General features: G+C 34.3%; 1 pseudogene; it reads left to right on the top strand.

Moving 5' to 3' along the window:
• The first annotated feature begins 61,905 nt into the window (after positions 1-61,905).
• Positions 61,906-62,469, top strand: LOC107649233 (clathrin light chain A-like; annotated as a pseudogene).
• The last annotated feature ends 81,710 nt before the right edge of the window (positions 62,470-144,179 follow it).

Raw genomic sequence — 144,179 nt, 5'->3', positions numbered from 1 at the left:
TTGTATTGAAGTTTTCAAGGGCATTTGATCCTTCTCCATCTATTATCATTGGTTCTTAATTTTGTGTTTGTGTACCCATACATGGACTTTGGACCCATGTGTCCAAAGGCAATGGATTCCTTTTGAAAGTCTCATAAGATTAATGGGAACCTCAGGAAAAAATGTATAAAATAAAATAAAAGCATACTACTACAAATGAAATTTATTATATAAAAATAAAAATTTATTTTTTATCCATGTAAATGGACCCCCTTTATATTATCAAATTTTTCTGGAGTGTGAATATCTGCCTTTATTATTGTACTTAGTCATTTAATCAACTGAAATGCATTCAACTGGAATATGAATATATTTCCCAGATTTATGTATCCAACCTGAGGCTTTTATCTGAGCTCCAATTTAATAGCAATATCTTGAATTGAATATTATAAAAGAATCTTAAATATAATATATCAAAATAGACCTCATTAACTTTCTCTAAGTTTTCCCTTTTACCCTAATTTTGTCTTACCATTTAGGATACCTTTATCCTTCCAGTCACCAAGGCCATAGCCATACTATTATCCTTGAATCCTCAGTCTCATTCCCCTGAACATCCAACATGTTGTTTAATATTTCATTTTTCTCTTTTTTTCTCCTGTTTAAATGTTGATTCACACTTCCTGACATTTTATGATTCATGTTCTTTCCCTCCCTTCCTCTTTTCCTCCTCCCCTGATACAGTAGGTAATGTGGTATAGGTTTGTACATGTGTTATCATACAACACATATTTCCTTGTTTGATATAATATAAAAGAAGATATATCACTAACACTAGAGAAAAATTTTAGGGAAGAAATAAAGTGAACTTGTCATTTTTACCTAAAAAAATATCTCTAATAAGCATCTAATCCTTCTCTCCACTCACACAAGCACATCATCATCATTTACCCAAATTATTGAAATAGTATTTTTACTCTTTTCTCCTGCTTTAAGTTTCTCCCTAATGTAATCCCTCCTATACCTGACACAGTGATTTTTATAAAGTTTGGGTATATATTAGAGGTTTTGGTTTGGGAATTATAGATGAAGGGAGAAAGAATGGAGTCTTCCCTCTCCCTCAAGTTTAGGACAAGGGATAGAAGGAGTTGATGATATATACCCAGAAGGTAGAAGTAGGGTGAGATGGATTATTCACCCTTCAGTCCTCCTTAAATATGTCTCCTTACTAAACCTACCTTTTACTCCCCTCTATTAATTGGACTCATAGATGAACATATTCCCTTGGGGAAAGAGAGGAATCAGCTCTCTGCCTCTTCCACTGTGACTGTTTCCTTCACTCACAAGGAAATCAATTTAGGATAAATGACAATATTTATTCTAACAATTATGGTCAGGAGTAAAACATGAAGATGTCTAAAGGGTTAGAGTCTAGAAGAAAGAGGGGAAAGTAACTCCCTGTTTGCTGTAGTCTTCCTTCCCTTCCTCCAAAGTTGAGAGAGGCAGGCTTGGCAGCCTGGCCTCTGAGAGGTTCAGGTTTGGTGACCCCTGGTCTCTGTCAGAGCAGAGCAAATGTCCAGACCCAGGGTATCAAGGAGCTGTGAGAGATCTTGTCAGGCTAGTTCTTATTCTTCTCAGGTTTCTGCCACACTTCTTGGGATCTTTGAGGGGGAATGGTGATCAGGTTCAAGAAGGGATTTAGTCTAGGGCTCAGGATCCAGTCTCAGACCAGGCTTCCCTCTTTGCAGTTGAGAGAATCTTACAATCTCCTCCTCCCTCCAGATTCTAATCCTCTTGAAACCCTACCCCATTGTGGATGAGAAGCCTCTGCAGCTTTCCAGACTGTCATTTAAGTCCTTAAATTAGACCTCTATCATAGGTATGACTACGCATACTTCTAGCTCACTGAACTGCAGTGGCTCCTAACTAACTTTAAGAAGAAAAAATATTTTTGTTTGTTTAAGTTCTTGGTAACTAGATATTTTTCTTATAATTCTAGCATTCTTATACTTTAATTTCTTCTATGTACTTTATTATTCATCAATACTGACATGCTTTAGGATCTTTTGGTTATTTAGAATAAAATAATTTGAGAGTACTTACCTCATGATGCACTCTTGGATATACTAATCCAGGAAATTCCTACCCACAGGTTCTCTTCAATCTATTATTCAGAGAAGAGTGGGTACTGATTTAGAACTTTTTTGGTCATCGTTTTTTGTTCTGTGTCTCTCTCCAGATTTTCACCTTCACTTCTCCCTCTCTCCAATAATTTTACCTCAATTATATCTATGATTATGGCAAACCATTTAAATATTTATCTGTCCTGTTTTTATTTTCACATTTCTCTTCAGAGTAGTCATAACATTTTTTCCTTCTAGGAATGAAAAAAATTAAAATGAAATATATAAAGCTGTAACTTATATTTCACGAAATAATTCTTTTCTTTACTCTTTCCATTATCTCATCTTTCTTTGGTAGCCTACACTCCAAATCTCTAGATGTTGATCTCCTAACATACATCATTTGTTCTCTTATGTATTCAAAAATCAATAGCTAGAATTGGTTTTGATTGCACCAACAATCTCCTTCTGGAGTTCAAATTCCAACCCAGTTACATGTCCTCCTCCATCTCCCAACCATGTCTCTTGTTCAGTTTATTTCACTTTGAATATTAATTATATACACATGCAAAATCTTTCCTTTTCTCACTTACATAAAGGAAAGATGTGGTTCATTTTAATTTTTTCTCTACTACTATCTTTGTCTTTGAATGAAGATTATCCCTAGAACACCAATTAAAAAAATAGATATTTATTCCTTCACAATATTTGGATTTTTTCTTTATAAACACACAATAGTCTAAATCTTATCTCTTTCTTTCTTTGGTCATTATATGATAGGAAAGTACCCCCAATACTTTGTAGCCTTTTCTCAAGGTTTTAACTATGCAAAAATCACATCATAATCTAGACCTTTCAGAATGTCCATAGTTCTTTTGCACACTAAATTTGCATTTCACAACTTCTGTCTACTAAACTGTAAGAAGAAATGCTCATAAATAATAACCTCTGTTAAAACTCTATTTCCTACTTCCACTATTGGTGTGATATTTCTCCATTTTTTAAAGATAAGTTAGGCTTTGGGGTAAACCTTTTTTTTTGGCTTTTTACTTTATCCTCTTTTTTCCCCCTTTCTATTCCCATTATTTTTTAGGCTTGAGTGATTCTGAGTAGAATTTTTTGCTTGTTATATGTCTTTTATGTCCATTAAAAACGTTATCTTTTTGTACTGGTGACTTTGTACTTTGACAGTGATAGTTTTGATGAATTAATCTGAGAATTTCCATTTAATTATATCCTGTGGATTCTTTCTTTCTGTACTTTAATCTTTTCTACTATTCCTGAGAAATTAACATTTATAATCCTGAAATATAACATTCAGGTTTTTTTGGTTGTTCTATAAGTTTTCTGAAGAATCTAACACTTCTTAGATTATACCTCTGTGCCATATCTTTAAGATAAATTGTTTCAAATTATGAAAACCTCCCATGTCTTCTAATATTTATGCTTTTGGAGTATATTAATCATCCTTGGTATATAGATTTCTACATGTTTAATTGTGGACTGAATGTTAATATAAAGCAAACATGGAGAAGAGACTTAAAAACTTTGTTAAATTCATAAAAAATTTGTAAAATCTGAAATGAATGAATATTTGATTATATATCTCTGAATAATAATTTTCTAGGTCCTATAAGCTACCAAATTCAGGCTTAGGAATATTTCAAGAGAATAAAGGGAGATAAAAAAGAAAATAATATTTTCACAGGCTCACTCCTTGAATGTTAAAAACTTCTTTCCATCAGTTCCAGTCGAAGTAGGCAACAAGTGTGAGCTGTTGGATCAGAAGACACGTAGACCAAAATTACAGTATAATGATAATAATGTTACCAGATTCTAATGTTTTCAGATACTTGAAAATAAGAACTAGGGGTTTTAAATTAGATTCAGAATTTAATTTTATTAGTTGATGTAGAAATTGAAACTATAAATTCATTTGTTTTCTCTTCTTTTTTGTTCTCACCTTTACCTCCTGGGGGGACTGTTAACAGAAATATAAAAATATAATTATATTTTTATGATTTCCTGATTTTTGAGCCACTATCTCAAGAAAATATCAATAGAAGCCAAGCCTCCTTGTAACTATGATTTGCATTTTCACAATACATTTTCTCTTCTAGTCAGTTTTCCTCATCTACCTATTTATTTAAATTTTCATTCATGCATTCATTTATTTTTAAGAGAAATTTGAAGAAAAGTCATATGTAAGTAAGGTTTTTCTAGGTCTAGGAAATACTAAGGTCCCCATATCATTTAAACACTTATTTAAACACTCACCATAAGATGATAAAATTCTAGGTTTGAAAACTCCCAAACATCTAGACATGAATTTATTCTTTTAGACACACATACAGAAACAAAGAGTAGTAAGCTAAGTGGCACAATGTGCATTGTTAAACTTGGAGTCAACAAGATCTGAGTTCAAATCATATCCCTGATCATCATATACTGCTTGACCCTGGACAACTCATTTATGTTCTCTAAGCTTCTTTTAAAAATAAAATCTGGGAGCAACAATGAAGGGCCAGAGCCAGGGCCAGCACATGACGAGACGAACGAGCAAGGGGCACCTCTGAAGCGAGGAGAGGGTACTTCTGTGCCGTTGGTAGCTGACTTCGACAATAGGGAACCCCCACCTAAAAGCAGCTAGGCAGAAAACCTTAAAATGTGAGAGAGCACAGACTTCAGGTGCCCAGGGCCAGCTCACCTGCCAGAGCCAGAGAGTGAGACAGAAATGCCTCTGGAATGAACAGGGAGCATTTTTGGGTCCTTGGGAATTGACTAGGACTGCAGGGGACCCACCCACAAAAGCAGCTAAACCTGAAAACCAGGTGGGCAAGAGAGCACAGACACTGAGCACCCCCTGGAGGGAGGCACCAAGAAAAGTCACAAAGGACTGCAGAGAATCGAGAGCCTGCTCATTAACTCATACACAAAACCCTGCTCAGCAGACTCTGATTTCTGACTAAAGAGGGAACTGAAAACATCCAGAAAAAATGACTACTTGTGCACAGGAACCTTAAAATCCCACCAGGAAATCAAAAAAGAAAGCTGTCACCATTGAATATTTTTATGGAGGAAAAACTCAGGCTACAGAGGAAATATTGGTTGAAACTCAAAAAAAGGCAAAACTGAAAAAAAAAAAAAGAAAATTGTCCACAAGCCCTGGAAGAGTCTTAAATGGAGCTTATCATCAGAAAGATGGAAGGCCTATGGAAAGAGAAGTGGTAAATAGTTCAAAAAGAAAATCTACAAAATATATTAGAGAACCAAAAACTTACAGCTAAATGCCAAAAGATTAAAGCAGAATTGAGCAACTGGAAAGCAATGATCTTACAAAACAACAAGAATTAATAAAGCAAAGTCAAAGGACTGATACAATAGAATAAAGCATAAAATATCTCACTGACAAGGTGACAGATCAAGAAAACAGAGGAAAGAGAAAAAATTTGAGAATCATTGGTCTACCTGAAAAGCCAGAGATAAAAAGGAACCTTGATACCATACTACAAGAGATCATCCAAGAAAACTGCCCTGAAATTCTTGAATAAGGAGGCAAAATTAATATTAAAGAGTTCATAGAACACCCTCTACACTAAACCCAAAAAAAACAACCCCCAGAAATGTAATTGCCAAATTCCAGAGCTTTCAAGCCAAGGAGAGAATCCTGCAAGAAGCCAAAAAGAAACAATTCAGATACAAAGGAGCTCCAATCAGGATCATACAAGACTTTGCAACTTCCACACTAAAAGGACCACAAGGTCTGGGACACGATATTCAGAAAGGCAAGAGAACTGGGTCTTCAACCAAGAATCACCTATCCACCAAACCTGACTATATAATTCCAGGGCAAAGTATGAACATTCAACAAAATAGAAGATTTCCAAGTATTCATGAGGAAAACACCAGAACTAAGTGAAAAGTTTGACATCCAAACACAAAGATTAAGAGAATCATGCAAAGGTAATCATGAAAGAAAGGGAAAAGGAGAAAAATGCTTCTTTTTTGTATTTTGTTATATCCAAACTCTCTTCCTTAAAGGCTACAATTAGATCAAACTATATATATATATATATATATATATATATATATATATATATATATATATATATATATATATATATATATATGTGTGTGTGTGTGTGTGTGTGTGTGTGTGTGTGTGTGTGTGTGTGTGTGTATGTGTGTGTGTGTGTGTGTGTGTATGTGTGTGTGTGTGTAAAATGTTATTGGTAACTCTCAAAAATTTTTTCATTATTATTATACTAAATAGAAGAATCATTCATAAGAAAAATTGGGGCATTAAAGGCTATAAAATGAAAGGGGGGAAGGGTGAGGGGGGAGTCGACAGTACTAAGAGATACTTTAAGATATAAAATAAATAGAATAATCTTTCTCACACAAAGACACACATGGGAAGGGGAGGGGAAGAATATTCTTATAAGAGGGAAAGGAGGACTTCCGGTCAAGATGGCAGCTTAGAGAAAGCTAAAGTTCAGATCTCCTGAAACCCTTCCTTACCGATCTCAAACCAAATGCTCCTAGGGCACCGAAATTCAAAACGATCAACAGCATAGACCCCGGGAGTCCTCCTCCTGGACCTGGACCTGGATCAAAAGTTTGAGTTTGAGTAAAAGAAGAAGATAACAATTTTCTCCTTTTCCCTTTCCTTCATATTTACCTTTTCAGGTATTCCATGCTCTTTGATTTTCGATATCAAACTTTCCACAGAGCTCTGGTCTTTTCTTTGAAAAAAGTTGGAATACTTCTATTTTGTTGAATGCCCATACTTTCCCATGGAAGTATATAGTCAGTTTTGCTGGATAGCTGATTCTTGGTTGAAGACCCATTTCTCTTGCCTTTCTGAAGATCATGTTCTATACCTTACGATCATTTAGAGTAGACCTTGCAAGGTCTTGTGTGACCCTGATTGGCATTCCTTTATATCTAAATTGTCTTTTTCTAGCTTCTTGTAGGATTTTTTCTTTTGTTTGAGAGTTTTGGAATTTGGCAATTACATTCCTGGGAGCTGTCTTTTGGGGGTTTAGTGTAGAGGGTGTTCTGTGAGCTCTGTCAGTGGCTGTATTGCCCCCTTGTTCTAGAATCTCTGGGCAATTTTCTTTGATTATCTCTTGTATTACAATGTCGAGTTTGCTGTTTATTTCTGGCTTTCCTGGAAGTCCAATTATTCTTAAATTATCTCTTCTCCCTCTATTTTCCAAATCTGTCACTTTGTCAGTGAGATATTTAATGTTCTCTTCTAATTTCTTGGACTTTTGGCTTTGCTTTATTAGTTCTTGCTTTAAAGCCTGGTTTTCTTTTACAGTTTGGTCAAACTGTTTTTGTAGATGCGTGAATTTCTTTTGCATTATTTCCCACTTTTCCTCCCAGAAGGCTTCCATCTTTTTGATCATTTCAGATTCAAATTCTTCATGGGTTTGTGGAGAGTTTCCATTTCCTTTGGAAGGTTTCGTAGCATTTGCTTGTGTTTCCTCTTCTATCTCCTCTGTGTTTTGTATTTTTGCTCCATAAAATGTGTCCAAAGTTGCCCCCTTATTCTTGTTTTTTTTTTTTTAGTTTTGGGACTTTTATGCTTCTGTGGAGTTTGCCATCTCTATCTGAGTGGGGGGAACTAGCTTTTCTTATCTCTGTATAAAATACTTAGGAATCTATTTGCAGACACAAACACAGGAACTATATGAACAGAACTACAAAACGGTTTCCACACAATTAAAACTAGAGTTGAATAATTGGAAAAACGTTAACTGCTCGTGGGTAGGACAAGCCAAAATAATAAAAATGACCATCGCACCCAAACTCATCATTTATTTAGTGCCATACACATTGAACTTACAAAAAACTTTTTTACTGAACTAGAAAAAGCCATAACAAAGTTCATTTGGAAGAACACAAGATCAAGGATATCCAGGGAAATAATGAAAAAAAAAAAGGAATGGAAGGTGGCTTTGCAGTCCCAGATCTCAAACTATAGTATAAAGCAGAGGTCATAAAAACAATTTGGTACTGGCTAAGAGACAGAAAGGAGGATCAGTGGAATAGACTTGGGTAAGTGACCTCAGCAAGACAATCTATGACAAACCAAAAGACACCAGTTCATGGGACAAAAATCCACTAATTAATAAAAACTGCTGGGAAAACTGGAAGATAGTGTGGGAGAGATTAGGTTTGGATCAAAACCTCACACCCTACACCAAGATAAACTCAGAATGGGTGAATGACTTGAACATAAAGAAAGAAACTATAAGTACATTAGGTGAACACAGAATAGTATACATGTCAGATCCTTGGTGAGGGAAAGATTTTAAAACCAAGCAAGACTTTGAAAGAGTCACAAAATATACAATAAATAATTCTTGATTACATCAAATTAAAAAATTTTTGTACAAACAAAACCAATGTAACTAAAATGAAACAATTTTCATAACAAAAACTTCTGACAAAGGTTTAATTACTCAAATTTATAAAGAGCTAAACCAGTTGTACAAAAAATCAAGCCATTCTCCAATTGATAAATGGGCAAAGGACATGAATAGTCAGATTCCAGTTAAAGAAATCAAAACTATTAATAAGCACATGAAAAAGTGTTCTATATCTCTTAAAATCAGAGAGATGCAAATCAAAACAACTCTGAGGTATCACCTCACACCCAGCAGACTGGCTAGCATGACAGCAAAGGAAAGTAATGAATGCTGGAGGGGATGTGGCAAAGCAGGGACATTAATTCATTGCTGGTTGAGTTGTGAATTGATCCAACCATTCTGGAGGGCAATTTGGAACTATGCCCAAAGGGAGATAAAAGATCGTCTGCCCTTTGATCCAACCATAGCACTGCTGGGTTTGTACCCCAAAGAGATAATGAGTAAAACGAGTTGTATAAGAATATTCATTGCTGCACTATTTGGGGTTGGCCAAAAATTGGAAAATAAGGGGATGCCCTTCAATTGGGGAATGGCTGAACAAATTGTGGTATATGTTGGTAATGGAATACTATTGTGCTAAAAGGAATAATAAAGTGGAGGAATTCCATGGAGACTGGAACAACCTCCAGGAAGTGATGCAGAGCGAGAGGAGCAGAACCAGGAGAACATTGTACACAGAGACTAATACACTGTGGTACAATGGAATGTAATGGACTTCTCCATTAGGGACAATGCAATGTCCCTGAACAATCTGCAGGGATGTAGGAGAAAGAACACTAGCCACAATCAGAGGACAAATTGAGGGAGTAAAAACACTGAGGAAAGGCAACTGCTTGACTGCAGGTGTTGAGGGGATACGATTGAGGAGAGACTCTAAATGAACACCTTAATTCAAATACCAACAACATGGAAATGGGTTCAGATCAAGGACACATGTGATACCCAGTGGAATTGTGGGTCAGACATGAGAGGGGTGGTGGGAGGAAAAGAAAATGATCTTTGTTTCCAATGAATAATGTTTGAAAATGACCAAATAAAGTAATGTTTTAATAAAAAAAAATAAATAAATGTAAAATCAGAATATATATAGTATCTTTTTCACAGGGTTTTTTGATTAAAAAGGATTATATAAATGCTATTCTTATTAACCATATTAATGTTTTGCAATTCTTTAAATGTATTACCAGAAAAGAGTAGTGGAAATGTGACTTCCCCCATAGTCAGTCAGTCAGTCAGATCTCTGGCTTGGTCTTTCAGAGACTTTGCTGTCCTAACAACTTCCCAAAGAGACAATATATTCTTCATGAAATTGAAGATGTGATATAAGTTTGAATCCTGTCTCTGATTCTTTCTAGGCCTTTAATTATCAGTAAGCCATTTAACCTCTCAGAGATTAAATTAATACATTTAAAAATGGAGATAATACCTACAACAACTCTCTCACCAGCTTATTGTATTTAGTAACAAAAGATGTCAAGCTTTTCTAACTTTCAAGTAATATTTAAATATAATTTATTATTAAATTAATATAAATTAAGGTTCATCTTATAATCTCTCTATGTATATATTTGTATGTGTGCACATATATTTATATATACATATATATATATATAATACTGAGCCTTACATAGATTTTAAAAAGATATTATTGTCAAAATCCTATTTCCCCAAGATGATGTTAGCTATTAAACTTATCACCACAAAATTACTGTGTAGCTTTTTTAACTGAGTTTTGAATGTTTCTCCTTTTATCTGGCTCCTTTTATTCTATTTAGATAATAAAGGTTTCATTTACTATGAGAATTATATACTTTTTACATTTGAAAAATAATATCTTATTAATATATTTTATATATGGTTTGAAGTAACAGGTACATATTAATAAACATTCAATCCATCTCTGTCTTTACAAAGCAGATTTTCCCAAAGAAGTTGGGCAAAATAATGAAAGAGAATATTTGACTGTTAATAAATGTCATTTCATTTTCAACCATTGTAATTTTGGTTTAACAAAATAGGTATACTTTATCATTGATGATTTTATATGAGTGACAATTATATTTGACTTGGGTATGTTATTTTTTTAAATTTATTATCATTGTACTTTTATAACTGCATATAGTTACAGTAGATAGTAGGTTAGATTTAAAACTAGAAGGATTTTGCTTCTGTTCATATCTCTGATATATACTAGTTTTATCCTTGTGAATAACTCATTTAATTATACAGATTTAAGAAAGTATATGACTCTAAGATATAGCCAAGTTGAGGATCTAAATAAGTGTTGCCACACTGAGTAAATTATAGGTCCCAATGGAAACAAAAACAAAAACAAAAAAGCTATACCATTGTGTATACTGTTATTTTGGCTACATTTGTTATAACCTGATTTACTTCATACAGGTTCACAATATGACATATGTAAGTGGAAAAAGGAGTTAATTATAAAAAAAAATTGGGCTGGATTATTTTAAAATAGGGTGTCACAAGGAATTTAGTTTATTCCAAAGAGATTTATTCACAATTTATTTACAAAATATAGAAAGAGTGAAGTTTGAAAATCAGAGAGAGGATAGGGTAAGATATCTAGCCTAAGCACTAAGTACTTTGTTCTGACCCCTGGCTCAAAAACAGGCAGGGGAGTTTAATCCTTAACAAGAGAGGTCTCAGCCATTGTAGCCAAGAATCTGGGAATACAGGGGAATACCATCTTAAGAGGGTAGGTCTTTCCTGAGGCTAATCTCTTCAGAAAATCTAGGAAAGGAGTCAGCCTTTTTCATTCACTACATGTCAATCCAGAGGGAGAGATTTAAGAACAGACCAAAGTACAGGTCTCAGGTCCAGTCAGCACATTCTTCGCCAGCCTCCAACTCAAACTCAGAACTCCAGAAGAAGATTAAGTCTCCAAGGATCCCTCACAGGGAGTTGTAACTTCCTTTTAAATACACTTTCTTTTGTGTCACTTCCCATGCCTTCCTCCACTTTTCACATCTACCAATTACAGTTAAAGCTTTTCTTAGGACTGCCCAAGGGGCAGTCAGTTTAATTCTGATTTGTCACCCACTATTGCACACACGTGGGTCACAGACCTTGCCCACCCAAGTGTGAATGTGGCATTTACATCTTTGGTAATTAAATCTAAAAATGAGCAAGGGAGTTAATTTAATTTTCATAATTAGGGGAGAGATTTAATTTAATCTTCACACATATTCACAGACATACATACATATATATTCACACTATAACACATAATAATATTTATGCAATTACTGTTTGCATGAGGACTGATCTTCATTGGGAGTCATGTGAGACTAAAAGAAGGGGATGAGTCTGTGTATAACTGAAGAATGGGTATATTTTATTTTGTTAATTTCCCCCTTTACAAAATAGACACTATTATGTTCAGTTCAAACTGTGAATAAAAATAGAGATTGAAGGTTTCCAATAATTTATAGTGACCATCAGGGGAGGAGAAGGGCAGGAAAGAAGTAAAGAGAAATATAAATAATGAGAGAGTGATTTAATTTTTATGACTGGGGGACTCTAGAATGGTAAAAATGGTAATTTTAGAAAAATAAATTATATATTTACTATTATTTTAATCAAATTACAAATGAAATACTTCATAGATACATATAAAAATTACAACAAAAATCATATGGGAGAACAATTAAAAAGTAAGTACATTCAGGAAAATAAAAATGATAAAGAATGCAAAGGAATGAGACTTGGCATTACTAGATCTCATAATATACGGTAATAAAACTCAAAATATATGTATGAAAAGAGCACCAGGCCTGGAGGCAGAAAATCTGACCATGGATACAAGCTGTAAGACCAGGGGCAAATCCCTTAATCTTTGTTTATCTCATTTTCCTTATCTGTAATATTAGGATAATAATAGAAACAATCTCTCAGGACTATTGGGAGCATCAAATCAGAAAATAATTGCAAAGCACATAGCAAAGTGCCTGGCAAATAGTAAGTACTATATAAATATGATATATATTTATATACAATATGATATATATGTATAATTAGTTATAATTCTTAGCTATTATATATGCATATATAATGTTCACATATCTATATTTAATATATGTGTATATGAACATATGTACAGAAAATACATACACAGAAAATATATGTATTGAATTGTATAAATACACACATATACATATATCTATATACACATCTATACAAAAGGAAATATTGAGGAAACTTACCAGCAGTCCACTGGAACATGAATCAGACCAATATCTTATAACATAAATGACAATAAATACCATTTCAGAATTTTAATTTAAAAAATTATACCGTTAAAATCTTACAGGAGAAGAAAAATATGTGGAAAGAGGCAGCATGACTCAGGATGGTGAGCAATCTGATCAAAGGATGCTGAACTTGTAGTTATGGGTATTTAACAGACAATTGCCTCTAAAATGTTTTTAAAAACTTCTATTATCTATGAGGTTAAGTGAATGAGGAAATTAATTTTGTTCATCTACATTATGTATTAATAATCTCCAACTGATTAACTCAAATATAAAAATGTACTGCCAAATGTTAAACATAAAACTTTACTTGTACCCTGAATTTCTGTATTCTATGATTATAGCCTACTTTCCCCTTAGTTTTTTATTAAGCTATCTTCCTTAATGCAATGTTATATTGTGCCTATTGGTGATGTCATTCCTTCTCTGCATTGTGAATTTTATGCATGTATTTTACACATAGACTTCAGGAGTATTCATATACATTAAAAAAAGAGAGAAGGTCTCAACTTCCAGGGAACTGTTTTTTTTTTCTTGGCTTATAATTATTCATGACACAGTTTGGAGTGATGGCTCAGACAACTCAGTCCTGAATAGAACACAACTACTGATCTTTTTCAGTCAAGGATGAGATGTGGATTAGGGCAATATTCTTTGATCTCTTGCAAATATACAAGTCAGAACAGAATAGCACCCTGCCTATTCTCCTTCAGTTACTTGAATGGGGAAGGGGGTATGAAATTCTTCAAAGCTGTAACCTTAACATTAAGACCTAAAATCAATTAATCCAAAACAGAATAATGAACTAGGAACAAACAGCCAAACATATTGGAAGAAAAAAGACATTAAATGATGTACATTTGAGCAATTTTAGAACCAATAGCTAGCAATATAAAGTTACAATTCTATTTTAGTAAATTCATCTCAGTATTTATAAAAATAACCATAAAAGTTAGTAGCATTAGGCATTACATTGCTTTTGAGTTCAGATCTAAATCCTCTGATTCCTCAGTCTTATTTTTTGTATCTTCTTTCTGACAACAGATATCTTACTTTCTCAATTAAGCAAAACAAACAACAAACAAAATAAAACAAAAAAAGTATTACTAATGCAAATTCATGATCCTAATTTTATAAACTGTTAACAAGCAACCCAAATAGTAATGTTATATTTCAATTGAATTTGATTTAAAGATGGAACCTATCCTTCAAATTGAGTAGTCAAAATGATAATGTTTTTGCAAGATATATGACAGGAAATGATGTAGCAATTAAGAAATACCAAGCCAACTTTCAGTAATAGTCTTTTTTTAAAAATGTTATTTTAAAACTTTTTTTAACTATATTGGAACATATTTCCTCTGAGGTCATTCTCTGTTGTCTCTGTACTGAGGAGATGATGATGAGCTCTAGAAGACCTGCGTGCTTAGAGAGTCCTTCCTCTCAATAGTGTGTCCAAGCTACAAATGGTTTAAATGTAGTTGAAATGAAGAACCATGCTTTTTATTTTGGCACAATTTAGCAAAGTCTATCAAAGCTCAGCATCAGAAGTTTCATTAATTTGTTTTTTAAATTAATGAAAATTTACTTTTTTCTCCTCCCTTGTGTTGAAAAGTAAAGAAGAGGGGGTAGAAAAAGCTAACTTGTAAACAAATATAGTCAAGCAAAGCGTATTCTGTCATTAGCATTTTTCCAAATACACATATCCAGAGAAACATATATACACATACACAGATAATATGTAATACACACATTTATAAATAAATCCATTATTCAGCACCCTGCGTCCATTATCCATTACCTTCTTTTAGGCAATGAGTATCCCAATGGATTTGCCATCTATTAATGATGCTTTTTTTAGGCCTTGAAAGGAATCAAAAGGCTTGAATCAAGTCATAGCTTTCTTATGTATCATCTATGCAACTCTGGGCGGGCCATTGGATCCCCATGCCATATTTTATTCAAATTTGAATTGAAGGAGCAACTACTGAATATCTAAAGCCTTTTCTGCTTCTAAATCTATTCCCCTATTATTGTTTGGCCATAGAAATAGAACAAAATCACATGCACAATAACTGGTATCTCAGTGTATCTCCACATGGTATATGATGAAATTGTTAGATCCAGGGAGTCAGGAAAATCTGACTTTGAATTCAACTTCCTGTACTAATTGTCCAGTACTGAAACAAATCACTTCAATTCATCTCTGAGCCCCTTTTATCTATAAATTATAGATAACAATAGCACCTAACTCACAGGGTTATTGTGGCAATTTGTCTCCCTATCAATCTACCTATATATAAATATTTCTCTCCCTATCATCTTTCTGTCTAAATTATATATAATATGATAAATTTCACATGTATGCAGAATCTCACATGTATGAGTACTTTCATGTATATTTGCTACCATTGTAATCATGATAAGATTATTATTATTATTAATTATAGAATTGTCATTATGTGATAGTGGGTGGTGGCTTTCCCCATAACTAGAGTTGTGTCAGATGGGTTTTAGGAGATTTTTATTCAGGGACAATACAAATAAATGACTTATGATGTCTCTTCCAACTCTGAGATTGTGGGATTCTAGGAAAAGTTAACTTGACAAAAAGTAAATTAGAGAAAAAAGTGCTGGTCTTAAAAATAATATGTAAACATTCAAATAAAACCATAACACATGAGTTAATAACTCCATATTTTTCTTCATAATTAATATTCAAGTTATTCAAAGGAATGTTTGAACATGCAATGAACTTTGATTCAGCACTCTACATGCATATATACATGCACACATATGTATAAGGAGATATATATGTATATATATGAATATATTTTGTTATAAAAATGTATATCAACTGGGTTTAGAAAAATATTAACTTCCATCGTAGAATCAATATTATGTATTGGTTCTATGACAGAAAATCAGTAAGGGCTACACAATAGGGTTTAAGAGACTTGTCCAGCATCACATAGCTAGGAAGTGTCTGAGGCCATATTTGACTCTGGGACCTCCTGTCTCCAGTCCTGATTTTCTGGCCACTGAGCCACTGAGCTACCGAAGGATTTATGTATTCTATTAATCTTCACACATAGATTTTTATTTGAAAATAGCTTTGGTAGTGGAAGATTCATCTGTATTTCCCAGCAAGTCAACAACCATTTCTTAACTGCTTACTACATACAAAGCACTGTTCCAAGTACTAGGAATGAAAATACAAAATGAATATACCCCTTGACCTCCTGAAATTTACATTCTAATGGATGAAACCAACACTCAATAGGGAGCTATAAAATATGAGAGAGAAGTGTGGAGGAGAGAGTGAATGTACCCAACATTGGGGTATACTAATGAAATGTTTGTGGAAATGAGACTGTGTTGTAGCTTGATGAGTTAGGAAGACATGGATGGCCAAGTAAAATGATTATATATTAATGTAATATATTAATATTATAATTATATTATAAATAAATTATATATAACATGAAATAATAACATTGTATATATACAATGATCATATCTCATTAAAATGGAGGCTCTGAAAGGAACTAGCCAATCAGAGAGAGAAGCTGAAGGGGCAGAAGAGTACTTCCAATATGAGAAATAGTCTATGAGTGGAATGAGGTTCCAGAGTACAGAGATTACTATGGCATGGTAGAAAAAAAATCCTGTGGAGGGGAATCAGCAGAACATTACAATAAATACATACTGCTAACATAGTTATTTATAATTGGGCAAGGAATTACTTATTTGTATAATGTAAAAATAATAAATGGTGAGCTAAACAAAATATAGGTGGAAAACTCACCAATACCAGTTTGAACTGATACTTTTGATATTTGTAATCAGAAGTATCTTCAGTGATGAAGAGAAGCTCAAATGTGAACTTCCCTTCAGGGCCAGATACAAGGACACTAAAGAGTCTCACTATAAAAATAAAATATTTATTGAAATATATAAGGATAAAAAAGGATTTCTAATTCTAAGCAATTCTAAATCCACCCAAATAAACTTCCTGGTTCCACAAGGAACTGCTTCTCCTGTGATTCACAGGCTACACTAATCTTCCCTGATCTGACTAACGCAAATTTATAGTATCTAAATAAAAACTACAACTATTATCCTTATAATTCTTAACTTTGTCTTCAAATTATAAAATAGCAAAGGCTAGCCAATTGAGTTTCAACAAGAATCAAGTTAGGACATGAAGCCTTAACAGACTCAGATTTTTTCTTTGGTGTTCTCAGAGTTAAATCAATCTATAAAAACCACAATATATAGTCAATAGTGTTTCCCAAGTTGGGAAAGGAAAACACTGAGCTCCTTCAGATCTTTCTCTCATACAGAGAGGCAAAAATATTACCTCCTTCTGCTCTGAGAGAGAGTCTCTGAGAGTGTGTCTCTGCCAATTGCCAGAGACCAACTGCCAACTGCTGGAGAGAGTAATTGACACAGAAGAATGGTTATAACTGTCATCATCTGAAATCAACATGCTCTCTCAGCTCTGCTTCAAACTCCAGTCCTTTCTCAAGTTAGCACTCTACTTTTTATCCCTAAACTAATAAGACAATACTTATTTTCTAATATCATCTTTACAATAACCAGAAGAGGCTTATTGAAATCCACATAAAATCAACACATAGTCTTGCATATATTTTTGAGACTGGTTTATATAGCAGGGACTTTTATTGCAGCTAAATATACACATCAGGTAGATATTTAACATTTATTAGACTTGAGACATATTTGAAGCACCTACTATGTGCAAACCACCGTGCTATTTATAAGAGATTTCAAAACAAAAAAAAGAAATAATTCATAGCTAAAAAAATAAAATGATAATTTTTTCTGGGTTGTCAGTGAGCTTTTAAATTAAACAAAGTCGGATGAAGTAAAACCAGGAGAGCAGAGAAGTAATACTTGGAAAGATTAGAAAAGGCATCAAATAAGAAGGGCTTTGAAGGCTTAGTTGAGGATATGGAACATTAAACACACTGGGAATTTTCTATAAAAGGACAGAGGGTAGAGAAACTATGCCTGGGGAAAGGTTAGCAGACCAGTTTTACTCGAAGAGGAAGAACAATATGAAATAAAACTGTAAAGGTATACAGGAGCCACATAAGGAAGACTTTAAACACTAGTCTGAGGATTTGGAATTTTATCCTATAGGCAATAAAATAAAATGAAACTAGCATTCACACAAATCTCTCTATTAAGTCACTTGCCAATCCAATGTTAATCAGATAAAAAAATTTCAAAGACATAAAATAACTGCCTTTTTCTTCCAAATCCTTTTTGTGGTTTGAATCTGTTTGTAGATAGAATCTTTTCTTTGCTGAAGAGAGATGTGTTCTTTTTGTCTAGTGACATCAAGCTTAGACCAAATCTGTAAAGAAGTTGGTAAGAAGGTGGCAGGATGAGCAAATAAAAAAATAAAATTAATGGAATAGTCTTACAGGCTAATTTTGTTTTGTATTCTAAGGACATTTACAATTGATTTCTAAGCTGTCCTGTTTTCTCCCATAAATATACCACAGTTTCAAGGTATTGAAATTTTAAATTCCTTCAGCCCACCCTTTCACCTCTAATAAGCTACATTTCACTTGACTTATATTATACAACTTACCTTCTATTATGATAGGGTACTGCTTCTAGTCACCTTAGCTTCTAGTCATTAACTTAAAATAAATGGCAGCCTGAGACTCATTCCAGCTGTGAAATGTGACTCTTAAGAGGTGTTTCAATTAATCATTCTGTCTTTACACAAGGTAAAATTGGTGCATATTCAAATTTACTTTGTGATGAGTTAGCTATTGATCAGGAAAAGCTTACGAGGTAGCATGTTCTAGAAATGCTTGCCCTTCCAAAATATATACTGTCGTTCTCTACACAATTACCTTGGAGCCCTGGAAGATGTTTCCTCCTATACCAGTATGGGAAGCCCAAGAGCTTAATTGGCTGCAACCTGTGTTATTCTGAACTTTAGGATCAGAAGGTCACATAATTAAAGATGAAAAAGACATTAGAATTAGTTAGCCCAACTGCATCGTTTTAGAGATAAAGTATATGAGGTCTAGAAAAGTGAATCCAAGATCATTTGCTTAGGAAGTGGGAAATTCATGTTTGAGCCCAGGTCCTCTGAATGAAAGCCAGTGATCTTATTTATGTTCCAGAATCATTTTCTTTAACAAAATGCTACTTCTTTAATTTCAAAGTTGGTTAGTGATGATCACAATTAACAGGCAGATAAGTGAATGTGCTTAGCAAAAAGGACTTAATTATATACATATATTTATGTATAAAAACATATAAAATCTAATAAGATATTTGCAAAATATACATGCATTCAATATTTATATGTATATATAAATGCAATTATAGATTGATATAACAAGTTTATCGACTTTATCTCCCACATCTATGTCTATACATGTATGTGCTTTGAATTAATCATAAAATTTGTATCACAATTAATGTTTAAATGAATTGTAAATTTTAAATATTATATAATCATTATTCCATGTTCTATTGTTTCAGCTGTAGATATGATGTGTTGTAGCAAGTTTTAGAATACTTTGATATGCCCCCAAATCTTAGAAATTTATTAAATTCCTGCATTTTATAGAAAAAGGAAGAAACTGTGGGCCAGAAAAATTATGACTTACCAAAAGTCACACAGAAGGTGATAGAATACTAGGAATTCAGTCAGAAAATCATAATGAAGAGCTAAAATGGAAGCTTAAGAGCACTTCTTGTTCAACTCATTCAATTTAAAGAGAACACTGAGGTGTGGTGAGAATTGATTTTCCCATATTGATACAGATCATAAATATTTGAGTTTAAATTCAAATCCTGTTCCTCTGATTTCTAATCTATTCTTCCTTAGGCTTTTTTTCACTGCATAAATGTTTTTGATACTCACTATTCAGAACATTACTTAGATAATAGTAAATTAGTACTACAACATCCCAGTGATAGGAGCAATATCCCAATTTCTGCTCCCACACAAGTTATACTGGTTACCATCCCAACCTTCCTCTCCCAACATTTTCCAATGACAAAACTATCACTCCATGCAACTTCTATGTTGACTTACTAATAGAAAATGATGGAAAACTTAACCAAGGGAATCAACTCAGTTTAATGTAATCAAGATATTCTCATTGCCTATCTTTGTTAATTAAATTCACAATGCCTAGGTAATATTTCGGGGGGTAAATGCTGAATGACCTATGAATATGTCATTTCTTTTCCAATATGGAACCTAAATTAAGAAAGGAAGGAGTCAAGGTCAGCCAAAAACTTTGATGTAGTTCTGTAGGACTTCATGGAATGATCTCATTAAAGCAGAGAATGGTCTGTGTAAAAGAAGGTGAGTCCGATTTGGCCTTCATACTTTTGTGGTTGCCTTTACAGTAATTATGTTTTGTGGTGCTCTTACCATCCCTGGGAGATTAGGGAGTAAACTTCCTGTGGCCATTCAGCAAGGAAAGGCAAATGCCAATATCTTCTGTAACCGTAAGAAATGTAGTCCTCGAAGATAACTGTAGGAAACTATCTTTTAAAATCACAAGTAGTGTTTTCCCTTCATCAAAAATGACAAAGAGGGAAGAATAAATTCATTCTCTTTGCTAAGACTTTTCATTCTTCTACATGTTCCCTTTTTAATAAGGGAGAAGTTGCTTCCAATTGGCCAAAATTCAATCTCTACAGGAAATGTCATAGTACAATTAGGAGAAGGTTTAACTTAACAGGCTGGAAGACCCAGAACCCAAAGAAGCATTGTTAGAGTCCAAGATAAAGTGGTATCTACTGGCAATCTCCTTTGCTTAAATCATATTTTATATATTGATCCCTGAGGTGCCTGATAAGAACAAAAAATACTCATAGTGAGTCTAAAGGATGGTTTACCACAAATATCTTCTAGTTCTTAAGATGACAGAACATATTGACTTTTATCTCTTTCTGCTGACTGGCCACAGATGGCTACGCAAATCACAAAATTAAAAATTATTGGATTGACTAATAATTGTGCTGAAAGAATCGTTTGATTTTTTTTTAATCTCACTGAGGAGTCTAATTAGAATTGTTCCATATGGATTTCATTGTGATTTTGGTGGTAAGTCATTGGTGGAGAAACTTGAAAGGATAATGGCTTATTTTCTCTCAAAGTCCAGAAATATATCTAAAAATGGAGACATGGAAAATATTCTAGGAGGATCTCAGTTAATTTTTTTTATTCTTCCTCCTCTCTCTCTCTCTCTCTCTCTCTCTCTCTCTCTCTCTCTCTCTCTCTCTCTCTCTCTCTCTCTTTCTGTCTCTCTCTCTCTCTCTTTCTGTCTCTCTCTCTCTCCCCCCTCTCTGAATTTGTCTCTGTCTCTTTTTGTCTGTCTCAATATTCTAGAGACAGGATCTTCAGAGCCATGCTCTAGGTACTTTACCCCAAATAACAAATAAATAAAATAAATAAACAAATAAAGCATATGAAACTCCTCGAATTTCTGTGTTTCTGTGTTTTGTTTTTGTTTGTTTATTTGTTTTGTTTCTTTCCCTGAGAATAGGCAATTAATCCTGAAGAGACCATTCCTAGTCTTGATGGCTCTCATGAGTCTGAGATGGTCAGGAGCTCCTATATCCCTCAGTGGGAGAAGACAGGCACTAAGAAGAATTTCCTGAATTAGAACTGATGGTTATTGTGGTGAAGGTGAACTCATGCCATTGAATAATAAGCCAGAATCCTTTGGAATTGCAGAGCCATACTATGTGGCAGTTACTGACCTTATTAACCATGGTGGATCAAATTGAGGCACCATAACTCTGTCATGAAGCACCTTATCTGAGCAATAACAGCACCCTTATTGCTCCTGCCCAGCACAGAAAGGCAGTGGTAGCCCAGCAATTCTCTAGAAAGGGAAGGGGAAAAATTAAAATTACCATGTGGGAGTGGATAGAGTCAAGTGTCAACAGCAGCACCATAGTCATTTGGCCTAAGCAATGTTCTGTCTCAACATTTTATATCAGCAGAGAAAGAGCTTTAATAGTGAATATTGTCTAGTTCTGGAATAGGGCGTATATTCCTTGACCTTTCCAGAGTTGATAAAAATATGTTCATGGACTCTATTTATTGCTTAGTCATTTCAGTTATGTCTAGTTCTTTGTGACACTACTTGAAGGTTATTTTTTTTTACTTTTTAAACATTACTTTATTTGGTTATTTACAAACATTATTCATTGGAAACAATGATCATTATCTTTTCCTCCCCCTTCCCCCCTCCCACCACTTCTCCCATAGCTGGCGCACAATTCCACTGGGTTTCACATGTGTTCTTGGTTCAAACCCATTTCCAAGTTGTTGGTATTTGCAATAGAGTTTTCATTTAGAGTCTCTCCTCAGTCATTTCTTCTCAGCCCCTGTAGTCAAGCAGTTGCTTTTCATCAGTGCTTTTACTCCCACAGTTTATCCTCTACTTGTGGATAGTGTTTTTTAGATCCCTGCAGATTGTTCAGAGACATTGCATTGACACTAATGGAGAAGTCCATTACATTCTATTGTACCACAGTGTATCAGTCTCTGTGTACAATGTTCTCCTGGTTCTGCCCCTTTTGCTCTGCATCACTTCCTGGAGGTTGTTCTAGTCTCCGTGTAATCCCTCCACTTTATTATTCCTTTGAGTACAATAGTATTCCATCACCAACATATACCACAATTTGTTCAGCCATTCCCCAATTGAAGGGCATCCCCTCATTTTCCAATTTTTTGCCACCAAAAGAGCACAGCTATGAATATTCTTGTACAAGGCTTTTTCATTATTATCTCTTTGGGGTACAAACCCAGCAGTGCTATGGCTGGATCAAAGGGTAGACATTCTTTTGTCGCCTTTTGGGCATAGTTCCAAATTGCCCTCCAGAATGGTTGGATGAGTTCACAACTCCAGCAGCAATGAATTAATGTCCCTACTTTGCCACATCCCCTCCAGCATTCATTACTTTCCATAGCTGTCATGTTAGCCAATCTACTAGGTGTGAGGTGATACCTCAGAGTTGTTTTGATTTGCATCTCTCTGATTATAAGAGATGTAGAGCACTTTTTCATTTGCTTATTAATAGTTTTGATTTCTTTATCTGAAAACTGCCTGTTCATGTCCCTTGCCCATTTATCAATTGGAGAATGGCTTGATTATTTTGTACAATTGATTTAGGTCTTTGTAAATTTGAATAATTAAACCTTTGTCAGAGGTTTTTATGAATATTGCTTCCCAATTTGTTGCTTTCCTTCTGATTTTAGTTATATTGGTTTTGTTTGTACAAAAGCTTTTTAATTTGATGTAGTCGAAATTATTTATTTTACATTTTGTGACTCTTTCTATGTCTTGCTTGGTTTTAAAGTCTTTCCCTTCTCAAAGGTCTGACATGTATACTATTCTGTGTTTACCCAATTTACTTATGGTTTCCTTCTTTATGTCCATGTCAGTTGCCCATTTTGAATTTATCTTGGTGTAGGATGTGAGATGTTGATCTAATCCTAATCTCTCCCACACTGTCTTCCAGTTTTACCAGCAGTTTTTATTGAGTAGTGGAATTTTGACCCAAAACCTGGGATCTTTGGGTTTATCATATATTGTCTTGATGAGGTCACTTGCCCCAAGTCTATTCCACTGCTGCTCCTTTCTGTCTCTTAGCCAGTACCAAATTGTTTTGATGACTGCTGCTTTGTAATATAGTTTGAGATCTGGGACTGCAAGGCCCCCTTCCTTTGTATTTTTTCATTATTTCCCTGGATATCCTTGATCCTTTGTTATTCCAAATAAACTTTATTATGTTTTTTTTCTAAATCAGTAAAGAAATTTTTTGGAAGTTCTATGGGTATGGCACTAAATAGATAGATAAGTTTGGGTAGGATGGTCATTTTTACTATATTGGCTCGTCCTACCCATGAGCAGTTAATGTTTTCCAATTGCTCAAGTCAAGTTTTAGTTGTGTGGAGAGTGTTTTGTAGTTGTGTTCATATAGTTCCTGTGTTTGTCTCGGGAGATAGATTCCTAAGGAATTTATTTTGTCTAAGGTGATTTTGAATGGGATTTCTCTTTCTAGTTTTTGCTGCTGAACTATGTTGGAGATATATAGAAATGCTGATGACTTAAGCGGGTTTATTTTGTATCCTGCAACTTTGCTAAAGTTGTTGATTATTTCGATTAGCTTTTTGGTTGAATCTCTAGGATTCTTTAAGTAGACCATCATGTCATCTGCAAAGAGCAATAGCTTAGTCTCCTCCTTGCCTATTTTGATGCCTTCAATTTCTTTTTCTTCTCTAATTGCTACTGCTAGTGTTTCTAGTACAATGTCAAATAGTAGAGGTGATAATGGGCATCCTTATTTCACTCCTGATCTAATTGGGAATGCATTTAGTTAATTCCCATTTCAGATGATATTAATTGATGGTTTTATATATATACATATATATACTGTTTATTATTTTTAGGAACGACCCTTCTATTCCTATGCTTTCTAGTGTTTTTAATAGGAATGGGTGTTATATTTTACCAAAGGCTTTTTCTGCATCTATTGAAATAATCATGTGATTTTTGTTGGTTTGCTTGTTGATGTGGTCAATTATGTGGATGGTTTTCCTAATATTGAACCAGCCCTGCATCCCTGGTATAAATCCTACTTGATCATGGTGGATGACCCTTCTGATCACTTGCTGGAGTCTTTTTGCTAGTATCCTACTTACGATTTTTGCATCTATACTCATTAGGGAAATTGGTCTATAATTTCCTTTCCCTGTTTTTGATCTGCCTGGTTTTGGAATCAGTACCATGTTTGTGTCATAAAAGGAATTTGGTAGAATTCCCTCTTTGCTTATTATGTCAAATAGTTTGTATAGTATTGGGATTAACTATTCTCTAAATGTTTGATAGAATTCATTTGTGAATCCTTTGGGCCCTGGGGATTATATTTTTAGGGAGTTTTTTGATGGCCTGTTGGATTTCATTTTCTGATATGTGATTATTTAAGAATTCTATTTCCTCTTCTCTTAGTCTAGGGCTTTTGTATTTTTGTATATATTCATTCATATTGCCTAGATTGCTGTATTTATTGCCATATAATTGGGCAAAGTAATTTTTAATGATTGCCTTGATTTCCTCTTCATTGGAGGTGATGTCCCCCTTTTCATCTTTGATGCTGTTAATTTGCTTTTCTTCTTTCCTTTTTTTAATTAGATTGACCAGTACTTTGTCTATTTTTTTTCAAAGTACCAGCTTCTAGCCTTATTTATTAAATCAATAGTTCTATCACTTTCTATTTTATTAATTTATCCCTTAATTTTTAGGTTTTTTAGTTTGGTTTTCTGCTGGGGTTTTTAATTTGATCACTTTCGAGTTTTTTTATTTGCATTTCCATTTGATTGATTTCTGCTCTCCCTAGTTTGTAAATATATGCACTCAGGGATATGAATTTACCTCTGATTACTGCTTTGGCTGCATCCCAAAAGGTTTGAAAGGATGCCTCGCCTTTTTCATTTTCCTTGATAAAATTATTAATTGTTTCTGTGATTTCTTCTCTAACTAAACGACTTTGGAGTATCATATTGTTTAATTTCCAATTAATTTTTGATTTGGTTTTCCACGTACCATTACTGATAATTATTTTATTGCCTTGTGATCAGAAAAGGCTGAATTTATTATTTATGCTTTTCTGCATTTGTATGCCATGTTTCTGTGACCTAGTGTATGGTCACTCTTCGTGAATGTGCCATGTGGTGCTGAGAAGAATGTGTATTCCTTTTTGTCCTTATTTATTTTTCTCCATATGTCTTTTAACTCTAATTTTTCTAAGATTTCATTCTCTTCTTTTACCTCTTTCTTATTCAATTTTTGATTTGATTTATCTAAATTTGATAATGGTTGATTCAAATCTCCCACTAATATGATTTTATAGTCTATTTCTTCCTTCAATTCTCCTAGTTTATCCATTAGAAATTTGGGTGCTATATTATTTGGTGCATACATGTTGATTAGTGATATTTCCTCATTATCTCAAGTCCCTTTTAACAAAATATAATTACCTTCCCTATCCCTTTTAATCAGGTCTATTTTTGCTTTGGCTTTATCAGATATCATGATTATAACTCCTGCCTTCTTTCAATCAGTTGAGGCCCAGAATGTCTTACTCCATCCTTTAATTCAGACCTTGAGGGTGTCTACCCACCTCATGTGTGTTCCTTGAAGACAACATATGGTAGGGTTTTGGATTCTAATCCATTCTACTATTCGTCTACGTTTTATGGGTGAGTTCATACAATTCATGTTCAAACTTATGATTTTGACTTGGGAATTCTCTGGCATTTTGATATCCTTCCCTAATTCTAACCTTTTTCTTTAGGTCTAACCTTTTAATCCAGTGATTTACTTTAAATCAGTCCCCCTTGTCACCTCCCTTGATATATTTCCCTTTCTAGCCCCTCCCTTTTTTCCCCTCCCCCTCTCCCCTCTCCTTTCCTCCCATTTTGTTTTCCCTTCCCCCTTCCCCCCTTGGTTTTCCCTTCTTCCTACCTTTGTTGGGTAAGATAGACTTCAAGATCCCAATGGATCTGGATGTTTTTCCCTCTCAGAGTTGATTTCCCTGAGAGTAAGGTTTAAGTAAAAACTCTCTTCCTCTCCTTCTTATAGGAGTTTTCTTCCCCTCCCCTTCCCGTGTGAATCTTTGTGTGAGAAAGATTATTCTTTTTGATTTTTCTTTTCCCCCTATTTACACATTTTATTTTCCGTATATATATATATATATATATATATATATATATACATATATATATATATTGATATAAATGTAGTCCTTATAGAAGAGAGTTTGAATAAATGAAAAGGTAACAATTTTCTCCTTTTCCCTTTCCATCATATTTACCTTTTCAGGTATTCCATGCTCTTTGTTTTTCGATATCGAACTTTCCACAGAGCTATGATCTTTTCTTTGAAAAAAGTTGGAAATCTTCTATTTTGTTGAATGCCCATAATTTCCCTTGGAAGTATATAGTCAGTTTTGCTGGATAGCTGATTCTTGGTTGAAGACCCATTTCTCTTGACTTTCTGAAAATCATGTTCCATGCCTTACAATCATTCACAGTGGAACTTGCAAGGTCTTGTGTGACCCTGATTGACATACCTTTTTATCTAAATTGTCTTTTTCTGGCTTCTTGTAGGATTTTTTCTTTTTCTTGAAAGCTTTGGAATTTGGCAATTACATTCCTGGGAGTTGTCTTTTGGGGATTTAGTGTAGAGGGTGTTCTGTGAGCTCTTTCAGTGGCTGTATTGCCCCCTTGTTCTAGAATCTCTGGGCAATTTTCTTTGATTATATCTTGTATTACGATGTCCATTTTGCTGTTTATTTCTGGATTTTCTGGTAGTCCAATTATTCTTAAATTATCTCTTCTTCCTCTATTTTCCAAGTCTTTCATCTTGTCAGTGAGATATTTTATGTTCTCTTCTAGTTCCTTGATCTTTTGGCTTTGCTTTATTGATTCTTGCTCTTTTACCTGCTTGTTGTCTTCCAGTTGCCTAATTCTGACCTTTAAAGCCTGGTTTTCCTTTTCAGTTTGGTCAAACCGGTTTTGTAGTTGCTTGAAATTCTTTTGCATTAATTCCCACTTTTCCTGCCAGAAGGCTTCCATCTTGTTGATCATTTTCATTCAAATTCTTCAAAAGTTTGTGGAGAGTTTCCATTTCCTTTGGAAGGTTTTGGGGTATTTGCTTGTGTTTCCTCTTCTATCTTCTCTTTATTTTGTATTTTTGCTCCATAAAATGTGTCCAAAGTTGCCCCCTTCTTGTTTTTCCTCTTGTTTTGAGGCTTTTTTGCTTCTGCGCTGTTTTCCATCTCTATCTGAGTGAGGGTGGCTGGCTCTTCTGTTATCTGTCTGGTATTCAGTGGCTTTAGCCCCAGGCAAATTGTCTGTCTTCCCCAGGAAGTCCAGAATTGCTGGTGTTTCAGTGTTTCGGTGTTACTACCCTCCTCAGTTCCGTCCCAATGCTTCTCTGTTGCCTTACTTCTATGCTCTGCACCTGGCTTGACACTCTCAGATGTTTTTCAATGCCTTTGCTGGCCAGAGGAGCCTGCACTCTGAGGGGGAGGGGCCGTGGCTTCCAGGAGATCTGAGGGCTGGTGATAGGATTAACCTCAGACTGAGTATGCCCTGAGGCAGGGACCTTCAGTGAGACTCAAATGGAAGGATCTGGTTAGGGGGCTACAGGCTCCCCCCGTCTCTCTCTGTTTCCCTGCTGTCTGGGTGCCCCTGCGACTGGCTCAGGTTGTTTTCAGAGTGCAGCCTTCAGAATAACTGGTTCCCAAGGCCCTTTTGCCTGCCCTGAGTTTCCTGCTGCTGCCTGGGATTCAGCGCTCTGGGTTGGGGGGGGATGGGTCCTGGGACCTTTTGCCTACCCCTTAGATCCAAGTGATCTCGGGTTCTGACTTTTGGGGGGCCATACCTTTTGATCCAGGTCCAGGAGGAGTGTTCCCAGGGCCTATTCTGTTGTTTGTTTTGAATTTCGGTGCCCTAGGAGCATTCAATTTGAGATCGGTAAGAAAGGGTTTCTGGAGCTCTGAACTTTAGCTTTCTCTAAGCTGCCATCTTGACCGGAAGTCTCTACTTGAAGTTTTATTAGCAAAAATTCTTGAGTAGTATGCTTTTCTTTCTCCAGATAATTTTACAGATGAGGAAACTGAGTTAAATAGGGTTAAATGACTTGCCCAGGAACACACAGCTAGTGAATGTCTGAGGTCAAATTTTAACTCAGGTGTTCCTGATTTCAGGCTTAGCACTCTCTCCACTGCACCACATTTCTGGCTTTGGGCCCTATTGGTGTTGGCCAATGGCCAATGTACAGACATGTGGACCATCATGTATGCATCAGACAGATACTTTGCCTTCATTGGTGATGGTCAGTAAGAAGTGATCATCCACCATGTCAGAGACAGCAATGAATAACATTAGCACCTTCTATAAGTAGTGGAACCCCAGGGACAAAAAAGGGAATACTGTCTTGGGCCATGTGGAACTGTAACTCATCATGTATTTTCATGCTGAACTGATATTCAGAAAGGAAACAGAGCTGGGTCTTCAACCAAAAATCAGCTATCCATCAAAACTGACTATATACTTCCAGGGGAAAGTATGGACATTAAACAAAATACAAGATTTCCAAGTATTCGTAAAGAAAAGACCAGAGGTCTGTGGAAAGTTTGGCATCCAAACACAAAGAGCAAGAGAAACATGAAAAGGTAAATATGAAGGAAAGGGAAAAGGAAAAAATGTTATCTTTTTCTATTATTCAAACACTCTTCTATCAGGACTACATTTATTTCAAATTATATATATTAATATGTGGGGGAAATGTAAAGTGTAACTCTCAAAAACTGTATGCATCATTAGAGTAGTAAGATGAATCATGCATAGGGACAGTTTGGGGCATCAAGACATTATGGAGAAAGGGGGGGAGAAAGAAAAAGGGAGGGGGGGAATTGTTGATGGTACTAAGATATACTCCAAGAAATAGAAAAAAAAACTAAATAGAATAATCTTTATCACACAAAGATACACATGGGAAGGAGAGGGGAAGAATTCTCCTATAAGAAGGAGAAGAAGAGAGTTTTTACTAAAACCTTACTCTCAGTAAAATCAACTCTGAGAGGGAAGAGCATCTAGATCCATTGGGATATTAAATTCTATCTTATCCAACAGTGTAAGGGAGAAGGGAAAATCAAGGGGGTTAGGGGGGAGGGAACACAAAAAGGAAGGGAAGGAGGGGGAAGGAGAAGGGAGCATAAAAAGGGAGGGGCTAGAAAGGGAAGCATATCAAGGGAGGGGACTAGGGGAACAGATTTAAAGTAAATCACTGGTTTAAAAGGTTATAGCTAAAGAAGAAAGGTCAGAATTAGGGAAGGATATCAAAATGCCAGGAAATCCACAAGTGACAATCATAACTTTGATCATGAATTGGATGAACTCACCCATAAAACATAGACAAATAGTAGAATGGATTAGAATCCAAAACCTTAACATATGTTATCTTCAAGAAACACACATGAGGCAGGTAGATACTCACAAGGTCAGAATTAAAGGATAGAGTAAGACCTTTTGGGCCTCAACTGATAGAAAGAAGGTAGGAGTTCCAACCATGATATCTGACAAAGCCAAAGCACAAAAAAAACCTGATTAAAAGGGATAGGGAAGGTAAATATATGTTGTTAAAAGGGACTATAGACAATGAGGAAATATCACTAATCAACATGTATGCACCAAATAATATAGCACCCAAATTTCTAATGGAGAAACTAGGAGAATTGAAAGAGGAAATAGACAGTAAAACCATATTAGTGGGAGATCTAAACCAACCACTATCAAATTTTGATAAATCAAATAAAAAATTAAATAAGAAAGAGGTAAAAGAGGTGATTGAAAACTTAGAAATATTAGAGTTAAAAGATATATGGAGAAAAATAAATAGGGACAAAAAGAATATACCTTCTTCTCAGCACCACATGGCACATTCATGAAGAGTGACCATAAACTAGGTCACAGAAACATGGCATACAAATGCAGAAAAGCAGAAATAATAAATGCAGCCTTTTCTGATCACAAGGCAATAAAAATAATGATCAGTAAGGGTACATGGAGAGCCAAATCAAAAATTAATTGAAAATTAAATAATATGATACTCCAAAATATGTTAGTTAGAGAACAAATCATAGAAACAATAATTTCATTGAGGAACATGACAATGATGAGACATCCTTTCAAACCTTATGGGATGCAGCCAAAGCAGTTCTCAGAGGAAAATTCATATCCATGAGTGCATATATTAACAAATTAGGGAGGACAGAGGTCAATTAATTGGAAATGCAAACAAAAACAAAAACCTTGAAAGCAACCAAATTAAAAACCCCCAGAAGAAAACCAAACTAGAGATCCTAAATACTAAGGGAGAAATTAATAAAATCAAAAGTGATAGAACTATTGAACTAATAAATAAGACTAGAAGCTGGTACTTTGAGAAAACAAACAAAATAGACAAAGTACTGGTCAATCTAATTTTAAAAAAGGAAAGAAGAAAAGCAAATTAACAGTATTAAAGCTGAAAAGGGGGAACTTACCTCCAATGAAGAGGAAATTAAGGCAATCATTGAAAATGACTTTGCCCAATTATATGGCAGTATATATATATTAATCTAGGTGATATGAATGAATATTTACAAAAACATAAATTACTTAGACCACCAGAAGAAGAAATAGAATTCTTAAATAATCCCTCTATCAGAAAAAGAAATTGAACAGGCCATCAAAGAACTCCCTAAGAAAAAGTCCCCAGGGCCTGATGGATTCACAAGTGAATTCTAATCTCAAAACTATACAAACTATTTGACATAATAAGTAAAAAGGGAGTTCCACCAAATTCTTTTATGAAGCAAACGTGGTACTGATTCCAAAGCCAGGAAGATAAAAAAAAGGAGAAAGAAAACTATAGACCAATATCCCTAATTAAAATAGATGCAAAAATCTTAAATAGGATACTAGCAAAAAGGCTCCAGTAAGTGATCAGGAGGGTCATTCACTATGATCAAGTAGCATTTATACCAGGAATGCTGGGCTGGTTCAATATTAAGAAAACCATCCACATAATTGACCATATCAACAAACAAACCAAAGAAAAGCACATGATTATCTCAATAGATGCAGGAAAATCCCCAATAAAATACAACACACATTCCTATTAAAAACAATAGAATGCATAGGAATAGAAGGGTCATTCCCAAAAATAATAAACAGTATATATCAAAAAACCATCAGCAAACATCATCTGCAATGGGGATAAACTAAATGCATTCCCAATAAGATCAGGAGTGAAACAAGGATGCCCATTTTCACCTTTATTATTTAACATTGTACTAGAAACTCTAGCAGTAGCAATTAGAGAAGAAACAGAAATAGAAGGCATTAAAACAGACAAGGAGGAGAACAAGTTACTCTTTGTGGATGATATAATGGTCTACTTAAAGAATCCTAGAGAATCAACCAAAAAGGTAGTCGAAATAATCAACAACTTTATCAGAGTAGTAGGATACAAAATAAACCCGCATAAGTCATCAGAATTTCTATATATTTCCAACACAGCTCAACAGCAAGAATTAGAAAGAGAAATCCCATTCAAAATCACCTTAGACAAAATAAAATACCTAGGAATCTATCTCCCCAGACAAACACAGGAACTATATGAACACAACTACAACACACTCTCCACACAACTAAAACTAGACCTGAGCAACTGGAAAAACATTAACTGCTCATGGGTAAGATGAGTCAATGTAATAAAAATGACCATCCTCCCCAAACTTATTTATCTAATTAGTGACATACCCATTGAACTTCCAGAAATATTTTTTAGTGATTTAGAAAAAAAAAAAACAAAACAAAGTTCATTTGGAAGAATAAAGGATCAAGGATATCCAGGGAAATAATGAAAAAAAAAATACAAAGAAGGGGTCCTTGTAGTCCCAGATCTCAAACTATACTATAAAGCAGTGGTCATCAAAACAATTTAGTACTGGCTAATACCAGTATTATTGGTATTGGTATTGGCACCAGCTAATACCAGAAAGGAAGATCAATGGAATAAATGTGGCTTAAGTGACCTCAGCAAGACAGTTTATGACAAACCCAAAGACCCCAGCTTCTGGTACAAAAACCCAGTATTTGACAAAAACTACTGGTAAAACTGGAAGACAGTGTGGGAGAGATTAGGTTTCGATCAACACCTCACACCCTACACCAAGATAAACTCAGAATGTGTGAATGACTTGAAAATAATGAAGGAAAATATAAGCAAATCAGGTGAACACAGAATAATATACATGTCCGACCTGTGGGAAGGGAAAGACTTTAAAACCAAGCAAGACATAGAAAGAGTCACAAAATATGAAATAAACAATTTTTATTACATCAAATTAAAAAGTTTCTGTACAAACAAATCAAATGTAACCAAATGAGAAAGGAAGCAACAAATTGGTAAACAATCTTCATAGCAGAAACCTCAGGCAAAGGTCTAATTACTCATATTAATAAAGAGCTAAATCAAAAGTGATAGAACTATTGAATTAATAAATAAGACTAGAACCTGGTACATTGAGAAAACCAACAAAATAGACAAAGTACTGGTACAAAAAATCAAACGATTCTCTAACTGATAAATGGACAAGGGACATGAACAGGCAGTTCTCAGCCAAAGAAATCAAAACTATTAATAAGCACATGAACAAAGTGCTCTAAATCTCTTATAATCAGAGAGATGCAAATCAAAACAACTCTGAAGTATCACCTCACACCTAGCAGATTTGCTAACATGACAGCAAAGGAAAGTAATGAATGCTGGAGGGGATGTGGCAAAGTTGGGACATTAATTCATTAATGATGGAGTTGTGAATTGATCCAACCATTCTGGAGGGCAATTTGGAACTAGGCCCAAAAGGTGATAAAAGACTGTTTTCCCTTTGATCCAGCCATAGCACTGCTGGGCTTGTACCCCAAAGAGATAATAATGAAAAAGACTTGTACAAGAATATTCATAGCTGTACTCTTTGTGGTGGCCAAAAATTGGAAAATGAATGGCTGATCAAATTGTGGTATATGTTGGTGATGGAATACTATTGTGCTCAAAGGAATAAGAAAATGGAGGGATTCCATGTGAACTGGAACAACCCCCAGGAAGTGATGCAGAGCGAAAGGAGCAGAACCAGGAAAACATTGTACACAGAGACTGAAACACTGTGGTACAATCAAACATAATGAACTTCTCCATTTGTATCAATACAACGTTCCTGAACATTCTGCAGGGACCTAGAAGAAAAAACACTAGCCACATGCAGATGACAAATTGAGGGAGTAAAAACACCAAAGAAAAGCAACTGCTTTGACTACAGGGGTTGAGGGAACATGACTGAGGAGAGAGTCTAAATGCAAATACCAATAACTTGAAAATGGGTTTGAATCAAGGACACATGTGATACCCAGTGGAATAGCACGTCAGCTATGGGAGGGATTGTGGGAGGGGGGGGAGGAAAAGAAAATTATCTTTGTTTCCAATGAATAATGTGTGAAAATGGCCAAATAAAATAATGTTTAAAAAAAAAAGTTAAGTTCCCTTTGTTGTAGCTCTGATATTTCTAATGCTGCTCCCATTTATTATCATCCTTTCCTAGCAATATTACAAACTATGAACTCTAAAGATGTTTTATCACCAACCACCTAAATGCATGTCTTCTTTAAAAGTCCTTCTCCTTTGTTCCCTGTTGGTTGACTTTTGAGTGTCTTCATTTCTTCTAATTATTGAACATGAACTACCAAGGCACTGTCCTGAATCAAGACCAGCTAAGAAAATCATCTAAATGAATGCTGGAGTACACACACACACTCACACACACACACACACACACACACACACACACACACACACACACACTCAATCTTTTTTGTTTGTTTCTTTAAGCCCTTATCTTCTGTCTTAGAATCATTACTATGTATTGTTTCTAAGACATAAGAGTGGTAAGGGCTAGGCAATGGTCAAGTTATTTAACCAGCATCCAACAGATAGGAAGTGTCTGAGGCCATATTTGAACCCAGGACCTTCCCTTGCTAGGTCTGGCTCTTTATCCAGAGTGAACTAGCTGTCCCACATACGCATGTCTTTAAGGTCCATATAAATGGAAGATTTTTAAATCTTATCCTTTCATTTTTCTGATAAAGAAACCAAGTCCTGCATAAGTTCATTAAATTGTCCAGGGTTACACAGTTAAAAACATCAAACCACTGCAATATGAGGGTATCAATATACAACAACCAGTAAAGAAGTAAATAAAACTCCTGGAAATCTCTAAAACCAGTTTTAATTATGACTCATGTCTGGGGTCATCCCAAAATGTAACTAACAGGGTCCCTTCTTGAGAAAAAAAAAAGTTCTGAATGTGAATCTGAAGTATAAAAGGATTGTTTATTTCTTCTACTAGAGAAAATGTTTAAAAGCCTCATGGAAGTGCTTTAACAAATATAGATCATACAGAACATTTCAAATAGCCCATCGTATTCATTATATTTCCTGTGGAAAGAAAAGGTAACTTTTTGGGACCATAAATAGATATTTCATTTCCACTCCAGACCTGGCTGTTTGAGCAATTCATGAGGTCCAGATCTTTGGATAGTCAGCACATGTCTCTAACTCTTCAGCCATTCTGATAATTCCCATCTCCTAGGAGAAATACCAGAAATCTCCTCTTACTGTATAGCTGGTACATGACTCAGATAATCTTGAATTCACAAAATTGGTGCTGTGCCCAAGAAAGGAAACAGAAAGGACACAACAGAATCAGACTCACCTAGGAATACCTTATGTTCCTACAGCTCTGTGCTCCTAGCTGTAATTGTTGGGGTGAGGTACTGGAGATGGAAGGGGATAATCCTACCCCAATCCTACCCCCACCTATCTCACTGCTCCATCCTTGCTAGAATTCTAAGAGGGAAAATGCTAAGTGAAAGTCCTAAAAGGGAAGAATCTCCCAAAACATCTGGTATAGACATTTTTCATAGCAATTTCTAGCTTGAATAAACCCATCCTCTTCATTCATTAATCAACTCCTCAGTTTCTGAATTGTCAATCATCTATGACACAATAATCCAGTGACTGTGACCAATTAGAAGTTTCTTTGTCAACCTATTGAAGCATGTGTCCTGCAGCATGAAACCCATATTCACGTTTAGCACCTGTGCACCCTTCTGACAAAAGTTTATACCTCATACTTTTATTAAGTAGTTATAACCCAGAAGGAGGAGATCCTGGTAAAGTGTTTGACAGCCATTTAAACGTGGTTTGATATATTTTAAAGTTTAATTGCATTATAAACATTTTCTTCATCACTTTCATAAATCTAGGTGATCATAAAAACATAAATCTAGCTCTGCTTAGTAACATTTCCTGATTTCTGAAGTACAAATTCATACACTGAAAAGTTAATATTTAGTTCTGTCTAGTTTGAGATGACTCCAACATATCCCTGTACATGTATATTCTAGAGAAATATTATGCTCATGTTTTTATATCCTTATCTATGTGTGAGTTGAATATAGATTGGATATACAGGGAGTTCCAGGAAGGCTAATTTAGATTAGTTCATTGAAAAAAATCTTTTATTTATCCAAATATATCCCTTGATTCCAATCCTCTATTTTATTGTAAGCTTATTGAAAGAAGGAGGCACTTATTTATTCTACCTCTAAACTAGTTTATACTAATATGCATAGAATACCTTTGATTTTGTTACTGGGGTTGAAGTATTTGGAAAAGAGTCTAAAACTTTGAGCAAATTATTGAAGAGAACTCCCAGTTTGGAAACTTCCTCTTCCAATTCACATTTGTAGCTGATGAGTAACTTCTTCTCAGAGATTTTCTTAAGACATTGAGAGGTTGTGATATGCCAGTGGCCACAAAGCAATGTACAATAGAGGTAGAACTGAACATGGGATTTTTCTGACTAATTATGTGTTCTCATCTATTATATCACAATTCTCTATTATTGCACATTGCAAGTGCTTCCAAAGGATTTGTTGAATAAATATGTGTGCAGATATACATATGCCTATAGGTTCCCTGTCATCCTGTGTATTCTGAGGACCACAATGACATCAGTAAGAGCGATGTCTTCTGACTTGTGCATAAATTGGATTTGAGACAGAGTTGCACAAAATAGCCTCATTCTCTCTTCCAGTGTCATGAAGTCTAGAGACAAGACAAAGGTCAAGATGACAGGTGGTGGCCCAGGATGCAGTGGATAGTCTTGGATTTTTTGATGTCTAACCAAGCTCTACGCATTTCACACTGATGGCTCCCGTTTCTTTCATGGCCACTGGAGCAAACTTCTCCTCTGCTGCTTCAGCTAGGGGAAATCTTCATATACCTGGGGTAGACATCCTCCTCTCATACAAACAGGTTTCAGACCCAGCAGTTATCCTCCACCTGGTTTAGCCTGCCTGCCCAGAAGCTTTACTATGGCTGCTCTGCACACTGGGACTTCTTAGAGCCACAAGAAACTTAAGATCTGGGTGGCGGTAAAGCTGTCCAGAAAAGGGCTCAGCAAGTCTTCAACCCAGAGGTACTAGCCTTCCTGGAGATCCGTGTATACCCAGTCTTTATGCAACTCACACATAGATATGGATATAAAGACACACACACACACACACACACACACACACACACACACACACACACACACACATATATATCTGTATAATATATAGCTGTGTAATATACATGTACACATTACCTTTATCCCTAATTTTATATTAAAGGCTTACTAAATTATTATAATGCAGAACACTGATCATCAAGATTGAACAATTACAAAATTTGTATCCTGTCAATGCTAAATACAAATGTAGTAGGACCCAAATAGGTAGTCAGCTTTGTTCTTATAAACTTTAGAAATTCTTTGTGACAGTGGAAAACATTCATATATTTTAAAATCTTGTAGATTTTAGGGCTTTCAGCAAGCCAAAATTTTAACATCCTGCCTCTACTTTCTTAAAGATTCATTTATTTACCCTGCTGTCAACAGTAATGTACTAAATGATACACCAGTGGACACATAAAGATAATGGTAGAGCATTAGTTCTTCATCACCAAAAAATTCACTGACTTGTCCTGACAGCTGTAGAAAAACGTTGATAGAGCTGGGAGATATGTTCATTTGAGACTCTCAACTAGCGCTGACTGAAACCTCTAACCATCTAATCTGAAATTCTCTGACTAAATCTTCCTTAGAGGATGCACTTAATGGGCTGCAAGCTTTTTCTCCTTTCCTCTAGCCTTTAACTCACAATCCTATGACATTATCCACCAATATTTGCTCCTTTGCTCCAGTTTTTGATGTTGAGGTCGTCTTCACCAAGACCAGTCTTGATATTGTTCCCTCATATCTTCTGCAGATTGTACTCACTAGTAGATGATCTTTCTATCTATTCTTCAACCACTCCCTATCTTCCTTAACACCTAGATGTGTTCCTCATCATAAAAATAAAGCCTCACCAGATCTTAGTATCTGTACTAGCTATAATCCTTCCTTGTCTCCCTTTCTGAGCCAAACTAAAGCAAATATCTGCACACACACAAACACATCCTTACTCAATGCCTACACTTTCTTTTCTGTCTTCTAAAACACCCAATAACCTGGATCCATATCTAATCCCTCCACAATATCTCTAAAGTGACCAACAATCACTTTGTCATCTAAGTTAAGAGATTTAAAAAAAAATTATCCTTCCTGAGTTTTCTGCATTATTGATACTGCTTATCAATTTACCTTCCAGGATAGTCTATACTTTCTGAACCTTTTCTTTTTTAACAATAACAACTAAGAAAAATATAGCAAAACCCTGTGTCGGGGGAAAGTTACTCAATCTCTAGGCCTCACTGTTGTTTGCCTTGGAACTGAAACAGTAAAGATTCTAAGATGGAAAGTAAAGTTTTTAAAATACAGCAGAGTTGTCAATGTATTTCTTGTCTTAAAGCACTTAAATGTATATGACATATGACTTAGAAACAAGTAGCAGGAACACTAAGTGGGTCTTCTTCAGATGTTTTTATAGGAGCTGGTTTCCTTTTACATTGCTTGATTAGTGTCGTCCCTCTCAAATTGTCATTTTTTAAAAATTCTAGATTTTGATATTTTAAAATCCCCATGTATCTCCCTTCCTCCTTCCTCTCCACACATTAGAGAAGGCATTATTTAACAAAAACATCCTTATTTCTATTTATCTGCTTATTTCTCTGGGGTAGAAATTCATTACTTATTCTTCAAACAATTTCTGTTGCTATATGTGATGTTCTTGTGGTTCTGCTTGTTCCACTATCCATGATATTACATGCCTTTCTATGTGTTTTATTTTTTTAATTATCCAGCTCATCATTTATTTTGGTACAATATTATTCTATCACAATCATAATCTCTCCTGGTCTCTTCTATCAGAACCTACTATATTTCAATCTCTCCCTAGTATTTAATTTTGTCAAATCTATGCTTTTTTTTCTTTTAAAATGTATTCTTTTTATTTCATTATTTATTTCCCAGTTATATATAAAACATTTTTAATATTTATTTAAAAATATTTTTGACTCCCAAATTCTTTCTCTTCCAAAATATCCTACTTAATGGGAAAGCAAGTAATATGACATTGATTATACATGTGAAGTCATGTAAAACATATTTTCATATTAACCATGTTGCAAAAGAAATCACATGGATTATGTACCACCACAAAAGGAACTAATGGAGTCTGAATGCAGGTTGAAGTATTCCCTTCTTCATTTTATCTTCTCCATGAATTTGTCTCTAGTGTAAGTGCTTTATGATGCTGATATATATTATATGATAGACACATGTACAACCAATATCACATTCCCTGACAACCTGGGGAGGGGACAGGAATGGGAAGGACAGAGAGAACCTGTATTTTAAAATGTCAGAAAACACTATAAATTTGTATCAGCATGTAAAAATTTTAAAAAGCATGCACACATGCTAAACTCAAGAAAAATAAAGGTAAAAAATGTTTTAATCTCTACTCAGAGTTCTCTCTGGATGTGGATAGAGTTTTTCATCTGCATCCTTTAGAATTGCCTTGGATCATTGTCTTGATCAGCATAGCAAAATAATGCATAGCCATTCATTGTACAATTTTGTTGTTACTGTGTACAATGCTCTCTTGTTTCCTCTCACTTTGCTTTGCCTCAGTTCAAGCTCAAATCTTGTCAGATTTGTCAGTTTGACCTTTCTTGTTATTTCTTATACCAAAACAGACATCCATCACAGTCATATATCCCAATTTGTTAGTCTATTTCCCAATTAATGAGTATCCCCTCCATTTCCAATTCTTTGCCACCACAAAAAAATGGTATAAATATTTGTCAGTCTCCTCTTTTCTTTGATCTTTTTAAGATACAGTTTTATAATCCTTTGAGCTTACAAACTGATTCTGAATACATATTTACCCTCTGCAATCTCTCTGCCTCACTCAATTGAGTGACTAAAGGGCATAGTTTGGGAAGAGTGCAAAGTATGAAGCTAGAGCAAGGATGATGGTCTTGCAAAATACAGTGAGGTGGAGAGATTGCAGGTGATGGCAAGTATTCAGAATAAGCTTGTATGGCTAAAAAACTACAAAACTCCATATATCATTTGATATATGTACCTCTATTAGGCTTCTATCCTAAGAGATAAAAGGAAAAGGAAAAGAGCCTCTCTGTACAAAACAAAGAAAAATGCTCAGTGTATTCTATGGTCCTGAATTCTAATACAAACTCCTTAAAATAGCAACCTATTTTTGGTGTCTCCACTTCTCACATTTTCTAGGCAAACCTCTCAGATTTTGCTTCCAGCCCATCATTCAAATGAAATATTTCTCTTCATACAATTTTAATCTACAAGTCTTTTAAGCTCGTGTTATCCTCCTTTACCTCTCTGCTTCATTTGAAACTTTTTTTTTTCTCTCTCCTCTTGAATTGTTCTCCCACTGGTAATTAATTTCAATTCTATTCTACTCAATAAACATTTTTTAAGCACCTACTATATGCCAGGCACTCTACTATGCATTGGGGATGTAAATAAGAAAAAGATATAGTCCTTGCCCACAAGGACCTTATAATCTAATGGAGAAAGATAATATACAAAGGGAATCTGGTTGAGGAATAGAAGCCAAGAAGTGCTACTGATAAAGAATGGAGTTTCCAAGAATGTTAAGAGCCCTCTATCAGGAGAAGTTTAGTAAGGAATTTAATGTTTTACTGCCTAATTTTCTAACCAGAGGAGAGAGGTAACTGAGGATGAATGTAGAAAGTCTAGTTTCCAACCCTGAGTCACTCTTCATAGTGATGAGATTTAGAACTATCAGTTATACTGAGGAGCAGTGTTGTTCTCGTTGAACTAGTCCTGGTGGTTGCATTGTTTGAGGCCTAGGACTGGCTTTGACATTTCCTTCACTGCGTCTCTGAACTGGTTCCATTTCTCGGTTGAGCTTCCAGTGAGTGGTTCCTTGGCAGACAGCTTGTCATCCAGGCAGGACTGGAATGTTTGCAAATAAGATGGATCTCTAAGATGACTCACGTTGTAAAATGCATGAACTGTCTGGGCGCGTTTTGGATGGCAAGGTGCAATGCACATTTGAAGAGTCGCTCTAACCAATCAGTGGTCTGTCCAGCATTCAGTTCCTCTCATGGCTCTGATGATCTGTACATCCTGGATGTCTTGTCGATGTACAATGATGTAGTCAATGAGATGCCACTGTTTTGATCATGGATGTATCCACGTTGTTTTATATTTGTTTGCCATTCTGAACACAGTGTTTGTGATGGTGAGTTTGAACTCTGAGCATTTGCTAAGTAGCAGTAGGCTGTTGTTCATTTTGCCCATGCCATGTTTGCCGAGCACTCCTTTCCATCTTTCATGGTCCTGGCCAACGCGGGCATTGAAGTCTCCCAGTAGTATCAGCTTGTCATTGGTGAGCCCTGAGTGCAGGACGGCACTCAGGTCAGAGTAGAACTGCTCGATGGTCTCCTCTATGCTGGTCAGTGTTGGGGCATATGCCCTGGTGATTGTGGCATACTGGTCTTTGCTGAGAGGTAGGCGGATCTTCATGAGCCTCTCGTTGATGTCCACAGGCAAGTCTGGCTGCTGTTTGAGCAAACTGGTTTTGATAGCCAGGCCAACACCATGGATTCTGTCTTCATTTGAGGCTCTACCTTTCCAGAAGAAGGTGTATCCAGTGGTGGGTTCACTGAGTGATCCCTCTTCTGGTAAGCGTGTTTCACTTAAGGCTGCGATGTCGATGTTATATCGCGCCAGTTCTTTACTGATTAGAGCTGTTCTTCTTTCAGGTCTTGGGGTATTCTCTATCAAGTAATATTCTGATTTTCCATGCTCTTAGTAGGAGTTTCTTTGTGTTTTGCTTTCTTTGGTTTCGGCCACTTAAAGGGATGACCCACCAGCCGCGGTGTGCTGACCGGGTGTTTGTAGGGCAGGCAATGTTTGGGACACCTTTTCTAGTCCCCTCCCTTGATTAGGGTGAGCAGTGCTGTCCTAGAGAGGGCTGATTAGTCGCCCAGGATACTGCCAAATGTCCCTGCTGCCCTACAGGGCCGAGTGACCATTGGTCTGTGAGCCGCCTACATGCAGGATCGTGACTACAACTGCCAGTGGTCACCTCCACCTGTTGAGTCGCCACTCCTCCATTGCCGCAAGTCTTGAAGAGGGTGGACAGGGTTAATATAGATGAGTGTGTACAAAGTACAAAGATACTTGTGTGTGAAGGAGATTTAAGTGGAAAAGTCGATGCACAGAGACAGTCCCACTCTCTCGGCGTTGGAAGCCTGGGTCCAGTGGTACATATAGTTGTTACACCTGGAGTCTTCCTCACCTGCATTGGGTGGTCGACGAGAACAACACTGCTATTGAAGACCTATTGAGCAAAAAGAACAAAGCCTTTATGGAGTGGCAAAATAACCCAAACTTTGCTCCTAAATGGACAGATTCAAGTCTCTCCAAGCCACGGCACAGTGTGAGATCAGGAAGACGCAAGACCGATGGTGGGAAAAAAGGCAGAAGAAATCCAGCGTTTTGCCGACATGGAAAACTATAAACAATTTTTCAGTGCCCTCAAGACTATCTATGGGCCATTAAAACCCACCACCACTACCTTGCTATCCTCTGATGGTGATATGAGAGGTGATCCTCTCATAAAAAACAAAAAGGCATCAGCAACAGATGGAAAGAACACTTCAGTCAGTTTCTCAACCAACCCTCCTCAGTTGACCTAAGGGCCCTTGACCAGATCCCCCAAAACCGCACCATTGAACAACTTGATGTCCCTACTTCAATAGAGGAAATCCAAAAAGCTATTAAACAAATGAGTGCAGGCAAGGCACCCGGTAAAGACGGGATCCCAACCGAGGTATATGAGGCCTTAATGGAAAGGCGCTCCAGGAATTCCACATAGTGCTGACCAGCATATGGGAAGAGGAAGACATGCCCCCAGAACTCAGAGATGCCTCCATCATAGCCCTATACAAGAACAAAGCTCACGAGCAGCCTGTGACAACTACAGAGACATCTCACTACTCTCCACTGCAGGAAAGATCCTCGCCCGTGTTATACTCAACAGACTCCTGTCATCTGTTTCAGAGCAGAACCTGCCTGAATCACAGTGTGGCTTCCGACCAGATCGCAGCACCATCAACACGGTCTTCATGGTAAGGCAAATGCAGGAAAAATGCCTTGAGCAGAACCTGAGTCTCTACATTGTCTTCATAGACCTGACAAAAGCATTTGACACAGTGAACAGGGACACATTGTGGGTGATCCTTAGCAAGCTCAGTTGCCCAGCAAAATTCGTCAAACTGATCCATCTATTTCATGTCAACATGACAGGGGAAGTCCTATCTGGTGGAGAGACTTCTGATCGCTTCAACATCTCCAATGGCATGAAACAAGGCTGTGTCCTCGCTCCGGTACTATTCAACCTATGCTTCACCCAAGTATTACAACCTGCTATGATGGATCTAGACCTGGGCATCTACATCAAATACCGACTGGATGGCTCACTATTCGACCTTCGCCGCCTGACTGCAAAAACAAAGACAGCAGAGAGACTCATCCTGGAAGCTCTCTTCTCAGATGACTGCTCTCATGGCCCACCAAGAAAATCACTTCCAAACCATTGTGGACAGGTTCTCTACCGCAACAAACTGTTTGGCCTGACTATCAGCCTCAGCAAAACAGAGGTGCTGTTCCAACCTGCACCAGGGAGGCCAATTAACCAGCCGTGCATTACAATCACCAGCACTCAGCTTTCTAATGTCAACACTTTCAAGTACCTGGACAGCACCTTCTCCAAAGACGGGTCCCTAGACCATGAGATCAATGCCAGGATCCAAAAGGCCAGCCAGGCACTCAGGCAGCTGCACTCCAAAGTCCTCCTACATAGAGGTGTAAGCACTGCGATGAAGCTCAAAGTGTATAACACAGTGGTCCTCAGCTCGTTCCTATACGGTTGCGAGACATGGACACTGTACTGGAAGCACATGAAGCAGCTGGAGCAATTCCACCAACGCTCCCTCCGGTCAATCATGAGGATCTGATGGCAGGACCGAATCACTAATCAGGAAGTCCTCGACAGAGCCAACTCCACCAGCATCAAAGTCATGGTCCTCAAAACCCAGCTACGATGGTCTGGACACGTCATCAGCATGGACCCACAACGAATACCAAGACAGGTATTCTATGGTAAACTGTCAGCTGGACTCAGGAAACAAGACCGACCAAAGAAAAGATTCAAGGATCAGCTAAAGTCAAACTTGAAGTGGGCTGGCATGACACCAAAGCAACTAGAACTCGCTGCCTCTGTCAGAAGCAGCTGGCAAACCCACATTAACTATGCCGCCACCACCTTTGAAGATGAGCGACATCGACGTCTTGCTGCTGCGTGTGAATGCCGACACCAGGCCACAACTGCACCTCCCGTAACAACTGGCGTCCCATGTCCCATGTGCCACAAACTTTGCGCCTCAGCCTTTGGACTCCAAAGCCACATGAGGGTATATCAATAGATGATAACGCACAAAGACAATCATCATTCTTGCCTTCCGAGAGACTACTAATATCCTGAGGAGGGGTAAGACATGCTGTTCCATGAAGTGAAAGTCAAGCAAAGCTACTGATGGAGAATACAGAATGGACTCAGATATCTCCTGTCAGACAAACATTTTTTTTTAACACACTTTTTGAATCAGATATTGTACTAAGTATTGGAAATAGTCTATTGGGGGAGACAAGATACAAACTACAATAAAGAGGCACAATATATTCAGGATAAGTTAGAGATAGTTAACAGAGAGGACATTGGTATTAAAAGAGATCAAGAAAGGCTGCCTGGAGAAGGAAGGGTTTTACCTGAGACTTGAAAAAAAGCCAGAGAGAGCAGAAGATGTAGATGAAATGAAGAATTCCAGTAATGGAAGACAGCCAATGAAAGTGTCCATAATAGGGATGGATTTAGAGTATCTTATTTTAGGAACAACTTGGAAGCTGGCGTTAAAAGATAACAGGATCTGTGGAGAGAAGTAAGGTAGGAGGCACCAGTTCATTAACTGATCTAAATTCCAAATAAAATATATTATATTTTATCCTGGAACAATTGGGAATTTCATTGAATGGGTTGGTGATCAGACTTATTCTTTGTAAAGGAAAAGTAGAATGGACTAGACTGGGATGACTTGAGATAAGGATACCAAACAGTCTGTGATTGCATAGTCTAGTGATGGTGAACCTATGGCATGGATGCCAAAGAGGGCACTCAGAGAGTTCTCTGTGGACACATGGCTGTACCCGATTCCTCTTCCCCTCAGATTTAATTACTAGAAAGGCAGAGGTACTTTGGCAGAACTGTTCTCTTTCCTTCTCTTCATCATGCCTGATGACATTTTTTCCTATCACCCACCCCTTTGCCCAGTAGCCCAAAGGTAGTATATTGGGGATAAGTGGAAGATCATAGGCAGCAGAGTTGGAAAGGAGCAGAGAGCTCAGACAACTCCCCTACCCCTCTCTAACCTCACAGAGGACATTCCTCACTTCATTCAGCCCTCTGCATAGCAACCCAATGGGAATGCTTTCTTCCTTCCCTGTGTGGGGTAAGAATGGGCGCAAAGTGCACCCAACACTATGAGTGGGGAGGGGCATGACATACCATGTCTGGGGTGGGGTGGGCACAACATCTGGATTCAGAAGTGGGATGAGAGCAGGTTTGCTATCACTGGCATAGTCCAATCATGAAGTAATGAGAGTAGTGGCCATGTGATACAAAAGAAAGGAGCTTATAAAACATAATAAAGGTTTTGAAGATAAAAACAAAATGGGATGTGTATGTGAGTGTGTGTGTATGTGTGTGTGTGTGAGAGAGATTGAGAAAGAGAGAGAGAGAGAAACTACTAAAATGAGTTTCCTACATTGTGATTTTGAACATGACACATCTTCAATCAACAAATTTCAATGTTTCTTACATTTCCTTGATAATCATATTCTAAAGAGTGAATCAAACTATCTTTGTCTATCAATCAACAAATTTTTTCCATTTGAATAAGTTTAGTTAGTCATTTTAGAACATTATTCCTTGGTTACAATAATCACATTATTTCCCTCCCTCCCCTCCACCCACTCTTCCCTCAGCCAATGTGTAATTTCATTGGGTATTATGTCCTTGATCAGGACCTATTTCCATGTTGTTGTTTACACTAGGATGTTCATTTAGTGTACATCCCCAACCATATCCCTTTGACCCATGTATTCAAGCAATTGTTTTCTTTCGGGGTTTTAACTCCCACAGTGTTTCCTCTGGATGTGGATAGTGGTTTTTCTCATAGGTTCCTCCAAGTTATTCAGGGTTATTGTACTGCTACTAATGGAGAAGTCCATTACGTTCGATTGTACCACAGTGTATCAGTCTCTGTGTACAATGTTCTCCTGGTTCTGCTCCTCTCGCTCTGCATCACTTCCTGGAGGTTGTTTCAGTCCCCATGGAATTCCTCCAATTTATTATTCCTTTGAGCACAATAGTATTCCATCACCAACAGATACCACGATTTTTTCAGCAGACAGGCTTTTATTGGCTTTTGGGCATAGTTCCAAATTGCCCTCCAGAATGGTTGTATCAATTTACAACTCCACCAGCAATGAATTAATGTCCCTACTTTGCCACATTCCCTCCAGCATTCATTACTTTCCTTTGCTTTCATGTTAGCCAATTTGTTAGGTGTGAGGTAGTACCTCAGAGTTGTTTTTATTTGCATCTCTCTGATTATAAGAGATTTAGAACACTTTTTCATGTGCTTATTAATAGTTTTGATTTCTTTAGCTGAAAATTGCCTATTCATGTCCCTTGCCCATTTTTCAATTGGAGAAAGGCTTGACTTTTTGTACAACTGGTTTAGCTCTTTATAAATTTGAGTAATTAGACTTTTGTCAGATGTTTTTGTAATGAAGATTCTTTCCCAAATTGTAGCTTCTCTTCTAAATTTGGATACATTAGTTTTGTTTGTACAAAAACTTTTTAATTTGATGTTATCAAAATTATTAATTTTACATTTTGTGGTTATTTCTAGCTCTTGCTTGGTTTTAAAGTCTTGACTTTCCCAAAGGTCTGACAAGTATACTAATCTGTGTTTGCCTAATTTGCTTATAGTTTCCTTCTTTATATTCAGGTCATTTACCCATTCTGAGTTTATCTTGGTGTAGGGTGTGAGCTGTTGATCCAAACCTAATTTCTCCCATACTGTCTTCCAATTTTCCCAGCAGTTTTTATCAAAAAGTGGGTTTTGGTCCCCAAAACTGGGATCTTTGGGTTTATCATAGACTGTCCTGCTGAGGCCATTTAGCCCAAATCTATTCTACTGATCCTCTTTTCTGTCTCTTAGTCAATATCAAATTGTTTTGATGACTGCTGCTTTATAGTATAGTTTGAGATCTGGGACTTCAAGTCCTCCTTCCTTTGCATTTTATTTTTCATGATTTTCCTGGACATCCTTGATCTTTTGTTCTTCCAAATGAACTTTGCTATGTTTTTTTTTCTAATTCAGTAAAAAAGATTTTAGGTATTTCAATGGGTATGGCACTAAATAAGTAAATTGATTTGCTTAGGATTGTCATTTTTATTATGTTAGCTCATCCCATCCATAAGCAGTCAATGTTTTTCCAATTGTTTAGATCTAGTTTTAATTGTGTGGAGAGTGTTTTTAGTTGTGTTCGTATAGTTCCTGTGTTTGTCTCAGCAGTTAGATTCCTATATATTTAATTTTGTCTAGGGTGATTTTAAATGGAATTTCTCTTTCTAATTCTTGCTGCTGAAATGGGTTGGAGATTTATAGAAATGCTGATGACTTATGTGGGTTTATTTTGTATCCTGCAACTTTGCTAAAATTGTTGATTTTGGGGGCAGCTGGGTGGCTCAGTGGATTAAGAGCCAGGCCTAGAGACAGGAGGTCCTGGGTTCAAATCTGGGCTCAGACACTTCCCAACTATGTGACCCTGGGCAAGTCACTTGACCCCCATTGCCTAGCCCTTACTGCTGTTCTTCCTTGGAACCAATACACAGTATTGATTCCAAAACAGAAGGTAAGGGTTTATAAAACAAAATGAATAAATAATAAATAAATAAAATTGTTGATTGTTTTGACTAGCTTTTTGGTTGATTCACTAGGATTCTTTAAGTAAACCACCATATCATCTCCAAAGAGTGAAAGCTTGGTCTCCTAATTTCCATTTTTAATACCTTCAATTTCTTTTTCTTCTCTAATTGCTACTGCTAGTGTTTCTAGTACAATGTTAAATAATAGAGGTGATAATGTGCATCCTTGTTTCACTCCTGATCTTATTGGGAATGCATCTAGTTTATCCCCATTGCAGATGATGTTTGCTGATGGTTTTAGATATATACTGTTTATTATTTTTATGAAAGGTCCTTCTATTCCTATCCTTTCTAGTGTTTTCAATAGGAAACAGTATTGTATTTTGGCAAAGGCTTTTTCTGCATCTATTGAGATAATCATGTGATTTCTGTCAGTTTGCTTGTTAATATGGTCAATTATGTGGATGGTTTTCCTAATATTGAACCATCTTTGCATTCCTGGTATGAATCCTACTTGATCATAGTGAATAACCCTCGTGATCACTTGCTTGAGTCTTTGCTAGTATCCTATTTAAGATTTTTGCATCTATATTCATTAAGGAGATTGGTCTATAGTTTTCTTTCTCTGTTTTTGACCTACCTGGCTTTAGGATCAGTACCATGTTTATGTCGTAAAATGAATTTGGTAGAACTTCTTTGATTATTCTGTCAAATATTTTGTATAATATTGGGATTAGTTGTTCTTAGAATGTTTGAAAGAATTCATTTGTGAATCCATCTGAACCTAGGGATTTTTTCTTAGGGAATTTTTGATAGCTTGTTCAAATTCTTTTTCTGATATAGGGTGGTTTAGGCAATTTATTTCTTCCTCAGTTAATCTAGGCAATTTATAGTTTTGTAAGTATTCATTCATATCATCTAAATTGCCATATTTGTTGCCATATAATTGGGCATAGTAGCTTTTATTGATTGCCTTAATTTCCTCTTTATTTGAGATGAGGTCTCCCTTTTCATCTTGGATACTGCCAATTTTTTTTTCCATTCCTTTTTTTCAGACTGACTAGTACTTTGGCTATTTTATTTGTTTTTTCAAAGTACCAGCTTCTAGTCTTATTTATTAAATCAATAGTTTTTTGACTTTTATAAAGTTTATTAATTTCTCCTTTGATTTTTTGGATTTCTAATTTTGTCTTCATCTGAGGATATTTAATTTGTTTGCTTTCTAGTTTTTTAATTTGCATGCCTAATTCAATAACCTCTGCCCTTCTTTATTTGTTAATATATGAACTCAAGGATATAAATTTCCCACTGAGTACTGCTTTGGCTGCGCATTTATTATTTTTGCTCTTTTGCACTTGTTTGCAACGTTTTCATGATCAATTTTTGTGAATATACCATGTGCTGCTGAAAAGAAGGTATATTTCTTTTTGTCCCTATTTATTTTTCTCCACATGTCTACTAACTCTAATTTTTCTAAGCTTTTATTCCCTTCTCTTACCTCTTTCTTATTTATTTTATTGTTTGATTTATCTAGTTTGGATAGAGGAAGGTTCAGGTCTCCGACTAGTATTGTTTTTCTAGCTATTTTATCCTAGAGATCCACTAGTTTCTCCTTTAAAAATTTGGATGCTATGCTATTTGGTGCATACATGTTGAGTATGGATATTTTCTCATTGTCTATAATGCCTTTTATCAGGATGTAATTACCTTCCCTATCTCTTTTAACTAGATTTATTTTTACTTTGGCTTTGTCAGATATCATGTTAACGACTCCTGCCTTCTTTTTATCAGTTGATGCCCAATAGATTTGGCTCCATCCTCCTACTTTCACCCTATGCCTATCTATCTTCCTCATGTGTGTTTCTTGTAGACAGCATATGGTAGGGTTTTGGATTCTAATCCACTCTGCTATTTGCTTCCTTTTTCTAGATGAGTTCATTCCATTCACATGCAGAGTTATGATTACCAGCTGTGTATTTCCCAGCATTTTGATTTCTACTCCTAGTCCTGCCTTTTCTTCTTTCACTATTTCCTTCTATACCAATGTTTGTTTTAAATCAGTCCTCCTAGTTACCACCCTTATTTTGCTTCCCTTTCTACCCCCCGCCCTTCTTATTCCCCCCATATTTTCTTTGCAGTCTTTTAAAATCTACCCCCCTACCCTCTCCCACCCTTGTACTGCTTCCCTCCCCACCAGTCCCTTTATTACCCTTCTACTCCCCTATAGAGAGCAAATCTATTCTGTGCCCCAATGCATTGGGTTGTTCTTCCCTCTTTGGGTCAATTTCAAAGCATGTAAGAGTTGAGTATTTCCTATCTCCAATCTCTTTACCATTCTAGTGTAATGATGTTCTCCCCTCTCCCGCCATGAGCTTCTTTGTGACATATAAATTTACACCCATTTGTTTCTTTTCCCATTTATTTTAGTATTAACTTTAAATAATCTTTTTTTAGCTCTAGTTATATATATATATATGTATATACACACATGTATATGTATTTATACATGCATATAGCTATATACCTATTTATGTCTTCTTCTTTCATCCTATACAGTTTGTCACTGTTCCCTCTAAGTGTAATTCTTCCAGCTGCCCAGGTGATAACAACAGTTTTTAAGAGTTACCCCCCCCCCCAATAAAAAAGAGTTCCCAATGACCTCTTTTCTTATAGAGATACATATCATTTTAACTTATTGAGTCTCTTAAAATTTTTTTGTTGTTGTTTTTCTTTTTTCCTTCTTTTTAAATTACCTTTTGTTGATTTTCTTGTGTTCTGTGCTTAGGCATCAAATTTTCTGTTGAGTTCTGGTCTTTTCTTTGCAAATTCTTGGAATTCTTCTATTTTGTTGAATGACCATACTTTCCCCTGTAAGAATTTGGTCAGTTTTTCTGGGTAGTTGATTTTTGGTTGTAGACTAGTTCCCTTGTTTTCCAGAATATCATATTCCATGCCTTTCAGTCCTTCAGTGTGGATGCAGCCAGATCCTGCATTATCCTCGCTGTGGTTCCATGGTATTTGAATGACTTCTTCTTGGAAGATTGTAATATCTTTTTTTTGGTCTGATACTTCTTGAATTTGATAACATTCCTGTGTTTTGTCAGTTGGGGTTTAAGTACAGGAGGTGATCTGTGGATTCTTTCAATCTCTACTTTTCCATCTTGTTCTAGAATACTGGGGCACTTTTCTTGAATAATTTCCTGTAGTGTTGTACCCAAGATTTTTCTTTTGTCATGGTCTTCTGGTAGACCAATAATTTTTAAATTGTCTCTCCTCGAATGTTCTTCTATATCCTCTGTTTTGTGAATGAGATGCTTCATATTTTCCTCAATTTTTCCTTTCCTTTGGTTTTGTTTTATAGTGTTCTGCTACCTTATGAGGTCACTTAATTCTAGTTGTTGTATTATGGTTTTTAAAGACTGGATTTCATCCCTGGCTTTTTGGTCATACTTCTCTTTCTGGTCTGATTTTCTATGGAGGTAATCTTTCATCCTCTTTACCTCATCTTTCATCTCCTTTACCTCATGTTTCATCTTCTTTGCCTCATCTTTCATCTCCTTTGCCTCATTTTCAAGCTGGTTGATTTTGGCTTTCAAGACACTGTTTTCTGTTTCCAAATGACTTATCTTAGTTTTTAAGTTATTTTCCCAATTGTCTTCAGCCTCTCTTAATTGTGTTTTGAATTGCATTTTGAGTTCTTCCACAGCCTGTATCCAATTCTCTGGGATTTCTGATTTATCGTTTGCTGATCCTTTCCCCTCTTTTCTATTTGCTGTATAGAAGCAATCTATTGCAACTTCTTTTTTCTTTTTCTGTTGTTTGCTCATATTCACCCCTTCTTTGCTCTCCATATTTGTCTATGCTTTTGCTCCTCTAATTTTTTTGGTTTTGGTGCCCTCAAACAGCAAATTTTAAGTTAATCAATCAAAACCTTAATTTCCCCTACTTAGTACCTTACCAGTCACTATGTATGAGAGTTTACAAGTCACTTGCTAGAGTGGGGGACAACTCCAGAGGCCAATTCCCAGCCCTCAGGCAGTACGAGGCAAATTGAAAGGCTGTGATTGATTTATGTAAAGTGAAGAAGGGACAGGAAGTGAAGTGGAAAAAAAGACTATAGAAATACCTGAACTTCCTGTTCAAGGAACTTCTCCTTTGAAGTTCATCTTTTTTAGATTCTGAAACAGTTGAGCTGGACTGAAGGAGAGACTTTTCCCCAGGATCCTGCATCAGCTTGCTGGGAGAGAAGGCCTGATGGCCTTCCTTTCCTGGCTCCTGGAGAGAATGATTCCACAAATTCTTACCTTGGCTTTGGAGGAGGCTGAATTGGTGGAACTCGGGCTGAAGAAACTGACAAAATCCACATGTAGATAGAAGCTTGGAGAAGCCCTGCTGGGACTAAGCTTGGCTTCTCAGGAGAAGGGCTGATAGGCTTATTAGAATCCATTTCTTTATCTACATTTTTCCACTTTCACTCTTTCTACCTCTTTATAAATAAAGCTTCTAAGTCATTTTGACTTACGCTGTAGTATTTTTAAATCAGTGACCATAATATTAGTTTAAAACTTTCATATTAGCATAAAAACCTGCATTTTAAATTCTTAAAATATATGTAGTATATTTGACATTTAAAACCCTTTACAATTGGGCATCTCATGTCTGAATAAAACCTTATTGGACTTTGTTCCACATATAAAAGTCAATTTTTAGTTTCCTTGGTCAAGTGGTTTTCCTTAGGATGCGTGTTTGCCTCTGATCACTTTTTTTTAATTTAAATTAATTTATTTGGTCAATTTAGAACATCATTCCTTGGTTACAAAAATTATATTATTTCCCTACCTACCCTCTCCCCACCTGTCTTACTGTTAATTCACAATTTTACTGGGTATTACATGTGTCCTTGATCAAAACCTGCTTCCATGTTGTTGGTGTGTATTTAGAGTCTACATCCCCAGCCATATCCCCTCAACCCATGCATTGAAGCAGTTGTTTTTTTCTTCTGTGTTTTTACTCCCACAGTTTTTCCTCTGAGTGTAGATAGTGTTTTTTCCTCATAGATCACACCTAGTTGTTCAGATCACTATATTGACACTAATTGAGAAGTCCATTACATTAGATTGCACCACACTGTATCAGTCTTGGTGTACAATGTTCTCCTAGTTCTGCTCCTTTAGCTCTGCATCACTTCCTGGAGGTTGTTCCAGTCTCCATGGAATTCCTCCACTTTATTATTCCTTTTAGCCCAATAGTATTCCATCACCCACATATACTAAAATTTGCTCACCCATTCCCCAATTGAAGGGCATCCCCTCATTTTCCAATTTTTTGCCACCACAAAGAGCATAGCTATGAATATTCTTGTACAAGTCTTTTTCCTTATTATCTCTTTGGGGTACAAACCCAATAGTGCTATGGCTAGATCAAAGGGCAGTCTTTTATCACCCTTTGGGCATAGTTCCAAATTGCCCTCCAGAATGGTTGGATCAATTCACAACTCCACCAGCAATGAATTAGTGTCCCTACTTTGCCACACCCCCTCCAGCATTCATTACTTTCCATTGCTGTCATGTTAGCCAATCTGCTAGGTGTGAGGTGATACCTCAGAGTTGTTTTGATTTGCATTTATCTGATCTCTTACTCATAAACATTGTTTTTCATCAGAAATCATCTCAAATGCCACCTTTGGCATGAAATCTTTTTCATCTTGACAGTCCCCTCCTCCTTACCTCCATTACCTTTTGTCCCATAAATACTTCTATTCAATTTACTTATACTGTGTATTTAAAAACAATCATTGAACATAGATTATTTGTGTGAAACAGTATGTGAACTCAAAGAATAGAAGATAGTAAATGATAATTACTTTTTGACTGAATTTTCTTACTACCACTCTTCTCATTCCCTCAGCTTTCTTTATTGATTCATTACGCATTTCATTGTCCTAAAGCTGTATTTTCCAAGTTCTTTTCTGGGATCTCCTTACTTTTCTCATTGAATTATTTCATTGAGTGTCCTCATTAAATTCCATGGGTCCACTTTTTATTAATACTCAGATAATTCCCAAAGCTTCAAACAAACTCCAATCCTATTTTATCAGTTTATAGTTGGATTTTTGACCTGTGTCCTAAAGGTATCTGAAACTCACCTTAATCGAAACAGAATTTATTATCTTTAATCTCAAATTTTTCTCTTTATTGAACTTCTCTACTGTTATCATAAGTATCATCTTTCTAATCACCTATGTTTTACTTTTGATTTTTATCATAGAATCCTCCCTCAGTTTACTTTATCACCTCCATTATCATCATCATCATCATCATCACCACCATCACCAACATAACTTTGCAAAGCTCTTTATATAGATCTGATTTCATCCAATTAATTTCAAAATTAGTTATTTCTGTCATAGGTTTCATGAAGTGGTAAAAGTCATCAATTAATCAATTAAAAGATAGATGAAGATTGTGACTGATTAAATCATTAACAAATTTTAATCTATATCAATGGAGGCAATACTCACACTCATGAAATAATAGATAAATTATAATGTTAGCTATTCATTGGTTCCTAGTTATGATATATTTCATATGGTCCTATCAAGTACCTCAGAACACCCAATTCAGCTTGGGCTTCATAAACTCACAGGTTGAGATTTTCAATTTCAGACTGTCATGGGTACTTTTTTTAATAGAATTCAGGTTCCTGTATCTTGATACTTACACATTCACCCAGAGGCATAATTGTTCTAATGCAGTTTTCCTAGTGTAATTTAAAGTCAAGTTACTCAGTGCATTTCTTTTCTACCTTCTTTCAGGAAATGTCTCTGGATTTTTCGTGCTATCTTATTAATTTTTAATCTCCTTAGAGATTTGGAACAAAAAAAAGAAAAAAAGAAAAATGAATCAGTCTTAGATGAAAGGGTGCTATGAGCTTGCCATTGGTGTGTAGTAACATTTTATTGGTTGGTAACATTTCCAGCCTTATAAAGTTAGTCTTTAATGTGTATACATACATATATATATGTATATATGTATATATATATATACATATATACATATATGTATATGTATGCATACATGTATATATGGATTTTAAAATAAATATCTACAAAAGGTAAGTATTATCTCTATTGTTATTTAAACTGTGTTATGGGAGCAGGTTTTATTTAATAAAACAAAATTGAGTTTGAAGGATTTGCCCTTAATGGCAAGGTGAATACCATCTCAGATTTCCCTACTAGCAATACTATTGATCAGCCTGGCAGTTTGTGGTTGAAAAAGCTAATTGAGACTCAATCAAATGAAATGACTGGATTTTTTTAAGGATCAATAAAGTCTGTGTATGAAAATTTGACAGACTAACTTTGCCATCACCTTCCTTGGGTATATATTTGTGTACTACATACATTAAAACTAAAACACACCTATAACATCATGGATACAGTTTGTAACAGTGTTTGCAAACTTTCTTTTTCAGAGAACGAATTCATTTGCTACTCATTTCTTGATCATACTCCTTTCCATGTCCATATTGCATGTTAATTGCTTTCTTTTGATATTTTATCTTAATTTGAAATTAGCAAGATGACATTCATCAAGAACCAACATGATGTCACATCTAATAAGAGGCAGACATTATCGTCAAGAAGACCTAGGTTCATATCATGCCTGTGACACATTTTAATCATGTGACCAGGGCAATTCATTTGTTCCTTTCTGGACTGATGATGAAAACTCTATAGAAGTTTTATAATATATATGAACAGAAAGAATTTGCTTATAAGAAATACTCTATATTAACAAAATTACTGGTAAAGATATAAAAAAATGAATGCTCTGTCACAGCTTTATGATTTTCTTTTGAATAACTCTTTAAAGAGCACTGAATCTCAAACAGCATTATTTGTGCAAAATATGTAATGCAATTTGATCCATTGTATAATTGTTCTTCTTAGACAATGTTCTTCCTTGGAGAATGACCATATAAGAGGTCTGTTTGGGAATATGATTTATTTTAGAGTATTATTAATAGAAGTAGCAGCTTTCAGTTGGTGAATGCACAAATGTGAAAATTTTTCATCTCTTAAAAATTCTAAACAAATAACTATGTCACCACTGTTAAGAAATTAAGAATTTCATTTGCTACTGAGTAATCAGATGAACTGTAACTGATTAGTTCTACATTATATACATATGGAGTTTTTTTCTGTTTTTGGAGAAGAGAGATAGATGAAAAGTACAAAAATAGAATAGTTTAATTTGTCCCTCACTAACTGGATGGTCAGATTCAGAGTCATCATGATTGGTACTTCATTGTTATTATTAAGAAAGTTCAATTAAGGACTATAGGAGTCTATGTTTTCTTCTCTGTGGTTTACCCTTTTGTGAATGATGTGGATAAATGAGTTGATATTTTGAAAATAAAATTAAAATTTCAGAATAATAGGAAGGAGAGAAGCATTTTAGTGGATTTCCAACTAAATATGGGTAAACCACACATCATCAGTAATTAAATCACATCTTCCTACAGTAAGGGACAAAAGGACTAATAGGTCAGATGAATTATTCTTTGATTCTAATCTATTTAGAGCACTGTATTCAGGACCGAGCACAGCAGTATGTGAGAGTTTTTAAGAATCTAAGGAATATTCATAAAAAGGATTTCAGGATAAAGGAGGCCTTTGAATTTATTCCATATGAGGATGTGCTGAAGGAATTGGGCATATTTATCTTTTAAAAAATTAAGATTTCAAGGTCAGTGATCGCTTCAAATACTGAAAAGGTTTTCACTAAGAAGAATTATACTTTATTTAAACAACGAGATGGCAGAATTAGGTAGCAGATATGCCTAAAATTGCATCTGATACACAGGCAGTAGTTAATTGGCTTTTTTAAATTGATTTTTTAAAAAGGCAAATTTAACTTTGAGGTAGGGATACAATCAAACAGATAAATTTCTTAACAATTAGGACCACCCCAATATTAAAGTGCTGGTGAGTTTGTCCTCACTGATGATGTACAAGCAAATGGTAAATTGATCTTTGGTGAGTGTGTCATAGAATGGTCCTTTTCCAGGTTTAGTTTGAAGTGGATATTAACTTTCCTTTTCTAAAATCTTGGTATTTAGGGATGCTTGAGTAATTAAAATTATTGATTTAGAGAAAGGTTAGACTATATCTGGACATAGAAACTAGTTAGGAAATATTTAGAAGGACTCAAAGAACAATTATTAGTTATTTGGGTTTCTTTTAAAACTATTTTTACTTATTTTTGTACTTCTATATGCATGAGTGTGGGCATGGATGTTTTTTACATAAAATTAAAAATATTTGGAAAAAATGAAAGAAATTAGAGACATTTACACATTATTTTCAGGTCTTTACTGATGTGTTATACTAATTCCTTCCAGAAGTGACCAGATTATAAAAGGATTTCAAGACTAAATATCTAGAAATTTTTCTTTGATAAGACTGGTAGACATTAGACATGAAGAACATTGAAGGTTATTAAATATAATTATTTGTTATGAATGTTATAGTCATTTTTGAAATAGATATTTAGATATAATCAGATTAGTAATTTATGATGGAAAAATTAAAATCAATATTGAATTAGAGTAAAAAATACAAATGAGAAAATGTAGACTTCAACATCAGCCACTGCCCTTGCCTATTTTAATACATTATCTTAATCAAAAAAGGAGAAAAATCAGAAAAGGAACAGGTAAGGATGTAGAAAAAGGAAGTATTAGCAATATAACTTACTTGACACAATGAAGAAACAAAAACAATCTACAAAGCATATAGACCAATAAATACTTTCAGTACAATTCAAGTCATCAAATGTTTGTTGAGTTCCTGTTCTGTGTCAGAAATTTGAGTAGATACTATGGCTACAAAGATAAAAAATTAAACTAGCCATTTGCTCAAAAAACTTAGAATCTTCATCAGAAAAAAAAAATACAAATGTGTCCATCTATCTGTCTGTCTTTGTATATCTATTCTGTTTATTAGATACCAAGTAATTCTGAGATGTGGTGCAGATAAAAATTAATAGCATTTCAATAGAAATTATAACTACTGATTTCAGTAAGAGTTTAAAATACCAACTCTTTGTAATATCTTATAGAGCATGCTGGAGGAATAACAATACTTTTATTTATATTATGTTTTAATGTTTTCAAAGTGCTTCATATGTGTGTGTATATGAATAGACACGTATGATTTGATCTTCATAAAAATCTTGGGAAATAGATGCTCTTTTTATTTTCATTTTATACTTAAGGAAACTAAGGGTTGATTAAGTTATCAGTTAATATTTGTGGCAGGATTTGAATTCATGCACTCCTGACTTTAAGTCCAACACTTCTATCTATCATTCTATCACCTCATATTTCCTAGGTATTATCAGTGTAAAAAAAAGAAATATGGAAGAAATTGGTTTGAAATAAAATGTGGTGAGAAAAAAATTAATTCAGATCACATCAGTCTTTAATATTTCTACATCACTTTTGGATATAGGTTAAGAAATGCTATAGCTATGTCTAAAGGATAAACATTGTTTAGTTTCTCTTTTGTGTGATATTTAAAACATTCAGAATTTTGACTATATATATATATATATATATATATACGCACTGACAATGTAACAATGCCTGGTTGTTGTTTTTTTTTTTCACACCTCCTCCAAAAATTAGTACGATATAAGATCTGGCACTTCTAGGCCTCTGTCCTTCACATTTTTTTTCCCATTATCCTCCTTGATATCCTTGATCTTTTGTTCTTTCAGTTGAACTTTGCTATATTTTTTTCTAATTATATAAAATTTTTTTGGTAGATTGATAGGTATGGCACTGAAAAAGTATATTAAATTGGGTAGGATTGTCATTTTTATTATATTAGCTCCTTCTACCCATGAACAATTAATGTTTTTTCCAATTATTTAGATCCAATTTTAATTGTGTGCAAAGTGTTTTGTAGTTGTGTAATTATTTTATATTGTCTAGGATGATTTTAAATGGAATTTCTTTTTTTAACTTTTGCTTCTGAGTTGTGTTGGAAATATATAGAAATGCTGATGATTTATGTGGGATTTTTTGTGTCCCACAACTTTTAAAGTTGTTGATTATTTCCACTAGCTTTTTAGTTGATTCTCTAGGATTCTTTAAGTCGACCATCATATCATCTACAAAGAGTCATAGTCCAGTTTCTTCATTGCCTACTTTAATCTCTTCAGTTTCTTTTCTAATTGCTATTGTATAAAGTCTTTTAACACATGGGACCAAGAGTACAACATATAGCATTAAGGAACTGAAGTCCAAGATATGCTAAGAGAGTTAATGTTATCTTGAGAGACTGATATAGGGGCAAGGATATGTTTATTATTATTTATTATTTATTATTATTATTATTATTATTATTAACTATATCAGGTTTATTGGTTAAACCAACATCATAACTAATAAAGTGACATAGGTATCCATGGCTCTCACAACCAGGGACAACCTGAGCTGTGTCAGACAGCTTATAAATAGATTTTTAGGAGTTTATTATTCAGCCTCTCCCTTGAACATTTCAGAACATCACTAATTGGTAATGGCTGATTGAGAGGTTTTCCATCAACCTATACATCCCTCTGCATCCCAACAGGTAGAAAGGTCAGATAGGCAGGAAAGAACCCTTGTATCCTTCATTCATTAATCGAATTCTATTAAAAAGGAAGATATTCCTTGAGATTCCCAAAGACAAAGAAAATGCACCAAGTAGTGGACTAGATAGGATCTCTGATCCAGATGCCAGGATTCTCCCTACTTCAAGAATTAATACAGAATATGTAAGAGAAATCAATAGACAACCAAATTGTCGAATTAGAATTGTATTCAAAAGGAGCAGAAATAATTTCCCTAGAAGACAGCACCACTGTGGTATTATCAGAGAATTCTGGTATTTCTGAATTGTTAAGAAATGCATGTGCCTCAGCCACCTTAGTGAGCTGATTACATCGCTTTTTGGTGTATATCTCTTCAGGCTTGTACCCTGATCATAGGTGGTTCCCATATGGGTTTCTTGCATTTATATTGTTTACTATGGATAGTTTCAATATGTGCATTACACTCTTGGTGGTATGGCAATGACAAGGCAAGTGTATGAACAGGGAAATAATTTCTTTTCACTTTGTTTCATGTACTTTTCACTTGAATTTTTGTTTGTTTGTTTTGAGTCAATTCTTGCTTTTACTTGCTTACAAAAGACAAAGCATTGATAGGAACTGTAGAGCTCTATTTTTTTTGAGTCCTGAAGTTTCTGTTTTCCCCCTTTGGGCTTATGTGTAAGTTAAGTTGCCACAGCTCTTATTGTTTGTGGATTAAATAAATCAGGAACTCTGATTGCTCCCTTAAAGTCCTACCTCCAGGATACATGTTATCAGTCAAATAAGAAGATGTAAAAAAGGAAATAAAATTCTTGACCACTCTTTACAACCCACTAATCTTTTGATGAAGTGCAGCTGTCATACAGCTTCTTTGAAGTGAAGGGGGACCTTTAGAGTTCTTTTCTAAGCCTAGATCATACCTCAGGGCTATTTCAGGTGTATTGTGAACTGGGTTGGAGTGGCACTTAGTCACTGAGGTTCTCTAATGTCAATCCTGTTTTGTAAACTCCTTTATTTTCTTTCAGTGACAACTTCCCTAGGCTTACCAGACATTTAAGTGAGGTTTATAAATTCCTTTTAACTCCCATCATACTCTTAGAAGTTAGCAATAAATTTCTTCATACTATGGATAGACAATTTGTATGCAAAACCAACTGGAGCTAGATTTGAATAGGTGAGTAGAGCAGGCTATGTTGGCTTTGGAAACTTGTGGAGAGCTTTAGAGATTCCGGCTTTCTCCCTGAAACAAAGGTCAATCTGTATTCTTCCTGTGATCCTTAATAGCTGTAAGTCATAGGATACTAACACAGAGATGGAAGAATTAAAGTAGCTTTTTTTTTTTCATCCAAAGGTCAATGGTGAAAAAGGTCAATGGAGAAAAAGTCATGAGTATGCTGCAACATATTATTAACAACACTAAAAAAATCACATGAGAAAAAGTGCATAAACATACAGTCATAAAATTATATGACTAGAAAAGAAAAAAAATGTTTGGTAAAGTAGCAAGACTCAATTCTAACCATATTGGTCAATCACATGTTTTATTGCTATCTATAAAATATCCAAATATATGAAGACCCGAACATTATACATTGCAATAGTAATAACGTATGATGATCAACTGGGAAAGACAACTATTATTAGCAATGCAATGATCTGAGAATTCATGATGAAAAAAATGGCTATCAACCACCATAGAAGGAACAGACAGAGTCTGAATGCAGAATGAAGCCATACCATTCTCCACTTCATTTCCGCCATGATTTTTCTTTTTGTCTGGTATAATCCAACTGTGTGTTCTTTCACAACATGATGAACATGGAAATATAGATAACATGTAGCCTAACCCTTATATCATATTACACTGCTTATTATAAGCTGTACATCACAGTTACATCACCCCCAATCCCACTACCTCAGGGACCACTCACCTCCATTCCTGACTGCCTTCCATCAGTACCTCCCCCTGGTCTTGCTCCCTGCCCACTGGCCACTCCTGCCCAGTGCAGTTTGATGTGGCGCTGCCCCAGCCTCTGTCTCTGGGGTCCTGAAGTGAATAACAAAGTGATGAGCAGGGCAGCCGGGAAGAAGATCCAGCCTTCCTGACCCAGCAGGAGAGGGAGAAAGGAGGGTTTTAGCATCAACACCAACAGTCTTCTTGCAAGGGGATGAAATGCTATTGATGGGGTCATGAATGGAGAATACTACCAGGAGACTAATAGTCCGACCAGAAGATAGGCAGCTATTTCACAAGCAGAACAATTACAGTCAGAACTAGAGACTATCTTTAAATGGAGAGGGGAATAAATGCAATGTCAGGAAGTCTTTGATGCTAATTCTGGGAAGCAGAGCACAGAATGGAAAGCAAAAAGGAATAAAAGAGTTGGAAGAGTGGTATACAAGGAGAAATGAAAAAAAAGTATAAATAAGAAGGCAACTAGAGAACTTTTTGTAAATGATGTTGAAGACACTTCTCCTGGCATTGAGTCAGCACATGTAGCTCAATTCTGTGACTCTAACCCCAAGTCTAGCATGCAGGACAAGGATGTGTCCTCCATGCATTCAGTCATCACCTCCTTCCATCAGGTCCTCCTGGTACACTGAAGTGTTTTTAATTTTAATTTTTTTGTGTGTTTAATTTTTGTTTTTAATTTAATTTTACTTGGAAAAGATGTTCATAGATAATAGATGAATTAGGTTGTTTTCTTTTGGAACAAATCTCTTGTCTTTAGAATTGATGGTTGTGTTTACATGTTTTCAATTGTTTTCTCCCTGGCTTTCCAAGTGGGAGGGAAGTGAAAAATTCCAGGACAATAGCCCTTTTCCATTTTCAATTGTACTGATAATAAAGTTGTCTGTCAAATAATAAAATAATCTATATCATATTACTTGTTTTGGGGTAGGGAAAGGCAGGAGGGAGGAAGAGAGCATGGAGAGAGCATGGATGACAAAATGTTATAAATTATTAAAATTTTATATCAATATGTAAAATGAAAAATATTAATATGAACATGTGTGATACAGATATTTAAGCTACAAGAATGCTTTGTATGTTAGATGGATTTTTTTTTGTTATATGGACTCCCAGATGAATGTTAAAAAATCTTATAAAACAAAAACATGAAGACAGATTATAACCTCCACCACTGGTGAGAATATTTGCAATAATGAGGCCATCAGTCCTCAAAAGAATCAAAATATCCAGTTGTTAGTATTTTACTTATTTAATTTATTTAATAATTATGATACTATAGTATGAATAACATAAAATATTATTTGCATTATGATTCTATCACCTGCTAGGAATGTTGGCTTCCGATATATTTAGTATATATGAAGGTAGAAACAATGTTGAAGATTGGATAGAGGAACAACCTTGGATTCAAAAAGACCTAGATTCAAATTCTACCTCTGAAATACATACGTTCATTGACAAGTCTCAACTATTTAGTGTTTCATGCAACTCCTAATGCTATAAATTGCAGGCAGCTATGTAAAGACAAGAGTGGAAGAATTTTCCATACCAGATTTTTTTTTTCACACCGATGATTTACAAATGTTTTATCTGACTTCTCTAGCCCAACAAATTAAAGAAAGGAAAAAGAAATTAACTATCCACAATGTCAGGCAATGTGACTAGGAGTGTTGTTCTTGAAATGAGGAGAGACATTATTTTGAGTCTTTTGTCTCTTACAATTTGTGGAACCATGAACTTGCCTTTCTTCATCTCTAAAATGAGGAATCTTATATTTGTAGAATGCAATTCACAAAGTTACTAAAAGATCTAAATGAGAAAGTGCATATAAATCAATTTAAAAATCATAATCATATATTTATATTAGCCCTTTTTACCATCTGGTAGTCTGTAAATTTTCATTATTTTTAAGGTACATGTTTTTTTAGGGAGTGTGGTCACTACTCTCCTGTTTTGCACTCTGTCCTTACCTAGCTGGGACATGTATTCCTTCCTTACCACAGCTCCCTTCTAACCTGGAAATGTGGCCTACTCCCACCTGGGGCTTTTTCTCCCTTGCAATTCAATGCATTCCTATCTGACCCTGAACTGCAGCCCAGAATTAAGTAATCTTCTGGATAGTTTGGAAATGGATTCTAGTCTTGTACTTGTGTTTTCATAACACACGGTCCCTATAATCTGTTTCTGAAGTGATGTTCAATCCCCTTTGTCTCTCTCTAGTCACTGAGCATTTCCAGTGCAGACCAAGGGAGTAGTGATCACCACTGTTATCATAGCACCTAGAAAACATTGAAAACTTTCAGACGACCAGAAAAAAATCAACTATGAAATCAACACAGAAAATCACTCCCACATCCCAAAGGTAAATAGAGCCCAACATGAACAAAATGTACTAAGTCAACAAATATGATGGAAAATAAACAATGAAAAAAGTATCTGAACATAAAAAGTTAACATGATGACAAGGACTTTTAAAAAACAAATTTCCAATATAGCTGCTGCTCCTGTTGTCACCACTTTCAAGGTCTACAGATAATATCACTTTTTTCCACTCTGCATTCCTTACTTGCCTTGGCTTCAGTGTGGCAGACTTTTCTTTCTGTCCTACCAAGCTGTCCTGGATTAAAAAAATTACTCATGCTGACTTTTTGTTGGTTATGCTGCTTAGAATCCAAGTTTTTGAGTTATTTACAAGGGAATGTTAGGAGAGTTTGGTAAAAATGTTCCTTTAATTCTAACATCTTGGCTCTGGCGAAGTGCAATTTTAAATATTCTCATCAAGCAAGCTGTCCTCATGTAGGATAAAAATAATACAAAATTCTATGAAATGTCTTTGTAAAACTTTAAGTGCTACATAATAACTTTTTAATCTGTGTATCCATTTTATTCCTATGACACAATGAAAATTAACTTAAAAAGAAGCTTAAAATAGCAAACATTTTATGACCTGAGTTCTTCATTATGTCATGGAAGACATTGTGCAAAGTAAAAGATGAAGGATTTTGTTCTATTAACTGTGAAATTATCTAAATATTTCTCCTCAATGATAACTTTGTACTATGTAGCTTAAGCCAAAGTAAAATTTTCTTAATAAAAAAATTAATCCTTAATTACTAGAAAGATGTAAATTTTAGTTTATTCATCAGTGTTTCTGTGTGTATATATATTTGGTTCATTTTGAACTTCCCTAAGATTTCCACTGTGAGAAATTACAATCCCTTTAGCAATATTTTCTACACATAAACATTTTATTAAATATTAGATACAAAAATATGAGATAATTTTAAATTGTGGAATAAAAATGTTATAATAAGAAAATGGGTTACAAAATATGCAATTAAGGAACATTTTACATTCATTATCTCATTTAATTCTCACAATAGCTCTGTGACATGGGTGATATTATTATCCCTATTTTACAGCTAACTGAAATTGAATGAGGTTAAAGGATATCTAAAGATTGCACAACTAGTAAATGTAATAGACCGAATTGAAATTTAGGTCTTTGTCATTCAAAGCACAAGACTTTATCCATTCCACTGTTGAATTAACTTGTGAATAATAAAGTATATATTTAGATACAAATTGATATATATGTGTTTGAATTTATAATACTAAATATTTTATTAAGTGAATTACATTTTAATTAATTTTATTCTTATTTATATTGAATATTTAATCTACTAAACATTTAATCTACTAAAGTAATTTTTCAGATTTTAAAAATATTCTATCTGTTATATAAAATTAATATAACAGGAATGTTTTGACCATCAGGAACTATATGGGCAAAAGTTATAAGATCAAGTATAGTTTATTTTTACCCACTTAATTTACTGGGAAAAATATGGAAAAAAATGTTCTGCCTTGTTGTGCAATGAAATCAGTTACCATTTTGAGAATCCAAGAACACTATTAAATATATTAAATATTAGAAACAAAATGGCCATGTGAATTAAAGCAATCAATATTTGAGAAACTTTAAATTTACTATCCTCTGAAATGAAAGTAAATTACAAAATTTTTCTTCATTTGTAATCCTATCAAAATATTTTAGGGAAAATATAATATTGTACTTTTTGTTCTAGATTTCATTCTTTAAAAAAATTCTAAACATAGATTTAAAGATTTATATTTATAGAGACTTCAAGTCAAAGGATAATTGTATTTTAGTCACTTAAAATAAAATTACAATAATAAAAACATTGTAATTTTTCTCATTATTTTGTACCTAGTTTTACTTGTAAATGGACATGATCTGTTCATAATTTATAAGGAAAAAGTTCTTTTTAACATAATATGAATTTTGCCTTATATTCACAGAAGTAAACTCAAGTCATAAAATTAGTCTTTACTATTTTTATGTACCTGTGATTAATTAAACACCACAATCTCCTAGGAATTAAAAATGATCAGAACTTAAAAGAAAATAAAATGACACCAATTCATATGAGCAAATAAAAGCACATTTTGTATGACAGATTATGGAAAGCTGGAATAATGGAAGTCATCAAAGAAGTGTATTTATTGGAAATGGTAGTGAGGTGCAAGAAGAAAGTATAACCAATGTACTATACATAGCCTCATTGTCTGAATAAATTAATTCAGCTAGGTCCTGATTATTGCGAATAATAATTAACTTGAAGTTGTCCTGCACATTTGAATTTGCACTGTTTGAAATTATAATCATGTTAAATATGGTAATTGGTTCTATCTCAATGGCAATATGTAATATGAATTCTAATGATGTGACCCTTCAGGGAATTCATTATTCATACTAATAAAGACCTACTTGTAAATAAACAAAATTCTTTAAGATAGTATTACTTGGTAGAAATCTTGCTTGTTTTAGAGTTCTGAGAAGAGGTTTTAATCATACTGGCTATTGGTTTGACCTTGAACAAAATCACACCTCAGAAAACTTCATACACCTTGTTTAAAAAAGTGATTGAAATAATGGTAGCGATAGTTGACATTAATATTTAATTTTAATGTCTCAAAATTATTTTGCTGCCACTATCTTATTTGATTCCTGGAACACTCTTAAGAGTTATGTAATTTAATTATTATTACCATTTTTCAGATAATGAAATTGTGAGTAGAGGTTTTCTAAGTTATCTTATAGGACTCTGGGGTTTATAGTCCTAAAGTGTCCATGTTTGGTAAACTTGATGCATCTCTGTAGGATCACAGATCATGGGGAAATTTTTTTTTCATATAGTTACAAATACACTTTAAAAGACTACCATGCTATCCCTTAGTACAGAATAGAAGTCATAGAAAAATAAAGAAATCCTGTATTTTGGGGATATCTGGGGGGCAAGAAAACCTTGAAAGGTAGGAGAGAATCCATTTCATTAAAGTTTCAGTAATTTTCCAAATTAGCTGCCTTTGGAATTATTTAGATAAATATGCCCAATTCATCAAATAATGATCAGTTATTTATTTTATTTACTGCTTTGTTGATATTCACTAAAGTTATCCCTGTCTTTATTTCTCTTTTCATTTGAATGATTTTCAACCTATTCCATGTATTTATTTTTCATTCTGTTTATTTTATTTTTGTGATGCAGAATTGTAGGTGCTAAACATAAATGTAGGAAATTTATTTAGGCTCCAGGGAGTATGTATTTGCAAGGAGAAGGAATCACTATTTGAGGTCATTTTTGATAACACTAATGGGCAAGGACTACCATTGTAATCAATACATTATAAATTTGAGACTTAAAAATGCAGAAGGTTTGACTAAATGAATGATACATTTAGAATATGTCAAAATGAAAGTCAATTTGTAAAAGAAAACTATATTATGAAACTATAGAATTATTATTTTATATAATATCATGGAGAACTGTATTATGTATACAATTAGGTGTTTGAAATTTAGTATTATTTAGAGTCAACACTATACTGGGAAGTATACTAGATAAAAAATGATTATATGAGTTTGAATACTAGTTCCTTCAGAGACTAGCAACATGCACAAGGGCAAGTCGCAACTTTTTTTAATGTAGTGTGCCACATCATTGCAATAGATCTAATTCTACTTTCTTAAAAGATTTGGAAGAATGGAATGAAATAATGCATAGAAACTTCATTCAATAAATCCTGAAGTAATAAGTGGATTGTGAGTTATTATTGCAGGAATAAGAACTGAAAGAAACCAAAAACTAGGTAAAATAATAAGTTGAATATATATGTATATATAATTACTTAATCTGATGAAAACTCCTGACTGCCTCTTAGAATTATGATACTTTTACTAGAACTTCATTTAGTCAAAAGTGATTCATAAACATTCCCTTTCCCCAGTGCTTGGAATACACTTCTAATGAGCTATAACAGATTTCAACCTCTCAATTAGTTATTTTAAAAGGTAAATTCTTTCATGTTGACACACAGAGGAGGCAGCAAATTCATTCTTCTACCTCTTTTCAATACCTTCTATCAAACAACAACTCTCTGAAGTTCCACATTTTTTGTCCAATAAAGTCTAATTTCTATAAGGAGCGTGGTTCTGATATAAAAATATGGTGCCTCCCGCACACTATTAATGTTTCCACTCCTGTTTCCTCCACTCCTACTCCTTTCTGTCACTAAGAACTTCATTAATGATTTATTTCCCATACAGTAAGGAAGTTATTCTCTCACTTCTTTGGTTCCTGCTAGGGAACTGTAACTATCAATCAAACTGGCCTCCTGTTGACAGAAATTTTTTCAAATCTGTTTCTTGTAAATATAACATATTGAAACACTTTTAAAACAGATATGCAGTGTAGTTTTGCCCAGAGTTACTTCATCTAAAACAGTTTAACCAATTGAGTTTTTAGACCTTTCCAAAGCTTTATCTACTTATCATGGAACTGTTTTTCACACACTTTATAAACTTTATTTTATTTTCCCCAATTACATTAAAAACAGTTTCCAAAATTTTAAAAAGATTTTTGAGATATGAAATCTCTCCCTTCCTTCCTCCATTCCCAATGAGATAGTAAGCAATCTGACATAGATTTTACATGCCCAAGAATGTAGGACATTTCCCCATATTAATCCTTTTGTGGAAGGAAATTCAAACAAAAAAAAAAACAATTAAGAAAGAAAGTGAAAAATGTTTGTTTTGGTATGAATTCAGTTTTTTCTCTGGAAATGGATGGTACATGTTATCATGAGTCCTTTGGGATAGTTTTGCCTTATTTAATTGCTGAGAATAACTGTTATTCATAGCTATGCACTGTACAGGCTTCCTGTCATTGTATTCAATATTCTTCTGATTTTGTTTATTTTACTCTGCTTCAGTTCATTTATGACTTTTCCAGGTTTTCTGAGCTTCTCTTACTTGTCATTTCTTATAGCACAATATTTCATTACAATCATATGCCATATCTTCCTTAGCCATATGTCAATTGGTGGGTATCCCCTTACTTTCCAATTTTCGCACTCACAAAAAAAGAGCTACATTAAATATTTTTGTACATATAGTGCCTTCCAATTTACTTTTTTATCTCTTTGGCATACAAACCTAGTAATACTGTTGCTAGGTCAAAGGATATATATTGTTTTATTCCCCTTTGGGCATAGGTCAAAATTGCTCCCCATAATGATTTGAATATTGATTCAATTCACACCTCCCCCAATAGTGCACCAATGTCTCAGTTTTCCCATATTCCCTCTAAGTTTTGTTATTTTCATTTTTTGTCATAATAGTCAATCTAATAGTAGAGTCCCACAGAGCTGTTTTAATTTGCATTTCTCCAATTTATTGTGATTTAGAGAATTTTTCACTTGAATATAAGAAGTTTAGTTACTTTGAGAAATGACTGTTCATATCCTTTGACCAGTTATCAACTAAGGACTGACTTGTATTCTTATACATTCAATTAATTTGTCTATGTATTTATTAGAGTGATAAAACTATTTTACCATGATGAATACTGTATATTAATATCCAACCTATTCCCCCCTTGTTCATTCTTGTCTTTCTTCTTTCACTCTGTCCATCCTCAAAAGTGTTTCAATTCTGTTTAACAACATCCTCTAATTTGTCCTCTTTCCTACTAAATAACTCTGTTGAATTATTCTGGTGAAGAATTGACTTAAATTCACATAGTATGCTAAATGATTAAGGAGACAGAGATGATTAAGAGGAGATTCCTGCTCTTTGGGGGTTTAAATTCATAAGGGAGTATGAGAATTTGTTTAATCTGTATATTTTACTAATGTTAAGAGAAAGTGAGGAAAGCACCCAACATTTTGAGTAAATCCCGCTGGTATATTTATTGTGGAACATGAATAAGATTCAAGGAATATGTGAAGGAAGCCAAGAATGTGTTTATGCATCATTGGAGGAAAATTGCAATTTAGTAAGATTATTATTTGAGTACTTTTGATTGTTTCACTAACCTTTTCTAGAAGTTTTTATAATATAGTTTGAATTCTCAATCACTGTTGCCCAAGGCTACCATAACCATTCTCTTGACAACAAAATCAACTGTTTACTAAGATGTTTTCTAGATTCTTTTGATTTTTCTAATTATATCAGTTGATTTATATTTTTTGAAGTTTGCAAGAAATTATTGTGTCCATGTCATCTGTACTGTTTAATTTTTTTGTTATCTATAATAAAATATCAGGTTGTAATTAGTTTAACTGACCACTATATTTTTTTCTGTTTTAATCTTTCTTCTAGCTTTATGTGGGACAATATGATATAGTAGAGAAAGGTGACTTTGAATTTAGGATGACCTGGGTTCAGATCATTTTTCTGTCATATATTATGATTATGGGACAAGCACTTGAGTTCTCAGTGCTCTGAGAAAATATCTGAGGATTATAGGTTGCAAAAAAGTTGTTATCATTATTAGAAGCCATAGTTTCTTCACCTTGGAGTTCCCCATACCCATCAAAATAAGAAGCATAGCTCCTATCCTGTTTGTAGTAATTTTGTTCTTTGCTTTGTGAAGTCTATAGTCTGGTGCCAAAAAAGTAATTAACTCAGAAATATGTATATGTGTATATACATATATATATATATATGTATATAATGTGTAAGTAATTTTAACAGCCATTTTCTGAGTCAAAATATAATTAATTTCAGTTTTTGTTATATTACGTGGTTCTTATCTTTTTCAGTGTTTAATTTTCTCTTAACCTGATGATTTTTTCTTAATTTTCATGTGCTTATCTAATTATTCCTTTTTTCTCTTTCTTTGACCTGCATTTAGTTAAATGTTCATATTCAAGATTATTTCCCTGACCTCTAAAATATTATTCTTTCTGTGTTTTTTTCCTAAGAAAGATCCCTTTACCTTATTCTGTTTATATTCATCATCTTCATTATGTTCTGAACTTATATTCTTCTTTTTATCATCTGTATTCTTATTCATTCATTTTATTTGCTTTATATTCCTTATCAGATTAAAACTTTTTTGATACTAAGTTTGAATACTCTCTTCTATCCAACTTTTTCTTTTCTTTTTTTTCCTATCCAACTTTTTAACAAATAATGTCCCCTTGCCCATTTTTTTTTCTGTAGCTCACCCTTAGAAATATCAATTCATAAAAGAAGTAATGAGTATAGAGGCAGTACTCTATTCAGAAATCTCCCTATGCCCTCAAAAGTGCTTTCCAATTCCATTTCTTTCCTCCCCGTGATTATTATCTTTCCCATTTGGCCTGTACTTTCTTTTCTTGTTCCATATCCTCTGGCCTTTTGGGTATTCGTTGTACTCAAGAGCTCCCATTGAGGTATAATACCCCCCTCAGAAAATGGCCCTCCTATGCAAAAATTGCTAGCAAACTACAATCATAGTAAGTTCTCCCTTTCCTATAAGAATATATCTTAACTTTAAGTTTAAATATCTTTCTCCTTGTCTCTTAGAAAATGGTTTGGTTGTTACCAAAATTATTATTTGAAGCCAACAAATGTCTTGGAGTTCTAAGCAGAAGGCTCTATTTGTTTCTTTGTCCTCCTTCCCCACATACACACAAGAATTAATCTATGCATTCTTTCAAGTTGATGCTTTGTTTTGTTTTCTGTGGTCAGAAGTTTTGGCCAGTTTTCTTATATCTTGAATCATGACATTTAGGTTTCTTAATTCATGATTTTCTTCTGGGATTTATAGGTAAGTAGCTTCTATTGATAATGTCTTTCAAATACAGGCTTTTGCTTATATAGAAAGCATGTGATCTTTTTGCCTGATGTAATTTTGATTCTCTGAAATTTTAGGGTTCCCTAACCTGGACATCAGGTGAGGCAGAAAGAAAACATCCTTCCTTTTATACCCTCCTTTCCTTTTACTATGGATGGGGAAAATCACAAATAGTGGAATAAGCTAGTGAATTCTCTGAAACAGAAATGAAATTCTTGTGTGTAATTAAAACACAAACCTTGTTGCAAGTTTCTGCATTTTACCAATATATGTAATCTAGTGGGAAATTAATATTATGTAAGTCCTTTATAGACCAGAATTATTCACTATTAATTTGTAAAGTGGTGAGTCACCTGGTTGAATTTCATATATTCTTATTATGTTCATTATTCTAACTGGTGCATAATGTCCATGCCTACTCCCTTTATTTAACTGTAGAAAATGTCTACTTATCCAATCTTTTTGGTCAGGAAACCTTGAAGTTCTAGATGCTTTTCTGAAAAAAAGCATTTGATATCTATAAGTCATTTATTGTTCTTCAGTTATTTCAGTCATGTCTATCACTTCATTTGCCTCATTTTGTGTTTTCTTCACAAAGATACTGGAGTAGTTTGCCATTTCCTTCTCAAGCTTGTCTCACATATGAGGAAAGGGATGCAACTGTCCCAGGGTCACACAGTTAGGAAGTGTCTGAGGTTGGGTTTGAACTTACATTTTCCTAATTCCAGGTCTATTAATTTATTGACCGAACCACCTACACTGTCCTTCACTTCCTTTGTAATTTATTCCCATTATATTTTCCACCTATTTTTCAATGTCCTTGCTGAAATATATAATTGAGTTGAATTCATCACACATTTCTGTGTGTGTTTATGAGAGAGAGAGAGAGAGAGAGAGAGAGAGAGAGAGAGAGAAAGAGAGAGAGAGAGAGAGAGAGAGAGAGAGAGAGAGAGAGAGAGAGAGAGAGAGAGAGAGAGAGAGAGAGAGAGAGAGAGAGAGAGAGAGAGAGAGAGAAATATAAGGGGCTTTTGGGTAGGGAAGTTGTTAATGGTGAAATTAGGGTTGCTGGTTAATTATATTATATTAGTGGTGACCAGGGATTTAAATTCAATCCCAATAAAATATTCAAGTCAGTTTGGGATTTTTATGGTGGTTTAATTACAATAATAGGAAACAATTAAGAAGAAAAGAGGGAAAGGGTTATAAGATTTTCTCCGACCTGGAGTAAGTCAAAGGGAGTTCAGAGGCCTCAGCCAATGGACCTTCTCAAAAAAATAAATCTACCTTGGCTTCCAGAACAAGGTCTACACCAAGATGAGGGGCTTCCTTGGAAGATAGTGCCTTTTCAGGAGATCAAGGAAAGGAGGAATCAGCAGCCTTACCACTCACCAAGATCGCTCAGGGAAGATGCCTTACCTAAACCATGCTTAGGAACCAAAACCTGCAAGCACGCCAAAATACATCCTAGAGCACCCAACGTCTCCAAGTGAGATCCCAAGACCACTGAGAAAGCCTAACCTCACTGAGAGAGAGCAAGGGAGAAGAAGTGATGAGAAATAAATAGGCAGTTCTTTATATCACTTCCTGTATCTCACATGTACCAATGGTAGCTTATGCTTGGCTGAAGACAGCCAGGGGGTCTGTCAGTTGTTTTTGATATGTCTCTTGCTAGCATATGTTGGTCATAGGCCATTCTCCTCACAGTTAATCCTTAAGTGGGGGGTGTATACATTTCTGGTTGCTAGAATTCTAAAGACTAAGCAGGGTGGAATAAAATCTAAAATTAACAAAGTCTACAGGGAAGTCCTAGTGAAGAAATTCTTCCCACCGATGTAGATGAATACCTTCACAGGAATTTTATATTTTAGTTTTGGTGTTCCTAAGCTATTATCCCATTCTGAGGGTCACATAGAATGTATGTACTTGAAGCAGGACTTGAACCCAGTTTTTTCTCTATGTTTGAGTTCTTTTCTCTATTTACCGCTGAAGACTATGTTTTATTTCATTTAATTATTTCCAGATATACAAAATCTGTTCTTTCCATAATTCATCCCTCTTCTAAGTGAAAAAAATGACAACAAAAATAAATACTTCTTTTCAAAAATATACAAAATACAGGAAAACAAATCCTCCATTGGCCATACATCAAAATTTATATCTCTTGTTTATAGTTTAAGTTCTTTACTTTTCTGGAAGTAGGTAAGTGATACATTTCATCTTCATTGTCTTGGTAGTTTATCATCACTGATTAGAATTCTAATATCTTTAAAAGGTGATTTGTCTATACTACTCTTTCATTCCATACATTTTCCCCCAAAATATTTTCCCTTTATTCTGCATCAATTCATAGATATCTCAATTTGTTGAGAAACCTCTCATGTAATTATGGTTCAATAATATTCCATATTCATTCTACATTCATATATTCCTTTAGTTTCCAATTTTGACTGCTTTTTGAAGAGCTATTATAGTTTTTTTTTTACATATAAGTCTTTTCCCTCTATCTTTAATCATTTTTTGATATAGGTGCAGTAGTGTTATACTTGGAAAAAAAGGCAGGCACAGTTTAGCAAATTGTGGGATATTGTTACAATTTTTTTCAATAATTGCTAAAATTCAAAAACTGTTAATATGATTTTCTACAAAGATGTGTTCTGTCTTTCCTGAAGTCATTTAAACATTTTTTTCATTTTATTTTTAGTCAACTTTGCCAATCAGGTTATTGTGAAATATAAGGGCAAAACTATTTTGATTTATATTTCTGCAACCGTTAGTAACTTTGAGAATCTTCTTCTCCTGTACCTGATATGGCTATAGATAACTTCAATTTTTTTTCTCTTAGATGCTACCAATCAATAAATTTTAACCATTTATGTATTGGACAGTGATTCTTAGTATTCTGTATTTAAAACATACCCCTGTATTTCTTGAATATTAAACCTTTTTTCAGATAAATTTTCAACTGGCTAAGAAATTTTTAAAATGTTGAATAGTGGATTGTAACCTTGTATTTGACAAAAGTAAAGATCCCAGCTTTGGAGATCAGAATTCAACATTTGGTAAAAAATTGTTGGGATAACTGGAAAGCACTGTGGCAGAGACTTGAGAGTCTATTATACAATATTTTACATCATTTGCCAAGGTAATATCAAATTTTATCCATGACCTAGACATAAAAGGAACTATCATAAGTAAAGAATAGCAAACATATTGCCTATGAGATTTATATATAGGAGAACAATTTTGGATAAATATGACTCAAAAAACATGTGATAGATAAAATAGGTAATTTTTATTAAATTTAAAAGCTTTTAAATGAAGCTGAAATAGTCAAGATTAGAAGGAAAGCAGAAAATTTTGGGGGAAATTTATAAATTGTTTCTCAGATAGATATCTCACATCTAAAATATAAATATAATTTTATCATAATTTATATGAATATTAGGTCATTCCTCCATCCATAAATGGTCAACATATATGAATAGGTAGTTTTTGGATGAAGAAATCAAAACTATATAGCTATATGAAAAATTAATCTAAATCATTAGCAACTAGAGAAACACAAAAAAAAAAAACAACTTTGAGATATCCAATATTGGCTAAAAATGATAAAAGGACAAAATGAAAAATTTTGGAAGGGATGTGGTAAAATGGAGAAAATACTGTATCTTTGTTGGGTATATATATATATATATATATATATATATATATATATATAGCCTAACATTTTAAAGAATAATGCCAAAACAGTTATACAATTTTGTATAACTTGACTGAGCAATATAATTATTATGTCTGTTTCATAAGGTGATAATGGAAAAGGGAAATAATCTATATGTTCTGATGTATTATAAATACATACTATAAGTAACTCTTTGTATCAGCAAAGAAATAGAAATTTAGTGAATGCCCATTAATTGGGACAAGGCTAAAAGTGTTGTTGCATATATACTTGTGATGAAATACTACTTCACCATAAGAAATATTGAACAGATTAATTTCTTTAAATCATGAAAAGAGCTACATGAATTATGAAAAGGGAATCAAGCAGGACTAAGAGAATATTACATATAGCAACAGAAATATTATTTGAAGAATAACTTATGTATGTCTACTTCAAAGAATTGATGAACAGAAACAATTAAGACATAATTTTATATAAACATTTATCTTTTTTGTTAAATGATGCCTTCTGCAGAGTACAAAAAAGAGAGGAAAGAGAGAAATATACCTGGGAATTTTAAAGTAACCAGTACATAATTTAATAAAATTAAAAATTGAAAAAGTACTTTTTCCCAGTATTTTCCCTATATAATTTTTCCATTGAAAATGTAAATGCAATTTATTCATTTGTATGAAAATTAAATTTCATACAAAGTTGTCCATTTTATTTGTGAGATCTTATCTTTTATTTAGTCAATAATTATTTCCATATCCACATATCCTAAAATTAATTTCCTACTTTTTCCACTTTTAAAAATAATGGAACCTTTTCATAAAGGTCCTCTGATAATTTGGAACTTAGGATAGTAAATGGTGCATGATATTATTCTAAGACCAAATTCTACCAGATTCAAGTTTTCCCAGAACCTTTTTTTTGGGGGGGGGGCAAATAGTATTTACCACAGTAACTGGAATTATTGGGCCTATCAAACACCATTTAAGAGTATTCCTTTGCTTCCATATATTGTATACCACCTTTGTTCCACTGATTACTCATTAATTTTTTATTATACAGATATTATATTTTACCAATTGCAAATAACAACAAATTCCTACAGAAATTTTCTGAATTTGTCTCCCTCCCTTCCTTTCCTGCCTGATCCCAGAGAAGGCAAGCACTTTGATCTGTGTTATACATGTGTTATCATGCAAAACATATTTCCATATTGATCATTTTTGTAAGAGGATAATCATATAAACCCCAAATTCAAAAGTGAAAAGCCAAATAAACTAAAGTGAAAAATGCTTTGATGTAAATTCTGATTTCAACAGTTCTTTCTCTGGAGGTTAAACTCAGAATTTTCCCAGATTATTGTATTGCTGACAGTAGCCAAGTCTATCATAGTTGCTCATTCCTCAATATTGCTGTTAGTCTGTAATGTTCTAACTTGTTCTGCTTATTTCATTCTGCATCGGTTCACATAGGTTTTTCCAGCTCTTTGTGAAATTATCCTATTCATCATTTCTTACAGCACAATAGTATTCCATCAACATCCTATACTACAATTTTTTAGCCATTCTCCAATTGATTGGCATCCCTTTGATTTCCAACTATTTGTCACCACAAAAAATGCTAAAATTTTTTATACAAATTCGTCCTTTCCCCTTTTTTAATCTCTTTAGGATATAGATCTATTAATGGTATTACTGAATAAAAGGGTATGTATTGTTTTGTAGCCCTTTGGGTATAGATCCAAATTGCCTTCCAAAATTGTTGGATTAGTTCACATCTCCACCTACAGTTCATTAATATCCCAATTTTGTTATTTCTTCTCTTACATTTTTCATTTTTCTTATAGTCATATTGTCCGGGCAAACAAGTGAAGTGATATCTCATAAATTTTATATTAAATTGTGTGAAAGAAATTATTTAGAGGATGTTAATTCTGAGTGCAGAGTGGTGTCCTCTGGCTTCAGAATGAGAGTTAGCATCATGGTAAGTGATGAAAGTGGCAGAGCCAGCATCACTGTGGGCATCCCTAGTGAATGGGGAAGAGCCAATGGAATATCTCCATTGAAGAGAAGATGGCATAATGTTTGAAAGCCAAAGGCTTTGACTATGGAGAGCCTTGCTGCCCCAGTAAGACAAAAGAACAATGAGTTCTAGTTAGGCTGAAATCCCTCAATATATCATCACTTTGCCTCTACCACTCTCCCTTTTTACTAATAAATATTTATAACTGGTATTGAGCCTCCAGGCTACTTTTTATTTGTTACAAAATGGAATTTATCTAACTTTTGTTGATGGAATTTGTTGGGCTTTTATAGAAATGATGATGATTGTTGTGTGTTTATTTTATATCTTACGACTTTACTAAAGTTATTAATTATTTCAATCAATTATTTAGTTGATTCTCTAAGTATGTCAAGATATTATCTCTAAAGAGTTATAGTTTAGTTTGCTCATTGCCTACTTTAATTCCAATTTCTTCTTCATTTATTGGTAATGGAACATTTCTAATACAATATTAAATAATAGTGGTACTAAATGTGCATTCTTTCTTTAACCCTTATCTTACTGGGAAGACCTAACTTATCTCCTTGTAGATATATGTGCTAATAATTTTAGATAGATACTACTTATTATTTTTAAAGAAAGGCTGATTTATTCCTATGCTTTCTAGTGCTTATAATGGAAATTAATGTTGTATTTTGTCAAAGGCTTTTTCTGCATCTATTGAGATAATCATGTCATTTTTGTTAGTTTAGTTATTGATATAATCAATTATGCTGAACTATTTTCCTAATATTAAACGAGATTTGAATTCCTGCTAGAAAATCCCACCTGGTAATAGTGAATAATTCTTGTGATTTATTGCTATACTTTTTTTGGTAATATATTATTTAAAATTTTTGCATCAATATTTAATAAAAAATTTGGTCTATAATTTTTTTTTCTGTTTTTGATGTTGCCGGCTTATGTATCAGCACTGTATTTGTGTCAAAAAAGAATTTGGTGGGATTTCTTTGCTTATTTTTTTTCAAATACTTTATATAATATTAGCATTAGTTCTTTAAATGTTTGATAGAATTCACTTGTGAATTAATCTGGCCCTCAGAATTTTTTTCTTAGGGATTTTCTTCATGGCTTGTTCAATTTCTTTTTCTGAAATGGAATTAAGCATTCTATTTTTTTTTTCTGTTAACCTGGGCAATTTACATTTTTGTAATACTTATCCATTTCACCTAGATTGTCAGATTTGTTGTCATATAATTAGACAAAATAGCTGCTAATGATTGCTTTAATTTCCTCTTCACTGGGGGTGAATTTGCCCTTTTCATTTTTGATAATGATAATTTTATTTTCTTCTTTCCATTTTTAAATCAAATTAACCAAAATACTCTATTTTGTTTTTCTTCTATAAAACCAACTGCTAGTCTTATTTATTAGTTCAATAGTTCTTTTACATTCAATTTCATTAATTTCTCCTCTGATTTTTAATTTAGTTTTTAAGTGAGGATTTAATTTTTTTTTCTTTTCCTAGTTTTTTTTAGTTACATGCCCAATTTATTAATCTCTTTTTCTCTATTTTATTGATAAAAGCATTTAGGGATCTAAATTTTCCCTAAAGTATTACTTGGGCTGCATCACTTAAATTTTGATATGTTGTCTGCTCTTTGTCATTCTCTTTAGTGAAATCATCAATCATTTCTATAATTTGTTCTTTGACCCACCCCTTTTGAATAATTAGATTATTTATTTTCTAATTAATTTTTAATTTGTCTTTCCATGAACTTTCATTGATTATAATTTTCATTACATTATCATTTGAAAAGGATGCATTTATTATTCATGCTTTTGTGCTTTTGACTGTGAAATTTTTATGCCCCAGTATGTTATCAATTTTTGTGTACCGTGTGCTGCTGAAAAGTTATATTCCTTTTTATCCCTATTCAATTTTCTTCAGAGATCTATTAGCTTACTTTTATAACATTTCAGTCAGTCCTTTAATTCTTTCTTGTTTAATTTTTAGTTAGATTTACCTAGTTCTGAAAGAGGAAGGTTAAAGTACTGTACTAGTGTATTTTTACTGTATTTTTTGCCCCTTAAACTCTCTTAGTTTCTCCTTTACAAATCTGGAGACTATATCATTTAGTGCATATATATTAAGTAGTGATATTAATTCAATGTCTATAGCACATTTTATCAATATATAATTACCTTACTTATCACTTTTAATTGCATCTTTTTTTTCATGGCTTTATCTGAGATAATTATTGCTCCTCTTGCTTTTTTTTTTAAATCTCAGGTGAAATCCAATAGATTTTGCTGTGTTTGCTTACCTTTAACCCATATGTGGCTACCTGCCTCAAATGTGTTTCTTCTAAACAACATGTCATAGGATTCTGTTCTTTAATCCACTCTGCTGTCTACTTCCATTTTATGGGTGAGTTCATCCCATTTACATTCACAGTTATGATTATCATATGTGTATTTCTTACCATCTTGTTTTCCTCTTTTAATCATGCACTTTCTCCTTTCACTCTGTCTCTACACACAAATGTTTTGTTTTGCTTTTAATCACTCCCCTACTTCCCTCTCCTTTATATTACACCATTCCCCACCACCAACTTTCTTATTCCTCTTCTTCTTCTCCATAGGGTAAGGTAAAATTCTATACTCCAATGAGTCTGGTTATTTCTTCTCTCGGGCAAATCCAGTGAGAGTAAGTTTTAAGCATTACTGGTCACCAAACTCATCCTTTCCTCTATTATATATATATATATATGTATATATATATATATACATATATATATATATGTTTATTTATTTATTTATTTATTTATTCTGTGCCTTTTTAGGTGATACTATTTATTTCATTTCTCTCAATGTTATCATCTTTCAACCCTTGATTTTTTTGTATGTCATTTTTAATACCTTACTCCCACACCCTTTGTCTATGTATACTTCTTTTAAATAATAAAATAAAAATTTTAAGATTTATAAACATATTTTTTCCAAGTAGGTATATAAACAGTTCAACCTTATTGAGTTCCTTAAATTTTCTCTTTCCAATTACATTTTAATGCTTCTCTGGAGGCTTGTATTTGGATATCATGTTTTCTTTTTGGTCTGGTCTTTTCATCAGGAATGCCTTGAAATCTATTTTATTAACTGACCATTTCCCCCCTGAAAGAATATAGTGAGTTTATAAGGGTAAGTTATTCTTAGTTGTAAACACGGTTCCCTTGCATTCCAGAATACCCTATTCCAAGCCTTCTGATCTTTCAAGGTAGAAGCTGCCTAATCCTGTACCATTCTGACCGTTGCTTCATGATGTTTCAATCATTTCTTTTTGGCTATTTGTAGTATTTTCTCCTTAACCTCTAAGCTCTAACCTCTAACCTCTAAGCTCATTAATTTAGGTATATTATTTCTGTGAGTTGTCATTTGGGGATTTATTGCAGGAAGTAATCTGTGGATTCTTTCTACTTCTATTTACCTTCTTAATAATGTCAGGGCAGTTTTCTTTGATGATTTTTTTGTAATATGATGTCTAGACTTTTTTTTAATCATGACTTTTAGGTTGTCCAATAATTCTTATATAGTCTCTCCTGCATCTGTTTCCAAGTCAGTTGTTTTTTCTATGAAATATTTTTTCTTCTATTTTTCTATTTTTTGGTTATTAACTTTTTGTTTTTTGATGTCTCATGAAATCATTAGATTCTATTTTCCCAATTCTAATTTTTAATGAATTATTTTCCTCTGTGGCCCTTTGAACCTCTTTGTTGATTTGGTCAATTCGACATTTCATGGAAATCTTTACTTCATTGGGTTTTTGTGTCTCGTTTACCATTTGATCAATTCTGTTTTATAAGCTGTTATTTTCTTTTTACATTACTTTAATTTCTTTTCCCCATTTTTGTTTTGTCTCCCTTGTTTCATTTTTGAATTTTTTTTCAACACTTCTGGTGCCTAAGATTAATTCCCATTTTTCTTTGAAGTTTTTCATGTGGCTGCTTTGATCTCAGTGCCCCCTACAAAGTTCTTGCTTTGCTCTTCTTTGTCTTCATAAAAATTTTCTGTGACTAAGTGTTCCTTTCACTGTTTGCTCATTTCCCCTTCCTTATTTATTTATTTTTTACTTTGACTTTTACTTCAAATGTGGGCTCTTTTCTCAGTATATAGAGGTCACTCTATTAAATTTCCATATTTTCCTAGCTGCTATCCTAAGCTTTAACTCTGGTTTTCTGCAACTTTTGATTTTTCAATGTGATATGATGACCTGTGGGCTGAGAGCTCTGAAAGCCACCTCCCACTACTGATTCAGTCTCCTCCAAAGACTGCTGATGACTTATGGGACTTAAATCACTCTGTCCTTGTGCTAAGGGCTTTAAGGGGCCTATTGCCATGGTCTTGAAGCCTCACTACAGTTTTGTGCCAGGGTTTTGGCCTTCAATGTTTAGGCATGTGGTGCTTTGCTGTTGCCTTAGGCAGGGTCCCTACATCTTGCAGATGACTTGTGCCCAGGTTCATAATGTGAAACTTCCATGGGAGGTAGAGTGTAGACAACACAGTTTTACTTTCTGATTCTTCTCTCGTCCTGTGAAATTGACCTTCTCTGCCTACCTTTCAAGTTATTTTCTGTAAGAGAGTTACTTCATTCCATCCCCTCATTGGTTATCTGATTCCAATATTTGTTTTCAGGCGCTATTTTAAGGTTAGTTTGAAAGGCTTCTCAGAATGGTTCTAGCTTTATGGCTTTCTGTGCTGCTACTCTACCATTTTGGCTTAGCCCCCTTAACTACTCAGTGAAAAATTCAGGGAGGAAATGAAGTGAAGAATGGTATGATTCAGTCTACATCTAGACTCCATCTGTTCCTTCTGGGGCAGTGGACAGCCTTGTCTGTCAGGGGTCCCTTGGAGTTGCCCTGGATCCTTGCCTTGACAGTCATTCACAGTTGATCATCCTACATTTTTATTGTTACTGTTTATAACATTCTCCTTGTTCTGCTCATTTCACTTTGTATCACTTAATATATCTTTCTAGGAATTTTGACTATTAATCTTATTTGTCCTTTCTTATTACATAATAATATTCCATCACAAGTGTGTACCAAAACTTGTTCAGTCATTCCCCAATAGATGGACATGCTTAGAGTTTTCAATACTTTGCCACCATTAAAGAGTTGTTATTAACATTTTGTATAGGTATATTCTGTTTCCCTTATTTTTAATCTCTTTGGGATAGAGACCTAGCAGTGGTATTGTTGATCAAAAAGTATACATAGATTTATGAACCTTTAGGACTGGTTCTCTCTGGAATGATTATATCAGATTGCCACTCCACTAGCATTAGTTTAGTAACTCAATTTTTTTTTCACATACTGTCCAACATTTATAATTTTCCTTTTTTGTCATATTAGTGAGTCTGATGGGTATATGATAGTACCTCAGAATTATTTTAATGTGTACTTCTCTAATTAATAGGGGTTTTGAACATTTTAATATGTGACTAAAGAGTGTTTTAAGTTCTTCATCTAAGAATGGCCTATTCATATCCTTTGACCACTTGTCAATTGGGGAATGACGTGCAATTTTATAAATTTGACTCAGTTCTCTATATTCTTGTCCAATGAAGCCTTATCAGAGAGACTTGTTATGAATATTTTCCCCAGTTTGTTCTTTACCTTTTATTCTTGGTTATATTGCTTTTTTGTGCAGAAACTTTTTAATTCTATGTATTCAAAGCTATATATTTTATATTTCATAACCTCTATGTCCTGTTTTGTCCTAATTCTTCCCTTAAATGGGTTTGAAGGTAAACTTTTGAGCTCTCCTAATTTATTTGGGATATCATACTTTATTTCTAAATCAATCATGTACCCATTTTGACTTTACCTAGGTATATGAAATAAAATTTACGCCATGCCTAATTTCTGCTCTACTGTTTTCCAGTTTTCCTACCAGAGTTTGTCAGACAATGAATTTTACCAAAAACTTGGATCTTTGGGGTTGTCAAGGTTTATTTTATTTTATTTATTTATTTTTATTTATAAATAAATATTTTTATATTTTTATATTTTTTAATTTTTTAATTAATTAATTAATTTTTATTTTATATATTTATTCATAAATAAACAAAATTATTTATTTATTTTAATATTTTATTTATTTAGTTAGCTAGTTTATTAGGATCATTTACTATTGCATAGCCTGTAAGAATTTACATTTTTTTTAGTCCTATAAGTTATCCCTTTCTAGTTCCATAGGTAAAGTTCTGTAAAAGAAATTAATTCATTTCAGTAGCTTTTTTTTTCTATTGGCTTGTAAAGACCTAGAGTAATTAATATTTCTCTGACTATTTTAAGACTATATTTCTATAAAGAGTATGCTATAATTTGATTCATTTCCAATTACATTTTAATCTACCTTAGGTAGAAAGTGTGCATTATGGTAGATGCATTCCCAAATATTTTATAGTTTCTTTTGTTATTTTGAATGTTATTGATCATTTCTTTTAGAAAAGTAACACTCTGGAATGTTATTGATTTACATGACTTAATTTCATATACTGAAACTCAATAATTTGTTGATTCAATTGATTTTTAGTTGACTCTAGAAGTTTCTAGGCAAATAACCTTATCATCTACAAAAAAGGCAATATATTTTTTTTTCTCTTTAAGTATGCTTCTCAATTTCTCTTTATTGTATTCTTGTATTTTAACACTAAGTGAAATAGTAATGATGATAATGGCCATCCTTGCTTTAACCCTGATCTTATTAAACGACCTCCAACATTACTCCATTATTCATAACGTTTGCTCTTGAACTTAAATATGATTTAATACATTAAAAACATCAATTTATTTCTGTAGTTTCTAGATTTTTAATAGAATTAATTGTATTTTTCCAAAATTCTTTTTAGCATCTATATGCCATAAACTTAAGTTGTTTTTATTATTTGAAATGTTAATATGGCTTATTTTACTTATAGTCTTCCTAATTTTGAAGCTAGTGTAAATTCACCAGTCATTATGTCCTTTAAAATATATGTTTGTACCCTAATATTAAATGTTTTATTTTTAAGATTTACATCATTTCATTTATTATGATGAATTTTTAAAGTTGATAGCTTTGGGGGGTCTATTTTGTCTCCCCCTTTGGTTTAAATATGAAGAGCATAGTTATATTATATAATTATTTTATGAATGTTCTTTTTAATATTGTTGCAAATAATTTATGTAACATTTGACTTAGAATATTTGATACAATGCATTTGTAAATTCCTCTGGTCATAAAACATCATACAATACATATTTAATTATGAAAGACTCATTAAGTTCTAATGGCATTTCTCAAACTCTTTATTTTTAGCAAGTGTTGGTATACAAATTATATTTTTAATATTTTACAAATAGTTATCATGAGCTCTGCAATCTGAAATGACCAAGTATACCATGAAATTATTTCTCCTCTTGCTTTGGATTCATTGTACAAGCTTTTCTGTTAGCTCTTTCATTTTTCTTTGATAGGAGTATCAGCATATACCATTACATATAGATATAATTTCCTTTAGTCTTCTCTTTTTACAAAATAATTAATAGACTGTCATAACTTACATAAGTGAAATATTACCATGCAACATATGCTTTGTAAGTGATTTTTGTTAGTCTTTTGAGTTATTTTACTTTATGAAAATAAAATAAAAGTGCTTCTTTTGTAATGGTCATCAAATCAATTTCAGTTCAACTTGTTATTCATGTAAAATAAAACTCCAAATGTCCCAGAAAATGTTAGCTAACATGAAACTTACTTTAAAAATACAGAATCACTAAAATATATATATATAAACTAATCCAACAAAGACATGCTTGATTGTCATTGAAATGTCAATCTGCTGTGGGAGGTTTTTTCTTATAAAATTGTTGATTCATCTAAAAGGTGAGCTAGTTTGTCTTTAAATCATAAATATGTACATATATAATTTAGGTCTAGCTTAATTACATGTAACTATGGTGTGCATATATGTATTTGCATGCACACACATATGAATATGTATATATATATATGTATATACATGTACACACACATACATTCATGTATGGAACAACTAGATAGTACAAATGCTTTTCCCAGAGTTTAAGTCTGTACTCGGTCATTTACTACTTGTGTAATTTTTGGATAAGTCATTTAATTTTTTGTCAAAGTTCCTCATCTATAAAATGAGCTGGAGAAGGAAATGGCAAATCACTAATATCTTTGCTCAGAAAATCCCAAGTGGGCTCACAAAGAGTAGGATATGACTGAAATGATTGAAAACCAATAATACACATGTGTATATTAGTTTTACCATATAACACCAGATACAAACATCTGTAGTTGAAGAATCTAAGAATCTATAGAAAACTTCTGCAACTTAGAGCTTCCAAAAATAGCTAAAAACATTTTTTTAAATGAATGATGTCAAATAAAGGTTAAGAATGTTTTTAGAAGTAGCTGACCATATCACAGTAATTTTCTTCTATTGGTTTTAATAAAGCATAAGATATTAACAATCTTGGTGTCTTGGGTGACTTTAAAATTTTAGTGTCCTTAATATAATGAATCCATAAATTATTCTTGAGCCTGTGTGAAATTAATGAGTAAGAGAATGAATAAATGAGATAAGTTAAAATATTTGGAGGTTCTTATAGTTCAGTTTCCATTGGATAATTCATCTCAAATGAGTTTGCCAGTTAATCATCACTCATTTTGTGGTGTCTACTGAATCAATGGCTTAGGATCAGTTATTCACTAGAAAAGCCACTTGAAGACATTGAAATAAAAATAATTTAAGAAATATTTATAAAAAGCCACGAATTACAAAATCGTGAATTATTAGTCATTTCTATTCTTTGAATTTGTTTAAAATTTGTCAAATACAGGGAGATTGGCATAGTTGATAGTGTATTGGCCTCTGAGTAAGGAAGACATGACCCTCAGATCAAATCATATCCCAGGCACATAATATCTTTGAGACACTGAGTAATTCATCTGTCCTTTATAGTTAAGACAGTGATCTGGGACTTAATTACTAAGTCATAGATGATTTGATGGAGAGAGTTCCCATAACAAGTGTGCTATGCAGATATATTCATAGAACATCTTTTTTTTATTTTGGGGTGTGTATTTGCATTAATTATGTTAAATTTATATCCCCATATACAAAAGTGACTTATTTTACTAAAGCTTTGGAACCACCTGAACTACTTTTTCCACTTATTTTCCAAATGGGTAATTTTCAGTGATGAATGGAATTAGTTCAATCAATATCAGGGTTGTGGGATTCAACATCATCTGTTACCTACTAGATAATGAATGGCCCCAAACCTCATTTACTATGAGTATTAATGGTCATTGATATAAGCAGAAATCATACCCTTATGATTGAGAAGAGTAGAAAGATATTGTAGAAAAGATAGATGAACAATTTTTCTATTCTGAATGATACTTGTGTACATAAGTCATATCAGATTAACTTTATATTTAGGAAATATTCATTTTTTCTGAATTCTGTAGTGCTAATATAGGAATAATTCTCATGTTAGAAATGACAGTTAATATATATTTACACATATTCTTACATACATATACATATGTATCATACACATATATGTATGGTCTTTTTCCTGTAGGAATGGAAAGAGAATTAAAACCTATGATAGGACTTACAATAAGAGATTACAGTTTTCCAGAATTTACTTAGTTAGTTGTATTATCTGATTATTGCTCATGATTCCATCCTGGATTTTTAAAATGAATTAATATTTTGATTTCTTTGAGAGCAGGGACTCCTTTTTCTCTTTTTGTATCCCTCTTACTTAATAAATGTTTATTGTTTTATTGTCTTAATTAAGTGACTCATCTATCAGAGAACAACTGATATTTTGAATGGAAGGTAGACAAATCTATGCACCTTCACATGAGCCTTCCATCCCTCCGATCATCCTATATCTTTCCTCCACCAAGTATGGTCTAACGCCTTGAAAAAGCTTTCTACAATACTGATCTCCTTATTGTCAAGTCTAATTAATTTTTAAAAGTTTTCAGTCTTCTCGACCTCTCATTTGTATTCAATGGTATGGATTATTTTTTCCAATATTTGCCTCTCTCTTGGTTTTCAGAGGAGCATTCACTCCTGGAACTTCTCCTATATCTCGGACCATTCCTTTGTGGTCCTCCTTGAAGGATCCTTAACCAGGTCATGCCCACACTATGTTCACCACAGGGTTTTGTCCTGGGCCCTTTTCTCTTCTCCCTCTCTATTTTATCTGGTAATCTTATTATATTCCATTATTATCTTTTAAGTTATGTTTGCTATTGGGAGTACCCCCATCCTCCTAATTGCCCAAGCTTGCAGCCTCTCAGTATCTCTCATTCTTCTACTCTCAATCTATTGCCAAAATGGTTCAATTTTACCTTTGCATCATAGCTCAAATATGTCCCCTTCTTTCCTCTTTGCCACTCCCCTACTGCATACCCAGATCACCCAATGCATGGATTATTGCAATTGCTAGTTGTGGACTTGCTTGCCAAAAAGGGTTTCAACTTTCCATTTCATAATCCATTCAGTTGTAAAAATTACTTTCCTAAATTTTAGATCTGAGTATGTCAAGTCCACATTCTATAAACTCCAGTGGCTCCTCATAGTCAAGGGGATCAAATACAAAATTCTTTTTTGTTTTTGCTTTCAAAGTTTTTTTTTTAATTTTAAATTTAGTCTTTTCCCTTTTTCAAACTCCAGTGTTCTTACTCTCATTCACATCCATTCATGACCTAGTGACACTGACCTTGTGGTTCCATGAATAAGAAACTCTCTGTGTAGGCTTTCAGCATTCCTTTTTTATATCCTGACCCCTTGTCTGATATGCTTCCCTTCCTCATTCCAGCCTCCTGGTGTTCTTAGATTCTATCAGTTCCTAGCTAAAATCTCACTTGTACAGAAAGCCTTCCCTAGTCTTTCTTAATATTAATGCCTTTTTTTCTGCTAATTACCTTGTATGGAGCTTGAACATTCTTTTTCATTTACTTATTGCCTTCTCCATTATATTGTGGGTTTTTCAGGGGCCTTTTGCCTCTCATTAATTTTCAGTCTTCTTCACCTCCCATTAGCCTTCGCTTTTCTCTGTGTCCTTAGCACTGAACACAGTTCCTGGCACAATAATAAATATTTATTGATAGACTAGGTTTAAGGCTATGGTCTTTCATTGGGAATGGCCCACCCTTTTCCTATATTTGGCACTCATTTTTGTTCATCACTTTATGGCATTGGCATCTCATTTTACTAGGTTATTTCTTTTTTTAAGTGGATTGTTTCTGTTTTTGAACAATAATTTTAAGGGGTTCAATAAACAAAGGAGAAACTGTTCATTTTCTGGTTCCCTACCTTACTGACTTTATTTTAGGTGATTGAATATGCCCACAAAATGGTCCTTAGCAGACTTTCTGGTAGGATATTAGTCCATGAGGAAACTTGCTTCAGATGTTATTCAGTTTACAGAATTTTTTCAGAGGTAAAATATTCTGATACTTCATCTTTACTTAGTAGTGTAGGGAGAAGAGTCTGGAAGACCTAGTGGACCTCTTACACCCATTTTCTAAAAACAATTATACAAAATCTTCATTGTTATTTACCAAGGTTCGTATTGATACATACACACATAAATTAATTTGTGAGCTATATGGAGGGGATAGGGAGAGAGCCAAAGAGAGAGGGATAGAGGGACAGAGACAGAGATAGAAAGTATTTATATGTTCCTCTCCAGTAATAGAGGCTGTTTTAGGTATCCAACTTTAATATCTGCCCCACTTTATCATTCTTTTTTTTTAAACTTTTAACTCCCAGTAAAAGAATAGAAAGGGCTAGGCAAGTGGGATTAAGTGACTTGCCAGGGTCACAAAGGTAGGAAATGTTTGAGGCCAGATTTGAAACTAGGATGGCTCATCTCCAGGTCTGGCTCTCAATCTACTGAGCCAGCTAGCTGCCACCCTTTCTCTATCATTCTTAAAAAATATATATATATTGTTCTTGCCTAGTTATTTAGGATTTTCAGGTACTCAGCTAGAAAAACCTTTCTTCCTCTCCTTAAATCCTACTTTCTCAACATTTATCATAAATAACATTTATATTTTACTTTGAAGTTTGCAAAGAGTTTCACACATTATCTCATTTTAAGCCACCAAACAGCTTTGTGAGGTAGGTAATAAAATGATAAGTATGTTCAATTCACAGAAGAAGGAACTGAGGATCAGAAAGGTTGTGATGTCCCTGAAGACACAGAGTTAATAAGAAATTCGTGCCAAAGTTTGAACTGGGGCTCTCCAAGCTTACAAATTTTGTATTGCCACATTGCCTCTCTTTTGCCAACTCTTCATTCTTGTAGCTGTAGGAATCTGTAATTGTATCAGCTGACATTCTAAATGCACATGTATGCACCCACAAAGATGAACGTGAAAAACAAAAACTAAGAGCATCCTAAGTATATACATTCTTTTCAAATGACAACATTCAAGCTTAGGATCCTGTTAAGGACAGAATTAGATATGCCAATAAAATATTTTAAAACACTCTTTTGTAGAGTTATATGTACAAAAGTCTAAAAGTAAATATATATCTGTATATATATATGTTATATATATATAACATATATATATTATACAAACACCTTTTCTGGATCAGCATCAATTCTTTCCCTCTAGCCCCAGCTTTATTGTGACACCAAACAATATGCATAATGCAAAGATGGGGGAGTGAAATAAAACTCAGCAAATGACTTATAGGCTCTTGAGTTCCCTCATCCATTTATACCACACTGATAGCCAACCCCGTGGATGAAGAATATAAAGGATCATTCACAAATTGTGGCAGGTATTCAACCTGCAAATTTCAGAGCTGTCAGGGTTGAGTGTTTCAATCAGTTTTGACATCTCTTGGCATCTCCTTTCAGATTCCAGCTTCTATAAATAATATCCTTTGCTGAGTGTCTTTTCAGGTTCTTTTTTTTAACATAAAGAAAGCTTGTATTTTATCTTTTAGTATGTCTTTTCTTTTCTATCCATAGACTATTAATTCAAAATATGCTTCATTAAATGATCTGCTTGATATTAAAAAGCCCTATTAAAAAGAAGTATTGGGGTATATAATATATTAGTAATACTATTACTTATCACACTTGCAAAGGACCATTAGCATATAGTATTTTAAAATGTTTTATGACAATTAAAATATCTTTTTGACAACATTCCTTTAAAGAAGTGAACTATTGTATCATTGACCTCAATTATTCTGTGACATTTCAATGAAGAATAAAGGGAAGTTTAGCATATAAGTTTCCAAATCTAGTCAAGATAATGAAAGCCATCACCTCCTCTGTTTGTCTTTGAAATGAATTGAGAATTTTCAAACAAGAGCCTATTTAACCAAATCAGGGGCCAGTTCTCATCAATGCTGATCATTAATAGCAAATTTCCTAAAAGAGGAAATTTCCCAGGATCTTACTTTTCATATCTTCAAGATCCAGAGGGTCTTGAATGAATGAAACTCTAATGGTTGAGGTTTGGAAAAAGGAAACAACTTACATAATTGTTGTCATTTACACAAGGAACCACTGAAGAGATTTCCTATTCAGATTTCAATGTCTTACAAAAACTATAAAATTTTAGGAAGCATCATTAAGTTCTAATTCTTTGTTTTACAAGGAAAAAAAGTTCACAGAGCATAAGTGACATGGCTATGGTCACCCTGATGTTAACTGACAAAGCTTGTATTAAATATGAAGTAACACAAAGTTGTTTGTGTGCTTTTTCACAACTTCTCTCAGAAAGGAGCAGAGTGACCAAAAATATCATCAGCTAACTATTGGGTGAAGCCAGTAAGTGATAAAAAAATCAGGCCCATCTTCCCTGCCTGTATTCAGCAGCCCTTCTTGTGCCACATGCCCCTGCCTTGTTCTCTCTCTTTCCATTCATAGTACACACTGTAGCCACAAATAACTGTTTGTTATTATTGTAGCATGGATCAAACTAACTATGTTGAAGATTATTGGTGTCCTGCTCGATTCCCATATTTTATTGACCTACATACAACACATTCTGCTCTTATTTGAAATGAATTTGTGATAACAAGAGAGTGAAATAATCTGGTCCTATTAAGTATTAGCAGGAAGAGGGCCTCCAGAGCCTTCTGGGGAATTATTCATCTCTTTATTCTAACTACACTACATTTGAGAACTTTCACTCAATCTTATTTTATATTCAGTCATAATCTAGTTTCTGTTTTTCCCTTCTTTCTCTGTTTCTCTGCTCAGTAAACTTTAATGCCCTTTTTTTTTTCTTTCAATCCTGAAACTTAAACCCGTGAAGTGCTTTGTTTCCTAATTGAACTGAATTCTTTTTTTTAACATTATTTTATTTGGTCATTTCCAAACATTATTCATTGGAAACAAAGATCATTTTCTTTTCCTCCCCCCCCCCACCTCTCCCATAGCCAACGCATGATTCCACTGGGTATCACATGTTGAACTGAATTCTTACATGCATTTCTAGTAATCAGATACCACTATGGAAATAGGCCCAACATTGATAACATATGTATACCGTTTTTTATGATAATTTGTTTTATGCTCATTACCTAAGCACTGATTTGTGGCATGAATCCCTGTAAGAGTAATTCATGTAATCATTTTATCCCATATTACAGATGAAGAAATCGATAGTCAAAAACTTGTACAAATCTAGAAAAGATCAATGCAATTAGAAAGTAATACACTAGAACTTGAATCCAGATCTATGCACTCAGAGATAATATATTATTGTACCCAGACATCTGAAGGGCACAATTCTAATGGTATTTCTCTAACTTGCTAGCTATATGACCTTTGACAATTTTCTCTTTTCTGTTCTTCAGTTTTCTCATCTACAAAATGAGGGATTGAACTAGACACTGTTTTAAAAGAACCTGAAAAGCCATTATGATGCTTATCATCATTATCCCCTTTATCACCCCGTCTTTCTAATAACTAAAGTGAAAGCTCATATTATAAGGTTTAAGGGCCACACAGAAGTGGGATTTGAATGAAAGTCTTCAAGGACTCCAAGACCAGTCTCAATTCATGATTATTCCTATGTCAATTTTATAAATAAAACAGCAAAGATCAATATATTTACTTTTACCATAGTTCTCTGAGTAAAGGCTGAAGCCAAAGTTCAAATCCATGTCACAAAGCTAATAAAATAAAAATTTTAGTTAAAAGTTCCTCTCAATACAAGAAGTTTTGGTAGCATAGATATAATCCTTTTTTTTACTCAGTGTAATTGTTGCATGCCAAGGACCTCATAGAAAAATAAAAGCTATCCTGGGATTGTGGGATTGTTGGAGAAACTCTTTATTTGGAATATATTTAATATGCCATATGCCTGTATGCTTTAATTAAATTATACATCAACAGATTCTTGGCCATTGGTTAGGGAAGATGACTAGGACTCTGAAGAGGTGAAATTATTCAAAAGGAAGTCTTTTTTAAATAAAGAGAGAAAATCTTAATCTGGTTTATAAAAGTAAGACAATGTCTTATTACATGTCATATTATACCATTAAATAAGCATGTAGGAAACAGGACCAAACACTGTCTTGTACAGTAAGACTACCATTAGTATTCCCCAGTGATTTCTGACTGTAGGAAATGGATGTAAAGAACAAAGAGATGAGAGTCATTGTTCAATCATTTAGCAAAAGATGGTGGCATCTATATTTTTTTCACACCTGATAATCATGAAAAATTTAATTGATTCTGAAACACCAGAGATGCCTAGTTGGAAAGTTTAATGAAATTGATGGTAAAAGAGATCCTTCCTTTTGAGTAATCATTGTTATAGGAAGATCATGAGAAAACTCCCTTCTTTGGTAGCATATCCAGAGGAATATGCCATCAGTGTTTCTTTTATCCAACAGCCATAGGACCTTACAGCAGGTGGATTCAATAAGGAAGAATGACTTCTGTCCTTTCTACTGCTACAACATTTATTCCTTTCAAAGATTCAAAGCTATATGATGCAACAGATAGTGTCCAACCTGAATTCAGGACAACTCACCTTCCTGAGTTCAAATCTTCCATCAAACATTTATTTACTGAATGTGTGACCCTGGGCAAGTCACTTAACACTTTGCCTCAGTTCCTCACTTATAAAAGGAGCAGGAGAAGAGAATGGAAAACCATTCCAGTATCTTTGTCATGAAAACTCCAGGGGGTCTTGAAGAGTCAGACAAAATCAAAACAACTGAACAATAAAAACAAACAGAAGCAGACTTGTTTTTCCCTATCAAAATATAATAGGAAAAAACGAGCTTAGAGGAAAAGATAATAAAATATTGATAATTTTATCAATCAAATATTTAGTTAAAATTATTTAATGGTTATATTATGTATCTCATGGAATTTTAAGAATGTGCTTTATAACGGAGCCAATGAACATTTTACACAACTCTAAGTATTTTGATCTCTCTTCCACTACCTCATCTTCATTAGTTTCCTCTACCCTTAGAACAATAATATATTTTAGCCATGTCATTGGGGTTGGAATTTGAAAGATTAATATATCCTTAGTGTTTAAGTAACATTGCTTAAAATAATATTTTATATGTGCAATAGCAATATAATGCTAATCAACCAGTAATGAAGGAAATTTTATGTTATCCCAGGTCTGTAACTCCAATTTCATTACTGGTTGATTAGCATTATATTGCTATTGCAAGCATTATTGATAGTGATGCTGGCCAAGTCACTTAACTTTTCTGAGACATATTTTAATCCGTAAACCAGACCTAATAATACATAGCATTGTTGAAAAGAAAGAACTCATTAAATATTTAAAACTTTATCTAAATGTGTGTTATTGTTATCTTTATCTTAATGCATTTTTGTGAGGTGGAGGAAACTATAAATAATGCATTCCAGCCCCAATTATTTTATAAAGTTAATTCAAAATTAGAGATTTATCAAGACAAATAAGTAATAAATAGCAAATATTGGATAAAAATCTGTAACTTCTGATTACAAATCCAATACTTTTCTCCTAACAGTTCATTGTTTTCCAAATTTGATATTGGATAAAAATCCTGTGACTTAGGTGTGTTCAAAGAGAGATATGAGATTATAGTCTACTAAAAGCAATCACTGTAATGTCTTAGAATACACAGAAGTAATTTAGACTATAAACATATATATATATATGTATATATATATATATATATATATATACACACACACACACACACACACATATATAATCCCTACAATAGCTTGTAGGGATTTTATTGAACCTCTAAGGAAAGAAAAGTTTTATTTTACAAATGAGGAAACTCAGACCCAGAGATGTTAAGTACAATGACCATTGCCACATAAGTAGTATAGACATGGTTCAAACCAAGATTCTTTAATTTGAAATTCCACATATGTCCCACTGTACCATATTGCAATGGGACTCTATCAATGTAACTCTTGACTTTCAGAGGAAGAAAATCTTAAATTTTTAAGCCTCTCAATAGCTTTCATAGGACAGGTGAAAGTAAACAAAAGTTTTACCTCTAATTTGACAATATCATACAAACTATTATTAATTGTGTGTGTATGTATTTATGTATGAGATCACATTCCATAATGAATAAAGACTTTGCTTCAAAGTCAGGAATACTTGGATTCAAATCCTGTCTCTGATACATACCCTGCTCTATTACTCTGAAAAAGCCCTTTCATCTCTCAGTGCTCTAGGCAAATTTTAAGACTCTAAGTTTCAGAGAAAATAATTGTATTGTAAAAGTCTCCTCATCTGAAAGTTCCTTATACCAATGAAATCACAGATCTCTCTCAATCCAGATAGATAGATAGATAGATAGACAGACAGACAGACAGACATAGGTAGATGTGTGTACTTGGATAGAGATAGTTAAGGACAGATATGCAAATGTTGACAGAAAGATTGGGAAGGAAGGAGGGAGGAATAGAAGAAGGAAAAAGGAAGGAAGGAAGGAAGGAAGGAAGGAAGGAAGGAAGGAAGGAAGGAAGGAAGGAAGGAAGGAAGGAAGGAAGGAAGGAAGGAAGGAAGGAAGGAAGGAAGGAAGGAAGGAAGGAAGGAAGGAAGGAAGGAAGGAAAAGAGGGGAAGAATATCTAGATGTTAATGAAACTTTTTTTAATTCAATAATTTATCTTGCCTCCTTGCTACACCAGCAGGGGGTGCCCAAGCCTAGGGCAACACAATTCAGAATATAGGCAAACACACTATTATAAGAGAACACACAGTTACATCATCTCCCAACCTAGTTCCCAACCAAAAAATACTGTCATTCCAAAGATGGCTTGTTTCTTCAAATATGGAAGGAAGAAATTCAGAAAATTTTCCATTTGATAAATTCTTTGTCCTACCCCATTCATCATAAAAAATATATATATATATATATATATATATTTTAATTCTGAGTAGAGGAAGGTTACTTTGTAAGTTCTTTTTCTTACTCAGTTTCCCAATATTTTATATTTGTAGTTCCATTTAAGGCCATGCCTCCAATTATAGCATAGAACTAGGTTTCTTAAGATCCAAGACAGTTCCTTATCCCACACATACCCCCCCCCCTTTTTTTCTGGTTGAGTTAAAAATTAAATTGTTGCAAAGTGCACTGACAGTTCAAATGAATTTTCTGTGATTTTCGGAAATGGTACACAGGTCTTACAGACATAAAGATTTTCCCTCTTTCCATTATACTGCACCATTTTTATGAACTCTGAATACAACTGTCATAAATATGTTAGGATCTCTGAAATTTTACAGATAAATTCCTTGAGGGCAAGTCCAGGAACAATTTCATTTTCATCTTCATAAGGATAGAGTGCTGGTGTTGGAGACACAAAGACATAGGTTTGAATCTCCCTTTGATATTTAATATCTCTATAACTATTGACTAGTCACCACCTATCTGAAGTTTAGTTTTCTCATTTGTATAATGATGTGTGTGCATGTACATGTTTGATATTCATTTCTAGATTTAGATTCATAATCCTATGAAAGCTAAACTTAGAGACACAAAAACCTGTGTTCAAATCATGCCTAACATTTATTAGCTATATGGCTCTGGACATGCTATTTAATCATTATCAAATTTAATTTCCTGATATATATATATATATATAATGGGAATAATTTAAAAAACCTTTACCTTGTTCTTTCTAGACTTGAATGAAATATGTACTAGTCTCTATTATTGTGTGCATGTTAAAATCTCATGGAGATTATGTGAATGTCACCAAAGTATCTTAGGAAATACATTATGCCGTAATTCGTCTCCAGCTTGGGAGAAGATGGAGAAAAGGAAAGGAATTTTGGATTTTTTTACTAGCCATGAATGATGATGCCCCATGTTGAGAGACAGCACAGCACTCTGAAAAGAAGCAACAGTCATGCATAAGGTAGGGCAGAGACAGTTCAAATGAGAGATCAAGAGCAACTAAGGTCACCTTGGGCTAGAAGCATCTTCTAAAACTGACTTATGAAAGTGCAGCAACCAGGGTAGAATAAAAGACTGAAATGTCCTAGACTTCCTTACTTGGCAAGTTAAGACAGCTAAGGACTAATTTTTTTTCTTCTTCATTCTGTTCTTGATTCTTCCACAAAGAGATTCATTAAGATTTAATGTAAAAATCTTCTATTTCTTTTACTCAGATCACTTTCACCATCCACTACTGTTTTATAGAAGAAAAATACACACACACACACACACACACACACACACACACATATATATATATATATATATATATATATATATATATCCCATATCCTATATTAAGGGTCAAAGAGACTCCAGGACAGAATAAGCTGATACTGATAACATTTTTGTTCTCAAAACTGACCTAGTAAATCCTAGAACATAGAGGAAATCTTAAAATTCAATTCATAGCCATTTACTTCCATAAAGGTCCTTAAACTTATTGTATGCCTGAATAGATTACACATAGAGATCATGTTTCTTCCCTATATCAAGAAGATTGGAGAAAACAAAAGAACTGGGGAGTTTATCACCTCTAGAGAAACATATCTCTGACTTAGTAGATGGTGAAAATATCTTTCATTGAGGATTTTAACCTTTGTTCTTTGTCATGGGGATCAGATAGCTGAGAATATAACGAGCATAGACCCCTCATATTCTTCATGCCCTGTCATATTACAATTGTAAAGAAAATGCTTTGCTAACCATAATGAAATACAGAATTTATTATTATTATATGCATATAATAATAATTGCATATTTAATTAAATAATCCAAATCAGAACACAGATTAATAATCTCATTTCTAACTGCTACCCTCTTTGGATTAATTCTAGATAAGAAAATGGGGAAGAATGGTCAAACTGAAAAAGGTTTTCCTGATTTTTTATGTCTTTTTATGTCTCTAATAAAATTTCCTTCTTGGTTGTTTACAGTAGTTTGTTTGATGCCCTTATGGCAAATGTACTTCCCTTTTTTACCTCTAATGCAAATGATAGCATCTACAAGTAGTCATGGAAGGCAGTAGAAGGGAAAAAAAAGCTAAGTAAATATATCTCTGGTTGATTATTGCAGGTGGTTGTATCACTTTCAGAAATGGCTTTCACTTCACTTAATTTGAGAGTAGAAGCTGGCAAGTGATCTGATGATCAATCACATTTACTTTGGTTCTTTCTAAGCCTCTTAACTGTTTCACTGTGTAAAGCTACTACTGTGCAGACACAGTGGGATTTCATAAGGATTTTCATCAGACAGTCTCTATGGTAGCTTATACAATTTAATTTACAGTGTACACATTCCAAAGCTGATGACCATTGCATAAGAGACTGTGGGATATGAAATATCAATTTGCAAACGTTTTTCAATATTCAATCATTTTAAATAGGTGTTGCTGTTGCATCTATGGGCCAAGTGACAGAAGAAGTCCAGGAAATAGAATGAGAGGCTATGAAGCAGGTGTTGCACAGCCCAAATGACTGTGAAATTCTAAGTTGGCTAATGTTAGCTTTTCTCTTTTATTACCATGTAACCTAGCGAAAATAGGCAAAGACTTTCTTAGAAGGCAAGGTCTGGAAAATAACTTTTAGAAACGGTTTCCTTTCCACATTACCCCCCCAAACTCTTCTATCTCTAACATTCTTTCAGGTCATAAATCAAGAAGAAATACCCCATGTCTACAAAAGGACAATGGACTCTCGAGAAGAGTTTATCAATTGGGATGGGATTTTAGGTAATTTGAGGGATGTTAAGAATCTGAGGCTTGAAATCCATTTAAAAAAAGGTTTTCTAGAGATTTATTAACATATGTATATAAATGTACAAATATAATATTTAAGCCCTCCTTTTAATCTTCAACCTAGCTAGATGGAGGCCTTGCTTTCATCAAAGTTATGTTTCTGGAGCTCAGTGTTTTCAGCTTGAGACCCGACATGTCCTTTCCCACCCATTAACAGGCTAGCATAATATAACTATTTATCTTGCATAGAATCAGCTGGAGATACAGTACCTTTTCCTCTCTCTGTCTCCCTTACTCCCTCTACCTTTGCCCCCTCCCCAAATAACTCATGATGCTATCAACTAAAACATGTGGCATCTACCCATATGCCCAGATTAATAAAATAATGAAATCTTTCATGATTAATTCTAAATTGGGGAACACCCAAGCCAAAGGTCAGGAATAGAACTGCTGCCCCACTGAGGAAATAGGCTGAAGGACTCTTTCAAAAGAACCACAAAGGGAGAGGGATAGATAGCCTGATACTTTTATAATTGCAGCTAAGGCTGCTCTTAGGCACTGAGTTTCAAGAGTTCAAAGAGAAAAAAAAAAATAGTTCTGATGAGGTAACAGGTTTTAACAGTCAGCAGCATGAAGAGATACCAGTAGGGCTTTTGAAGACCAAAGTTCTAAGTGGGAACTCTAGTGCTATGGAGGGACAGAGGTCTTGGTTTTGGGAAATGAGCAGTTTTATACAGTGTAATAGCCAGAGGCAAATTTTAATCATGTTAACAAAAGTAATAATAATGTACTTGTAAAGAAAATGCCCAACTACCCTCAAGGAGGGGTAGGTGATTTCTTGGGAGAGGCACATAAGCATCCTCATCTTCCCTCATCTAAATAGATCTTAGTGTCAGTATTTTGTTCGATCCTAGACATCATTTCAGGAAAGATAGTGACAAAGTGGAGTACATATAGAAGAGAGCAACTAGAATGATGAAGGGACCCAAAACCATGCCACTGAAGTAGCCCTGGAAGGAACTAGGGTACTCAGCCTGATATACATATACATACATGTATACATACATTATATATATATACATATTATAAACATACATTATATATGCACATCAAATATATTATATTTATATTATATGTATATTTAAATTATATGTATATATTTAAATCAAAAACTGTATTTGAGGTGAGATATGATAGATGGTAGCTATCTTCAAGCATTTGATGGGTTGTCACAAGACAAAATATTGAACTGGAACAAATGAGTGGAAATTTCAGGGGCAGATTAAGGAAAATCTTCCTAAATTGGAGGTCTATTTGAAAGTAAGTCACATGAGGTACAGAGTTCCCCCCTTTGGAGGCTATCTGACAAAGATTATATGACCACTTAGTTTGAGAGGGAATTTTGTCTTAAAATTGATCTTTAATTTTATCTCTGAAGTCCATTTGGGATCCCGTGTCTTTTCTGTTGTCTTGCTTTCTATTGGCAAGTCATTTCCTTTAGTTTTGTAATCTAGAATATATTATTAAATTGTTCCAAATTTTAGTGAAGTTTTATTTTTTAATAATAAGAAAGATTTCTGTTGTTGAAATCTCAGAGGAAACTTAAACTGAAGGCTGTAGTTTTTCATTTTTGAAAAAGCTCTTCTTAATGTTACTTCTTCAAACCTCAATCATAATAAATCTGAGAGTCCTAATAAGGCATTATGGGGAATGATAGTCAATTGACTCTATTTTCACACATCACATATTAAAAATAATATATGAAAGGGGCAGCTAGTTGACTCAGTGGATTGAGAGCCAGGCACAGAGACAGGAGGGTTCAAATCTAGTCTCAAATACTTCCTAGCTGTGTGACATTGGGCAAGTCATTTAACCCCTACTGCTTAGCCCTTGCTACTCTTTTATCTTGGAACCAATATGCAGTATTGATTCTAAAGAAGCTAAGGTTTTTTTTTTCTTTTTTAAGTTGTATGAAAATCTTTCTGGTTATATTTGGTCAGTCACATTGGGAGAGATGATTTTCAAGTGTAATTGTTCATTGATTCATGTGACAACACAATATAGGAGAAAGGGCAGCAGATCTAAAATCAAAGACAGCTTAAATTCAAATTTTATTGTCTGTTACTCATGTGACTCTATGTGTGGCAATTCACTTCCTTGGAAAATGGATATAGATTAGATGATCAATAAACTTGAGTGTAAAAGACAGGATCTGGACAAGATGACCTTTGATATTTCTTCCATTTATAAACCTGAAGTAAAATAAAATATAGTACAAATAAATACATAAAGGTAGCTAGGTGGCTCAGTGAAAAAAGAACTAGGCATTAGAAGACTCCTAACTGTGTTACCTAGCCCATGCAACTCTTCTCCTTCAGAAGCAATACTTGATATTGATTTTTCTTTAATAAACGCTTATCTTCCAACTTAAAATTAATACAGTGTATTGGTCCTACAGCAAAAGAGTGGTAAGGGCTAGGAAATTGGAGTTAAGTGACTTGCCCAGGGTCACATAGCTAAGAAGTGCCTGAGGTCAGATTCAAACTTGGGATTTCCTGTTTCTGAGCCTGGCTCTCAATCCATTGACCCATCTAGCTAACTCCTTTAGTATTCATCCTAAGGATAAACCTCTGGCATGTAACCCATCCTGAAATCTAAGTCAATATTAGAATTCTTCCAATACTGCTATCCACTTGGCATTCCTTATATCACCCACCAAAATATCCTTTCCTTGAGGGCCCCTTCAGGTGAATAATAAGAAATCCTTCCCAGGAAGATTTCATTTTATCAATGGTGGCAGCTGCAGAGCCTACAAACCCCAGCAACTCAGTTAGACAGTACTAATAGGTCAGGCCAAGATGGCAAAGAAAGAAACACTGAAGGCCCACCAACCACCCACAAATGAACACAGAAGATCAAAAATGCTTCCAAACAAATCCTAGAGTGGCAAAACCAACACATGTAGGGGTGAAGCAGTATGTGGATCCAAAACAACATGGAGGGTGGTAGGCGATGTTTGGACCTTCCTCTCATTAGAACTGGAACAAAGTGGGAATGTCTTTCATGAAAACCTAGTGATTAGAAACCTAGTATTTGACAAATCCAAAGAACCAAACTTCTTGAAAAAAAAAAACCCTATTTGACAAAACAAAACAAAAAATTCAGGGAAAATTGGAAGAGTATGGCAAAAAAATAGGCATAGACCAACACCTTATTCCATATACTAATGTAAAGTCAAAATGAATACATGATTTAAAAAAAAATAAAGGGTGATCCCTTTCTGGCTCCAGGAACCTTATGGAGAACAACCTCACTACCACTAAAGGTTAGCCTTACCCTAGCCATGTTAGCCCACCTTCAATGGATGAATCTCCTCAAATGCTTGTGCTTCATGATCAAGACAACAAACAGAGACATTCAGTACCTTGCTCAACAACCTCAAGGCCCAGAACTCATTCCTCTGCATCCACTGCAAGATCAAGGGCATCAAGTGACTACAAACTGCAGGTGAATCATGGTAGTAGTAAAGTGGAGGTCAGGTCAGGGGAAATCTGCCACCTCTTGAGGCAGGATCACTATCAAGAAAAATTCCAGGGCCACACTCATTGGCATCTGCCATATCACAGCAAGAATAAATTCCTCAGCAGAGTCTTTTTCCCCTCTTCCAGCCCATGCTGCTCTCTTGCAGTGCCAGCACCATCTTGGGTGGCATAAGCCAATGGGGGTGAAGAAGAAATGAACTCACCATCCAAGATCTACTAAGGTGCCCACCCAGCCTTGGGCTAAAAGTCAGAGACAAAAGGGAGGGAGGAAGTGAGGGAGAGAAATAAAAAGGAAAGGAGGAAGAACTAGGGGCTCACAAATTACTTGCAGACATATGAATAAGGGAAGAATTTAGATCAAAATAAGACTAAACATTATGAGATATAAAGTTGATAACTTGGACTACATTAAATTAAAAGGTTTCTGCCCAAAGAAAAGCAATTCAGATAAGATTAAAATGAAAGCAACTAACTAGGAAAAAAATCTTGATAGCAAGTCTCTTTTTCAAAGGCTTAATTTCTCAAATATATAAAACTAATTCCAATTTATAAGAATAAACACTTCCCATTTGACAGATGTTTAAAGGATAATGACAGGCAATTCCCAATTTAAATTATCTTTAGTAATATGAAAAAGTACTCCAAATCATGTACATAGGGTCACAAAATTATGCCTACCCTTTGACCTAGCAACAGAAATACTAGATCTGTATCCCAAAGAAATTAGGTAGGGGGGAAAACCTGCTTATACAAAAGTAATATTTACTTAGCAGCTCTTTGTGGTGGCAAAGACCTGAAAATAGAAGGGATATCCATCAATTGGGGAATGTCAGAACAAACTATAGCAAATGCTTATAAAGGAATACTATTAGGCTATAAGAAATGACAAATAAATTGAACACAAAAAACCTGGGAAGACTTATATGAAGTGATTCAAAGGAAAGTAAGTAGAAGAAAGAGAATGTTGTACACAGTAGCAATGATGTATGGTGATTAACTGTGAATGGTTTAACTATTATCAAAAAGGTAAGAATCGAGGAAAACTCCAGCACCATTGAAGGAATAATCAAATTCTGAATGCAAATTGATACATACATTTTTTCATTTTTTTCCATGAAATTTTCTCTAGTGTAAAAAATATAGACCTTATTTAATAATTTGATTGAAATATGTATTTTATGATAATATATGTAGAATATACCTTCTTGTCGAGGGAAGGGGTTGGAGGAAGAGAGAATTTGGATTGCAAAATATCAGAAAAGAAATATTTTTAAAATTATATTGGTGAAAAATATTATTGACTTTAAGATATAAGGTAAAGACTTTAATCAACAAATCAGTCAATCAATGATTCAATCAATATATATCAGCATCTCTTTGGAGAAAAAATATCCTTTTAAATTGTGAATGGAAATTGTTCTAAAATACATCATTCTTTGTTTCAATTCTTCTAGATTATATTGAACACATATTCCCTTTTTCTTCTGTTGCTCAAATCAGCCAATTATTACATCATAATGTCTTCAGGGCTTATTATGATGAATGTGATTCCAGAATGCTTTGTCTTTATATTTTTTGGCATTTATTTTTATTGGATTTTTGTTTGTGTTTTTTGGTTTGTGCCTATCACCATTCACAGCTGCCAAGGTGCTTGCTCACCTGTACCAATCTTTCTCTTATTTCTAAATCACTTTCTTTTATTTTGCTGTAGTCTATGGAAACTGAATAACTAATTTGACTCAATTTTTATTTAAACAGAGCAAATAGATTGTGAGTGAAGTTTGGAAGGCTTTTTCTTTTGAAAAGTACATCAAGCTTCATGACATAGGCTTTGAGACATTAAAACTGAATTCACAGAATTTTTCAGCTTTACAAACAGATTCGTGAATGTATTTTTTTAATTTTTTTTCTTTTCCAAAGATACAATTTTCAATAGTCATTTTCTGACATTTTATTAGCCTTGCTCTCTCCCTCCCTCCTACCTCTTCAACCCCCATAACTATATTTTATTGATAGATGAGATAACTAAAAACTTGACTTCTTCATAAATGAAGTCTCTCCCCAGGTTTTTCTCTTTTGCAAAACTTCTTTAAAGCCATCTTCATTGGCTGAGGAAGATAGAGCAATATAATGATCAATTATATATATATATATATATATACATATACATATACTTATGTATGTATGTTAATGTGTATATACACATATATAAGTCTAAACTACATATGCATATATAAATATCTATACCTATATATGTAACCCATCCATAACAATGAGCAAAATCTTACACTGAAACCTGCATCAACATGTCAAAACAATTAAACTGATTCATGGTAGTATCAGGACCGGTCAGTTGTGAGTTTATAAAGTGTTGGGAAATATGCTATGCAGGAAAAGTTATGACTCTATAGTCAGAAGAATTGGTTAGTATTCAACCTTTGATTGTTACACTCTCGGAAACCTTGGCTGAATTACATATTCTTGCTCGTTCTCAATTCCCTCATGTGTATAAAAGGAAAGTTGTACTATGTTAAGGACTCTTAGCATTTTGTGTATGCTGCATAACCCCCTTGGAAGTCTAGTAAGGACCAGGGACCCAGAATAATGTTTTTTTTAATGCAAAGCTATATAAGATTATGGAGGAAACAGAGATCCTTTCCAGATCCAGGTCTATAAAGCTAGAATCCTAGCAACTTCACGTGGGTCATCCTCAAAAGCTAATTACTTGAAAGGGATTTACAACCACCTATAAGCAATTTCTGCTATCTTTTTTTCCTTTTATTTATTTCCAAAAGAAAAACAAAATAGGTCAAAGCAGAATTTGACTGCTACATTGGAAATAAAAATTAACTACCTAGACTTGAATTTTAAGTCAGAAAAATAAATAAGAGCATTGTCAAAATTAAAACTGAATGACTCTTTTGGTTTTTTGCTTGCGCCAGAAAAATAGTGACAAATCAAGTATTTCATTTAGTTAATAAGCTACCCTGAGTTGGATCTTACCCCTTCTTCCCATGGGACGTATCTGATTGTTTGCAACCTTTCTCTTGCCCCCTTCCTGGGCAATTTAAGACAGATGTCTCCCTGTGGGAAACAAAACTTGATCAGGGAGCAGCTTCCTCAGCCACATAACAAAGGGTGTTTTAGTCAATGCTGATATTGCCTATGTGCTAATGTAAAAGTATAATTGATACCTTGGCTTCAGGTAGCTCAGGAATGGAAAGGAACCCCCTGACATGGATTCAGAAATGGGGATTTCACAGGGAACTTGCTTCTTACCTAATCATTAATGTGTTAGATTCTGAGGAAAGAGGATGAATAAAAACTGAGCCTGGGGATTTTTGATACTGAGATTGATCATTGACCCTATAATGAAAATTGTCGAGAAAGAAGAAAAAAAGAATGAAAAGCTACTTCAGTGCAGGGAGAGGACAAACCTTTCCTTGAAAAATTCTGAAAAACTAAGCCATTTTCCATTAGTTTCCTGCAGAGTCTGAAGCTGTGTTCATAGACATATGTTAATTTTGCAACAACATGAAGCTATGAGATGGAGTTCTAACTTTTATTTTTTTTACCTGCATGTTGACCTCGAATATTATCAATTAGCAACTCATCTTTTCTTGTTGTTGAATTCACAGCAGTGGCTGAACATCTGGTATACGGATTTCAAATGCTCTCCATCTTTGAACCTCTGGGATTCAGTTGGGCTGGCTCCTATTAATACTCAGATCTGAATTTCTAAATGGCCACATTATTCAGCTGAAATAGGTCCTAAGTGACTTGAAATGAAAGTTCTCAGCATTTCCTTTTTAAAGAGGGACAATTCTCCAACCTTTCTAAGTCACAGAGCTATTGGAACAGAAACCTATTCAATTAAAAGAAAATCATACAAGAGGAAAACCACTTCTGACAACAAAAATATACCAACATTTATTGAAAAGAAATGATTTCTAATGAAAAGGAATGAATTCAAGATATGTGGATTATGTACTTACCAGAAAATATAGGAAATAATGGAACAATATGTTCCAATGAGCAATGAAGCTCGAGATACAGCCCACGATGAACAAACCGATAAATCTGAGATGAACTCTATATAATAAAAAAGAAAGGTGTTCCATTATAAAGAGGTATTTGACATGTTTTTAGAAAGAAAACCACAGATGAAGAGACCATTTGCTTCTTGAATACCCCCAACAAAAGAAATCCAGGGCAACTAAATAAATGCAGGAGTCAAGGACAGCAACAGCAACAGAGTGACTGCAAAAAGACCAATAATAAACTTGTTTCAGAATTTGAAAAAAGGAGACAGGGATGAAGGTAGAAATTCTGATAAGTATATGGAATACAAAATATAAATAATGAATGTGTTACATGTATACACACATGTATACAGTATACTATATGTGCACACATATATGTACACAGACACAGTTTGAAAAATTCCAAGTAACCTAAATTGAGGATATCTATTTATCCATTTGAGAAATGACAAGGGCTGGAAACATTCTGCATTGCCACCTGTATAGGAGTTGCAACTTTTCATTGGTTGAATGGGTGGAAGAGCCAATGGTTTTTAAATTACTAGACATCTCTCTCTCTGTGTCTCATTGTCTGTCTGTCTGTCTGTCATCCTTTCTCATTAAATGAAATCTGGATGCAAGAGACCCTAAAACTGGGAGATCATTATCAATGGGAGTTTGAGAGAGCAACAGACTAGATACCTTCCAATGTTCTTAAGGGTATGAGAGAACTCAGGGAGGGAGGGAATATAACTATACCTGGTTCTTGACAGCAAGGGCCAAGGTAGTTTCTGACCCATTTTCTAACCATCCATCCATCCATCCATCCATCCATCCATCCATCCATCTCTCTCTCTCTCTCTCTCTCTCTCTCTCTATCTATCTATCTATCTATCAATCAGTCTGTCTATCTATCTATCTATCTGTTTGTCTATCTGCCTGTCTTTCTGTCTATCTATCTATCAGTCTTTCTATCAATCTATTTATCTATCTAGCATTTTTTTTTGCTTTCAAAATAACAGGAAAGTCTACTGAGCACATTTATTCAGCCTTTACTGAGAGACTTCCCAAGACAAACTGAATTTCTCTTGATCTACATTTCTAATGGGCCATTGACTGACAATCAGATATCTGAGAGAAGGCTCTCTGCAGTTCACTTCTAGGCCAAAAGTAAAATGCAAATATTATACATAATCCCTATGTGACAGAGATTCATGGTCAGTATAAATCTTTATTAATTTCTAGGTGTGTAGATTCAAGCCTAAACCAATTTGAGGAGCATCAGTAGAGAGAGCTCTTTGACTACAGAATATATCTCACATAACTAAGCAAGAGATGTGGGGAAGGCAGGTGTAGGAGTCCAATGGGACTGGGCCACCTGCATCCTCCTAATTAACAAATCCCTGGGCACTTGCAGCTGCTATGGAAATGCATGCTTACTTAGAGCACTGGGGAACAGTGTTTCTGGTGATGACAGTGGGATAGCCTGAAGAAGGCATTTCTTTCCTTGTGGCAGCCTCCTAATTACATAGTCGTAGGAGGAATTAGAACTCTGAAGTTCAACAAGTGGTCCTGGTAACATAATTTTGAACTATAAAATTATTAACATTTTCCAAGGAAGTCCATTAATCAGCGGATCCAAACTGTTCATCTTCCTGTCTATATACCTAGCTAACTTCACCAAAGTATCATTTGGATGTTTCATTGTGGTTTGATATTTACCCTGGCTTCACTGTACTGCAAAATGGAACTCCTAACAGTCTCTCTTCAGCTAAAAAAGCTTTGATTACACATGCAAAAGAATGAGTTCACTGTCCAATGCCCAGCCTTAATAAGAACTTTTGACCTAAACTTTTGATTTAATCAATAAGAAGAATTCTTTAACTTGGAAACTCCAACTGCTACCAATGCACATTGATAATTTTTCCTCCTCCTCCTGCTCTTCCTCTATCTTCCTCTTCTTACTTTTTTTCATCTAACCAACAGATAATTTTGATAATATATCTAAAACACTTGCAAATCTAAAGATGCTTTATAATAATTCAAATATATTTGACATATCTGTTATCCAAATATCTTTTTTACAAAATAACACTGGATTTTTAAAATAATCTCTCTCTCTCTCCCTCTTCCCTTTCCCTTTCCCTTTGTCCTTTGCCTCTGTCTGATTGTCTTTCTTTTTCCTCTCTGAAGAAAATCATACCTGTGCAATTTCCTATACTTGGGATACAGTTTTAGAAGCAAAGCATCATATTTCATTTTAGAATTATGTTCAGTACTTTGTGCACAAAAGTCCTTACTAAACCCAGTCATTTAAATCTTGAAAACAATAATAAAAAGAAGAGAATAGTAATAGCACTCTTTAAATAAAAAAAAGTACAGACTAGTGAATTAAATCTGACCCTGGCCAGCATGGATAGAGAAGTGAGGAGAAATTCAGTGTCAGTCTTTTTCTCTTTTCCCTGTGCTGTGAAAGTGATGCATAACATTGATCCCCCAGGCAACTTTTTCAGTACTCCAGAGACACATTTGCACCTTAAAAGGCAAAATGAAAAGAGGAGAAATATATGTAAAAGTAACTGAAGAGTGACAGAACTATGGAACCATGATGTGTTCATCCCACCAAACAGCAGTTGGTCTATCTGGAGGAGTTTTCCAAGATCTAATGATGCAAAAGTGTGTCTTTGATATGGGGTGTGAGTGTACATTGCTTGGCAGAAATGGGAAGGCCATCACTGTCTGACCCTCCATCATGTAAACTACTAGAAAACATTTAAACAAATGTGAAAAATGTTGGGGGTTGAAGAATCAATTCTCTCTCTATGATAGCATCAGGCGATGCATCTACCCTACTTCTATTTGACTTCTCATATTTTTCTTCACTCATTTTTATTAAGCTTTCTGTTTAGGAAACTTAACAGGCTGAAAAGGAATCCCTCATACACATCATCTCAAGCACACAGTGTGTAAGAATTCCTTAGAGAGCTGCCTGGTGCAGTAAACAGATTTCCCCATATTAACTTCCCTTACAAACAGCTATTTTTAATCATCTCCTTAGTTTTAAGGCACTGAGGGCATAATTTAATTTTAATTGTTTTGTTTTCAGGTCTGATGACTGGAGAATCAAAGCAAGAAATATTCTTAGGCTTCTGTTTGGGAAGCCCTCCTAAAAGGTGGCCTAGCTCAGATGGAAGGGAAGACAAAACTTTTCTGGCTTGGCCATTTAACATGTTAATTCATTGAACGTGTTAAGAAGATAGTTCACTGAGTCAAACAGTAAAATCGCCATGAAGAATGTCTTGACAAAGATCTTAAGACACTTGTTTGAGTGCACAATATACATCAAAGCCATGGGAGACCCAATCTAGTGGTAGGAAGTCTGATGGAGTATTTATCATTTATACTGCTTCTGAGGTCAGGACCCCAAGCTTTCTTATGATGGTTCCACTTGAGTGGCACAGGGATAAATGCACCTCTCTGTTCCTGAGCCTTCAAAGTTATACATTGTTAGAGCAGCTTCATACATACTGAGACATCCCTCACACTGACAGAAGCTGAAACATTCAAAGTACTGAAGCTTTTTAGTTTACTCTTTTTATGTGGGGTTCTCTTCATCTATGCACACTGTGCAGAGATCTTCTAAATAACTTGTTATGAATTAATTACAAGCTCTAATGATCTTTTTAAAGTATTTCTGTTCAGGTACTCTAAGAAGATCTGTGTGATGGGCACCCTACAAGATGATTGTGAGCATCAGTTTCCACATATATAAAATGAAGGGATTAGACCAAATTATCTCTAAGATTTTTCCAACTCAAAATTCTCTAATTCTGTAGCTACCATTTATTTTCCAGATCTATGATTTCTGTGATGAAAGGAATCCACCTCTAATGTTTGTGGGGAGAGTTGAGGGAATTCTGTCTAGTAGCTCCTGGATGAAGAATAGCACTTCTCTGCTGTATATGGATGGGAGATGCTAAGAACTTGTTACTTGAACTAAATTTGTCTGATTGCAAGAAGGGTTTTCCAGTCACCACACTATACTGCATCTCAGAGTTTTTAAAATAAATATGTCTTAGTGAAAAAAATAAATGAATTGTTAATGGTCATTTAATTAGTGTTAATTTAATTAGGTGTTAGACTTGAATCTAGGTCTTCTTGACTTCAAGGCTAGGTCTCTCTTTCATGTATTGTACCTTCTCTCAAATAATCAAAGTAGTATTAGCAATAAATTGTTACGATTGACAAAGTGAAGATTTATTTTATATCAACTGAATATAAATCTTTTGGGAGAAAAGACTTATTTATTAGTTTTATACTGCTAGCACTTAGTATAGTGTTTGACAATTAGGACACATTTGAAAAAATAAATCCTTGATAGGGTTTAAACACTAGGTTGGCTGTTAAAAGAGTCCTGGGGCCAGTTTGGACACCACTGATCTTTGTGATCTTGAACAAATTACTTCATCTCTCTTTGCTCCTCCATTTTCTCTTCTGTAAAACTTTTTTTTTTCTAACTGGATAAGACATTTCAGCTTCTTGGGCAGCAGATTCCCCCCATGACAAGGAGGAGGTGGAATGGTATCCTGCAACATCTCTTTGGATCTAACATTCTCTAATTCTATAAAACATACAAACATATGAGCAGAGACCTAATACAGGGAGAAACATTTTCTATTCTCTGATTGCTGATGCTCTGTGCATTTTCTCAGCCTGTGACGTACAGTGTTTTCCACAAAGGACCCTGGAGTATTGGGAGATCCTCATGCAGAGTCACTGAGGTTGCTAAGGGGTTTTCCATGTCCCTTAGGAAGGGGAGTCCCATTTCTATTGTTTGTCAAAGGGAGTTTCTGTGCAGCAGGTGAATCCTCATTAAATATGCAACCTCTTGACACATGAGTATATATTTTCCATGTGAACCTGTGGAAATGGGTGTGCACATCTCATTACTCCTGTTACTATAGCTGCTGAAGATGTCATTCCTTCTTTGTTTTGAAAGTGCACTCAGTGTAAGGTGTTAATAAGTTCCAAGGAGGATAGAAGCCATCAGAATTGCGAAAGTTTTCATCAGCAAAATTCCTGAATGTAATTACTGAGGGAAAGAGCGGGATATAGTCACATACATAGGTATGTATATATGTGTATTTATAAATGCATGCACTATACATGTGAATAGAACATACAAATATACCAGGTGATTAGGGAAGACTAGTACCTCTGGCATGAGGGCTTGCTGAACCTGTTTCAGGACTGCATTTCTCCTTCCGTGGCCATCTGCCACTCAACGCTCACCTGTGGCTCCAAAAAGCTATATCCCAGTAAGTCATCTCAATTCATGGGCTAACCCGTGTGGAAGGTAACCAGCAAGCCTTGAAACCGTGAGTGGGTTAGGAGGGTGTCCACCGCAGGCAAGCGTGCAAAGACTTCCACTTTTTTTTTCTTTCACAAGCTTATTATCATTTTCATGGAGTATAGAAATTGCTAAAGGTAATGTGAAAACCTCCAGTACCAAATTTCACGTGTCCTTTAATGCACTTGCTCCATCCCTCCCTGTATTTCTTCTATCCTTATTGCATCAACTCTGCCAAAATAATTTCTACTCCCCCAGTCCCTTGTTTATAGATTTCTACCCCTTCTCCCTTCACTCTGTCCTCAACAGTTTTCATTATTTTGTGCAATTCTTTTTTATACACTAAAAAAATAAATATTTATGAAATAAAACCGGCAGATAAAATAAAATGCACTCTGCAGTTGTTAAAAAATATAAGGAAGATGTTCTTTTCTTATGTGGATGGATAAGGAGCCAAAGTTGTCCACTGCATCCCATGAGGTAAATGACATAACCATGACCAGTGAAGCTATTTTAGTCCTCTAAGTAGGAAGAACAACAACCACTATGTATTATATCTGTATTAAAAACTTGGAAAGTCAGAAATTGACTTTATAAATAATATACAACGATTATAGATTTCATATAAATCTAGTTCAAGCTTTGGACTTTCTAATTCACAGGAATTAGCAGAATCAGTAGGCTTTTCTTTGACAGACATATTTCAGAAGTGGTCCTTTCATGTTTGATGATTATAGTTAATCTCTGATATATTAAAAATCTCCAGCATTGTCATAGGAAGTTTCAAAGGCAAGCTACTTTAAACTTTACACCAAATATAAGATTAGTGGAAATAGTTACCCCAAAAAATCCTTTCTCCTTTTAAAATAAGCAAACTTGCCATCAGGATATATGTACATATATATATATATGTATATATATATGTATATATATAGCAGTCACTGATTAAATTTTAATTATGAATGTAACAGAAAACTGTGAAGTTAGACATGAACAAAAAAATATAGGAATTCAGAGAAAGTTGGGGAACAATATATATAATGTCTGCAATGATGTAAATGAAAACATTCAAACATATTCAAACACTGAATCACAGAATCACAGAGTTGGGATAAATGTCAACTGCGATGTACTCCAAACAATACCTGAAAAAATTCCCTATTACAACACTTCTGACATATAGTCATTCAACCATTACTTGAAGACTTCCAGTGAGGAGTTACCTACTGTTTCCCAAAGCAGTCGATTTTCTTATATTTTTGCAACTGCAATTATTAGGATCAAAAGTAGTTCCATGAGCAGTTACCACGATAGGAAAAAATGATGCCAAAACACATTTCCCATCTCTCAATAGGAAGAGGACTATTGATACAAATTGCTGCAAAGAATTGTTTGATGTGACCTCTGTACTGAATAGTTTTTCTCATTATTTTTCTTTGTTATCAGGGGGAGGTGAGGCTATTTGGGAAAGAATTCACACACATTTATATTTAATGTTTAGGCACACACTCCAATAATGGAAATAAAATTTAAAGTAAACTTTTAATTACTTATATTGCCTTTTAAGGTAAAATGACTTATTTTTGTATGTAGCATTATTGGCAGAGATTAAGAATATCATTTTATAATGAATTCCAGTATCTTGGATCATTAAATAAATACAGGTGAGTTTTCTAAAAGTATTTAGAGACTGACTACCTGTCAGTGTGGATAATGGCATTACTTTTGTGGCCCAGAGCTATGGCTGGCATTTCCCAGGGGACCGTGATTCTATATTTTGGTTTGGGGTCTCTGAATAATGTTACATTAGAGCACTGCTGAGCTTTAGTCTCTTAACAGGAATCCATTTCAGAGAGTTGTTTGGATTAAAACAGAAAAGGCTGATTGACATAAATGTATTCATTTAACTGGTTTAGTCTTTTATCATGTCAATCCTCTGCTGCATTTTATCTCTGAGTGTGCTGAAAATGTATTCTTTTCCTCAGTGTTAAAGTATTAGAAGACATTTAAGGCTCTCACATTTTAGTTTTGCTGCATTTAAATTAGACCATGTTGAACTTTATGGACAGCTGTCAAAAATAGATATGTTAAAGGTTTTAAATGTTGGTTTTTCCTTTAAATTGTCTATTTTGTTATCTATCTTTTTATCTCCATCCCCATTACCTAGGCCTTTATCATTCCAAACATGGACTCTTGCAGTGGTTTTCAAGATGGCATCCTTAGTTGTAGGAACTGCAACAACAGTCACTCCATTTGAAAAGGATTTATTAAGCACCCAATATTTACCAAGCAATGTACTCAATAGGCAAAAATCAAATAGTGTCTGCTCTTACAGCTCTGTTATGCTATCAAGAATACAACTTATTTATATGTAAGTGTGTATATATATATGTGTGTGTGTGTGTGTGTGTGTGTTTATAACAAATACAAAATAAACACAAAAGATTTTAGGAAGAAATGACAATAACAATTGGGAGCATCAAAAAACTCTCCATGCAGAAGTTTGTCTTATAGTTTAGTCCAGACAAAAATAAGTCTGGTCCATCTAATACACTGTCACTGGATTAAGAGGTTTTAAAGACAGCATAGTAGAAAGAACGTAAGAATTAAAGCCAGGAGGTCAGTATTCCAACTCAACTTTGCAGTAACTAAGGTGTGAGACATTTGACAATCACTTAACCTCTCACTGTTTGAACTTCCTCCTGAGTTTTTAGAGACAGACAGGTTGAGATGAAATGATCTGTAAGGTCCCTTCAAACTCTAAGATTCTATGACCCTGTGGCCATAACAAAGGTTCTCTTTGATTCTAAAATTTTATAATCTAATGAAAAAAGTATTCTCTTAGAGTCTCTTTAGAAGTTTTCAGAAAATAAGTCTGGAACTAACAATAAGATCTATGTTACATAAAATGACTTAAATAATCAGTAAATTTTAAGGTTCTTTTTCTCTATGGTATGGGCAGAAAAGCAATATTCTTCATAAAAAGTGATGGAATGGGAGTCAGGAAAATGTGAAATTATAAAATAAAAGTTTCTAATCTTTATTAATCAAGTGGCCATGGGCAAGTCAAATTAACTTTGTCAGGCTCTTTCAACTTATTTACAAAATTATATATGAGCTACAATCTATAGTGGTAAAAAAAAAAGAGTTATTATGCCAATAAAATTTTTAAAAAATGTTGAAAATTTTAGTGAAATTCTATGGTAGGGACAGGGGAATGAGTATTCTGACAATATTTTAAAAAAATGTTATTTGTGCTTAGTTACATCAAAATTCTCAGGTGCCTGGAGAAGCTAAGTGTCTCAGTGGATAGAGAGTCAGGCCTAGAGACTGGAGTTACTGGGTTCAAATATGACCTCAGACCCTTCTAGCTATGTAACCCAGAACAAGTCACTTAACTCCAATTTCCTAGCCATGATCTCTCCTCCACCTTAGAAATAATCATTGATATTGATTCTAAGATGGACAGTAAAGGTATAAAAAATTCCCAAATTATCTCCCTCCTTCCTTCCATCTCCTCCTTACACTATAGAGAAGCACAATTTCATAAAAAAGCCTATATAAATGTGTTTTTTTTAATTTTTTTCCATTTTTCAGTTCTTTCTTTGGAAGTAGACCTTCTCAAGTTATTCTTCAAATATTAATTTTTTGCCTTTTCTCTTAGTTTTAATCCCTTTTCATAATTTCTTTTAAGTCTTTCTATTAAAATTATCTGCTCATCTTTTCTTATGATGAAAAGATTGTTTTCAAAGCAGAGATAACTTCTTTTTTCTAAGTAAAGAAAATAAACTCAACATTAGTAGTTTAGGGCAGTACAACTACATGCACACTATGAGTATCTCTGCCTTCAACTATATCCTCAGAAAACTGATTAGAGAGGATGAATAAAAGAAATGATCAGAATTTCTCTCATATTGGTGATCATCTAAGACCAGAAATAAATTGTGTAAGAGGATAACATGGCATCATTTTGGAGAAAAATATTTGTAGATGGCAGACTGAGATAGGATCAAAGTTTGAGGACAGTCATTGCATTGAATTCAAGGCAGTCTTGAACCCCAAAGCCCTCACCGCCTATTTTGTGACTTATGGGTATCTTTATGTTTTTCTTGCATGTTATTGAGACCACTGGATCTTAGTGCTGTTTCTGCCTAAGAGAGCTGCAGCTTCAACCCACATGTATACATTTTGAATTACTATTTATTATCATTACTAGGTTATATCCCAAAGATATTAAGGTTAGGACAAAAGAACCTATCTACAAAAATGCTTATGGCAGCTCTTTTTGTACTGGCAAAGAATTAGACACTGAAACCATGTCCAACAATTGAGTAATGGCTGAACAAAATGTGACATATGCTTGTAATGCAATACTACTTTCCCATAAAAATGACAAAAGAGGATCACAAAAAAAAAGAAAAACAAACAAACAAACCTGGAAAGACATAAATTAAGTGATGCAAAGTGAAGTGAGAGGAACAAAGAGAATTTTGTATCATTTTTTATTTCTTCCATGAATTTTTCTCTAGTAAAATCAATATGTATTCTCTTTCACGATATGGCAAACATGGAAATATGCATTATAAGATAATATATGCACCATCTATATCATATTACTTGCCTTTTTAGGGAGGGAGAGAGAACATGGATGGCAAAATATCAGAAGACAAATAATGAACAATTATATTGGCATAGTTTGGTATAAAATAAAAATTTATTATGATAAATAAAAGGAATAAATGTATCTAAATATCAGAAAACATAATAAAATTCTTCATGTGCTTATTTGGTGAGTAACCTAGTCAAAACAAGTCAGTTGACCCCTCTAAGCTTCAGTTTCCTAATTTGTAAAATTAAAAAATGAATTACTTTTTATCCTATTATTATTTGTATTATTTTTATCCAATGTATTTATCCAATTATATTATTGGATATTGGATATTATTATATAGAAGTAACTTACTACATGTAATTCCATTATTACATTATCTAATATTTATCCAATTATAATCTGATTATGCAATTATTGTTCACATTTTTAAAATCACTTACTTTTTTAGTTAAGATCAAATGAGAAAAATGCCAAATACCTTGAAAACCTAAAAATACTATGTACATTTTAACTATTTTTAGTTTGAAAATAAATATTCAAACATCCTTTCAATATAACAAGAAAAAAGTATTTTATTATAAAATATATCTAAACTTTGTCATTCCTATCATTTATCTACAGCCCATTATTCCTACATTTTTAGGGCTCAGATAGTAATGTAAAAACTATTTGGCAGGTTTAAGGGAGTCAGAATAATTCTCCAAAAAGTTCAGGTGGGATAAAAGTTTCCAACTCTCAATTGGGAAAGAGCCTGCCCTGGACATTTACCTGATATTATCACGTCAGTCAAGCATTCTGAATTCTATTTTCTGCATCTGCATAGTAGAGATAAAAATAAGTATATTATCATAGCAATATTTTATATGAATCAACTGAGGTCTTATAAATAAAGCACTTTGAAAAACTTGAAATGCTATATAGATATTAGCTGTTAGTAATGTTATTATTTTATTATAATATCACCCTGTCCAGCCAAAATTCTGTTACCCTTGTCTATGACCAGCTTAATGAGCATATGGGGGAAGAAGTATACTTCTGATGTGGATCCCCAAGGTAGGTTAGCCATTTCAGTGAGCTTATATATGGGGGAGAGACCCAGGATGATTCTTGTATTATAAAACTGAACATGATCAAGATTTTGTGAACAATCAGGGGCAGAAGAACATTTCTTCTAGTGAGCACATACAGGTGCTTCCTTTGACAATATACTCTCTGTAGCCTCTGGCATGCTTCATTCCCTTATAATAACACTTTGGCACCTCTTGACTCTTCCTGGGCAGGAAGATATGTCATAATGTTATTTCTAATTTTGCTCAGACTCAGGATTTCACACATGGGAAGCACAACCACCTGATTAAGGGACACATGCCAATGCTGGGACTTCTGGGCTGATTTTGTGGAAATAAGTGGTGAGAAGGAATATTTTGCTTGGAAAAGGACAGCCTAAAATATTGGCCTCATGTTTCCTTGAATAGTTAATGAAGATTAGAAATATTTTCTACTATATTTTATTAGGGTATTTTAATGGAGTAATTTCTCATATATTTCATATTCATGTAAGCTTTAATAAAAGAACAATAATAATAAATAAATATTATTTATATGTATGTATTTGTATATATTTATATTATAAAATAGTAAATTATGAATTATAAAATAAATAATAATAAAATTATAAACATAAAAATAAATAATAAAATATTTTTAAAGATGTCTGTAAAGAGGTAGAGTGGATAGAGCACTGGCCTTGAAATGAAGATCTGCTTTCAAATCTTATCCCTGATACTTCCTGCTTGTATGACCTTTGCATGTCTCTAATCTTTGTAAACTTCAGTTTCCTTATTTGTAAAATAAGAATAATAGTACAAAATTGATATAAAAATCTCTCTGATACAAAATTCCTCTGAGCATACATTGGGATAAAATTTGTTAACTGCTTAGTAAACTTTAAAGCATTATATACAAATTAATTCCTATTATTAAATGCTATTATTATCATTAGTATCATTATCAGGCATTATCTTATTTGACTCTCACAATTACCCTGGAAGATAAGGGTTTTTCAGGGAAGTAGAGTTATCTTCAGTTTCATACCCATTAAGCAATCAAAATGCTATTTCAGTCCACGTCCCCATGACTTTAAGAACAGTGCACTGTTTGCTATATACCATGATGCCTCTGAAACTCAGGAGACTCCTAACTAGAAAACTTGATATAAATCAAGAAAAACAGTATATCTTCAAGTTTTATTTGTTTAGTGGATTCCAGTGTATTATTTTTACTAAAAATATATATTTTGTTGTTTTTTTTCTTTTGCAAATGAACCTGTGAAAACGCAAAATGTTACAATTAGTAGGTGTTTCTCATGGATATGTCGTTATATTTATAATATGTAAAAGTCTGAGTGCAGCTGATGAAAATAGCTGGGTTTGGGGAAAGGAAAACTGTATTGAGGTCTTAATTCCGAAATGTACTACATGTGTAACTATGGACAAGTTAGTTAACCCCTCAGTGCTCCGAGTGATTCTAAGAATATAAGCCATAGATAAATTAAAATGTCCAAATTAGGAATTTCCATAAAATGAAATCTATACTACGCATGATCTTTCAGGCTTTTATAATATATGATTGCTATCTTTTGGGTTAGCAGGATTTGAGCATAATTATTGTCAAAGGCATAAATGTTATGTTCTAGTGGACTATACCACCAGGGAATCTTGGCCCTCATGGAGCGTCTTGGCACTTTGTCAAAGGGCTAATTAGTATTCTCCTACAGAGTCCTACAAGGATCCATACTGTCAAACCTAACCACTCCCCAACATTTGTTAAGTGACATAAAATGCTTCTTAATTAAGAGAGAACTTTGATCTTAAAATGTAGTAGTTCTCAAGCCTCTGTGCCCTTGTCATCTAGTCAAGTAAAATTATTATTGAGATTTTCTAGTACCTGAACAATTCATGGATTTTAATACTATCTTAAGCCAGAGTTTGAGATTTAATCTAAGCAAAACAGAAAATGCATTGATAGACATTAATTCTTGGCAATAGGCTTCCTAATTCTCAAAATATGTAAAACATTGACAACAATTGTTTTTAATTGAAAATGTTCTTTATTACATGTGTCTATGCATTTAAGTGTTGGCATGTGAATACACATATATGCCTTTTAGAAAGGGAAGTAATTGTACTCTCAGTTCACTCTGTTTTTTATCTGTGGCTCTGCCTGGTTTCAGCTCCAGAGAACAGGATGCTCCTCCCAAGAGAATCTCAAATCACCTCCCTCATCCTCCTATTCACTCTAACGCAGAGTCTAAAAGGCAGAGGACCAAAATCCTCCCAATACATTCCTTTAAAGAGAGCAGAAACAGGGCTCATGTCATTCTATCTTGCCTCTACTGTTGGTCTGGTTTCAAGACAATGGGACAAGATGCTTTTGTTATCTCCTCTGTTCCCCCACTTGCAGATTTTCTACCTCCTTTTTTCTTTTGACATCTCCTTTAAATCATATGCGCCTCGAGGGCAGAGACTATCTTTCTTTTTCTTGATTATATTCTCATACACTTAGCATAGTGCCTAATACATAGTAGGCATTTAATAAATATTTATTGGATCGAATTGGTCTTCCCTGATAAAACATCACCCCCACAGGAAGCTTGATTGGTCCCAGTCCATGGCTGAGGTCCATAAAAAGCATCTCTAAGACTTGATGGATTTCAGAGATGAAGATAGTTGCTAAAGGCTCTACCTTGATAACTACCTAATAAACTGCAGATCAGATCTGCTTCCAGAAGAAGAGATTGTTTCCAGAGAAACTAAGCACCATGATTTCCTTGTTGCATATCCCTGATGTGTTAGGGCAAAGTAAACATCTTCTGTTAAATGTTTGCTGATGAGTGAACACCTCATTTTGTCTCAACCTTGAAATTAATCTAAGAGGGTGCTGACTTTAGAGCTATGCTACAGCAACATGAATATGTATGTATGCATGTGTTTATATACACATAAATATATACATATAAACCTATATGTAATGCACATTTATATATGTGTTACTCTGAATCAAATCTTGAATCCTTTCAAATGTACCAATCTGCTTCCTTCTGTTGGTCAGTACACAATATCATAATATTAGATCATGCAATCAGAATACAATGTCTCTACCATCAATAAACTTAGGGACAAGAGGCATGTGATATTTTATGTCTATCTTAATATGAATAATATTGATGAGTAGTCAACTTCAGTGTGCACAGTCAAAGTTAAGGTTTTGGAAATTCCAGAAAGCATTTGCATGTTTTCTTCTCTGGAAGTATGTTAGAACTTTTGGGTAGGGGACAGTTAAAAGAAATTATTCAACTTAAAGCAAGGTAGCATAAGGAAATTGTTGCCTAGATCCTTCTATATTTCCTGGTATCTTTCATAGATATGATCTTATGGATTTATGACAGTCAATTAGCATTATACTGTATTAATTTGCCACTATTCAGTCATTCTACAGTCATGGAATATAGTTTGTTACATAGATCTCCACTTTCCTTTTATGGTATTTCTAGATAAAGTTCTTAGATTGAGATGCCTGAATGCCTCAGTCATTTCAAAGAATGACCACTCGTTCTAGACTTATACCTAGAAGTACTATTACAGCCAAAGAATAAAGCTCAATTTTGAGAGAGTGTAGTTTTGTGAAACTTTTTTTTTCTTCTTACAAATTATATCTTATAGGATTGTGAATGGAAGAATGGGAAAGAGAACTAGCTGAGAGTGTATCAAAAAGCTATACTTTATTTTTTCTTTGATTCTATGAGGCTTTTGATTCTCCTACAGCCTAAACTATCTCTACCATCCCTATGAACGATCCTTACCAAATATTAAGCTTGCAATTCAGTGGTAGGAAGTGGGGATGATAGTTAAAGAAATTCATTCAATTCCTTTCCATTATTATATGTAGAGAATTTAATCATCAATTCTTTTTTATTCAAATTCAAATTAATTTTATTAATGAGTAGTTAAGAGGGAATGAAATATTTACAAATATGTTTAAAATGTATGATTGCTGTTTAGCCTAGAAGTATCCACAAAAAACATTTTGGTTATTAGACACTATTTTCATCACTATTCTTTTAAGTAAACTTCCTTTAGCATTGCTTATGATCTGAGAAATTAAGAATAAATAAAAATCAACTTTATGAAACTGTAATGGTGCTTTACTTAGGCATCCCTAGATCATTAAATATGGAGGTACTCTGTGTCACCTCCTGAGCAGATAAACATGGCTTCCTTTGTTTGGTTGTCTAGCTAAAAAGATGGAATCCTTAAAACTGGGCAGACATAATCTTTCTTGCTTCACAAAAGAAGGTGAAGATCACAGTTCAACTGCAGCATGAACACTGTGAACATAACTGATGGGGTGGGGGGAGACTTCAAATTTTTGTGCCCCTCTTTTCTCCCAGCTTGAAAAAATTAGATCTCTGAATATTTGTTTCTGTTCAGTTTCATTTGTCCTTTTCAGACTTTTAGAGCCCACAGTGATCCTCATGGTCCTAGAGCTTTAGCCAGGGTGAATTTATAACCAGAACTCCAGGAGGGATGTTGCAGGCAGTCAGCCCAGGAGCAAAGCATTGAAAAACCAGGCTACCTGGGACTTTTGTCTCTAAAGGGGGTTGGGGCTTAGAAATGGGGCAATGCTCTGAAGGAAATGAGCTAAGCTGTGAACCTAATCTCCTTTCCCTCTCTACAAAATGAGTTGGTAAAAAGGAAAAGGAGGATTCATCTCCATCAATTGGGGAATAGTTTAATGTTTATAATTATAGCTTTTGAAGTAAATATTTCTTTATAAAGCTAATGTAATTGTTAGAAACTAAATGGAAGTGGGGTGCAGGGAACCCCTCCTATACCACTTGGGGGAACAATATTGGTGGGGGTATAGAAAACCTATACATACTCTTTACCCTTAAAGATACTCACAGATCCTGGGAAAGGGGAAAAAGGTGACAAATGTGGCCTTCAGGGTGGCGAGCATCACCATAGGCAAACACATATGTATATGGTTTTATTTTTGTATATACACAGGTGTCTATAGCAAGAGAAACATGTGATTTCTTTATTAAATATTTCTGTTAATGCAGGGGATATATTTTATTTTAAAATTTGGCATGAAATGCTTTAAAACATTTCCTAGTAGCACAGAAAAACATCTCAGCACTTAGAAACTGATTAATCTTCCCAAGTTCTCTCCTCTGCTGATATTTTTTGATGTGATTTTCACTTTTCATATACTTCTATCATGACCTTCTCTTGGGACTTCATCATTCTCTCTTTCTTAGCTTACTTGTCTTCATTTTTCTTTTTAATTTTATGGCTCTATTTATGATTGTTTTGCAGCTATATTATTTTCTCTTTCTTCCTATGCATTTTCAAGGCCCTGTTTATCTTTCTTTCTCTTCTTGGCCTCTAGGGTCCACTTTTGCCTTCCATATCTCAGTCTTTCTTTATTATTCAATCTATCAGACCACATTCCTTTTAAGTCTTAGATACTCTGCTCTTCTATCTTATGTACTCCCTCGTGTACACTAGAATTTTCCCACATTTCAGTTTTGAGCAAAACTTTAGTCCTGTGTATTTTATAATACAACAGTATCACAGGAAAATGTTATAATTGCTAATAAGAATCTTGTAATATGTTAAGTACTATCTAATGCACCATATAATATATATATATATATATATATATACATATATAAATTCTGAATGGCATTTTTGTTCTTAAATTGAATGGATACAAAAAAATAAAATACCCAGTCTTCAGTTCTGTGGGCTTCTTGACTTTGGTTAGATAAGGTTTTAGTTTTACTTAGTCCACCTAGTTTCTACCTAAACATTTACACTGAATGTGAAAATCATTAACAACTTATTGTTCTGTTTTGCAACCCATTTGATGGTTGTGAAATGGTAGAACTCCTGCTAACTGAAATAAATAAGGGAAATAAAATATACTCTAAAAACTATTAATAACCAAGTACTGACACATGCTGATACTAGAGAAAAAGAATAAACAAAGAAACAAAGAGAGAGATAAAGGGAGGGAGGGAAGGAGAAAGGAAGGAAGGAAGTAGGAAGGAAGGAAGGAAAGGGGGAAGGAAGGTTAGAAAGAAGGAAGGAGGGAAGGAAGGAAGGAGGAAGGCAGGGAAGTGGGAAAAGAAAGAAGGAAGGAATGATGGAAAAAGTACAGAAAGAAAGAGGGAAGGAAGGAAGGGAGGAAGGAGGAAAAGAGGGAAGGAAGGAATGTGAGAAGAAAGGAAGGAAGACTGAGAAAGTTATATACTTGACCAAATATGATTATAAGTATTTCTTAATAGTACTTCTAGTTGAAATTACACTGAGGAATCAAATTAAAGATTGAAAAAAATAAAAGATTAGCAAAAATGATCCAAAGGAGAAGCAAGAATGGAACCAGAGACATTTTAAGGTGAAATTCAATTCAGACCTTACATTATGTTGACTACCAAAAATTAATATTCTGAATTTATATGATCTAGAATTGGAAGGGATCTTAAAAATAATTTTCCTAAAAACAAACAAAAATGAGAAATCTGACTTCTAGAAAGTGACAAAATGGAAAGAAATTAAATTTGAAATCAAGGAGTGTGGGTTCAAAAATCTAACACATATCTGGGAGATAATAAGTATACAATAGATGTATTGACTGACTGGCTCACTGTTACTGCATTATGTAACCTTTACCAAGTCACAACCTTATCCCCAAAATAAGAGGGTTTGACTAGAAGGCCTATCAGACCTCTTATGCATTGAATCTAGGATCCTAAGAAACATACTTAAAGTCACAAAGGTGTTAATAAGAACTGAATTTAAATACACATATGCTTTCTCAAAGCCTAGGAATCTTTCTTTCATATCAGGATATCCCTCAAGATATTTGATGACATTAAGACATAACTGTCTCTCATGGAAAGGCAGAGCCATTTTGTATAATATCTTGCAGCATTTAGGCCTTGAATTAGTTATCTTTGGGAAATCAAATGGAAAACAAACCTTTATTTAGCATACTTTCACTAAATACCTTCTATAGGCAAAATATTGAAATAGGTATTTTTTTTTTCCTTTTACGTTGTGACATTATACTAAATGTAAGAAAGCAAACTAATCCACAAAGCAGAATTTCCTAGAAAAACAAGAATTGTCAATAGTAGATACCTTGGGCTTCTGGGAAAGAATATGAATTGAATACAATAAAAGTACTCCTAATCTTTCCACAAAATTTTGAATTAAAGAAAATCTGAATATCTCAGCCACTGGGCATTTTTAAAATGAATTCTAAAATGCAGTAACTGAACATATCTCAAAAAAAGAGCTTTTCATCTCTCTTGAAGTCCCTTGTGATAGAATGGAAGAACAAACACTGCTCTCCGATACAGCCAAATCTGTATTGAAAACAAAGATGAAAAATGTTGAGAATGAATAAGAAAAATTCACCATCACACAGGAACATCTTACCTGTGACGAATAACTCTCATCTGACTGCTTGTTGAGAAAGCATTCAGATCTCAGCTCTTCTGCCATAGTATCTCTTTCTCTCCAATCACAACCAACACATATTTTATGAAATCTTTATTAAGCTGTTTTTTTATGATTTTCTGATTCTTACGTTTATGGTTTCTCAATTTTCATGATTCTTGGGGATAAGTGGGTTGTGGTAAGCTGCAATAAAAAAAATTTCCTTGGCTCTTATTAGAATGTATTGTTCTATGAGGGTGAAAGGGTGGATAGGAAAAAGGAAATGACTTTCTCTGTATTTCTATACGGTGTACTGCACATAGCCTAGCAACCAAAGCTTCCAAAGGTCCAGATGTGGGAGACTCACTCTGCTATTTTTTCTTCAGGTGTAATCACTGGATCCATTTCAAGGACCATAATCTATCTATACATAGGCTGTGTGTATACACTGTTGATTGATGTAGAATTGATATAGAATTGAGGTCTACTGTGAAGGAAACACATTTTCTCTGTTCTTTTATGAACCCTTCAGGGCAGTGTTTTACCTCCTACTGAGTGTAAAAGCATTATGCTATCATCTGCTTCTTCTCTCAAAAGGTATAATAAGCATGGGGAAGGGTGAATAACTATGGTAAAAAGATATTCAGAAAATTCTTTTTTTCTATCTTTTCAGAGCATTAAAGATTTTATGATTCTTGTTTGCTTCTGCATTGTCAAAAAAAAAGATTAACATTCTATATTGATGAAGAGGAAGAACACTAGGGGTTGAATGCTTTGGCTGGATGACACTGTGATTGTGGAAATAATTTCATATCAATACAAGACCAAAAGGCATAAAATATAAGAATAATAGTCACTAGATTACTGGGCTGAGAGTAGAAGGGAATATCTCATAACTAGAGAAAAATTGTCATTTCCCTTATAAGGGCACCTGAAGGCAAAATCTCAATTATCTGTCCTTGAATAAGACTTTGCTTGAAAGAAAATTTGGTTCAACTTGTACCTGAACAATCAGACTGCTGATCTCTTTCTCCCATTTTTCTTTCCCAAAGGTTTCCATCTTTTGGGCATGCTCGCTGTCTTCCAGCTACTTAATTCTGGTCGTTAGGTACTGGTTTTGCTTTTCAGCTTTGTCTGCCCTTCTATTAGATGCTTCCAGCTCCTTCTCCAATTGTGAAGTCTTGTCTATCAGACTGCTGATCTCTTTCTCCCATTTTTCTTTCCAAAAGGTTTCCATCTTTTGGGAATGCTCACTGTCTTCCAGCTGTTTAATTCTGGTCGTTAGGGACTGGTTTTGCTTTTCAGCTTTGTCTGCCCTTCTATTAGATGCTTCCAGCTCTTTCTCCAATTGTGAAGTCTTGTCTATCAGACTGCTGATCTCTTTCTCCCATTTTTCTTTCCAAAAGGTTTCCATCTTTTGGGAATGCTCACTGTCTTCCAGCTGTTTAATTCTGGTCGTTAGGGACTGGTTTTGCTTTTCAGCTTTGTCTGCCCTTCTATTAGATGCTTCCAGCTCTTTCTCCAATTGTGAAGTCTTGTCTATCAGACTGCTGATCTCTTTCTCCCATTTTTTTTTTCCCAAAAGGTTTCCATCTTTTGGGAAAGCTCCAGTTTGAGATCTTCCAGAGCTTGTGGATAGTTTCCATTTTGGGAGGCATGTTCTGATTTTGTTTGGATTTCATCCTCATTCTCTTCTTTTCCTTGGGTACTCCCTCCATAAAAGTTTTCAATAGTTACTTTTCCCCCCTTTCTTCTTGGAGGCTTGATTTTGGGACATGTGAGCCATCCCTTTAGTGGTTTTATAACACTTTCTTTTTTTGGTCTGGGGCCTGGGGGATATGGGCGGGTTTTCTGTGAATTTAGGCTGCCTCAGACTAGTTCTTTCTAGCCTCTGAGGTTTCTTAGAGTGAGGGTCCCTTTGTTCAGCCCAACTGCCCAGGCAATCAGCGCTGCCCCGCCTAGGTGTTTAGCTCCACCCAGCTGTTCAGCACAACCACCCCAAGTTCAGCTCTGCATCCCCCTGTGCTCAGCACAGGATTATCCCATGAAACCACCCTGAGAGGTCATTTCCTTGCAATCTTTAGATCCCAAGGACCCTGCTGTGACCCCCCCCCCCCCCAGACAGAGAAGCTCCTCACTCACTCGCTGTCCAGTGAGTGCTCTGATAGCTTACTCTGGTTTGTTGGGGGGGGGGGGAGGAGGGGAGGCCCAGTTCACGTTTTTGTGTGAGCTTTTCCTCCTCCTTATAGTATGGGAATGTTCAAACCCCATGTACCTTAGTTTCTGTGGAGTACTGGAGAGTCCCTCCATTCTTCCAAAAGTGATTTTTATGCTCTTTTGAGATAGTCTATTTCGTTTGGTGCCGGGGAGGGGAAGCGAGTCACGTCTAGATTGCAGCCATGTTTACCCCGAAGTCCGGGCTCATGGTTTTCTGGACAAGTTTTAAGAAAGTGAGATTTCTTTTTAGTTGACATGATACTAGAATCTACCCTTTTAACCATCAAAGAGATTGGGAATTATCTCTTAAGTAATATACACCCATCAAGTTATCAAGTTTCAGATTTTAAGCACTGCTCTTCTAGATTACTTCCTCATTAGTATGTTTCTTGAAGAGGGAAGAGATCATTAGCGTATAATTCACCTGCAAGTATACTGCCTAATTATAGTAGAGGAAATAAGAGATACAGCTATTCCCACCCCATTTTTTACCAAGAGTTAAGGGCATATAGGGTGTTCAGAGAGGACTAGTACCTCTGGTATGAGGACTCACTGATCCTTTTCAGGGCTGCTAATTCACTTTTGGTGTTCATCTTCTACCTGAGTCTCACTTGTGACTCGAAGAAACTGTTGTATGCCCAATGGCCACACTCTGGGAAAAAAATCTTGGCATATGGGCTAACCAGGTTGAGGTCTCAAAGCTGTTAGTCAATTAGTGAGGTATCTACCCGAGGCATGTGAAAATATCCTTGATAGAAGATGCAAATGAGAGTAGTTTCCCTCTCTCCAATGGCTGTGAAGTAGGCACTGTGGAGAACTTAGGGCTTGGATAGACATCAAAGATGCCACAGTCATTCACTACTTCCCAGGTGGCTACCAGTTGTCCTGACATTTATCTTGACACTGGACTTTTGATGACTGAAAGAAAGAGTGTGTCTGACAACTTCAACAAAATAGAAGATTTCCAAGCATTTGCTAAGAAAAGATCAGAACTTAGTGGAAAATTTGACATCCAATCACAGAAAGCAAGAGAAACATGAAAAGGTAAATATGAAAGAAAGGGATAAGGACATAAATCTTATCATTTTCTTTAAGTCGAATTCTCTTCTATAAGGACAACATGTATATCAAATTATAAATATTAATATGTGGGGAAAATGTATTGTGTAACTCTCAAAAATTGTATACATCATAAGAGTAGTTAGAAGAATCATACATAGGGAAAGATTGGGGCATCAAGAAGATTTGATGAAAAGGGGGGCAAAGAAAGAAAAAGGGAGGGGGGAAGCTTCGATAATACTTTTATTTCAAGAAATGGGGGGGGGACTAAATAGAATAATCTTTCCCATACAAAGATACACATGGGAAGGGGAGGGGAAGAACTCTCATATGAGAAGGAGAGGAAGAGAGCGTGAAGTAGAATTACTTAAACCTTACTCTCAGTGAAATCAAATCTGAGAGGGAAGAACATCTAAATCCAGTGGGATCTTGTATTCTATCTTTTCCAACAGGGTAAGAAAGAAAGGAAAATCAAGGAGGGGGAGGGGGGAAAGAGTATAAAAATGGAGGGAAGGATAGGGGGTAGGATAAGGGAGCATAAAAAGGGAGGGGCTAGAAAGGGAAGATTATCAAGGGAGGGGACTAGGGGGACTGACCTAAAGTAAATCACTGGTTCAAAAGGATATAGCTAAAGAAGAAAGGTCAGAACTAGGGGAAGATATCAAAATGCTAGGGAATCCACAAGTGATAATCATAACTTTGAACGTGAATGGGATGAACTCACCCATAAAATGTAGACAAATAGCAGATTGAATTAGAACCCAAAACCCTACCATTTGTTGTCTTCAAGAAACACATATGAGGTGGGTTGATAGACTCAAGGTTAGAATTAAAGGATGGAGTAAGACCTTTTGGGCCTCAACTGATAGAAAGAAGGCAGGAGTTGCAATCATGATATCTGACAAAGCCAAAGCACAAATAGACCTGATCAAAACGGATAGGGAAGGTAAATATATTCTGTTAAAAGGGAGTATAGACAATGAGAAAATATCACTAATCAACATGAATGCACCAAATGGTATAGCTTCCAAATTTTTAATAGAGAAACTAGGAGAATTGAAGGAGGAAATAGACAGTAAAACCATATTAGGGGGAGACTTGAACCAACCACGATCAAATTTAGATAAATCAAACCAAAAAATAAATAAGAAAGAGGTAAAAGAAGTGAATGAAATCTTAGAAAAATTAGAGTTAATAGACATATGGAGAAAAATAAATAGTGTCAAAAAGGAATACACCTTCTTCTCAGCACCGCATGGCACATTCACAAAAATAGATCATACACTAGGTCACAGAAACATGGCACTCAAATGCAGAACAGCAGAAATAATAAATGCAACCTTTTTAGATCATAAAGCAATAAAAATATTGATTGGAAAGGGTACATGGAGAGTCAAATCAAAAATTAATTGGAAATTAAATAATATCATATTCAAAAATCAATTAGTTAAAGAAGAAATCATAGAAACAATTAATAATTTCATTGTGGAAAATGACAATGGTGAGACATCCTTTCAAACCTTATGGGATGCAGCCAAAGTAGTACTTAGAGGAAAGTTCATATCCATGAGGGCATATATTAACAAATTAGGGAGGACAGAGGTCAATTAATTGGAAATGCAAATCAAAAAACTTGAGAACAAACAAATTAAAAACCCCCAGAAGAAAACCAAACTAGAGATCCTAAAAATTAAGGCAGAAATTAATAAAATCAAAAGTGATAGAACTATTGAGCTAATAAACAAGAAAAGAGCTGGTACTTTGAAAAAACTGACAAAATAGAAAAAGTACTGGTCAATCTAATTAAAAAAAAAAGGAAAGAAGAAAGGCAAATTAACAGCATCAAGGATGAAAAGGGCGACCTCACCTCCAACGAAGAGGAAATTAAGGCAATCATTAAAAACTACTTTGCCCAACTATATGACAATAAATATACCAACCTAGGTGATATGGATGAATATCTACAAAAATATAAATTGCCTAGACTAACAGAAGAAGAAATAGATTTCTTAAATAATCCCATATCAGAAACAGAAATCCAACAGGCCATCAAAGAACTTCCTAAGAAAAAATCCCCAGGGCCTGATTGATTCACCAGTGAATTCTATCAAACATTCAAAGAACAACTAACCCCCAATACTATACAAACTATTTGACATAATAAGCAAAGAGGGAGTTCTACCAAATTCCTTTTATGACACAAAAATGGTACTAATTCCAAAGCCAGGCAGGCCAAAAACAGAGAAAGAAAATTATAGACCAATCTCCCTAATGAATATAGATGCAAAAATCTTAAATAGGATACTAGCAAAAAGACTCCAGCAAGTGATCAGAAGAGTCATTCACCATGATCAAGTAGGATTTATACCAGGGATGCAGGGCTGGTTCAATATTAGGAAAACCATCCACATAATTGACCACATCAACAAGCAAACCAACAAAAATCACATGATTATTTCAATAGATGCAGAAAAAGCCTTTGATAAAATACAACACCCATTCCTATTAAAAACACTACAAAACATAGGAATAGAAGGGTTGTTCCTAAAAATAATAAACAGTATATATTTAAAACCATCAACTAATATCATCTGCAATGGGGATAAACTAGACGCATTCCCAATAAGATCAGGAGTGAAACAAGGATGCCCATTATCACCTCTACTATTTGACATTGTACTAGAAACACTAGCAGTAGCAATTAGAGAAGAAAAAGAAATGGAAGGCATTAAAATTGGCAATGAGGAGACCAAGTTATCACTCTTTGCAGATGGCATGATGGTTTACTTAAAGAATCCTAGAGATTCAACCAAAAAGCTAATCGAAATAATCAACAACTTTAGCAAAGTTGCAGGATACAAAATAAACCCACATAAAACATCAGCATTTCTATATATTTCCAACACGACTCAGCAGCAAGAACTAGAAAGAAAAATCCCATTCAAAATTACCTTAGACAAAATAAAATACTTAGGAATCTATCTCCCGAGATAAACACAGGAACTTTATGAACACAACTGCAAAACACTCTCCACACAACTAAAACTAGACTTGAACAATTGGAAAAACATTAACTGCTCATGGGTAGGACGAGCCAATATAATAAAAATGACCATCCTACCCAAACTCATCTATCTATTTAGTGCCATACCCATGGAACTTCCAAAAAAAATTATTACTGATCTAGAAAAAACCGTAACAAAGTTCATTTGGAAGAACAAAGGATCAAGGATATCCAGGGAAATAATGAAAAAAAATACAAAAGAAGGGGGCCTTGCAGTCCCAGATCTCAGACTATATTATAAAGCAGCGGTCATCAAAACAATTTTGTACTGGCTAAGAGACAGAAAGGAGAATCAGTGGAATAGACTCGGGGTAAGTGACCTCAGCAAGACAGTCTTTGACAAACCCAAAGATCCCAGCCTTTGGGACAAAAATCCACTATTTCATAAAAACTGCTGGGAAAATTGGAGGACAGTGTGGGAAAGATTAGGTTTAGATCAACACCTCACACCCTACACTAAGATAAATTCAAAATGGGTGAATGACTTGAACATAATGAAGGAAACTATAAGAAAATTAGGGGAACACAGAATAGTATATATGTCAGACCTTTGGGAAGGGAGAGGCTTTAAAACAAAGGAAGACTTAGAAAGAGTCACAAAATGCAAAATAAATAATCTGGAATACATCAAATTAAAAAGTTTTTGTACAGCAAAACCAATGTAACTAAAATCAGAAGGGAAGCAACAAATTGGGAAACAATCTTCATAAAAACCTCTGACAAAGGTTTAGTTACTCAAATTTACAAAGAGCCACATCAATTGTACAAAAAATCAAGCCATTCTCCAATTGATAAATGGGCAAGAGACATGAACAGGCAGTTCTCAGATAAAGAAATCAAAACTATTAATAAGCACATGAAAAAAGTGTTCTACATCTCTTATAATCAGAGAGATGCAAATCAAAACCACCCTGAGGTATCACCTCACACCTAGCAGATTGGCTAACATGACACCAAAGGAAAGTAATGAATGCTGAAGGGGATATGGCAAAGTAGGGACATTAATTCATTGCTGGTGGAGTTGTGAATTGATCCAACCATTCTGGAGGGCAATTTGGAACTATGCCCAAAAGGTGATAAGAGACTGTCTGCCCTTTGATCCAGCCATAGCACTTCTGGGTTTGTACCCCAAAGGGACAATAAGTAAAAAGGCTTGTACAAGAATATTCATAACTGCACTCTTTGTGGTTGCCAAAAATTGGAAAATGAGGGGATGCCCTTCAATTGGGGAATGGCTGAACAAATTGTGGTATATGTTGGTGATGGAATACTATTGTGCTAAAAGGAATAATAAAGTAGAGGAAGTCCATGGAGATTGGAACAACCTCCAAGAAGTGATGCAGAGTGAAAGGATCAGAACCAGGAAAACATTATACACAGAGACTGATACACTGTGGTACAATTGAAGGTAATGGACTTCTCCATTAGTGTCAATGCAATGTCCCTGAACAATCTGCAGGGATCTAAAAATCACTATCCACAAACAGAGGATAAACTATGGGAGTAAAAACACTAAGGAAAAGCAACTGCTTGACTACAGAAGGGGAAGGGGATATGGCTGAGGAGAGACTCTAACTGAGACACTAACTGAGGAGAGACACTTTAATGCAAATACCAACAACATGGAAATGGGTTCGAACGAAGAACACAAATGATACCCAGTGGAATCGTTTGCTGGCTATGGGAGAGGTGGTGGGAAGGGGGTTGGCGGGGAGGAAAAGAAAATGATCTTTGTTTCCAATGAATAATGTTTGGAAATGACCGAATAAAATAATGTTTAAAGTGAAAAAAAAATTGTACAGAGCTTTGCACAATGCCTAGCATTTACTAGGAACTTAATAAATGCTCAGTGCTTGGTTGATTGACTGCTCTCTCAGATCTCATGTGCATATGTTTTTCAGGTATTGAATGGTAAAGACTTATAAGTGGTTACCACTCATCCTTCTTCCTATTCCTCTCACAGAATGCAGCCTACATTGCCATATGCCAGTCTGTATTCTGTAAAGAATACAGGAAAGTGAGAAAACTGTTCTTACAGTTTTATCCACAAATTTTCCTTTTCTTTCATATAAGCCTTCCAAGGGGTATTAAACTAGAATACTGAAAGAATTCCTCTTATATTTTTATTATTTTATTGCTATCATTTATATGCATATATTTGCTAATAAACACTCACATGAAACTCTTATGCCTATATATGTATTTATTTAATTTATGTGTATTTATGCATACATGTGAATATGTATACACAGAATTAAATGAAAGAGACTGAACTATATTGTATTTGCAAAACTATACAGTAATTTTAAAAATCAAAGCTATACTATGACAAAACAGCCTTTCTTTACAACTCCAACATCATTCTTTTAATGCTATATGATTATGAATCAGAATATACTACATCATCTAAAGAACAAAATTGTAGATAATGCTAAGGACAATGGAGAGATGTATGGTAAGAAGAACTGAACTGTGTTATGCTACTGAAATGACTTACATAAAATGCAATTTGCAAATGATGTCATTCATAAAATATATAATTGGAAAGTGATATATTGACATAAAAGTGAGGAATAACAGATGGCCAATACAAACACAAAGGAGATACCCATAAAATGATAGAAATTTTTGAAGAGGGTTATGGTTGTATAGAATCTCTTGGGAGATTTTTTTGGCAGGTCAGGAACAAGAATTGTAATGTGAAAAGGGAATTGATTCAATGACATTTGCTATATTGGAGGGAGGTTTTACATGGAAAAGATCTTGAGTTGCACAAATACTGAAATGGTTGATAATTCCATTATAAGTCCCATTTATTCTATTTTCAGCTTGACTCAACTGAACAATGGCTTATGTACTTCATTATGTACAGGGTTAATTTCTCAAGATAGAGACAAAAACAAAACAATTTCTACCCTCAGAAAGTTTTCGTTTCTGCTGAGAAACAAGAGAAAATCTTCAGTATTATATGGCATATAGAATATGAAGAAATAATAGGGAATGGAAGTTTTAGTTTTGTCTTTTCTGAATTCTTACTTCATTTCTCCCAAGAATGCTAGGTGAATTTGTTCTGAGTTTTTGTTTTCTTTGAAGCTGTACTTAGTGATATTTTAGAGCTATTCTCTTCTGGTTTTGTGTCTTGAACATCCCTTTGACCATAATAGCTTTTTTGGGTGTGATTTTTTTGTTTGTTTCTTCATTCTAGCCTATTTCCTAGCTTCAGAAGTGATGTTAGGTCCAGGCTTTGAGTACTTCTATAGGGAATGTTTAGCCCAGTTCTGCCAATGCTTTTTTTTTTTTTTTTGAGAAACTGGATATTACATTATTTAAAGATATCAAAGGGAGTTCAGACTGGGGATCTGCAGGGTTTCAATGCTCCTAACATTTCTGATTCAAGGCAAGTTCTGATTCTCTTATACTATGATTCCTAGCTCTGAAAGTTTTGGACCTGGCTTTGAGTCGGTGGACTGTCTCTATTTGTTGTTTCAGTAGACTCCTTCCTGACCAAGCCACTATTCGTAGTCTGGAAAACCTTGCAGGATCAGAGAAATGGAATAGCCTTACCTTGATTATTCTGCTACAGATTTCAGACTGGGGTAGAAGTTGAAACTGAGATCCTGATCTACTCCTGGAATGTGAGAAACCCACCTATTGATTGTTTCTGATCTTGCATCTCCCTCAGTATACAATCTAGGGCCAGCCACCACTTTTACCCAGGAATACTTTTTCTCAGCTCAGATTGACTACTGAACTGACTTGGATCTATGACCTACAGCTGGGGAGTGTGTAATAGTGTTGTCCATAGTTTAAATCCTTTTGTGCTGAACCATGGACCTCTTTTCCCTTCCTGTAGAGCCTCTTCTTGTCTTGGAATAACCATACCATAACCACTTAGCCAGATCCATCTCCAGTCAGTTACTTAGTCAATTAATACTTTTAAGCACCTGCTATAGTCTAAGAAGTTTGCTACATGCTAGGGGACATGAGGGGGAAAAGATACTCCACATCCTCATGAGAAGCTTACAATGTTTCAAGGGAAGATAACACACAAAAAGAAGCTAACAGAGGTGAGGGATGGAAATGTTCAGAAGAGTCAGAGATGTACAAAGCTCTCTCTTTATCTTCTTGTGCTAATCTGGGCTGGAAAAATAACTGACATACTTTTTTCTCTTAGATTTCTCAATCAGGATTAGGTAGATCTGATGCGTTGTCTATTTCTATTTGGAAGGATTTTTGGTGTGTGAGGTAGGGGGGAGTCACCATACTTTTTCCTGTTACTCTATCTGCCATCCTGGCTCTGCCCTTCTCTAAGTTATTCTTAATCAAATTTTGAATTCTTCTCTAATATATATAAACCATTTATAAAAACTGGACTTATAATTTCATTGGTAAAAAGCATTTTCAAATAAGGTATCTCCTATCAATATAGGTTGGTAACTTCTTTGCAATTTATAGTTTGAGTGAATTGCTTATCTCACTGAGTTTAAATGACTTACCCAGCCACATCAGCTCAATGTGTGAAATCAGTCTTCTTAACTTTGAGCCTGATTGCCTATTTGCTGTGCCGTACTGCCTTTCATAAGTCATTCAAAGATTATATTTTAAGTGCTATTTCTCTGAAAATGCCAGAATTAATGATCTGCATGATAATATAGTTATTAAGATAATTTTACACATAATGTGTTTGGAATGAAAAACAAGAATTTATAAAAACCAATGACAATTTTAACAATGTTATATAAAATGATAAAAATAGGACAATTTAATTCACTTTAATAGGAAATTCACCTATATTTTCAAAAATTGTTCAAATGATAGGATTTATCTAGAGAGACTGTGAGTTAGTTATATGATATACTTAAATAAAAACTAAAAGTTATGGAAAAAGAGACCATAATGAAGACCAAAATGAAAAATACAAAATTAAGAAAAATCAGAAAGGAATGAAACTAGAGTTTGATAGTCACAAAAACTAATTCATAGTAAGTAGGTAAGAATATATATATATATATATATATATATATGTATAAGCAGGGAGAAGAACTAATCATGTAAAATGGGAGAATGGTATATTGTATTTATTTAGTGGAGACTTTATTACTCAAGATTATTGGCTCCATAACTGGACTTCAAAAAGCCCAAGAGTAAAGTCAGGATAGTAACTGCCAGCCCATAATTAGTAAATCTCATCCTGAAAAAACGAAAGTGTCCTTTCTACTTTGTGAGGCAATGCTTGTTGAGGCTCCCTTTATTTGTTTCTGTCTCTATGTGTTAAATCATTGCTGGAGAAAAAGCAAACAATCTGCTACATTCATTTTATAAATATAATTATGCACTTGCCAAAAGCAGGTTAGCCAGAAATTAACATGACAGCAACATTCACTTTCCCATGGATTATTTATGAACTGGTTCAACAGACACCCTATAGTCATGAAGAGAGAGAGCCAGGTGTTGCTATAAGAGACAGTATTGTTGCCATAGTGACAAAAGGCCATAGGGGTGGTCTATAAGATATGATAAACTGCAAATGTCTTGTGACTTGGAAAGCCAGGACAAGTTTGACATTTGAAAAAGTATTGAGCACATTTGAAATTTTTATCCCTCTACAAAAGTCCTTCTTACAATGCTTAGATCCTCTGAGTGATTAAGTTGAGTTAATTTTTTTTTTCTTGTACATTCTGAGGTGTCTAAATCCCTATTTCCATAGTTTCTTGGCACTAAAGCCATTGACGTAGACCTCCAAAATAGCCATATGATGATGTTTCCCTGTCTTTTGAGAGTTAACCACTCAAACATCTTTGAGGTGGAGTTGGGTTTTCAATAATTTATGTGGTTTCACATTTTTAGATTCAAGGTACCATGGAAACAGCCAGAAATTTTCTAAATAAACTGTATCCTATAAACTCTATTGCTTTTCACTTCCAAGCCATCTCCACCCCCATTTTGAAGCCCTTCAAAGAAACCCATCTAATGATTTGGGGTGTGGTAGGGAAGAACATACCAGAAAGTTCTTAAAATTGTTGAGTTAAAAAAACGAAGAAGAGTTTTTAAGGCTTGCAGATACTCGGATTCAGAGTCTTTTTCTCCAAAGTCAAATAGCATACCAACTAAACTAATGTTCTTCACTGAAGAATCTTCCATTTCTAGCAAGATGATCTGTCCTAACTGATCAAAGAAGTGTAGTCTTGAGTTCATTAGTCAAAGAATCAAAGTATTGACATGAAAGAGGGAAAGAGAAGCTTCAGGCAACATGTTCAGAAGGCCTTGACCCAATTTTCTTTTTCATGTGCAAAAGTTCAGTGGGAAATTGAAGAGAATTTCAAGCATATTTTATAATCCTTATGAAATTTTCACTTCACTCCTTCCAGATTTATGCAACCATTTTGGAATATCTAGAATTTCTGAAATGTGATTTAACAGCCCAAACAAAAGGCACCACTTCTAGGTATCATGACCCTTGAATAGAATAACACATATGTCATTCTTCTCCATATTTTACAAGCTGTGATTCTTCCTTAATATTATAAATGTAACACTTTGACTTCCTAATGACCTAGACAATTAGACGGAGATGGTTAATAAATATCAATTCATACTCACAAAGTTTTTCTAAGTATATATAGTTATAAAATCGTAGAATTTCAAAGCTAAGCAAAACCTCAGAAGCAATATAATCTAACTTAGACCTAAATAGACTCTACACTATACCTGACAAGTTCTTATCTAAAATTTATTTAAAGACATCTTTTGAGTAGGAAACTACTCCCTCCTCAAGCTGTCCATTCCAAATTTGAATTGTAGGATATAGTCACAAATGAAGCCTACCTTTTCTTCCTTATAGTTTCCACCAATTATGCTTAGATTTTTTTTATTCTATGTAAAAGCAGAACAAATCTAATCTCACTTCTACATGATAGCCCTTTGAGAACTCTAAGATGGCTATCATTAACATATGCCAAGTATTATCTTCTTCAGGCTAAATATCTTATCTACCTTCAACTGAGAGTTACATGGCATAGACAAAAAGGCTTTCACTAACTTGCTGACTAATCCATTAGCATATAAGCATTTTGTGAATAGCATTTGTCTTATTCTTTTACATATATCCTCAGCACCTACTTAGAACAGTGACTGGCATATAGTAGGCACTTCAGAATTGCCTCTCTGCATTAATGACCTGCCCTCCTTTAAATGTTCTGCTGCTTAATAATATTATTCCTAAAATGTTCTTATCTTGAAATGAACACAGTACTTCAAATGTATTCTATGACCACAGTATACCGTGAATATGAAATCCCTAGATTGCCTCTTGTAATTCAATAAAACTTTACCAGATATTTTGACTGACTTATCATGATTGTAGGGACATAAAGATTTTGTTGAAGAGGAAGATAAGCTGGACAAATGTGATCAAATGTGTTATTCTCCCTATAATCTTGCTAAACAAAATATGGAGTAACATTAAAATTTAGAAACTGGGTATTTAACTGAAATTGAAAGGAATTAATATACTTGGCATAACATAAGTACTACTCTGAATTGAGTTATAGGTTTGGGGAATTTAAATATTACTGAATGAATGTGGTTATGGGTGTACTTTACAAAAAAGTGGAAAGAGCCCAAAGTTTTCAAAAGAGGCATGACTATTCAACTAAAAACAAGAAACAGTTTAGCTGTTGCAATTCAGATGCCAATGGCGGATGATCATTTTAGGCAGGCATATTTGAAGGTTCAGACTCAAAGTGTTATTTTAATATCAATGAATATGCAATAATGTCAATAGACTTGAAGAACCACAACATGCAAAATGTGGAATAGACACCAAAATGCTGTTTACTCCTACTGAGCTTTCAAACTAAAAAGAAAAGCAACAGCAACAACAAAAAAGATCATTTTTTAGAGGAAGAACAAGAAACCTTTTATTCACCTGTTTTTGCTAGGTCTTCAAATAAAGTGATATAGCATAAATTAGACCCAGGGTGGTGAGTAGGACATGCTTTGAACATTTTAGTTGCTTGCATTATATGTTCTCAGAGTCTGGAGAAACACTAAATTTCTAAAAGCCTCGACTAGCAAATTGGACCAAAATCCACAATTGTATAGAAGCTACAATCTTCCCAAAGAGAAAAGGTGTAGAGCTCACCTTTCTCATCATAAAATTATCTGACCCACCCCCATCGACGTTTTATTCCTATCTGACATATCAAAAGGAATGGAGAAGTAGCACTCTGGTGCAAAGTTGTTAATTATTCTTTTATCTATTCCAGAGAAGGACAAACTAAAATAATAAATGAATTTTTGATTATTTTAGTTGAACTTTGTCAGAATAGATTATAAAATCTCAATTCTTCAAATGAACAGAGATTTAGAAAATGAAAGTACCTCAAAACTTTTATCTAATATATTGTCAAACGATAAAATGATTTTAATCATACATGATCATTGATGAGGATGAGGATGATATAATGACAAGGTTTCCTCATTCTTGAAATACAGTGGCACCTCAGAGACTCAACATCAAAGTTTCACCCCCTTCTAATCTTCCCTGGACTGGTTCACACCTTTTCAGTCAACCTAGTCTTCCTTTGGTCGTAGGGCTTACTAAAATGATGCCCGACCTCATAAATATATTCAATTGACTTTAGTCCTACTACTGGTGTTTTTTTGGGGGGAAGTGGGAAATTTTAGACTTAACAATGTCTTACAGTATATCTATATCTATATCTATATATTTGAAATAGCTGCTATTGTAGTTAATATAATACAAATTTATAGAATTGTAGCTTTTGACCTAGAATAGATCTTAGCTTTCATCAAATCAGTTTCAACTCTCTAATTTCATAAATGAGGTAATTTAGGCCCAGAGAGATTAATTAATAACTCAGGTTCATACAACTAATAATTATTTAAGTTAGGATTGAAATTTGTCTTTCTGTTTCCAAGTATTTTATTTTCACCCAGGTTACACATCAATATATTTTAATAATTGTTTTACAGTTTATGATCCATGATCTTTCCCTCCCATCCACCCCTTCTAGATCCTTTCATTGATGATAATAGTTAAGTCATTTACAGTTGATCATCATATTTTATTGCTATTACTGAGTACAGAGGTGTCCTGGTTCTACTTGAAGTGAGGTAAACTAAGTCATTGACCAGAAAAATTTGTTTTTCCCTGGGAAAGTAGAAATAAGAACTGAGCTTTCCTGTGAAGGTCAATCAGCTCAGAATAGTTACAATCCATGAGAAAAGAACTCCCTTAGTGCCGGCAGCTAGGAGAAGATATACAAGGACTGCTCTGTACCCCTTGCCACTCACCAATTTAGCTTCTAGATGGTAAGGCTGCTTGCTCCATCAAGGTTATGTCTCATTAGTAAACATTGTTTGCTTTGTATCTTGCACCCTATAAAGACTACATTGTAATTTCAGTCCAGTGCAAATTTCACTAGGAAGGTCGCCCTGGCCAGTTACATATGTATTACTAATACATAATATTGGTTCCATTAATTGAATTTCTGGATGTCTGGACTCACTTTATGAAGTGCACCACTACATGCTCACTTTACTTTGCATCATTTCATAGAAGTTTTTTGAGGGTTTTCTGTGATCATCTTATTCAAAGTCCTGCTACTGTCCAGGTACATATACTGTTCAGGTATGTACATACGTGCATACATATATGGACACATATATATAATACATGTATACATATGTAGTACATAAGTATATACACAATTAGAGGCATCAATACCAGGCAATATATGCACATTATACTTATGCAAAATATATATTATGTATATATAATGTCTAAATATAATGTATGCACATATTATACAAGTGTGATTTCTCTAGATAGATTGAGGAAAGAAAAAGAGGAAAGAATGAGAGGGAGGAAGGAAGGAATGAAGGAAGGATAAAGGGAAAGAGGGGAGGAGGGAGGAAGTGAGAGAGGGAGAGAACTAAGGAAGGAAGAAGAAATAGATGTCCCAAGGGAAATAATTTACTTCAGCGTTTCAGAGACCTTAAACATAACCTACTATTGAAATGAAGAGAAGATAACTTGGAGCACTGCGTTTTAAAAATCTCCTCTGATACTCCCTTTTTGACTCCGGGTAAGCCACTTAACCTCTAAGTTGTTAGATACCAGTCTTGGATTGTAAGTTACAGGGAAGGTTTCAACCTAAATTTATAGAGGAAATTTTCTTTACTGGGAGTCCCTTCACCCAATATATCACAGCTCCAAATCCAATAACATCTCAGATACATTAAAATAGGCAAAGGCTTTAATTCTAGATTATTATGTAATAGTGTTTGATAGTACACTAAGATTTTTAAAAACATTTTAATTGCAATATCCTTATATATTTCTAAATAAATTTGTGATGTAAGTTCCAACTGTTTGTCTTCACAGGGAATTCAAAGAAAATAATCATCTGGCATTAGTTCATCATTTATCTGTTATTGAAAATACTGTACTGAAACAAAGAGCTATATTGGGGAATTTGATCTGAGGCAGGAGATGGTTATATCAAGGTGTTTTATATATGTTTATGTGTATATATACATATATGTGTTTTATTCTAAAAAATTTAAACACCCTTTTTAGTCATTATGAGGTGTTATAATTGTGATAATGATCAAGGAAATCACAATGATATTCCTTAATCCTAGAGAACAGCAGAATATGACAAATGATATGTTATTGCCCTTTATGTAGCAAAATAATAGAAACTACCCATGTATCATTTAACTAATAGCATATAAATATAAAATAGCAAGATAGAGTTTGACATTTTGGATTTATAAATGATCACATCTGAATTTCCATAATGCCAGAAATATATCCTTACTTTTTTGGTGAGAGATGCTTGTCTGTACATGCATACCTCAATGTTCTTTGCTTGTCTACATGTGTCTACACACATGTATGCATACAATGCATTGGCTCATAGATGTACAGATTATACATGCAGACATGCTTGTATACAGATACATATGTGCATAACCTATATTTATTTGTATGTACTATTCTGTTTTGAATTGAAGTTATGTGTTACTAAAGAAGCTAGAAACTCCAAATAGAATGTTTCCAGCCCTGGAAAAGTTGCAGTCTCTCTCCCTCCCTCCCTCTCTCTCTCTGTCTCTCTCTTTGTCTCTGTCTCTGTCTCTGTCTCTCTCTTTCTCTCTCTCTCTCTTTCTCTCACTCAAAAAAAAATCACACTGTGAGAAACAATTTGGTGAATCTCTAGCTTTATTCTGTATGCAAGAAACCTCAGTTGCAGAGTTGTTCAAGAGACAGTCAGTATGTAAATGTCCTAATTAGATCAATGCAAATACCAATAACACATTCTGCTTCAGCTTTTTTTCTTTTAGAAAATGAAATAATCTGTGCAATCAGCTCTGCATGATATGAACTAAATATTTGCCTAACTTTAGAGTAGAATTATTTTTATGGCCATAAGTAATAATATGAAGCTGAATTGTTGCCTCCAAAGGGGCCATTTTTCTATAAGAGGAGTCATGAACTGCCTTACTTTCAAAGGAACTCTATAAATGTAAGACATGTGTGACTGAGTGGCTGTGTTAGAGCTAAGAATTGATCTGAATTAAATTTTTTTTTCAGGATTGCTGAAATTCTAATTCTTAGTCCAGTTGACAGTCATTTAACTACTTATTTTTGCTCAAATGTGGCATTCCATTTTATCCATTTCTAGGTTGCTTTCTGCTCTTGACTAGACTCATAAACTTCTTGGCTTCCTACACTCAATAAGTTGCACACATACATATCTATAAGCATATTAAATTAAATTAGTAGACTTCTTGGATATTAGCATGATGATTCTTGAAAATAGACATACTTTCCCCTCTTTTATCTTTGTTACCCTGAGACCTAGTACAGTGCTTTGTATGTAGGTAATTAATAAATATGTGTCAGACTAGTAGAAATGCAATAATCTGGGACAATTCTGAGAGACCTATGAGAAAGAACACTATCCATATTCAGAGGAAGATCACTCAGTGGGAATAGAAACACAGAAGAAAAAAAATTCCTTGATCACATGGGTTGAAGGGGATATGATTAGGGATGTAGACTCTAAATGATCACACTAGTGCAAATATCAATAATATGGAAATAGTTCTTGATCAATGACACAAGTAAATTCAGTGGAATCCTGCATCGACTATGGGAGGGAGCTGGAGGTAGGGAAAGGAAAGAACAGGAATCTTGTAACTATGGAAAATCATTTTAAATTAATTAAATAAAAATTTCTAAAACTTTAACAAAAAATGTTAGAGTAGAATGAACTGAAAATTCTGATTTATTAATAAGCGTTTTGTGCCTGTTAGTTTTTTTTTAATTCATTAAAACCTCAAACTGACACTTTCTTATGTTATCACAGCATAATCTATATCATCTAGGTTTAAAGCCAAGTGTGGGGCATTTTGCCTGGTGCTTTATATACAGAAAGAGAATACTTCATGAAGGAGAGAATGAGGATCCACGTCTTAATGAACAATGCTGTTGATGAGAGATCTTATTACATAGAAGAAGTTATGAATTTCTTTTTGAGAGGACATGAATGGTGCTACACTCTTTTTTCAGCTAACTCAAGACATGTAAAAATAGAAATACTCTGGAAGCTTCAGACATATATGGGACTCCTCAATATTTCCATGATTTCTAACTTGCCTTCCTAGAAGTTTCAGGGAATTTCCCTTTTCATGAGATTTGGGTAGAGCTGACTTCTCATCTCACTAACATCTAATAGTTCGCTCATGTATTTTCTACTGTATTTTAATATTTAGAACTATGATTACTAGTTGCTTAAATAAAAAATGTTATTCCCTTTTGATGATAGTCTTGTGAAAATTTGGATAGAAGGAGTCAAATTGGTAAATATAAGCTCTGGATGAGCACCTTTTTGATTCTGAAGCTAAATTTCATATGTCTAGATGAGCAATATGTTGAGTATAAGATAGATGTTCT

This window comes from Monodelphis domestica, chromosome 6 (genome assembly GCF_027887165.1).
Source record: "Monodelphis domestica isolate mMonDom1 chromosome 6, mMonDom1.pri, whole genome shotgun sequence".
Lineage (NCBI taxonomy): Eukaryota > Metazoa > Chordata > Mammalia > Didelphimorphia > Didelphidae > Monodelphis > Monodelphis domestica.
Note: the sequence above shows the minus strand (reverse complement) of the source record. Positions and strands in the feature narration are given on the sequence as shown.